Consider the following 121,370-nt stretch of genomic DNA (forward strand, 5'->3'; position numbering starts at 1 on the left):
TTTGGTTTTTTCTGTCTTTGATGTATCCTTATATAAATAATGTAATGTCGTTTTTTAAAGTCCATTGTACTGCCATCCAATAAAATTACAATTTTATTTTGGTACCCTTATTAATTAATATCTGTAGGTTTGCATATAAAACCCGCAAAACAACGTTAATATGTTTAAAGGTACAACGAGAAAAAGTAAATAACACAGAAATTTTCATCTTATAAATTTAAAGTAATAACAAGAAAACTGCAAATTTATGCAGATTTCATTGCGAATCTGCATGTTCTCAGCATTTTTAAGCGCCTGTTCTCCGATAACTGAGGCGTTAACTATCTGCTCTTTTCTTTAAGTGGTATAATAACTACACAAAGGCACGAGTGCTTGCTGTGTCATTACTGATAATGAAATCAATTTATAACTGAAGAGGGGTTATGATGCACAGCGTCGGGCCGTTTTGTAAAATTACTTAAATTTCGTTAGAGAATCTATCAAATTACTAAATGTTCGTTATAAGCTGTCTAACCTTTAAATTGTATGGATAAATAAGGTTTTAAGAGCCTTTGACTACATTTCTAATTACCGTTTCTACTTTAAATGAAGTAATTTTACGTAAAATTATTTTACGAAAAATTCATTAGTTGTAATCTTTTGTGCCTTAAACGTTCATTTTTAACCGTCACTCAGGAGCTGAATTATATTATGTTCTACACGCTCTACCAAGAAACTCAGTTGAGTTCCATTTATTTACGTTTTCGCATACGGGAGTCACTGAAGAGTGAAACCACTCGGTCTTCGATCAGCGCATCAGCGTTCAACGCGTAAACGACTTTTTGTGATTTACAAGTAATTGATTTGTATGGGTTTCTCCGAAAACGGAACCGAATATATACGTATACATATATATTATAATAATCATTTTTTAATGCGTAACTAGCTTACCTACATGTGTAATAAGGAATAGTACAGCCAACTTTCTACATCATTACAATTTATGATCTATTAACTAGTTCGCATAAAATAATTTAATTTTTTTTTCTTTTTCATGCTATTAAATCTTTAACTATCTCATGAATGCCACCGTCTTGCTTTTCAGTAAAATTTTACAAGCTTTGCAGGAGTAAATAAACTGCTAGTCGTTGATAAAAATAAAATTTTAAAAATATTTGCTTTAGTTTTGGAATTCTAACAATTTATCTCAAAAACTTACATTTCGTGTCATGACTGAAGGTCATTGTGTTCTAAGTCTAATATAGATTTTCTTTGTATTAGGTGTATGAAAACTCCACGGATATTGTATGTCTCACTACAATATGATTGTACGGCTACGGCTGCAATCACTGCGATGACGTCATACCCCGAAGTTATACCGAAAGCTAAACTTATACATATACATATTTAACCATAGCCATGGGGATTTCAGGCCTCTTATGGTAAGACTGGTTGAACAGGTGACAGGAAACTCCCTTCAGGTCGGAGAAAGCAGCACCTTCCTTATCCCACAATATATAATATAATAAATGCCAAATGCATTTTTGGTTCTAGTAATTTATGTAATTCATTATGTGTTAAAACGAGCGTTGTCCTCGGAAAGAAAGAAAATGAAAAAAGGAGGCCCTAAGCGAGCTCCAAGTACTCAATTGGAAAAGTGGCGCGCGATCGGCAAAAGTGGCGTTTTCTAGTTTCAGAAAATTTCAGTTAGAATTTTTGCATAAGTTTACTAATAAAACACACTGTAGAATTGACACTTTCATAAAAGCATCTTCATATCTGGCTAACTCAAAAAATATCACTGATAGCATGTTTAACTAACTTCTGGTATGAGAAAAGTGCCTTAGAAAATACTAAACAAATTAAATGCTATTCAAACGGTGAAGATGACAATGACAATCCTCGTTCTAATTTGCATAACACTGTAAAGCAAATGTTCTACAACAATATTATTCAGGGAAACTCTGAAGCGGATATAAATTTAAAAGGAATTATACGAGTAATATCTGATAGTGAGTCAAATATGAGAAATGGTCGGATGTGCCGCCAAAAGCAAGATTGTAGAACACATTGCTGAATCATTGCAATGCTTAGTTTGCGGTTTTAACGTCCGACTTAGCACTAGTTTAGATTGTGAATATGGCTATTTTACTAGCTCGATTAAATCTTTTCTTGGTAATAATAGTGATTTGTTTACCTAACATTATTAATATCAACGGACAATTTACTATTCAATTATCATAGTCCGATAATAAATTGATGCTGCTGGAATGAATGCAAAAATAATCATATTTCAGTCCACGAAACGTTTACCATTGTGGAGAATAAATTAAGTATGTTATAAAGTTTTAACTCGATTTAGATTTAAATAAATAAATGATCCATCGAATAGTGCACACATGACACAATGTATGGAAATAATTAAAGATTAGATTAACAGACGATTTTAATTGTCCGTTGTGTGAAGTTGAAAAACTCTGCTTGATGTAAGAAATAGTTAGTCTTTTTTGTTTAATGTTGTGTTGTGTTTTATATACGTGATATAAAAGTAAATAGTTACAGGATGGGAGTAATATGTAATGGTAGCGTAATTTATAAAAGTAAAAAAAAATAGGCAAATTCACCTTGTAGGAGGTTACCAATAGGGATTACAATACGGGCGAATTTACCCTAATTTGCACGAAAACATAATCTATAATGCGTTATTTATTGTTGTTTGAAAATATTTGCCTTTAAAATTTACTAAGCAACGGATTCTTTTTCATTATTCAGCGAAATCAAGCCGTATTATTTTTTGACTTTCTCGAAAAGGCCATGTATCATAAAACTCCGCTGAAATTACTCAATATTAGTTACTCACCCCTTTAAATAAATTCTTTGATATTTAATCATAGTATATGTTATAATAATGACTATCATTATTGTAATGCATTACGAGATAAAAAATATAAATATATAAATTGCACAATTATGTATACGCGTCATCAAAGCAACTTGTTTATTAATAAGGAAACCTTATTGAATGCAACTTAGTTAAATGACTTTTTTTAGTTTGTAAAGGAACATATTTGATTTTTTAAAATATTTAATTTGACGAATTTATTTCATCTAGGTATTAAGGTATAGGCTGGTTTAAGCCTAATTTAAAGGGTCGTTATATTTACAATTATTTGTTTGTCTAAACTAACTTATTACTCAGGTTATAATTAGTTACATTACTTAATATTATAATACAATTATATAATAATAATAATAATATGTATACAATTGAAAATATAATAGGTACTTTTTATCAAACACGGTAAAAAATTAAAAATTTCTGTAATAATTTCCATCAATAGGTGAGAATTTTTCAGAGCGACTGAAGCGTTGCTCTTCATGGATATTGCAGCATTGCAGTCCAATTTCAGCATTGCTTGTGATTTTGACGTAGGCTATTGCAGTGGCAGGAAATATTTTTTGCAATTAATATTTTACCACAAATAAATTAAAAGTATTTTCTTTAATATACTTTTTGTATGTTATCGTGAAATTATAGTGAATGATTTATTTGTGTATCATCCTTATGCTCCATAGTACGTCAAACAATGTTTCGAGAACTGTGCTGCCATCGTCTAGAAGTCTAAGAATTATTTAAGACTAAATTGTGATTATTAGATTTGTGTCGTATTGAGTAATAAGTCTCGAAACGGCCTCTGCATGTTCTAAACTATAAGTCTTCTATAGGGAACTGTCACATCGTAATAATAAACTTAAGTGACCAAAGCTGTTCGTAAAGTGCTGTTATCTATTTCTATCTCATCTTCATTAAAATTTACACAATTTAGTTACTTGTTCATAGTACAACAATTGTTGGTTTTCCGCTATAAGCTATGTTTTTACTTAATCAAGGTTTCTAGTGTAGAAAACGAGGAAAAAACCTGTTCGTCTCGTTAGCACTCGTGTTTAACTTAAGCGGACGCCTGTGTTTATATTCACTCTGTTAGCGGTATAAAAATTAGCTTCTGAAACGAGAATGGTATTCGAAAAACATGCTTAAGAAATATTAAAACCTGAATTTAAAACATGAAATTTTATGGAATATTTAGATGTTGCTTTTTAATTTAAAATTTGTCGTGATTTTGGGCAGGTTTAAAAAAAAATACGACAGAAATCGTACTCTGATTCTCAGGTGTAAATTTTGCCATTTTTTCCGTCCTCTGAAAATTTTAAAATAAACAGTTTTAATGTTTGAAAATGATATTGTTCAATCGGATAATCCTGATTAATGTAGTAGTGGGTATTTTCTAGACATTACTTAACACACAATGCCCGTTGTAATATCTAGATCGTTTAGATACTGCACTTTTGTAAAAAATATTGTACATATTCTTATTTTTATTTCGTTACTTTACACGAAGTTACATATTAATATTTGCAGACAATTTATATTTTATATAATTTATTTCCTAATAATTTGATAACATGATGTACACTACTAACCTACCTTAAATTTAAATTTTCTCAATAAATGAACGTAGTTCTTTGGGTAATAATGTATGTTTGAACCGAATTGTTTTCGAACCACTTAAAAAAAAAGAATCAACTGACTTGTATTCTTTTAATTGTATTGTATTTATATTGCGAAAATTAAAACATTGAAAAATTTGGTAAAATACTGTGGTTTATCAGCAGTGATTCATATATCACAATATTATGGTCAGCTGTGTCAATGAATGACGCTTATCGCAACTTCCATAAAACCAGATGCAAATAAGTAGAACGAGTGACACATATAGACAATAGACTCCACAGCACGTCCGTTATTACGGTAGAATTACAGTCATTTTAATTCGAATCAACTTTTATGCATAGGTAAAATTTGAGATTACACAAATCGGAGACAATAAAACTTGAAAACCTACTGCTTTACAGTATAACCTACCGTAATTATTAGCTGCCAACATTGTATAGTTTTTTACGGTCACTACTCAGTCTAAACATTTGCGTCAATAGTGCTAGTCGAGTCAACGATGGCGAGTGGAGCGGCCCCTAAACCACATTACAACTTGGAAGATGCTCCGGCACTCTTCGAAAAGTTTATAAAGGACCACGATAAAGTGTACACAGATGACGAGGACAGGGCTGTCCATTATGAGGCATTTAAGAGGAGGTTGGAACAAATAAACAAGGCCAATGCGCAGAATGCCTCAGCGACGTATGACATAAACAAGTTCGCAGATTACACGGCACAAGATAGTAAACATCTTACTGGTGTCCTTCGTCCAAGTTAGTTTATTTTATTTATTATCAATATATTTAGTTTTATTTATTTACAATTTTTCATGGCTCAACGCGCAGAATATTTTTTTATACAAAAAAAACAATGAAATCTTAATGTTAATAAAGACAACTTATAGTGATATACTAATGAAGAAAGAGTAAATATAAAGATTAAAATATGATAATTTTTTAAGTTTATTATATATTATCGACGAATTATTTCTGTAACGATAATTTAAAAATATAACACAAAACAAACCTTTGGTCCGCAGTATCCGGAGACTCTTGTCTCTTTAAGCTCTTTCAACTTAAAAAAGACAATTTTATAAAAATGATTGATATCTTATTTGAATTTTAGAATATTCGATCAAAATGTTATTTTAAGCTGATGATGCAATATATATGTTTAAATAGTTAAATAAAAATACTTAGATACTGCGATATTTTTTAGGTTTTAAAGGCTTATAAACGTAAAATTATTTAAGCTAATCGCTTATAAATTGTACAAAAAAATTAACAAAATAGACTTAAACGCTTTGTACCGTGGGATTTTGTTTTTATTGCATTGGTTAAAGGTTGCGTTGCATACGAATGTCATAATTCTTTTTTAACTGTTTTTTTTTTCACTTACAGATAAATAACATTGAAGATATGCGGTTACAAATTACGAAGAATAACTTTTAGATTTTTTTTAAAGAACCATTTCTTACTAGTTTATATATCTCTCTTAGTCTATAGAAAATCTTAAACCGCTCCATAGCGGGAACTTGAGTGAGCGCAATGCGCAGAAATCGGTGAAGAAGTCAAAAAGAAGAAATTTATTTAAATTTTGAAGAAATTATCTATTTAAATTGCCAATGTTACGTAAAAAAATTATTTGTGACCGTACCTAATTAATTAATTAATTGCAAATAAACAATGATAATATATTTTTTTACAATAGCAACATTTTACAGTCATTGAAATCCTATCGCATTTGGCTTTTATTCTTATACCGGATAATGATATCATCGTTGTTGTTGTTGATTACTAAGCAATGTAATTTTTAATGAGTATTTAATTTTCCCATTCAGACCATATAAGTCAACTATGTTTCTCATCTAGAGACGTTGATTTTTTTCTCTTAATGTCCGCATACTTTTAATACACATATAAAATATATTAAACGATTAATCATTTATGGCTTAGTATAAATAATGTTCTATTAAATTTATAGTGTATAAATTATAATATTGGGTTATTAAACCGTGGTATAATTTAGTATTGAACAGAATCTTGTAACAATAGACCTTGGAACCTCATGCCTTATAAATTACAAGCATACATTGTTGTTCATACGAGGTAATAGGAAAACTGATGTTGGAAAATAATCAAACTATTATACGCTAGTAAAGTTTCTTTTTATTTTTAAAAATATCGACTTATTAGGTAATGCATACACGGTTTTCCCACGATATTTTCCTTCACCACTAGTCATTATGTCAAGACCGCTCCGTCGCCTTTGTTGGTTGCGTGCTAAACTAAGTTTTTTCATACGATGTGAAGCTTTCTTTGTCTATCTAGTAGAGCTAACCTAACTAACAAGAAAAAAATATTAGAAACATACATAATATATAACTCTTCACACACATAAATTACAGGGTGTATGGAAAATCTATGTTACCTCTTGTATATGTAATGTCTCATAATAAATCAGAATACCGAAAAAATCACTAAAAACGTCTACTTCGCAAAAACAAACTAAATTCTGCCTAATTTATGCTTGTATTTTTATACGTGACGAATACAACGAACGTGACCATCCCAAAACGTAGTGCGAATTTAGCTCTATGCGGAAAATACTACTTACGATAAGTAGAATTTAGATAAAGTCTTGTTATATTCAGCATGTGTTGTACTGAATTTATTATTTCAAGTTTAATAAATTCAAACTATGCCAGCGGTGCTACAATTTTTTTAGATCTTAGATCAGATTTCGGTATATGCTTCACGATGATTTGTTAATCTAATAGCCAAGTAGGTGATGAGCCTCCTGTGCTGTTGTGTTGTTGTTGTATGTTTTCCTTAACCGAATATCAAATGCGTATCTATATACGCATTCTGTCTATACAGAAAGTCCATTGGTCTATAGCCGGGACTCAAACCTACGAGCTCAGGGATGAGAGTCACACGCTGAAGCCACACTGCCCAAATTTAATACTTTCGGTAAATTTGACAGGGATAATAAATGACTAGTAGCGCTATAGGGTTTTGTGGGCGGCAAAAATTTTGCGACCTCATTCATAATTTTTCTTAATGGTCAAGCTTTTCAGCAGATTATATATCCTTACAGTATTTTACTTCACCGTATTAACTAGAGTTACTTGCATATATAGTATGAAAATTGTTTGGACATCCGGGGTTAATAGAATTACGCTGCTGCTAGCATAGAGAAGACCAATATCAAAGTCTATACCACAAATAATTGTGGTATAAAATTGTATACCAAGAATAAACTGAGTAAGTTAAAGTCCGATACGAAATCTTCACATTCTTCTGCATGCAAATGCTGTGACCGTAAGCGTTGGTCCAGAATGCTGTCGAAACGTGCGGTGAATATGAGATGGACCAACCAGATCAACAACGTTTCAAACGAAGCACTACATGAACACCACCCTCATATTGTCTCCGATAATTGCAACATGGTTATCAATCATAATCCATACTACAAGGTCCACTCAACCACAAGATATGATTAAATTTTATTTCTCTTTATTTTATGTTGTGTTTTTGTTGCTTGCGATATCAGCTCTACGGATATAAAGTCAGAATGTTTATCTCTATTGGAGTTGCAATTTTAAGTTAAGACAGAGGAGTTAGTATTGTGTACCTGTTGTGACCTCTACAGGTAAGTCATCCGTACGTAATGAAATACATATTGTTATTTTTATTTATTTAAAATATCTGTCAAAATACAATCTGTATATTAATTTAAATTTGGGATAAGAACCTAATACATTTCTCCAATCGCAGGTAACGCAGAGACGTCTCAAATGAAATACAAAAGGATATAAGTATAATATATTTCCAAAAAATATATTCAACAAAAAATCACAGAAAGAACACTATACCTAAACTAGAGCAAACAGACATTTTTTTATTGCTACCTAGTGTCCATAGACCATAGACCAAGTTACTAATAAAATAATATGAAAAAAACCGCCACAAACAAACTGGTAACGTGTATGTAACTCAATGAGAAAGTATGAAACTGTATGAATATTTAAGAAATTTACATATGGCCATTGCAAATACAACTTAAGTGACGTAAAGGACTTAGATAAAATAGTGAATTGAAAAGCGGATTAGGGTTAGTGAAGTCAAATCACCAAACGAAACCATTTAGAGGATTTGTCGGCCCCTCGTAAGTGCTCGTCAGGAATGGGATAACTTCCCAAAGGTTTATCTTATTTTCCGAATCCTCACAAACGAAGACGTTGCTTTTATGACAAGATCTTTTACCAATCTAAATCAAGTACAAGAAGCAAAGATTTAAAAATAACACGTACTTTTTTATACGTCCATTTAACGAAAAAAAAACAAATTTCATGGTTGAAGCACTTTGAAGTCGCGTTTTACTGACTCGAGACGAAGAAAAAAATACTTTTAGGATACTATAAAGACATATAATATATTTATTTATTATTTCTACAACAACATTAATATTTATAGAATACAAGAAAATATAACGTTACAAACATACACACATCAATTATATTAGAACATAGAAATTATAAGCAAACGGCAAAAATACAAATTAAAGCAAAACTAAGTAGAAACTTAAAAACTTAAACCTCATTGAGAGAAAAATAAATAAAATTACGATAAGTAGGAACATTGTTGTGAAATATATCAATAACATATATTCATTCATGTTAGTAATCATATTATTAAGTGCGAGCCTATTCATATGAGCATTAAAAGTAGCGAAGCGAGGCATAGGCGCGTATATAAGACTTAAATAAGTACCTCTAATATTACAAGAAAGGAAAATTTGGTAGCAAGGTCAGTATGAGTATGAAAGTTAAGTACTTTATTTTATAAATAAACAAGGTCAATGAAGTCACGTCCGAGTTAAAGGGTATCTTGTCGAAATAGTCTAAACGACCCTTGTTTGCAATGGACCACGTAAGTGTAGACGATTGCAAAGTTTTCTAAGAAAACGTAAACATTTTTAAACTGTCTCAATGGTAAATATGTGCATTCAGTAATGTGGCGAACAGATTACAGTAGCATATTATAAAGTACTACGTAAATGTGATTTGTATGATACGTATATATTATGATATGTTATACAATTAATTTTTTTTCTCTATGTAAAGAAACATCCCTAAGTAGTAACTTTGGTTAACCCAACATTAGCTCTCAACTCGCAAAATTCAGTAGGTACCTTTAATATAGCATAGTATATTATTGCGATGTAGTAGATAATACAATATTCGCGAGCCATATCGGTTTGCGTCAGGCTGTGATGACATTCTCGTTTAATTTACTGAAAATTATATCTTCAACCATTTACCGAGACACCGGTGCCTCGAATATGATATTATGATGCATTTAATTTAACTGGAAGGTTACGTTAATTAAATTCACAGAAATTTCTCTATCAAAATGTTTACTTTTAAACACAAATTTTAATTACAGATATGCACTTTAAATTAGGCACATGTATCATAAGAATAAACACACTTTCGACATTTTAGTGACATTTAAGAGTAGTATAACTTAAATTTGAAAAAACTTAAGTAGTGCGCTTAAGGTAAGTAACCAAAACTACATACGAAGTACTGATAAAAAGTATTTCAGCAAAATTCAAAACAATTAAAACCCTGTTAACATTTAAATCTTCAAACACAATTTTCTCAACTAGACAATGTTCATACGGAGCTCTATAAATTCATTAGCACTAATTACCCTGCAACGAATATACATTAAATATTCATTAGATGTCGTGTTTAGTATATTCCAATAAGGATTAAGTTGTGAACACGAATAGCTACAGGCGAGTTGACTCCAACGTCAAACTTGGGGGCTGTCTTCGGCTGACACGAGGCAATAATAAAGTCACCAATGAGTGCCGTAATGAACTTCGAAATGAGTCTGTGGAAAGTTCGACAGTTTTCCTTGGTACGTAGTAATGAGTGTAGTGGTGTAGTGCTTAGCCTTCTACGACTACATATTTTGATTAATTTATTAATATTGCCAGGTGTTTCGTAATATTTAGATTAATAATTTTATTTATTTATTTCGTAATCCTACAGCTAACGGAAAAGATTTAGCCAACTATAGAATACATAATATGTATATACAAAAAGGTTCCAACATTTACGAGAGAAAAAACTTATTCAAAATTATTAAATACATTTAACCAAACAATACCTAAATCGGCTGTGTTATGTGACGGTGAGAAAGTGAGGGTATATACGTGAGGAGTGTATGTCCGTTGTTACTTAGCACTATGGACATTATTAATACTCCTTTGACGCATATTCTGCAATAGCTTAAACAAGTCAAAGCTTAAATATTTGTTTCATAATAATCGTAGTGAGGTTAAGTAGAAATTCTTTAAAAGTATAATTAACAAGTGATAGTATATTTATAGTTTAGTCGCGATATAAATTGAGTCATATCAAATACCTTTAACAATAGTAAAACTTGTGTCAATATTTACTTAATGAAAAAGTTACATATTTTTTATTCCTAACTTCAACGATCAGAATGGGAGGCATCTATAATAGAATTATCAATTTCATTTCATATTATCTTAATTGGAATCGATAGGTCTAATAAGCCTCACAACAAAATATAATTTAAGATGCAAAACCTATGTTAATAATGGAATCTGAGTTCTATGGCTGTACAAACTTGAAGACAGAGAATTATATGGAAACTTACCAACAAACAATACAAGACTTAGCTGGAGGGCTGAGGTTCGTGTCGCTATGCATTTAAATCGAGCATTCAGATAGATTTCACTTCAGCATGAAATAGTAAATATGACTCAAATTGGTGTATTGTGGTGTAGTGTGTTGGCATTATTTTTCGGTACAGTAATTTCACAGGTATGGCTTAGTAGGTAAGGAATTTCGATCAAGTAACTCTCGATGTCTCAAATCCGTAGATCGACGTCAAACGTGTCAAACACTTCTGTTTGACACATGCTCCCCAGCCTTCGCTGATCACCTACCAGGCCAAGACCCATTTATTGTTTTAGCGCCACTGGATAATTATTATTATTATCATAACCGTATGTTTATATATGTATATGTTAAGTGTAGACAATGTACAAAAATATTTACCACTTTATACTTAAGGTATTTTTATAAATAGATAACAAAGAGACATTGAATTCGGTTAAAATACAACTAAGGGATATACGTGATATCACGCCCCGGTAGGATTACGTTCCCAGGACGGATAATCTAATGAGACGACAATTTGCGTTGGATTTGTGAATATTGTGCTGATAGTGACATCTGTACTGTAATTAGGGATATGTATTTTGTACACAAATATACATAATATAACAATTACGCGATGAAGGATGAATGTAAAGTAGTGAAATGTAATCGTCATTAAGGATAGATATTAGATCTATTCATGGTTAACTAAACAGGAATTAGCATATGTAATTAATTTTACAGAATGATTAAGTTTTTACTTTAAATAAGTAGATAGTTATTTAGGAAGCTTTTGTTAAAAGAAATAGACTTTTGAACGGCTTTGACAAGGCATCTCTCTACAATCTCAATTTAGCCTTATTTAAACGAGATAAAACAGTAAGACAAGTCTTTAGTATAAAGCCTTGGCTTTCAGTAGGCTTTAATTAGAGCATTATATAAAAGCCTGTATAACTACGTCGGTAATTGGAGCCGAGTCAGTGGCAAAGTAAATATAAATTAAATGAGTGACCCGCTGCAAGTCAAAAGAACTTTTGAACGTTTGATCGAGAACAAGTTTCTTAGGATTTTTCTTTACTCTTATAATGAGAATATTTTGGTTTTAAGTTAACGCTTTGTGGGTTTTGATAATGTAGTTTTATCGTACTATATTTGTTATTAAAGAAATTAAAGTTTGTACATTTTGCGAGCTGTCTGTGGGGTAGATCACATCTATAAATAAATTTATACCTAAAACTTATTTACTTATCGTCAACTAAGGTCACCATATCACAAAAGTAAAGCGAAATTTAATATAAAAGATAACTACTGTAATATAAAATGTACTTTACTAAATAATTTATTGAATTTGGTTCATAATGGGACAATTACCGATTAAATAAGTTAATAGAACAATATTTAAAATACTACAGTTTATATATTTTTTTTAAAATTTATATTGCTACGATGTTACACGTCCTCAAAAGCAAAAAAAAATTGTCACAATTGGTACAATCGTGCAGTACATATATATATGCAGAAGTCGCATATACTTCGCATGGAAATGCTGATATCAAACTTGGATTCTTAGAATAACAATGCCGTGATTCAACTTAAACCGGGAGCAGTTGAAAAGAGTATTCGTGTATCAAAAATTCAAAAGGCATGCGACAGTAAACTATGTTGAAAACTTTTTGATTTATTTAACCCCTACGGCCTCGTTTCCGTATAGAACACTTATTTCGACATGAGTTATATTCCTGCCGACCCATTTAACTTTATTCCATTATGTTTACATTCATATGAAGGGGCATTAACTAATGTGTGCTAAAACTTTATGCTTTTAGACTTTTTTGTGTATAATATACGGCATGAGGTAGAGGATACGTCTTTATTATTTTTCAACTATCTTGAGGCCATCGAACTTCTAGGGCATTATTTTTTATCCGGAAACTGCATCCGTGTAAACCAAAATATAGAATTTTTGGTTCATTTAGTTGTCTAATAGTCAAATAAATGAAACTTCGATGGATACGAAATTAAAAATATTTTTATTAAAAAGAAAATTAATGTCATTACAATAAAAATATAGAAATGAGTACTTCAAGTGAACAATATTACAAGTTTTTTTTTAATAAATCTGAAATTTTACTCCAAAAATACACATACATTTCCGAATTTTCATGATAATGAAAAATCTACCTTTCGGTTCATATTTCAGAGCTACTCTGCAATGACATGGATATTGCAATAACAGTTTGTGGTGTATGAGTTGAATAGTGAACGTATCTCGACACTGTTATGACGTAATGCAGTCCCAGATAGTGCATTATGGAAGCTGTCTTATTGCTACTGTAATAGCCTGTACGTTAAGTCTGTTTACACTGACATGACAAAGGGTCTCAGGAGGTTCATATTGAATGTTTAATGTTAAGAGACAAAGATTTACACATTTTCATCCAAGTATATATTGAGAGAGACGATCCATTTAACGGAATATACCATGAAAAGAATAATTTCAAAATGAAATAGGTCATAAATTATATTGTCTAGCTGGTTAAGTTTGAAATATCTTAACCAAAAAAAAAACCAGTAGCGCTACGAACTTTTAGACCTGGGCCTCAGATTTCTTCATCTGTTTGTTATCTGTCTGACACACGCCGCGGTTCTAAGGTTTCCTTCAGCATACGACGGAGAGTTAAATGGGCACTTGGACATAAAGTAGATTGATTCACAGCCGGGGATCTTACGACGTCAGGGATGAGAGACGCGCACTGAAGTATCTAGGCGAACACTGCTCACCAGCTATCGTAACTAAGAAATATTAATAAAATTAAAATCGGTTTCGCTATTCAAGAGCATAGATCCCACAGGTGACGTTACAGAACTTTCTACCATCATGTGTCTTAAAAGTGCTAATCACCAATCACAAGTGATATTCATCTAAGCAGCCTCTCTGCGAAGCTAAATATCATTACAATAATATATTATAAATACAAAAATTGTATTCAGAATCCTATAAAAATCATTCAAATTAAAATACACACAATTTAAATCCTCATATCAAACGTTTCTGAATTCTAGTTCTATTTGTATTAAAGAATACTTAACGCGAACACCTTTGATAAATATGTTACATTTATTTCAGCTAACATTTCAGGAAACGACAATTTCATTTGAGAAAGAACAAAGACCGAAATAGTTCCATTTTCCGCTTTCTATTGGATTCTTAGAGAAACCACTTTAAACATCGCCTCGAAACCATACAATATTCAAATAAAGGCTGAATAATAAACGGATATTTACGTTTATTGCGTCAAACAAGATAAAACTAAATATTAATAAGATTAAAATATACATAAATATTACACGTTGATATTATAGAATAAAAGGAGTAGAGGACAAAAAATGAACACAGAAATTAAGCCTAATTTATTCAAGTCTATTATTAGTTAGGTTGTTTCATTTTATTTTTGGTAAGTCGTATTTTTTAAACACGTACGTACGTATCTAATATACGTATAAAATGAAGCTTATGTTGTGCCAGCGGTTGTCATGGTTATATAAAAATAAATACATCGTTATTTCGCTTTTGTCGTATTCCTTAACGGATATGTAATATATATTGATGATAGTGTAATAAGAATATTGTGAACATTACAACAATATATTGGTATACTAACATAATTTAAATAAATCTTTTTCACATTTTGTATGAAAGAAAACCGCACTTCTAGTTTAATCTCTCCTTTGAGAGATCCCTATAAATCGAGAGCTGTCGTAAAATGTATTTGATTTTACGTTCAACGTTGGATACACTTAAAATTCTGATTCCTATCAAATAACAACATTTCGGGATTATACAAAACCACTTTTATGACAGTTGAAATAAATAAGATTTTTTACTGCTCTTCTACTCAAAATACACACGTACAAAGACAAATACAGTCGTGGTTTTCAAAGAGAATCGATACTATGTCTGGAAACTAAATAGTGTATTATCAGAATTTGCTTTGCATATATTCGTGACTATTTCTTTTACTCCTGTTCATACGTGAATTAGAAATTATTTATACAGTCACTGGCAAAGAACGATAGACGATGTCGAGAGAAGCTCCTACATGGTGTTTCTATCTCTCTCTTTTCAGTCTGCTGGTTTCACTTTATCACACAAACTTTAAAAAAAGTAAATTAATAGTGACTTATAAATATTAAGTAAATTCTTGTTTGTGTATACAAATCGTAGTGATTTGTATATCTATCGACATATGAATAAGGCAACATTTTTTTTTATTAGCTGATCTCGCTACTCTAATATATGACATAATAAATGGGTAAAAACGACAGATATTCCAGAACAAATAATTCATAATAAATTTCATTAAAAAAAATATGTTACCTACTGAGTAGTACATTCCGAATAACATTCAATATAAAAAACGTTTATATTCGAAAAACATGCACTGACTATTTTTTATACCTATTAAATAAAAAAAAACTATGCAATTAACTCTCTATTTCTTGGGACTTAACAGCAAGAAACGCTTTTTGTTCCAAGTATTTTGTAAATATCCTAATTCTTACAAATTATTATTTTTGTTTATGGGCAATTATAACACCATCCATCAATTATAAGACATACATAATGCATATTGTAAACTAAGTAAATAAAAATGTATATGAAATATATGTATTGCACAGTTTTCAAATGCTACAAGGGTGTTCTGCACACGCTTTTCAGGTCGCTAAGGCTTAGTAGGAATTACACGAATGCAATTTAAAGTAATCCACAAACTTAATTATATAGATTTGCATACTACCAAAATAAATGAACTACAAAAGGTGAAAAGTTGGTAAAACTCTCTAATAATATAACATAAATAAGATATTCATTCCTAGTGGCCAGTTTAAATCTCACGTCTGAACATGATAAATCAAACAATCGCAAACGTTAACAAATTATTATATTTTATTATCTCAGAAAATTGATATTTCTTTTAATAAGCGGTTAAAATGTCGGTAATATCTTTTCCCACTGGTGTTCTCCATAACTGTAGGTCTATTGAAGACTATTATAAATATAAATAAACGATTGCCTTAACGTGGACAATATTATTTATATTTGGCTATTCTACTAACTAATTAAAAACACGATTTTCGAGGAGAGGGTTACTTAACGTTTTAAAGATACTAAACACTGCTATGCTTAAATACAACTTAGAAGCCGTCCGCAAATAAGCTAAGAATAAGATTTAGAGCAGAGAATAGCATTTCAATGACATGAATATTCATTAGTTTTATTTTGCGCTTTATGGTAATGTAAAATAGTTTATATCAAGAACTCATTCAGTTAGAAAAGTTTATTGTATCATAATCTATGACGAGCTTTCTTGTACACAATTTGACTGAGGTAATTTATGTTATAGCAATGAGCGATACTAATATGAATTGTGCAGTTATCACTCACTCAGTAATAATTCACTTCAAACTAATGACTTGCCGCATAGTTAAGACCTCCGTAGATCTTACAAATATGAGGTACGTGCAAATGCAATTTCTTTATTTTAATAAATGAGCAGAGTTCTTTGAAATACGCAAGGAAGCATAAAGCGTGCGGTCTATTATCCGTAATGACCCGATCAATGGATCACCCGGATATACGCTGCCATGTGGTTGCCTTGTTTGATCTACCAGCCTAGATTGAAGATAAACCCATGTGTATTACTGTTTACAACCTACACCTTTTTGTTTTTAAGTTATCAGTGTTGGTTATAAAATAAGATTTATAAATAGAAATTAAATAGGAAATAAAAAAAACATATTAAGTTCCGGAATACAAACTGATTATTCGAGAAAAATATTTAGGTATTTATTTACATTGCAGTAATATAGAAATACAGTGCAATTCAAATAATTAAATTAAAAGAAGGGCAACTGACGGAATTATAGCTTTTGGGCGATCTCTTCCAGGCAATCGTGTAACCTTCGTGCTAAATTCATGAAAAATAAATATATTTATAAAATTCCAATCCTTGAAATGAATGCAACAATATTTTCCATTGTTATAATAATTTTATTTAAAAATTTTGTTTATTATTTTTTAGATTATATGTCCTTATTTTAAAATATTTTTTAAATCTAGTGTAGTCCTCATATCAGAATCGATTTATTATATCGACATATTCTACTTAAAAGTATTCCCAAATATTATTATCACTGTGTCAGGTTAAATAACATTTTTATTTTTCAGGTAAAATTTTCATCGTAGTTCAATTGCGCTAAGATGGCATACTGTGTTGCGGAGGTACACACCAGCTCTACATGGCTATTTAACGTAATTTGCATTATTATAAGGGAGGTAATTTTCTTATGGATACAAATATTATAATTAATATAAGAGTAAACTATTATAGTAAATTATATGCAAATAATTTTATTCGCCTACAGTCGAGAGCAAGAAACCGAAGATACATAAATTTTAATGTAATATTTGATTCAAATTTTTTGTCAAAATGTAACATAAGCTTTAAAAAGCATGATCAGAATATTAAAACTCAATATGAGCGTCACAAGAGTCGTTACCCATTTTGCGGTTTGGAGCACGTTGTGTGGAGCGTAGGGAACGCGAAAACTGCAATATTTCACGCTCTATGGAAATTAAATGTCGCACGTGTTCATTTAAAAAGGTTCTTTATTAAAATATTATTTCGAACTATGCCAGGAACTTTTCTCGCATGATTTAAAGTTATACATAATATAATTATCTTTGTTATGTACGAATTAGGTAAATATTATATTAAGTATACCTATACTCTTGTTGAACCATGTTACATTTTATGAGTAATGGAAACAAAGATAGAATACTTAGTTGAAATAAATATTTTACATTGATTGTACAAGCCATTACTTTTAAACACTATATTACTTACTTTATGTTCTATTACCCCTAAATGGAGATGCAAAGGGCTTTCTAAGTGAGTCTTCATGGCGTTGAGCCTCGTATTTCACCTTGCTCCAAGTCTTTCTGACAGTCTTTGCCTCATCTGCAACTGTACGACGACAGTTTTGCTTGGGACGGCCATGTTATCGCTTTCCTTGCGGGTTCCAATCGAGCACATGCTTGAGGATTTAATTGGTATCTTTTCGGAGTGTATATTCTATGAATTTCCACTTGCATCGCTTGATCTGCTGGCTAATCGGTCAGATACCCAGAAAACTTCAAGACAGCGAAGAAGACTTGGAGCCGGTACGAGATGTCGTTGGTGACCTTCCACGTTTCACACGCGTCAACTTCCGTGACTGCCAGATAGGCCGAAGTTGTGCGAAAGTTTTCTAAGGCCTTGGCAATGCGTGATTTAATGTTTTCTTCTATACGGTCAGCTTCAGACACGACACTTCCGAGGTAAACAAATTTATGAATGCGTTAAATTCTCTGCACCCATCCGCAATTTGGTGCGGTTTTCAACTCCAGCACGCATTCCATTGGTTTTCCGAATGTTAATTTAGCCCCGCATAACCCGCTTTGCCGTCCAGGTCTTCCAACTCGGATTGCATAACGCGGTAATCAGCATAATCCAAATCGTCTAAGACGTTGGTGAATCCACACTCTATTCCGCGGCACTTGTTCGATGTGTGTGATGCATAATCCTGTCGAGAACAACCAGGATTAGAAATGACGAGAGTCGACAGTCTTATCGAACGCCCATGTGCACTTGAGTATCGTCTGAAACATCGCCGTCGTGAGTCAGTCTACAGGCACAATTATACGAAGCCCTATGTTCCAGTGCTCTGGAAGCGTCTCGCTGATCCAGGTTTTTTCAATCTAAGGTGTCAGCGTGACAACAGTGGCAGCTATGTCCACTTTTAAAATGTCGCAGTTAAGACCCATTGCTTTTTCAAGAGCCATTACTGCTTTCGCTACATACATATATATATATTACATTAATAAAAAAGGTTATTCTTCCTTTACTCATATTGCAATAGCTGCGGCACTCGTGAAATTCTTTAGATAAGTAAAATATAACAATGTTTTAGTACAGATCTAGTTTTTGAGTTTTGTTTGTTATGTAAGCCTTCAAAAAATAATTTGATCAGACTTTTATACCCTCAAATCATCACAGGTCAACCCGATAAGTTGGGGGACGTAGAGTAGGATGTGCCATTCGTATTATATTTATGAAAAACTAGCGAAGTTTGTTTCTTAATATTATTTTATTTTCCAGAATAAAAACCTTTAAGCACTAAATAAAACATTTTTGGTCATCCTCGGAGTTCAACGAATAAATTAAAAAAAAAACTCGAATTGGTCCAGCCCTCTTGGAGTTTTGCGCTTAGCAACATGTTTTTCGATTTATTTGTTAATTTATGGCCAGTTCGGTATATTTACAAATATTTGATATTTAAATGTATCCATGAGATACATATTCATATAAAAATTATAACGTTAAACTGGTTTTTTGTGGTTTAAACTAGTTCGAACTGGTTCAACCAGTATGGGGATCATATAAGGAGTAAGGTATATTAAAAATAAAAATAAAATATAAATATTTTATTTATCACTTTGTGCGTTTATTAAATTATTGTATCCCCTAAAGAAATGTTCATAAAAATGGTCCCCATCCGATATACATTTGACACAGGTTATGTACACTCGTAGCTTCAACTATGAGATGTTCCACTTGACCTTCTGCAGACAGGGATAGAGATAACTGCTTATTCTTCGTTTTAACCTGAAATATTATGAGGAATGATTAAAAACTGACAATTACATATAATTTTTGAAGTTCATATACATATACATAATAATTGTTAAAAATTCAATCACTAGATTAGAGTCTTTTATATAACTTTATTCGTTAATATTCTAATTATGAAATGAAATTAAGACTTTTATTGGCATATTTTATTTACATACTTCTTTAAGAAAATTAAAAAAATAAATTAAAGCATTCATCTCCTACAAAACAATGCTTTAGAGTAGAGTTTTGCTGAGTATTTACAACGAAATTGATATTTCCAAATATTCAAAACTTGTATCATTTATGAAACGTAAATCACAAGGATATAAAGGGAAGAAAGCCAAGACATTTTCCAATGAACACTTAAATAAATTTTTAAATGAAGCGCCCGTTAAATTATATCTTTAAACGTTAAGAAGTATTGATTAATTAGATAGATAAATAAAAGTTAAATTGAATATATTAGTTACTTAACGCCATCTCAATAAATTATGGCTTTATACATAAATATTTACTGGCTTCATATTACTTAAGCACTTATAATATTGTTACAGATTTCACTAATATTTGGAATAATGGGTGCCTGCCGAAGACAGAAATTATATAACATTAATGTTTTCGAATCATCAATTTCAGTTAAAATCTGGAACACAAAATACAAAATCTTATTATCCAATTCGATACTCAATTCCATAGAAAATAATAAAAATTAAATTAATATAAACATTCCATTGTAAACAAATAGCTTTTATAGCGCCTCCCAGCCGCTCAGGTTCAGTTTCATAATTGCAATATTCAAAATGTGAATTATTATAATAAATAATTTGTTTATTTTATATTGCATTTTATTTAGCTGTGTAGCTACCTATAGCCATGAGATTAAATCAAGTAGTGTATGCAGCTGCATATAATTAGGTATTAAAACACTCGTATAATCTTATTTGAGTACAACACTCATGTTTTAATATTATATGACAGTTGCATACCATTTTTCAATATTGCATAACTTTTATTAGTTTACTACTATAGTCTTTTCAGAAAAAAAATTGTCATAATATATTGATGCCTTTAGAAATTGGTGTTTCATAGGTATAGTATGAGGTCCGAATTCTTTAGACTGATAGTGATACAAAATTCAACAGTCATACCTTTAACTCGGCCAGGTTATTTTTGTATGCCCGTCTATATCTTGTGAAAAGGATATTTACATGAACTCATTAAGCTTTCAATTTCTGTACTTACCATGCCATTGAGTCTTTGTTTTATATGTCTTAAATGATGTAAGGCTTGTTCGTTCGTCCTTTCAGCGCAGTCAAGACGCGCTCGACCCCACGATACCAAGGGATCATATACGAACGGACCAATCACTGACATCAACGCGGCTGTCTGTTCTCGTAACGCACGCATTACAGCTTCACAGCTTTTTCTGAAGAAAAAAAATTGGTTTTAAGTTTTTATTCTCATGGTTTTATGTACACAAAATTTTGGGTAATTTCGTCATGCATTTAATGGTTATAAACATTGTAGCTATCATTACTATACCAGGAAATGTACTTTTTATAGTTTATGAGGCCTTAAATAAACAAATTACACGAATTTTTTTCGAACTGTTTCTTCGTGTAGCCCGTTAATTTCAACAAGTGCTTTATATATGTATATAAAGATTCATTGAGAGTGTTCGTTTACGCTACCTATTGATCTAACACTAGCTTTTAACAATAAATATATTAAAAGTAATAATATCTTCAAGCAAAAATATATTCCGCTTCCTATCAAGCACTTTAAAAAAATGTAGAAAAAAATAAATAAGATAATTATGTCGATCTTTAAACATAATTTAAATTAGAAGTTTTATACATACATCTAGAACCTACCAAACACGAACGTCATCAACGTTTAAAAATCTCACCCTGTATGAAACCTCTATTTCTTACTAAAGACTTCCAAACTTCTATTAGTCAAAACTTACCTAAACATCCCCTCGTGCTTTAGTGGTCCCATAGCAGCCTCCATATTATGCGTGAGACGAAAAGGCACTCTCTCGGGCCATTCAAAAGCCTCGCCCTTATTAAAGAGACAGTTAAAGTCTACATGAACTGTATCACCGTTGGTTGAGTCAAAAGATATATTCTCGCCGTGTCGGTCGCCAAGTCCTGAATTTTTAACAAATTATTGCATACGTAAATAGTATACGGTCTTTTTAATAATATTCTTTTTTATTTTTTAAGCATTTAAAAAAAAATCTGAGCTAAGCTAAGTCAAGCTTGGCTCAGGTCAAGATAAAACGTATTAGGTTACAATATATAAATGCGACTGTTAAGAGCAAACAATTCTTGACGTAGTGTCGTAGTACTCGTAACTGATGTCATATAGTAGCGCAAAAAATTTAATAACAAATTTTAATTGGTGCAATTGTGGAATGATTATAACTTTAAGCTTCCTTAAGTTAGCACACCATAATAAATGAAAAAACTAAGAAAAAAAATCATACATAGCTCTTAATCTCGGGTGAGTAATTGTACCAATATCTGTATTTATAAATGTTTGTAGAAGACTATTAAACTGCGGGGAGTAATTTTATGAATTCAAAAGAACGAAGACTGTTCACAATAATGGTTGCCTGAAAGCGATAAGGCCGCCAGTTGCCCTCTTTTATTTAATTATGTTAACTTTTTATATTATGTACAACGAAATGTTAATAAATAAATAATACTATGAAAATCGAGACGAAGTTCGATAAACTCAATTAAACCACAAGTGACTTACCCAAAATATACCCCACCATTGACATTACAGCTGTAGTTCTGATGTATGCCGATCGCGCTTGGTACCTAGTGAATTGAAATTGGTTTTAAATAATTTTAAAAAACTTCAATCCAAATACACTTCATTCGAATTTGAAGACGTAAATCACTAAAAAATATACCAATAGTCCGGAAATCTTAAACACTCAAAAATTTCGTAAACATATTAAGACTGTTTTTTTATGTATAAGGTAACGAAGTGTATATTAATATGAATACATTAAATATAGCAGATAGGTTAATTGAATATTAAATGTCTCAAACCGTTTAGCAAATTCACGCATTTGAAAATTAAGAGCGCAACAATTTCATAGCGATAAAATAAATTTTTAATATAGGAAATAATAATAATAGGCGTTCAAGTATTACGTAACGAATTTAGGGGGAGGGGGGGAGCCTCTTGTAAAACGTTACGATGCGGGGCGGGGATTGAATTACGCGTTAATGTTAATATTATTTTCCACTTTCCAGGACCTTACACCACATAATGGTAAGTTTGTTACGTTTAATGGGGGGGGGTCAAGAATCTCCAAAAATTGCGTGACGTAATACTTGAACGCTACCTAAGCCATAACTGAACTGTACAAAAATATACTTTAAAAGACTCACCATCCATACGGATCGGCGAAGACCCTCCTAAACCACTCCTGGAACAGCGGTGGATGTCTAAGAAGCAGCTGCTGCTCGAATATACGCCGTTTCTTGTCTACTGGATCTTTGTTGAGGCACATCATTTCTTTTAGCTCGCGGTTGCTTGTATGGATACCTAAAGTAGAAAGTAATAAGACAATATTAAACAGATGAAATAGCTGTTGTATATGTTTGTGACGAATTACGGCATGAATGTTACATTATACCTGAATAACGGATATATTTATTTAATATAGTGAGAATGTCCAACCGTACGAAGTCAGGCTACTTAATGCATATAAACTATATAAGGACTTAGGGTCCTTCAAGAAAAGAGCGTACAAATTCTTAAAAGGCCGGCACCGCACTCGCGAGCCCTCTGGCATTGAGTGTCCGTGGGCGGTGGTATCACTTAACATCAGGTGATCCTCCTGCCCGTTTGCCACCTATTTTATTTAAAAAATCTAGGCCGTTAATACTAAAATGCTATCTACGCAAAACTTAACTGTAAGCCTGAATCTCTTGTCTTTCCAAACTAAGTTTTTTTTGTAACCGACTTAAAAACCTAAGGAGGAGCATTTTAATTAAACGTGTATTTTTACGTTATATTTTTTCAATAAAAAAAATGGTAGTTATAGCTAATAATATAGTTAATAATATTTTAATCCAGCTGTCATCTCGGGATGATTTAATTTTTTAAAACTATAACAATGATTGAAAGAAAACACCTTTTAACCGAATTGAAGCTATGTATTATTATTATAAACTTATAATAATTTACATAATTTTACACCTTTTGTCTTCAGTCACCGTGACCACGCACGCTGTAAAGCACGCGAAACGTCGGAAAAATTTAAAATTATGTAAATAATTATAACTTTATAATAATAATACATAGCTTCAATCCGGTTAAAGGGTGTTTTCTTTCAATGTGTAAAAGCTATTTTAACAAAAGACAATACTATATAACAATGATCAGAAAACAACTCCCGATAATAATGTAGCGATATTTGGACCGTATCAAGTGTATAATTTATCTTAAAGATGTCTTCTAATAAATTATTTCAAACAATTTACAAGCAAATATCGTTATGGTACGAAAGGAAATATTGATAAATTTTCTCAGTTTTACCAACCTTTTTGTTTATAAATATGTATAAGCACCGGCCTTAAGCCCACGAGGTTAGGGACCCACTCGATAAGGCCACATTCCTCATTCAGGGGTAAAACACTGTAGGTTCGAATATAAAGCCGTCTACGTCTGGTTTCGGGCGCATCTTGCAGGAACCTGTTCACGACCGCATTGAATTCCATCAGACGGAAGTCTTTTCGAAGATCGTCTCGAGGTTTCAACATTATTATGTACGATTTACCATCTGAACCTGTAAATAATTAAAGTACATGGTAAAAATAATGTAGATTTAAAAAATACACTTCGAATGATATCTGAAAATATATCTTCTAGATTATTTGGTAAGGAATTAATAAGGTAAGGTTAAGGAAGCAAAAAAGGTTTTTTTTTATACTTTATAAAATATTCCAGTATACTTTAGGTTAAGGAAGCAAAAAAGGTTTTTTTTTTATACTTTATAAAATATTCCAGTATACTTTAGGTTTAGGGCGTTTCACATAACAAAGTAGAGACCCATAGACAACCGTGCCCCGTAAATCTTGACTGGAAAGTCTTAATTTTTCAGATGAATATATAGACTTACAATATGGCTATCTATTGGTAAAATAATTATCAAAATCGGTTAAGTAGATTACCACCTACAACCTCACAAACTTTATATATATACCAATGGCGTAACCTTTTCTAAGGCTCAGATATCTGTATCTGTTCCGTGATCATTTATAAAAATCAAGTAGGTAATCAAACTTCTGTATCAGACACACGCCGTCAACTTTTTGGGTCTAAGGCACACACTATGTTTTCCTTCACGCGAGTGTTTAATGCGGACATAGACAGTCCTTTTGTGCACAGCAGGGCATCGAACCAAATACCCCAGGAATAACACGCACGCTAAAGCGACTATGCCAACACTGCTCTATCAAACCTTTTTTTTAAAACGACTGTTTATGTTTTTTTATGTAATAGAGGGCAAGCAATTGGAATTTTACCTATTCGAGGTTGAAAATACCTTAATGACAATAATTATAACATTTTATTTACATCACAATAACAAAAAAAATTAATTAAATAAATTAAGAGAGAGCATATAAATGGGAGGTCTTGCTGCTAAAAATGGTAATATAGGAAAGAAATATAATGAAGTTGGAAATGTCTAGAAATGTACTAACTAATTTGTACTATACAAACCTTTTAATGTGACTTTCCTCGGCTTTTGTAAAGACGGCAATATCTGTATTTGCTCCTCTATACCTGCGATATAGACAGGTGGCGCCGCGGGTATATTAAAATCTATGCGTTCCTGTCTAGCCGCCTTTGATGGCAAAACTATTTTACAAAACTCCTGGAACGGCATCATTATATGGCTGAAGTTATCTCTGGCTAGAAGACGCGGAAGAGTTTGCACTAGAGATGATACTCTGGTTGTCTGAAAATAATTTTTAAAAATATGTTAGCTATATGAATAAAAATTATTTTATTTTTATCATGAATCCTTGTTTAAATGATGTGTCACAAAATATAATTTATTTTATGTTAAAGTATATTTTGTCAAAATATACTTATATTTTCTGAAGTATATTTCGTCAAAATATACTTTAATTCGCTGAAGTATATTTTGTTAAAATATGTTAATGTAAGAATATTATAAATAAAATAAAACAATTTTGTTAATCACTTGCAAACGCCGTTTTTATATGAAAGCATATATTTAACTAGATTCTAACTTTAGACGTTTTCCTGATATTTTTCTCCTAATGTGACCTTTTGTGTCTTGTGTGTTTTGGATATAAAACATGCTGATTTCTGCATGTTTTCATTCATAGTACTAGTAAGTTTATATAATAACAGCCTTGACTCGAACACACGACCTCAAGAGCTTGAGAGAAAATTCACTTTCACATCACATCTCGCACTATCGCCAAAGGAAATTGTATGAGAATCACACAAGCTCAAACTTTGTCACTAGCCCATTTTCTATATAATTTCGTTAGACAGTATCACTGCGCCAAGCGGGTTACGCTTTGTTTGTCTCAAGTCCCAAGCCTGAAACGTGGCTAGCCGCTGGTCCAAAATTGATGTTTTTTTAGATATACTTACCGATCCACTTTCCGCAATAGGTTTATTGCAGAGTTCTATCAATTTCTCAGCCAATTGTGTGAAGTCAGACACGAGTTTCAACATATGCGGTTCCTTGAGTCTCGGGTCAGCAAACACGTCAGCACATCGCTTTATACGTTGAGGGTAGCTGGACTTCACTACACAGAGCATCATCCATAATGTATGTTGAGGGTAGGCCATTATCAGTTTCACAATTATTGCTTTTAGTTGAAGGTACACCTAAAATAAAAAAAATATTCTTAATAGGAAATCATTAAATTTAACCGTTCCCAACAGATTTAGTAGGAATTCGAAATTATCAAGTCTATTATAAACAATAAAACTATTTTGTTATCAGCAATGAGAGAGAAAGAGACGGAGGTCACGTTATCTGGTTTAGATAATTTTTAACGGAAGGAAGTGTTGATAGAGAACTGTCGTAGGATTTGAGATCACGGCACTAAATTACCCATTTTATTATGTTACTTGTATAATATTATAGTTTGACAGTATATAATTTTTAACGGTTCTCTTTGCGCAGACCTATGCCATATACTTATGTTCTCAAACAATGAGTAACAAAAGCGATAATCATTATTGGTTTAGAAGTCGGGATCTTTTTTATACCTTTCAACCAAGTGCCTGAGAAATAAATATCTCTGTGGTATACATAGATAATTTATATTGAGGTAGATAATCTAAAGTACACAATTTTCATTTAATAGTAAAAAAATTACCTCTTTAACTGGATGACATATCCTGGACAGAATTTGCGAGAAGGCAGTCAAGTAAAGGTATATTGGTAGTCTTTCAGAATAAGTTTTGATGATTTCTGTCATTTGCGCAAGCACCGAGTGGATACTTGTATCTGATGACGTCACTTCCACATCCAACCTATAATTTAAAGCTTTTTACTTTCATTTGAATTTTAATATTTCAAGAAATGTGCGGTAAAAAAGTTAATTCGGAATAATTGAAGTTTTTTTACTAATAATTTGTCGCCTGTCATTAGATGCGCAATGTACTAGGTTTTTAAACTAAAACTCATGCGCACAATAAAGCTAATGGTTGTGACAAAAGTGTTAATAAGCTCCCCGCGTTAGAGGGTGATGTTCCGGATAATTAAACTATGTTTAAAAAATATTAATAAGAATATTTTTTTAAGTAAAAGTAATTTTCTGTTTTGTACTACTTTAATGGTAAAACTTCAAGTTCTCATACCATATTGACAGCATCCTAGGCATGCTCTGGTACAAATATTTATGTCCATATTGTAAAGCTTTCCCATAACTGTTTAAGGCATAAATACGTCTAGTCCACATGGCACCATTATCGCTTGCTACTTCAGAACTACTCACTTTCTCGTAATATGAACCTAAACATACCTGAAAACATTATTAATTCAATTATTCAGTATGTTTATAAAACGATTTATACAGTCTGTGCTGAAAGAGATCTATCGATACATGAAATGGCATGTTTGTATTGGGAAAGAAATTCAGGAGAATAATAAGAAAATGATATAAGATGATAGGCAAATTAGAAATAATTTGTTTTAACGCAAACAATATTTCCTACAAGAGTAACAACATCAAAAAGTAAATAACCGTTACTAAGGTCACATATACAAAAGAGGTAACAACGTATTTTTACTTAAACATTAAGGAAGCTGCAGCGCTTATTGTGTTGAAAAAATTTTACTTTATTACAGTTCGACATTCCTTAAAATTCTATTAGTGGGCATAACGGCCGGTTAAATAGTAAATTTTAGGAAACATGTATATTATCAACATAAGTTAAAAACTATTTAAAAAAATATATGTATAACTTGTTTTAATATTTGATTTCGACGGCTTGATAGTAATCTACCTTCATATTGGCCACTAAAGTAAAATATTGGTTTCTCGTGAATAACATACATAACATAGACACAACATTTTTTTTTTATAAAAAGGTTTAATTGTGTAATGCATTTGTGCTGTACAATAGCGCCTGTGTTGATACGTTAAGGAGTAATTGCAAAATAATTTTTCAATGATCTATGGCTTTCTCTGTATTATATAAGAAATAAAAACTCACAAGACTTTTCTCCCATTGCTTGAAAACATCAACTGCTTCCTTGTAGTATCCAATGTTAACGTCAACGTCCACATTCGTTGTTTCATCATTGTATTTCGCGATCAGTAACTTTGCTTTAGCACATATTTTTCTGAAAAGCATTATTAATAAAGAATAAGAAATGAGTCTTGTCTTTGAGGTAAGTCCGGCTATACCTATATTTTTTACGTATACGAGCACATTTAACATTTGTACGTATTTATTTCCTTAATCATACAGTTAAGGAAACACAGGCAGCGGCAGGCACATCACACAGTTATCTATAATTATCACGAAACAGATATAGATATCTGGGGCCTCGGCCCATCATTAGGTCTCGACCTAAAAGGTAATTTCTGTGGCGCTACAACGTTTTATGTCTGGGTCTCAGATGTCAGCCCAGCTTGTGTGATGTGTTCTATACTTTACACATGCCGTCGGTTTTTGGGTCTAAAGCATGCCGGTTTCTTCACGATTTTATCTTGTAAACGAATGTTAAATGCGAACTAGGGCAGTCCAGTGGTACAATGATACTTTGGTGTACAGCTGAAGCCAACTAGGCCAATACTGCTCGTAATACAGCAAACATAACCATGAACGTTAAACAAAAGAACAAACCATAGTTTTATTAATAAAACAAAGTAAAATAAACTCCTACCTTTGTTCCTGGCTAAGATTTTCAAGTTGCGGATAGGCATCATCTAGCCCACGTCGTAAGGTGGTAAATGCCTGCTCCTGTTGTCCTCTAGCCCAGTACATTTTGGATTTTTCAATAAACAACTGTTCTGGTTGATATTCCTCTGCGTTTAATATGTACATGTATGCCTGAAAATATTTGCAATTTATCGGATATTGAATACAGGTAATGAGAGAATACGCGAAAGACGAATCGCTGAAATAAATAATCTTAAAAAAAAATCCTGTTAAATTTACCTGTTGAAAAATACCGGCTTTCCTTGCATGTTTTGCGCTTTGAAGCCACAAGTCACCGATGCAAGATCGGAGTTTACTTGATGTCATCGGGTGAGTTGGTTCCAGTAACTCCTAAGAATAAAAATATACAGTTCAGTGCTGCATAGATCTTAAGACAATTTCGTCTTGAGCGGTGACAAATATGTCAAACTTACTTAGACGTTATAGATTTATTATTTGAATATTCCGTTTAATAACAATACAAATAAAAATAATAATAACAGGTCACACTAAAAGTAGAATCACTTGAAGCTAGAATAGGAATAAAATTTTAAAATGTTCCTGTTTTGTATTTGATGAACAGGCAAAAAATTGAAGACGTATAAAGCTTTAGGATTTAGAAACCTTAAATTTTTCATTAAGAATTTCTTTACTATTTTGGAAAGTATTGAATATATAATATACGTATAATTACAGTGAAGAATAAAAATCCATTTTAATATATATATCTATTATTAATATATATTGCTACACGGCACGTGTACCTGGGAAGTTACAGATCTCGCTACATAGAAAGCCTAGGATTATGTAATCTAAGTGTATAGCATTATTCTTATTAGAAATAACGTCAAAAACTTGTTAGTGTCAAACAAATGTATAAAACCTTTCGAATATACATAGATAAATAGATAAAAAATAATTTTATAAGAATAATAATAAAATATTCCTTTAATACCTGTGTCTGTTGCAATAGTATTCTTCTTATACGTAATAAGGGCTCCACAGTTCTCACATCAGATTGTACTACAGACAACCTCTGCCTCCATTCGTCGAGTAAACTACTAATTAATTCATCACCATAATTTTCACCGTCTTGGATATTTTTGAGGCTAAAATGTATTTATTTAAACATAAATTTAACTTTTAAGACATCTTGTATCTCGACACTTGGCACAGGCGTCAATAACAGCTTCCTACTGTCGCGCTGTATACCTATCACCTTAACATTGTGAATCTTTGATTCTAAAGTAATTATTAAAGTATTATTGTAATGAAGGTTGACTCTTGATGGACGGAGAAATTGTGACCAATGTGTGTTCTACCGTTGCATAAATTTAAAAAAAAAATTACCCTTTCAGAGCTTCCTCGGCATGTCCGGCTTCTGATATGATATGTAAACCTAAAACACTTTGATAACCACTACGTAACGCACTTTCTCCGCGAGTTTCCGCATCCATTTGTGATAGAAGCCTGTTCCTTGCGTCTGCGCATGATACTTTGAAATAATCCTCTTCTTGCTTACGATACGACAGTAGAATTCGGCCCATTAACAGACCCCAGTTTTCACGCGATGATGGCTGCAAAAAATTATTTACCTATAATATCTCTTGAGAGAGAATTTCAATTTGTTTGTGTGATAATTTAGCACCTTGATTTCGAAACCGTTATTAAACAAAATTACTAAATTTTACAGGAGAACGAATTTACGATTTTTGCATCATGATTTATGTCTTTATAAAAAAGTAAGTAGCCTATCAGAGATATTTTTGAGATTATTTGTTAAATAGTCGGTTCCTTTTTGAGGTGTATAAGGTGTTATATAATTCAATATTTTCTATGATGACATATTTATAGTAACACTTTTGAAATCATTAATTATTCAATTATGTAAAGTTTGATTAAAAACAATGTTACGATATTCAAAATAAAATTCTAGCTATTAAAAGGACTATTATAATTTTTTAAAAGATATTTTATGCACAGGTCAATTAAACAAAAAATCTAAATATTAAATTCAACTAAAAATGTTATTCCCCTGGCATTAATATCGTATAAAAATAAACTTGTGTCTAAACTAAAAAACACACTTTAACAAATATATATAAGTAAATAATTTACATTAATGTCAAAATTTGCCGTACCTAAACATATACAAATAGTTACAATTTTTTATAAACTTTTAAGTCAATTCCGTAAATGCTAGGTGGCGACTTGTGTTGTAACGGTTTCGCTAATAATTATGTTTTAAATGTCAGTTTAGTAACGTTTAAATTTAGCGCCATCTACCAAAATACTGGGAAGTTAAATAGACATCAGATTCCTTCTGTTGATTTTGACAATTTAAACAAAATGGCATTGATAACTATATTTAGTAAAATCGTTTAGTACGGCTTCGAAATAAAGGTGCGATTTAAGATTTTTTTTTAAAAATATGGAATTATTAAATTTATTTAGTTTTTACATATAAAATAGTTGGACCTTAATCGTTATCGTGGCTTGATGTTTTGATATACAGTGTATAGCGTAATGAGTGGATAAAAACGTTTAAATATGTCAACTATTTCAAAATATTCAAAATTTTTATGATTCCAAAAATTACATCCTTTGCGTCTGTTTATGGTGGCAAGACTAAAAAAAGACTCCTAATGAAGGAGACTTTTCAATTTGTTTTTTGGATAGTATTTCTGTTAACTATGATTTTTGGATCGTATGCAAAGTTGATTTTAAACTGAGATCTAACTAAAATTTGAAATTTTGCCTAAGTTAAGCCTAACGAGGCGTAAAATAATATTGTGACCAGAGTGATTCATTACGCCACATCCTGTACAGTTGAGACTCATTTTTTAATGTCAAAAAGCTACACAAGCTCTCTCATAAGTCCACTTACCACTGATTTAGAGACTAATTCATCCAGTTGTTCAAATCTTCCCAGTCTCCATAGGGGTTCAGCAGATAATTCCATCATAGTGTCATCTACTTCTTGTTCACTTAATAGTCGATAAGCTGTAAATGGCTGGTCTAGGCCTAAGTAACAGTCGATCATACCCTAAAAATATAATTATGTGATGTTTAACAAACCCATCATCCAAATAGTCTATAGTAATACAAGTATGACCAAGAAATAACCAGGAATTCCCGACCTTTAGCCTGGATATATATACTATACTTTAATCGGAACGTAAGAGAACCATGATCAAAATATACAAACAGTCTTCAAAAATAATAGTCACATAAAGAGATTATAATTAAAATATATGTACTTAAAATTACCTGAAGACTATGTCTGTCCAGCTGTCCCTCCTGCGCAAGACGCTCGTAGCAAAGCGCCGCGTCTTGCAACCGTCCTGTCACTACCTGCGCTAGTATCAACTCCTTCAAGGATGGTTCTGATCGCTTTATCGTTAAAATTCCTGAAAATATTTGGTCCTTCGATACAGATTTCAAGCAATTCATCTAAATATTAGCTTGTTTGATGCAATACACAAACATAAGAATTTCGATTGAAAAATTACTAACATGAATAATTTAAAAACTTAAATTTTACCACACAATTGTATCAGTAACATAATATTGCATAGTAGTCACGGACTGAAGTCAATTTTTGTACTAGACAACAATATATAAAATATCATTATACTTTTATATATACTCAGCGGCTGTGGCCTCCATACAAATAAACAATGTTAAATAAATGATAAGTGACAAAATAACTCCTGGAATCATTTATTTATTTATTAAAAAGTTTTTTTAATTGATAAAAGTTTATTAACGCTCGGCACACTGATACATTTGTTAAAGAACCACAATATATAATTTTTAATGAGACAAGCAGTTATAGGAACATCCTAAGACTAGTAGCTTCAGAACTTAGGACAGTTCTGCGAAACGGTCGAAACAAAAACGAAATGATTGGGGAATCTACAAGACACTTAATACCGAAGAAGCTTTTTGAAGTTTAAATCAGATCGTTTTTATAAATGCCTTACCAGCAACAGAGTCCGGCTCATCCAACAATGCATATATTTCAGCCAGAAATGGTAACTGACTCTGGATCCTTTGTTTATCACCATCCATGTATAACTCGAGGTACTGTAGAGCTCTTTCCAACTCTCCACATGCGAAATTTCCTCTAGCTATTGCTAATTTATCAAATTTTTCCATAAACTTTTGTATTGCTCTATAAAAAAGTGTACACACGTAAGAAGTGAAACTTCTTTATGAACTTATTATTCAAAAAATGATCTACTATATGCAACTTTACAGAAATTGGTTAAAGAAAATACAATTAGATAAAGTTTAACACAAGGCTTTTATTATCATAGACATGAATATAAATGATACAATTATTTCATTTTACCTTAATACTACTAAGATTGTTACAAAATTTCATTAATTGTAATATAATGATTACTATCATTGTAATAGTTATTATATATTTTGGTTATTAATGGCTTCGAATCAAGAATGGTAGGGACAAGAAAAAGCTGGCACGTAACGGGAAAATGTGACGCGTAACCCAAAAATGTGACGCGATAAAGAAGTTTCGCTTCAAAAAGTATAATCAAACATATTAGTTTTTTTTAAACTAGGCTTATGAAGACAAAGTTACTTACTTATAATTCTCGTTCTCTTGAGGACGCTGCTTAGTATGCATCCACTCAAGAAGCCATCTATTTAAGAAATCTAGAAGCGTGTAGACAGTCTTGCTACATTTTCCCTGAAATACACTTACACATAAACTTCATACTATAACTAGGGTAACATCACTGTCTGAGTCCTGCAAACAAAATTATCGGGCTCGGCCGCATGATGGCAAAAATCCGAGAAACAGGAGAAACGTACAAATGATTGCTATAATTCTTATTACCTGGTTGCCTTCCTCCGCCTGTATTGAATTAATATTAGGCGTCATTCGTATATGACGTATCATTTTATACTTAGATCGTTCAGATGTAATTGCGACGTCATTTTCATAATTTTCCGCGCACGTATTTATGACCGCTAACATTTCCTCTTGGATATACTGAACGTTATTCTTCGACATCACGGCATGTAACAGTGCGTAGGGTAGAAACAAAAACAGAGTTCTGACGTCACGCCGCATGCTTGGATGTACCGTTCGAAGTAACTCCCTTATATTATCCGATTCTATGAGAGGTATTAACTGTCCCGACCAATTATGCGACCATTCTAAAAAGGTAGTAGCATACACGGACCCAAATAGTGGATGAGCCTTTTTTGGCTGAGACGGATAGGCCAGTGTGTATCTGGAGCTGAGTAAAGGGAACATTATTTGATGCATATTCTCGGGGAAACTATCCCACACGTCTTTTTTGGACCCTGTCGGTGAAATGTCGTAGATTTTCAGAATTTCTTGTATGGTCAGAGCGTAGCAGTCCATGTTCTGAAATTTTTATGAAGCATACTTAAGTTTTGATAAAATTTCATGCTGAACTAGTTTCAATGTAAGTTTATACCTAGGTACATAATCATTTAATGGTATGAACAATAACCAAATTAAAATAAATATTTATGTATGGTTATATCTATTAGTAACATAGCAAGCTAACTCAAACTAAAAATAACTTTACTTATGTAGTTAACCAAATACACTTATGAACGTCAACAGAAAATATGTTTAATTGATTCTAAATTTACATTTACTTCCAGTTCGCAAGTAAAAGGCATAGAGCGGACAAGAAGAACTCTCCGCCACTATTTTTAATCGCCATGTTTTGAGTCATATAAACAGTTTATAAGCAATTATATACGCCCTGTATACTTTCGATTAATGTCCCAAGACTATGGGACATAAATCGAAAGTACATTATATATCGTAGAGAGGATATTTTGCTGAATGAAGACTTTATTTAAAATAACAACCCTTATTTTTGAGTTATTCGTTTTAGTGACTCGTAGGGTTTTTTTTTGGACCAAATACGATTATTGAAATTTTGAGTAAATTATTTTACGCTGTATGTTCTTTAAAAATACTATGTATCTTAAGAAAAAATCTTATTTTTTATCCATTCTCTTGATCGGCATTAAAACAACAACATTTGTTTTTTCCCCAATTGAGTCGGTTCGATTCCCAGAAGAGACAAATAATTTTTATAAAATCATTGCATACTTTCATCATGTAAGTCTTCTTTCAGCAAAATATCCTTACGAAATTTGAGGTACTTTCCCTTGATGTCCCATAGTCTTAGCACGCTCTGTATATTTCGCAAGACCAATTCAATACTTAAATACTTCGTACGTTTATACGTTCGTACTATAAATACCTTTATGTTAAATAACAATACCTAACTATAAAAATGAACCACACTTACCATAGTATCCTTCTCATACTGAAAAGCTCTAGTCAATTCAATCAGCGCGGTTGCAGCAAAACAATTATCATTAATAGAAAAAGCAAATGGTGAGCGATCTGGTTGTACGTATTGTCTCGGTAGATGACCGGCTTCTATGGCTCCCAATTGACCCAAACATGACCCACTTGAAGCACTTACTTCGGTATTGGGGTCTTTGCAACCTGTATAATATAATTTCTATTTGATACAACAATCAAAAATATATATGATAGGCAACAATTATTGTCGATTAAAATTACGAGAGTTTCTTTTAATTAAAGGAACTTGCATCGAACCCATTTTTATACTTGTTTCACTGACAGTTGTTAAACTAAGTAAAAAATAGAAATATTAATTATTTAATAAACCCAAATTTCTAACTATAACCCTCGCATAAAAATAGCTTATAAGAAGAAACCCCTTGTTTTAAAACACCATGAATTATATATACTTGCAATACAAAATATAATTTCCTTACTTGCGAACTATCTTTACGTAGTTATCACAAAATACTCACCAACTAAGAGACAGTCGATAAGTTCTACGATAACAGGATCAATGTTTTTTCCACCAAATATAGCCTTGTGCAACTCTTTTCTATTACATTTCAACAGTTTATTCAAACGAGAAAATGAATACGCCTTTATGCTCGGAATATCTTGATTTAAATGCTGCAAATACCATTTTATTTTATCCAAGAAACCGTCAGGCTGAGTTCGCCTTACATGTCTTTTAATTACGCTCTTAACTCTCTCAGATATTTTCGCATCGTCGACAAAAAATAGTTCAGATATATAGGAACTCAATAAGTTTTCATTGTTTAGAATGAGATATTGAAAAATTTTATTGATCTCTTGCGGCGCGTACTGAATTTGTTGTAATAAGGAAACTGCAAGATTGGGCAACAGAGGTCCTAATGAAATGGTATCAATGTTATGAATGAAAGCGCTCCATGCTTCCGCTAGAATCTTTGGGAACTCTTTTACGAGAGGCAAAGCGGATCTCAAAGTAGCGAGCACTTTATATCTCAGCGGCGTCAGATATTTTACTCCCATTAACTGCATTATGTCTGGAAAACTTTTCAAAGCTTTCCTCTTCACTGACAATGCTACCTTTGCGTTCACTAATTTATGATCAAAGTATGCTAACACTCCAAGAAATTTAGGGTTTAAAAAATCTGCTATTTGAGTTGTACTCATTGATAAACTTCCTTGAGGAGTGGATACATCCGGATCGTGGCATGATAAATATCTACACGCATTTAACACTTTTTCTGGATTGCAACAATATTGTAACAGGAACTCAGTTAGTATGATCCTAAAATGTCTTTTAATCAAATTTAAAATCGACATTTTGGTCAACTTCTCAATAATATCGTAACATTTTTTGGAAACATCTTTATTTTCTGTCAAATAGACATGTACATATATATGCGGAAATCTTTCAATAAGGAAATCTGATACCGAACATTGGACCAAAGACGCGATCTCTTCTATCATAAAGGGAACTTCCTTTATAGTAATGCAGTAAGGCATCAAATATGGCAGAAAGTGGTGAACATCCTTGGAGATAAAGTCTCTATAGCCTACAAATCCAAAGGCTCTTACGACCTTAAGCAGTGCTACTGCGAAATCTTTGCCATTATTGAGGCTGCAATCGACGAAGAGTCGGCAATAGTCCTTTTTATATCTTTGGTATGTTTGGTTAGGGGTGTACCCTTGGAATTCACAAATATCCCTGAGATAAACGACGGCTTTAGGGGCAAGAGAACACTGCGGCTGCATAATAAAGTAAACTAAAAGTTTAGTGGCTGGCAAAATCACTTTACCATTCCGACATAAACCAAGAGCTTTAATACAATCTAAGGTTTCGGTCTGCAGGTTATAATCATTTGTTTCCAAACTCTCTTGAGTGGATTTAAGTAGTAAGTTTATACAAATATTAAATACAGTTTCTTTTGTTGGTGAATCTTCATTTACCTAAAAATTAAATATTTTCTTGGGATTTCAAAATATTTTATAACAATCACATTTTTCGTAAGTTCACTATAAATACAATCGGTAAGTCAAAAGGTTTTTTTTTTTTACTTTAGATAAAGGTTAAGATAAAAATATACAATACAAATTGACTTACATCTGTACACTGAAGGAAAGGTTTCAAAGCTTTCAAAATATATTTAGTGTTTTGCTGATTTAAAACAGCAGTAGAAACTCCATAATCAAATACATAATAATGTTTGCTGATTGCTCCAATTGTAGCCCAAAATTCAGATATATCTAAATCTGAATATTGTTGATAACTCAAAAACTTTCCAAACAAGTTCTTAAGACCATTTGTTGATGAAATATTTGTCAGTGTTGAAGCATTTGTTTCTAAGCAATACTGTCTATATTTATTTTTGATTGTTTTTGAATAATTGTTTATAGAATTTTCATCTTTATGGCATTCATGACATACAATAGAAACATCCCATTTTTCATCCAACACATACCCAATAGCGTCATTTGTTTTAATTACACTATATGTACTGAGAGACATACATACTAACATAGGTAATTTACTGGCTATAGTATTTTGTAAATCTTTGTCTTTTTGAAGAAACGCAGGCATAAAAATATCACTTATCGCTTTGCTTGTTGATATAACTTTGTTACTCAAAAGTAAGGGTACTAATTGTATCACCTGAAAAAATACAAAAATTATCTATAAAACATAACAGAGGAACAATCCAGATCAGCGTGATAGTATTTAACACTTTTATGGTTAATGAAAATTAAAAAAATCACCTGCAATCTTGTGGATTTACTTTTCAACAGCGAGCTATAGAAGGTGACTATCAAATTGTTCCACGCATCTGTAACTTTACCCATTAATACTAATTTATTGATCAACAAATATTTAATTACCACAGCCTTAACTTGGTCACTGAGTGAAAAATTCTGCTCGGAGAAGTGTTCATGGCGTTGTAGACATATTATTTGGAAAATTACAGCAACCTCTTCCTTTGTTACTCTCTCAGTTAATAAATTTATGCCAAGCATCACTTCCATTATTAATTGAATAGTATCAAGATCCTCCAGGGAAATACTTCTGTTCTTTATCTTTTTCAAGAATGTTGTCCACACACATCTTTTAATGTCTCTATTTAAAAACTCAATTTCTTTGAATGTTTGTTTTTTATATGCACTATGAACATATTTCAATAATCTTAATGCAATTCTACATCTTTGTAAATGATGTGTGGTTATAAATTCATCATGTAAATCTTCACACAACTTTACTGATTTTATAACTTCTACTATTTCATTATAAAACCAGTTTTCTGCTAGCACAGCCTGGTTTGTTTCATCAGATAAAGTGTCTAATATGCTTTTTGCATAATATTTTTGTAAATTTTCAATTTCACACTCATCTCGGTTTTGTATTTTCAGTATATCTTTAGGAAATTCTACAACGCTGCTTAGAGATAAGCAAAATAATTTCAAGTCTCTACTAAATAATTTGCTATTTGTTTCATTTAGAACTATTGTACAAATATTTAATATTATGTCTAGGTTTCTCTTATCAGGGTGGTGGTATATAATTTTCAACAACTTAAGAAGTAATAAATTTAAATCACTGAGGTACCTATCATTCATTTCTCCTTTTTCATATAAAACAGCAAGAGATTGAACAAATGTTTCTATTAAATGCAAAAAATCAAATTGTACACTTTCATAATCTAAATGAAAATCTATTATAGATACACTTTTTATGTTAGATATAAGTTCAACAAAAAACTGAAAACATACTATTTTAATATCAATACTGAAATTTTCCAACATATTTAAAGCTAAATGAAATATGTTTTTATTCACCACATTTGTTTCATATATCAGGGTGGGAGGGATGCTTTCCGATAACAGTTTTAGAACTATGTCTATTAAGTTCTTACATGTTTCAATATTTTTGATGCAGACATATATTGGCTCCAAGTTAAGGTTCACTTGTGGAATATTAACATTTTCAGGTGTAAAGTTTTTAAGTGTTACTTCAGTCTTGTCTTTAGGAAATTCCTTATAGAACTGTGTTAGTTTTTGCAGTATTGAATAATATTCTTCATGAAACTTATTAAAAAATGATGCTCTATTCATACATAACACAGTTAATACTTTTAACTGGGCATCTTTACTTGCAGAGTGAATTCTGTAACAAAATTTTTAGTTATTTATAGTAATATTATAGAAAATTGCTACAATAATACCCAAATTTTTCTGACCTTTGCAGTTCAGGTACAGAACACACAAAGAATAGTCTTCCCAACAACCATGTATTGAAGGCAGAATAATAAACTTCTAGGCACTTAGAACAACCGGGACGGGGTACTAGTACTTCCGAACGGTCTCTGGAATGAAAAAAATTGTGGGATAGAATAACAAATCAGATCAAATTAATAATAGCTCAGTCACCATTTAAACTTACCCAGATAGTTTTAATATTGATGTTAACAATCGATCCAGGCCATCTTCTGCATGATCTAAGTTATTAAACAAGACCATTGTGGGTACATTAAACATTTGCCAAACTGCAAAAGTTCTATCTTGGTTTTCCTCTTCCATGGCATTTAATTTCACAATTTACCGTATTATTGTATAGACTACAAAGAGTATATACTCATATTATTAAAGAATAAGGTAAGACAAAACAGTTCGAAATTTAACTTCTGTACTTTGTAAACATATAATATTAACTTACTTATCAGTCAACTGTGTTTATAGGTTTCAAATAATAAATCATTAATTACATTATAATTTATAACTCATCTTTTCGCGGGAATCTACTTTTTTTTGCCCATAGGGCAGACTAAAGCTTTTCGACCATATCATATCCTATATAATTTTTTTTTATCATAATTGGTTATAGGATTATGGACTTATTCCTTTAATTTTTCGGATAGTAAGACGAACTTTGAAATCAGATTTTTTATTTAACTCAGATCACAATCCATTTATTGCAATTTATTTCAACTTACAATGCAATGTAGATAGGTTTTTCTTGAGCGTTCAATAAAATTACGATCTATGTATCGATATTGTTAGTTACAAATGTGACCTGTTCTTGTTTTATATAATATATTTTTGGTGTTTGTATATTATTAAAACGAATAAAAATCACCTGGGCTCAAGCCCCAGATCGGCACGGCGGATCGAATTTGGAAATCATATCCTAATATCCAATTAATAAGATTTTTATTGCTATGTGAAGTAATGGACTAATGAGAAGTTTTTATTCATATTTTGATTTAAATTTATGTTAATTTGATAAAATAAATATTGATAAATGTAGAGTATAATGTAAGTTTTTTAGTGAATTAAATCAAGATATGAGACAATAATCAAGTTTTAGTAAAACAGTATACATAAATTGGTCCATTACGTCACTATATTCAATTCACAATTGATGTAATTCTAAATCTGTGTCGTTATTACTATATAATTTAAACAGAAATCTAATAGTCAAAGAGGACAGGGCGTTTTCGCCCTAAGCAAAAAAGCTGACTATGCCCATATACTAATTCTTATCTCAAGTCACAAGAGCTCTCAAATTTTATACCGAAAAAGTCCTTTGCCTTTCCCATTAGAGATAAATTAATATCATCATCATTTTACAGAAAAACAAAACGATTTGACAATCGAGTTTTGTTATAAAAAATGGCTGCCTGTCACTAACTAAAATTGTCCGTTCGGTATTGCTATATAGAAACTAAATTCAATGATTTCTTTTGTATTTCCGTCGCCGATAGCCATTATTACAACCAATCAATTCTCGAAAAAGCTTCTTGAGAAAACTTAGCTTATATTTTTTGATAAGACATACAAAGAGAAGACAGCTCTAAAATTAGTTGCATAAACGATGGATTTAAAAAACATTGAATTAATCTTTACCAATAGGTAGTAGCAACAAACTATCATCATCATCATCATTCATCATTCGAAATAAACATAACTTACTTGTAAGCTCTCCAAAGCGCTCTAAATAAACACGTTTATCGTCCTGCTGTTGAATATATTTCAAAGATAAAAATAAATATTTTGTATTGTTGACCACATAGTATATTGTATCATTCCTTCAGTTTATAGAATCTAATTTCTTATTAATAAACACAATTTATTTTGTTTAAGACTTTATTATTTATATTCATATAAGAAATCATAACTTACAATAATATTAATACAAAACAATTATTTGCAAAAAAAAAATAGTTTTTCAATATATTACTAAATCAATTTCTAAATTCACTACTCATAGTTATTTTTATACTTTATCACATTTACATACATTACAATAATATCTCTACGTACTATATCTAGTACGTAATTTTGCGTTATAAGTATATTAAAAAAGTCGAAACCTAAAACAGCGACCGATGAAATTAAAATGTTGAAGCGTGTCTACGAAAAATTCTACATAATATTTTAAATATTTTGTTGTGTGTAATCTAAATCCCTTTACTATTTTATACATAGAATAGCACTTATTGATTGTTTCAGTCAAAACTTATAAGTTCTGCAGTGTTATTATTACTTTCCGATTTGTTTATCAAAGTTTGGACTTGTTGACTTTGATTTGCAACAGGTTGCGGATTTTGAGGATTGTTACCAAAGTTCTGTTGCATTTTCATGGGCTGCTGCAAGTTTTGCTGAGGCATATTGGCATGCTGTTGCATATTTGGAGGTTGCTGCAAATTTTGATGTGGCATATTTGGAATCTGTTGCATACTTAGAGGTTGCTGCATATTTTGAGGTCCCATATTTGAAGGTTGCTGCTGCTGCATATTTTGAGGTTGCTGCTGCATACTTTGAGATGCCATATTTGGAGGTTGTTGCTGCATATTTTGAGGTTGTTGTTGCATATTTTGAAGTGGCATATTCGGAGGTTGCTGGTGCATATTTTGAGGTGGCATGTTTGTAGGTTGCTGATGCATATGTTGGAGCTGCATGTTTGATGGTGGTTGCATATTATGAGGCAAATTCGGAGGCTGCATGTTTTGAGGCAGTTGTTGATTCTGAGAGCCCATTGGTTGTCCTTGTTGCATACTTTGTGATGGATGCAAATGTTGTGGCACCGATGAAGGCACCATGTTATTAGGGTTAATTTGTTGCACACTTTGGTTTGGCATGTTATTTTGTACAATAGGAGCACCAGGATTTATTTGAGGGTTTTGTTGAGACATATTCGGAGGTTGTATAAGATGTGGATTTTGGAAATGCGGTTGACCCGGCATTGGTTGGGATTGTGATAGTTGAGGTTGTTGAATTTGTCCTTGATTTGGAGGTAATTGGGGCATATTTTGGTTTAGAGGTATTTGATTCTGCATGGGAATATTTTGGCCCGGCATCATTGCTTGACCATGTCCTGGTAAAGATGCCTGTCCCGGCATTTGCGCTCCCTGTGGCATATTAGGCATCGTAGTAGACACTTGTGGATTTTGAGCATTAACCGGATATGCAGAGACAGGTATTGACGGGTTGTTGTTTAGTTGATTGCCTTGGGTGTGGGGCATTCTCATATTAATTTGCATGCCGTACATGTTAGCATTGCTTTGATGCGGCATATTCGGTTGAGGCATCGTCATGGGAGGCATCATGGTATTCGGGGGTTGTGATTGGTTAGGAATATTTTTAGGCATTTGGTTAGGCAGGTTAGGTTGAGTTTGACCTGGAGGGATGTTGGGCATCATTTGATGCATACCAGGTTGAGGCCGCATCTGTTGCATTTGCTGCATCATCATCTGCTGTTGCATGGGATGCTGTTGTCCCATGGGGCGCATATTGGGTTGGGTCATGGGGACTTGGACAGGGGGAACCTGCGTCAAGGTTGCTGCCGAGGTCGACATTGTGAAGGTGTTGTTCATTTGGGGCATAGACTGAGAGATAGTTCCCATTTGACCGACATTCATGGGCATGTTTGGTTGGGACATTTGGGGTTGGCCAGGGAGATTTGAGTTGTCACTCTGAGCCATTTGTGGATGGAATTGAGGGTTGTACATCATTTGGTTAGGAAACCCTGGCTGAAACTGATGCATAGACATGCCGGGCATATAGAAACCACTGCTTGACATCCTGTATTGGTGCTTTTGCTGCTCTTGGCGCATTTGCATTTCACGCTCTTGTTCCTGAAATTACACAAGGCCAACGTTACATATATTCTAAGATAATATATAGGATATGAAATTTACGTTTGTTTCAATATTTAGAAAAGTTTAATATATTGAGCCACCACTTAGATATATAGATTTAAGAAGTCAAAGAAAAAGTTACTGTCTTCTTAAATCTTCAAGTATGTATCATCAAAATGGTAATTATGAAGCTGTTACAATGTTAATTAGAAATACACAATGATTTTAATAACTGGCTACATAACGATTCATACATTATTTAATATTGTATGTCTAAGTATGCAATATTGGTAAAGTAAGAAATATATATGGACACAGATTACGTAAACGCTTACTTGCACTCGTTGCAAGGCGAGCTGCCGTTGATATTGCAGATACTCGTGTTTCTTCTTTCTCATAGCCTGCAATTTAGCCGCCATTTGCATTTGTCTCTGTCGTTCAGCGGCTTCAGCCGCTTGAGCGAGTCGCGCTGCGTGTTCTGCTCGCAACGTGTCTAATGCAGCGCGACTATCGCGCACTTGACTTATTTTGTCCTAAAAGAGAAAGCCATCAATACTTAGATATAATAACGGTCATTTGTTTCTTAATAAGTAAAAAAAATAAAGCTATCAGCCTTCTGTGACTCCGACGACTTGGTCTACAGCATACCGGCTTCAGTAATTTACATAGTACGTTTATAAAATGCGGACATAGAAAAGTCTATATGGGTGAGAGTAATACGCTTCTGCCACTAGGGAAAAATATTTTCAGGCAAATTTCAATATGCTAGGAACAATGCTCCAGTATTTCAATAATCTGATATATATAAGCTATGTATTGTTAAAACATTCAAAAACGAGACATACCAACCAACGCGAGAATTTTTATTATTATTAAGGATAGGGAAAAAACATAACTTACTTGTAAGCTCTCCAAATAAACACGTTTGTCGTCCTGCTGTTGAATATATTTCAAAAGCTTCGAATGCATCGTGGTTATGTTCATGAAAAGAGTCTGTACTGACGAGTCGTTTGCAATAGATCGTCCTCTGATAAATAAATAAATTTAATTCACATCTCTATTATACATAAATAAAACCCATACCCTATAAGTACCCAAAAACAAAGACCAAGCATGGTGAATGTCATTACAGTGGATTATGATTATAGTCTTCGGTAAAAAGGCGTGAGTGTATAAATAAATTAAAAGGCGTCACTGTAACAGTGTTACATATAAATTTAATATTAGGTCCTTACATATGAAATTGGCGTTTTGTCGTACTGGCCACTTTGACCTCAAATACCTCCTCTTTGGATAGGAATTTCAAATTCAAATTTGTACACATGTATTTGTGCTTCGATGACCATCATTCATTTGTTTTTTTTCTGTTTGCGTCACTCATTTTACAACATGGAAAACCTCAAGTATCGCATTATTTACGAGTACGAGTTCCGCCGTGGCACTAGTGCTGCGGAAACGACTCGAAGGGTGATGTGTATGGCGGTCATGTTGCAAAAGAAAACACAGTTCGTTATTGGTTCCAACGTTTTCGTTCTGGAAATTTCGACCTGCAGAACAAGCCCCGTGGACGGCCTGAGACCCAAGTTGATAATGAAGTATTGAAGGCTATTGTGGAAGCGGATCCATCGCTAACCACGCCCGAGTTAGCTGCAGGCTGCGGTGTTAGTGATAAAACTGTTTTAATTCACTTGAAGCAAATTGGGAAGATTAAAAAGCTTGAAAGGTGGGTACCTGACGAATTGACTGTAGCAAACCGGAAAACGCGCGTCGACTGCTGCGTTACTTTACTGAACCGGCACAATAATGAAGGCATTTTAAACCGAATCATTACCTGTGATGAAAAATGGATTCTTTACGATAATCGGAAGCGCTCAGCGCAATGGTTGGATCCTGGCCAGCCAGCCAAATCCTGCCCCAAGCGAAATTTAACCCCAAAAAAGTTACTTGTAAGCGTTTGGTGGACTAGTGCCGCTATTGTTCATTGCAGTTTTCTCAATCTGGCCAGACTATTACGGCTGATGTCTATTGTCAGCAATTGCAAACCATGATGGAAAAGCTAACGGCTAAACAACCTAGGCTGGTGAATCGCTCCACGCCACTGCTACTTCACGACAACGCTAGACCACACACTGCACAACAGACGGCTACCAAATTAGAAGAGCTTCAATTGGAATGTCTAAGACATCCTCCGTACTCCCCGGACCTTGCTCCAACAGATTACCACTTTTTTCGAAATTTGGACAACTTCTTGCAAGGGAAAAAATTTAACTCTGATGGGGCAGTCGAAATCGCCTTCACAGATTTTATTGATTCCCGACCGACTAGTTTTTTTAGTAAAGGGATCAAGGAACTACCTATGAGATGGTAAAAGTGCATAGAAAACAACGGTTCATACTTTGAATAATTAAATATATTATATTTAAAAATATTCGACTTTTTGTTCCTCCCATACAAAACGCCAATTTCATATGTAAGGACCTAATATAAAAGTACAATCTTATTGTACCGTCGAAAGTTACTGTTATAACTGTTAGATTATTTGTTCTATCTCAATGATAATATCTAAGAATAAAATGATAATCACATTCTATTTCATTTTTAACGTGATATTAGCGTAAAAAATTATCAGCGTTAATTATTTAAAACAGTGGCCTGTCGATAAATAAACAGACATAATATTAGTTTACGAGTAATAAAAAAAGCACTGATACGTGAATGGTAAAACACACGTGGAATGAAATAAGTTTTAAATTTAATTAAAATATTAAATTACCAAACAAAACGAAATTAGCCATGCTTTAAACCACCTCTGAAGACTAGAGAATTAGCAAGTTATTATTATTTATTTCATATAAAACCTTCAAGTTGAATCAAAATTTAGCTACTGCATGATTTTTCTTGCAAAATCTCGTTTTATAATTTATACCACAACTACAACCTTTCTAGAAAAGCATATACATACCGCGACGAATTGCTCTTCATACGATTGACAAATATCTCGACTTGCGACTTGAGATTCTCGACAAACTCATCTATTTCTTTGTCTTCGGGTTCGTCATCTTGCGTTTTAACAGTGGAAGGCTTTACGAAATCCTAAAATATTTAAAAAACTTAGAACTTGCGTACACAATATACTTAGTAGTTCCAAACAATAATTGTTATATAGGTTTTCTAACATTGCCTGCAAATTATTTAATAAAATAAAGTTTAACATTACTACTTGACAGTACAAAAAATAAAGTGTTATTGATATTGATATTATGTATAAAACAAGGCTTTGAAAAGCGTTATGCAGCAATTTCAAATCAAGTCACATGACACAAAACGGTCGGGTTAATCAATTGATTAACTCGACGGTTGTGTGTTCTCAGTGTTTTATTCTAATATGATCAGAGACTATTTTGATAGCAATATATGTGTATTTATGTAGTTTAACACAAATCGCAGAGTAATAACATAAAAAACTTGACGTTTATTTACGTGTTTACAAGCATGGTACAGGGACTGCTGCGTCGCCACCTAGCCTAGAGATGCCTTTTGGCGATTATGAATGTAAATAATAAATAACAATATATAGCTTCTGTAGTCATTAATAAATAATCTGAAATGGTGTATTAAATCTTGTCAAACAGCCGATTGCTAACATTTAAATTATGGTGTAATTGCAACATTTTACTTTGTAAGAGCTGGATCAACCTCATGTCTTAAACTACAGCTGGCTTCAATGCACGTAAGTATACATGGTTCATTCATGATTCATAAAATTAAACTGGTTACAAAAAAGGAAAAAATTAAATATATATTACAAGGAATATTAAAATTACGGCAAGAATGAAACTTACAGAGTATAAAAACCATAACCAAACGAATCTTACATCCTCGTTAAACGTACCTATACAGTCTCATAGTTACCGATAAGTTCTTAGTTTCAAATTTCCGGTTAGGCTAAAAATACGCATTACTAAGAAGAAATTCAATTGTAGCCTCAAGTGGCATCCGTCCCATTATTGTATGAAATCTAAGGTAGATTACACTTTTGCTATTATATCTGCGTACCTGACAAGTACCATACATATCAAACGCCCGAGACTAGGAAACATATATCACATAAATAGCATACTCACATCAATATTATCATTGGTGCCGTGAGATGAAGGTGCGGTTGGCGCAGCAGTGCTGGATAGACGTTGCTCCCAATAGTTTCTATCCAGATAGCGGGACAACTCTGAATTTCCAGTTGTACTGTGTTCTGGAGATGGGCTTACTGATGAAGGCGATGGAGATACTAAAAATATTTTACTATTGAAATGTAGAGCAACTTTTTTACATATACAGAGTGCCCTGTATGCAACTACAGCGCACTCTATATAACGACACTTAAGGGTCTGTGTATTTTATAGCGTTACAGAGTTGTCGTTAAATGGAGAGAAGAAAAACATATAGATCCATGACTTCAAGTCATGGGCAACAACAGTCTACACGTGCAAGCAATGCCAATGTGTAAACAAAAGAACGAATTTCTTAGAAAGTTCGTATACATGATGCCGACAGTCAAATTTACTGCGGGCTAGTATAATAAAGCAGTAAAAGGACGTACACAGCTGCGCAGTTTTTACTAATTTTCATTATCATTGTATGGAAGACAGGCTAAACCAACCAATGCCAAGTCATTTCGACGCTTTAGATCGACGTCCCAACGAACTCCAACGGAGTTTACACTGTACTTCATTTACAAGTATATACGGTTTATTACACTATCATCAAATGTAAGGTCTTAGTTAATTATACTATAATTTATAAATGTTTATGATTATACTATAATATTATCATCATTAGCCACTTGAATTGGTCCATTTCTGAACGTAGGCCTCCTTCATTTCCCTCCAGTACGGTCTGTACTGGCCTCTCTGTAATGGACTGGAAGGCAACTTCCTCGACGATGTCGTCTGTCAATCTAGTCGGTGGGCGGCCGCAGTCTTTTGTTCTGCCGAGGTCTCCGTTCTAGAAACCTGTGGGTCCATGCGCGCTACGTGACCTGCCCACCGCCACTTAGATGTTGCATCAGCCCTTACTACGCGCTCCCGCCGGTCTTTTCACGAATAGCCTCATTTCGTACGATAACGCGAAGGCAGATGCCAAGCACGCTACATCGCCAGCTGCGCGACTTTCAAGCTATATATATATGTATATATATACTATACGATATTCAAATCCTTAAATCCCTGTTAATATAAAGACTACATATATGCATTCTAAATTTAAGATATTGTTGTCTAACTATTTTTTAGGGCTTATGTTAGTCACAGTAGATTAATTGCATATAACATATGAATAAGATATAACTAATAGGGAACTGCATAATAAATATTACATGTAGGATGTGAGGTGGGCTCTGGCGCTATAAAGGTACGTGATCGCCTCTCTTTCTCCTTCTCTTTCTGCTCCGCCTCAGACTGACTTAGAGCGAGAGCTAGCTGCAACTCCTCCTCCTCTTGTAGCTCCTCCGCACTTTTACCTGGCTTTTTCTGCTGTAAAATTAGTGAGATAATCAGTCATAGTTGAAGTAAATATTTGTAAACGCTTGTATATACCGCTGGTATGTAACGATAGGTCAGAAAATAAAAAAATAATTAATAAAATTTGTTTCTGTAACATGATGGTGTTGTTATTAAGGTAGTCAATATATATATATATATATATATATATATATATATATATATAGAATGAGTGCCATACATTAGGATTTTATAGACGTAAATGATACAATAAGTATCATATTATATCTCAATATTGCTTCTAAATATCCAATTGTTCGGTGGTCAGTTGTTAAGAAATAGTTTGTTCGATTTTAAGCTAAACTCTGAGCATTTAAAGTCTGCTATATGGACAGTGAAACAGTATTACTATACCATATAATTTTATTATTATTGTCAAAATTCTCTCCAAAATTACAACTAAGGGTATTATATCAAAATTCCAGTTATTTCCATAATTATGTTGTAATGTCAAAAAGTTCATACAAAATAGACCTATAGCTAAAAGTACATAATTATTTAGTTATATATTTTCAATTATTACTGATACATAATCAGCATTATAATAATGCTACAATAAAATGAAAAAGAAAAGAGCAAAGCTCACAAAAACTAATTCCCCATTTTAATTTCCCAGTCTAGCTTTGTTTTTCCTTCAATCTCCTGATGAATTTAGGCGTATCAGGGATTGTTATCCGTCCAGAAGTTTTAGGAATAAATGGCTCATATGTTGGAATGGGTATTGGGTGGTGTACCAACTTCGCTCTCATTTTTTGAATATTCCTATCTTCCATCTCCTTTCTTTCTTTCTCTAACTGTTGCTTTTGAAGTTCCATTTCCTCTTCTTTTTCTTTGAGCTGCTTTTCAAATTTCTCCCTTTCTGCTGCTCTTTTTTCTGTGTTTAGTTCAAAAGGTACTAGTTTTACACTATGGTTTGATTGAAGAACTGGTTTAAATGGCTCTTTATATAAGACAACAGGTGGTTTAGCTTCAAATTTGAAGTTTTCTTTATTATCAGATGAAGTTGAACTACTAGTAGCACCATGAGTAGCAACTTGCATCCTTTTCTTAACAGCCACAGGCAACGGCTGAGCTTTGAACTGAGATGCCAACCTTTTTTCTTCTTCTATTTGTTTTTTTATCCATTCTTCCTTTCGTTTCTTTATTTCTTCATCACGTTTCAAAAAAGAGAATGGCTCTGGTTTTAGAGGCCCCAACCGAGCTGTTTTGTCAATTTTATCATGATGAGTTTGAACTTTAGAAGATAAGATGCGCCTATGTTGAAGATTCAGTGATTCTGTTGATTTTGCACGTTTAGAAATAAATTTTGGAGTGGCAGGCTTAGTGGTCTTAGGGGGAAGTTTTACTGGAATATGTGGTTTTGCTAATATTTGTTTTGGTACAGGACGAGCTTTAAAAGTGTGTATTTCTTCAGGAGTTGGATTGTTATTTTTATAGATTTCAGTTAAATTAAATGGCTCTGGAACTGTAGGTGGTTTTCTAGGCACTTCAGGTAAATGAGGTCCAGAAAGAATTGAATGTGGAACAGGATTAGCTTTTAATTTAAATTTCCTAATTTCTTCCAATTCGAGATCTTCTTTTTCTTTTTGAGACATGATATGCCGAGGTCGAGAACGTTCCTTACAGCGGAGGTGTGGAGACAAAGCTAAAGTCAATTTTGACTGACGAATAACATTTTGAAATTGCTTAGGTTTACTTGTATGAAATCTGGTTGGAGTATCCCTTTGATAATGATATATAGCTTCAGCCATTGAAACAAACTTTGTTTTCTTGGAAACAGAAATATTTGAAGAGCCTCCACTTAGCTGTTGTTGATATTGTTGGTGCATATATTCATCATTCTCGAAATTAAGATTTTCTAAATCTTGTTTTAACTTGGTAATATCACTCATTGACATAGATTTCTTTAAAGAACAAAATTCGTTGTCGAACGGCATATCAAAATTATGCTCTCCAAAATACTCATTCGGTGACAATGGCTCATCTTTAATGCGTAAATTATTTGGCGTAAAATCTCCTCGAAAGTGACTTACGTAATTTCTAGACATTTTTGATTTAATAACACAATAAAACACAAAACACAAAAATAATGGATAATGATGAAAGGTTCGTTATTTTAAAGTTCCTATTGATTATAGTTGACACAACTTTTGACGGCCGTTATGAAGACGTAAAGTAAACCATGTTGCCAGTGGAAATTTATTGTCAATTGTTATAACTGTCATTATTAACAGCTAGCTAGCTATTGTCACTCGCTGTCATGTGTCAAATTTTATGATCTAAGTACTATGTACTGATTGTTGGCTTATGCTACCTATTTATAAAAGAATTGTTATTGTAGTAATCTACAATTGAATTTTTTACAAGATATATAGATAGAATTAAACGTTAATTTCTCCATCTACTTACAATATTAAAAACAATTTTTTTATAATGTCGCAACCGCTACCGAATCCGAATACATTATTGCCTCTTGAACTTGTGGATAAATGTATAGGATCAAGAATTCATATTATTATGAAGAATGATAAAGAAATGGTTGGAACTCTTCAAGGTTTTGATGACTTTGTTAACATGTTATTAGATGACGTGACGGAATATGAATCTACACCTGAAGGCAGAAAAATAACCAAACTGGACCAAATACTTCTAAATGGAAATAATATAGCTATGTTGGTTCCTGGAGGAGAAATGCCTGGTGACTCATATGAAGGGCAATGAGAATTCCTTGAAACATCTTTTAATTAAGTTTTCTTAATGTTAATAAACAAATGCTTTCTAATACATTGTTAACCAGTTTTATTTACCTAATATTACCTACATATAGTGATATACTAAAGATAGTTTTTAAGCTTTTTGACATTTCCTATAAAAGTAAAATAAAGAAACACAAAAGGTTATAAATATATATAACTAGCATACCCAACAGACATTATCCTGTATATATCAACACATGTGTAATATTATAGTCTTTTAGATCATATGTTACTCTACAAGATACCAATATGTAATCGAGAAATCAAATGTGTGTAACTAGAAAGTATAGTAATCATTCTTACCGGAGCTGGAGCTGGACCATAGTCACTTGACGGGTCATTAATTTCAATCTTCGCAGTAGACGATGGTGGTCTACTCACTTTATCAAAGCAAGCATCACACACTCGCACCTATTATAAAATACTATTGTTAAATAACTACTGTTATAAAAAAAAAATGGATAAAATCTGCAAAAAAAATTATTAACTAACCTAAAAATTATTTAGTATTAATGTAATAGATTTATTTAAGGAATTGTCCCATAAAAACAACAACTTTCATGTTACCCGACCAGATAATATCTTAATCAACTGCTGTAACACTATTGTTGCATAGGATTAAAGTAAAGACCAACCATGGATGAGTAATAGAAGCTTTCAGTACCTCTTTTTCAATTCCAAACTTTGGCAGAGTCGATGTCTTAGAGCTGCACTGTTGGCAGAACACTTGACCACAAGCACGGCAATGGTGACGACGGACCATCAATGAAAATGCTACACGACACCTATATTTCAAATTAGTTATTTAATTACTGCATAATAACCAGAATTGAACCAGCAGTAAAAATTAAAGTAAAACTTAATTTTCTTGACAATTGTATTGCTCTTTTTTACTATACCTAAGACTGGAAGAATAACAATAACACATCTGAGTTTGTTTTATCATTTAAAGAAACTGAATTTACAGTTTTGCTTTATATTAATCATCTATTTATATAAACAAACATATGTAATTGGGTTAACAGTATACATTTAAAATCCAAAAAGTAACCAGAATTTAAACAATGTACTAACCTATGACAGACTTCACCATCTGCCCACTCTGGGGCTGTGTCAGCTGAGAACATTGCATCAGATTCTTTCAATGGTGGAAATTTATGACCTTCAGCCTTCAATATATTTACTGTATCCTGTTTATAAACAAAATTTATTTGAACACACAATACAATATGGTGAAGACTTTCCTATGACTGGTGTATTTAAACAAAGCTATATGACATGAATGATGCATCTATATGACTCATCACATTTGATAAGGTGATAATCAAAATTTATCTGTTATTTTTTAAAGTAACATTTTACTATAAAATATGAATGCCTTGATCACTAATGTATAATTATGATGCATGAAAATATTGTATAAAAACAAAGACACATTAATTATGATAACTGTATTGGTTTATGAAAGATATAATGAGGACATTGACTTTAATCAGTAGTCCTATAGCAAAGTAAATATCTTATCACAGAATTATTAACTTTAATGCACCAAGCATGAAATGAAAATATAACATACTACACCTGCTCTTCTTACAACATTTTGTAATGTATAGAATGGACATTGACATAGATAATTCTATAATTAGATTATGAAAATCAATATGGCTAAGATGATTTGTACAAAGTTATGTGTCGATAAGCAAGCAAATCTAGTTAATATTATCACTAACCTGCACAGCTCTATATTTAGGGCTGTTCCTAAAAGCAAATGCCCAAGCTTGTATCAGTTCAAGAATTTTGTTTTTTAAATTTTCATGTTGTGTTGTTTTAACTAAATCTCGAAGCATTTCACAGAACACTTTAGATGTCACCTCATCATGTACTCCAGAACCTGTTTCAATAATAAAAAGGTTTCTGTCAAAAAAATTTTTTAAATTTCTAACACAAAAGCTAATAAAATGCAAATTAAAATTTATAATTAGCAGTTCAACAGATTTCCTTTTCATAAAGCATAGCAATGCTTCTTGGACTTCAAGATTTTAGTAGTTACATGAACATAGCAGTTAGTAAAACTGAAGATCCTTTATCACTATTATTTTAAGGAAACTTAAGTAGCTAACGTAAATAAGAACTTACCACAATTTTTAACAATGCTTTCGAGAGTAAGAAGGGCAAACATTGCTTGGTGTGGATTTTGTGAATATAGCTTCTTTTTCACTGCTGCAACTGCATATTTAGGTCTAAAATAAAGTTATAAATATTAGGTGGGAAATAATTGACATTGCACTCATCCAATTATAAATAAACACTTTACTCACGAACAATCATTCTGTCTTATTAAATCACAGATTTGTAAGATAGACGGCCAGTCAGGATCTAGGCGTAGATTACTCGTCGCTTTATCTAAAAACGTATTTTTAGGACCCCAATTAATTGTACCCTTGTAATAACCTTTTTTTACATAAATATCTCAATACATTCCTTAAAAATTAAATCTATAGTGTCAAGTAAGATATAAAATTATTTTATATAGAAAAAGAAAGTGATGCAAATAAATGTAAATGAGTGAATTGTAATAGGAAAAACATTGTTCTAAACATAAACTAAAATTATTTGTATATAACTCACCCAGCAATTTATCAAACATAGTAGCCCGAAACATTTTAAAGAATCTACGTTTTTTTTAATATTATAATAATGGCAAAAATGATAAATTAACTATCTTTATGTGGATTGTGGATAGAAAATTGACAGCTCACTTTACCAATTTTTATTTTTTCTCTCTGCAACTATCAATATCAGGAACTAACTGTCATTGTCAAATCGTCGCAGATAACATACGTTACACTTTATAAGAATAAATTATACATACTAAAATATATGGTACAATCATTATGTGTGCTTTTTCCATTCACCGATTATTCATAGTTATATTAGCAAATTGCAAAAAAAATATGAAAAACAAGTTAATTAGCTAATAAATTTTCATATATACACAATATTGATCAAGTACCTACGACAAATTTATTATGGAATCTTATTACAATTTAGGAAAGGTAGGTAGGTTAATGTAGGAAAAAAACAAGATCATAAGTAAAAATAATTCTTTAATATCGTAGCAAAAAATACGTACAATAATTTTTTAAAAGTCAAACAGCATCAAATTATAAAACAAAAAAAGCGTTACATTTCGCTCAGACAGACGAAAGGATAGCAGTAAACAGTATAGCAGCTTTTTCCACATGCCATGTTATGTATATGTCACCGGCATATAACAATATCCGCAGTATTCATAAATTGTTCCTATACTTTACACTTTTGTGTGGTACTTTATGCATTTTGTTTAGAGTTTCTTGGTTGGTGCAGAAGGTAGAATGGTCTTGATGATACCATCATTAAATATAAGTAAACTGTACGTAAGTTTATTGCATTAAAATGTGGAATGTAATGGTTTAAAGTTTAGAGTATGTACTGTTTCCAGTGTTTTTGGTATTTAATTTGCTAGCTTTTTCTACTTTCCTAAAAAAGTACACTTTGCTAGTACAAATTGTCTAAATAAATGTTTTATGTAGACTAAACATGCGAAAACTACTATACAAACATCTTAACGCACGATAAAATGAATGATAAATAAATACAACATTCGTCACTATTATTATCGTAGGTATGTAGTTTATCAGTTATCGCAGAAAATATCACATTTTTTTTACAAATAAATAGACAATAACTGCATTGTGATATAAAAATTAATCGGTGAGTGGTGACACTTGTATTATGACAAATATAAATGAATTCATTCTCGAACAATATAATATTACCAAAACAAAACTAGCAAAGTTCGAAAAAGATGTTCATTCGTGTGAAAATTTATTAAGGAAAATTAAAATAAGACTTGCTGCATTGGATCTACAAATGGCTGTTCAGAGAATAATTTACAAAGACTTAATGGAACTACGCAAAATTAACATGATTTTACATCCATACCTAGAACAACATTCTGTAAACCGATAGTTGATTATTAAAGATTACATGCAGATATATGTCTCTTTTATTTTAATGAAGTCTTCTCAATGACCTATTTTCATAATATGTAAAAAGTTCCTTAGCGGTGCACAGAGGAGTATTGACGCGATATGTTTCGTCAAATTTTGAGAAATCTATCACAAATCCCTGTTTACTTTTTTTGTAATAATAAGGTTCTAAATACCGTCTTCCCCAAAGTATTTCATTCGTAATGTAACTTGATTTAGTTTGAACCGGTTGGCCTGTTGACTCAATTGTTCCTTCAAACACGACAAGTATTTCTACATTACATTTTAGTAATTCCTTAGCTGAAACGTTGAAGAATGGACTTCGTTTGTCTATTTTATGCACGGCAGTTAGGGGAAATATGAACAATACGTCATCGGATGCGTCAACTTTTAGGTCCAACTTTATCTGATGGTAATTTAGTAGGTCAATGCCATCAGCTACATATTTTATCAGATAAGCATTGATATTTGAAGCTATGATTCGCGATTTCCTCGTATTACCGACTCTGAACATCATGCAGAGGTTTCCATCTCTTTGGTTAATGATAGCGTATTTTGAAAACATCAAAGTCTGCGCGCGATTTTTTGGTTTCGTTAACTTAGCAAATACTATGCCAATAATAAGTGACTGTATTATTTTTCCTGTTATGCTTTCAATACACATTGTGAACATTGCTTCAGGGCATTCCAGGGTGATTGCTCTTGAGCCATAACCTATGCTCGTTTGGACTTCTATGCTAAATAAGAATATGGACGTAAAGTTATAAATTTCTCTTACGCAAGGTTTCCATTCTGTTAAATTTGAGGCATGAGGCAAATGATCACTCTCCAGATCACCATGAATGTAAAGAAGTATCCACCAGATGGCAGCAAACACGAACCAAGTTAATACACAAGCTATAACGCAATATAGAATTGTCCATCTCCAGCGTGCTTCTATAAAAACTTTGACTATGTCATTGAACAGTCGAAATTTTTTTTCACCTGAATTGTCAATGTTCAAGTCACCCGATTTAAATACAACACGTTCTTGCAACCTGGCTCGCTGTGATCTTCTTCTTTGAATATGTCTGAAAAATGTATGTTAAAGGATTATAATTAATAAGTACTTATAAGACATGGGTGAAAAGCCTGATAAGAAATGTTTTAGAAATTATAAGTGTTCGAAGGTAGGCATAGCATAATATCATACGAGAATGAATTTAAAACCTTAACAATTTTAACAGGCAAATAAAGTATATTTATAAAATAATGCAATAGAAAGAAGTAGTATGGAGGAAAGGCTTGCATTTTTTGCTGATATAGTTAAATAGCTAACCTACCTGGAACAATTGCAAAGTGTGTGAGGCACATTTCCAATAGGGTCGCATTCTTTTGTGTACAGACCCATTTATGTCGAAATACATACAAGTATCATACGTACTGTATTTAAATACACTGTATTCAAAACATAAGGTCAATTTTTAATGTGTTATATACATTTCTAAAGCGTCACACAGTTTTAATGATTTACTTCCGTCTGTTACTTCGTGTATATTCACGATCACTAATTAAATATTTATTTACTAAAACAAGATAAAGAAGATACTTTGACAGGTATTATAGCTATCTTGTTGCAGTCAATCTTAGACAAACATCGTATCTAGGATCTTTATAACTTTACAACGATCACATAATTTTTTAGTTTTGCTACTCCCCACTATAAAATATTTTAGTATTAAATATGCCACTAAATTTCTGAAAATCGTCATAAAATATATTTATTTATCACTTTCCTTAAAATATACACTATTTTCTTATTCCTATCGCGGCCATATAATTTACACGTTTTCATAACCACATTGTATTATGTGGATTCTTAAGATTTGGTTACGATATAATATTCCTATTACCCGTAAGATGGCGCTGTAATAATGACTAATTATAAGGCGTGCAATGTCTTTTATTATTAACTGAACTAAAAAATAAAAAATTCATTGTAGCATAACGGACCAAAGTCTATATTAGGTTATATATATCGCAAAATGTGCGATATATATAACCTTGCAACGGGCGGATGGAAGCGCTTTAGTACTTAACACCTAATCGCGAAGAGTTATTGGTATGACAAGAATACGTATGTTCATTTCCAGTGTCGCATCCCGCGGGATGCACCTGAGGACGCCCGGAAAGAACAACGGCCCTGACAAATGAGCAACTGTGATAGGTTTAAGCTTGCTGTAATTATTAGTACCGAATAGGAAAGAAATAACAATGTATACTTGTTGAAAATTACTTTATTATAAGGTTGCATATTAGGTATGTTGGTATGTCATAGTAATGAAAATTAGTTAAAAACATAGCATCGTTGTGATTTGAAAGTCGATGAAACGAAAAAGCGAGATTAAAAAGAGACAGACATATAAATTCATAAGATTTAACGTGGGAGAAAATGAGTAACCAAGCACTATAAAATGTATAAATTTAAAATTAGTGTGTATTTGACCATTTTCTGAATTAAAAAAACATAGATATGCAAAGAAATTAATTAAATTCAATGATAAAATTATATGAAAGTTATGAATTTAATTCAATCATAAAATTAGATGAAAGTTATTAATTTTATTTATTTATTATTAAACCTATTTGAATTGAAAACTTCTTACTACAGTAATTAGAGGTTATCCTGTATAATGCTTCCTATCTTATTTTCTCCCACGTTTTAACCTTATGAATTTATATGTAATGTCTCTTTTGACTGTCGCTTTTTCATTTCATCGACTTTCAAGCTTTAATTATTTTAGTTTTTATAAAAATTAAAGATTGGTATTAAACTTAAAAACCTAAAAATTAAATAAAAAAATAATTTATAGAAAAGGCTATAGTATTAGCCTTTTCTATAAATTATTTTTAGATAGATAGTGAAAATAGTCTAATTTACATATTATTAATAATTAAAACTTTTTAAATCAATGAAGTTTTTATCAATATCAATAAATGATATTTAACTTAAAAATTAAAATTATATTCGTCTCACTATCTTGAAATCAAAATATCTGAAGGTTTCACGTCTACTTACCACGTGTGAATTGTTTTTTTCACACAATATTTTTTTTATACTAAGTATGTTGAAATGAAAATAGGTGTATAAAGTTTTACCGTTACGTTACGTAAAGTTACCTTTTGCTGTGTATAAAGTGTATTTTTCACTTCTAGATCTACTAGTCATGTTTTCTAGAAAGATAAATTATTATAACACCGCTTTTCAATCCATATCTATTCCTTCTAACAATAGTGTAACAGAATACAAAAATAGTTTCCAAATTTTTATTGCAAACATATCATCTCAATCATGCTCTATCTTAACCATGTACCAATTCTCGACAAATGTACTAGCCAATTACATTGTTTATAAACATATTCAATACCTTGACAGCTAAAAGGGCCGTGTAAATCTTATCTGCAGAGGCACTGGCAGTGAATGAGTGAACACCGTCAATTGTTTCCGAGCGCGTGGCCAGTTAACAAATAAAGTTGGATTACAATTGGCATAGGTACCAACAACAAGAGTCTGCATCATACGGTTGGCAGTCATCTGTATCCTGGCGATCAATCCACACGCTGGGATGAGACATTCTGATCCCTGTCGCTTTTGTTAAGATGAAATTCAAAATTGGAACGGACTAACGCGCTTTCCCGCTCTTTTTATATTGACAATATGTGTTCGTAAACTATGTGCGAATTCCTTTGTTTTCAAATAGCATACATAATTTGAATATGGTAAGTTATTTGACCATTTATTTGCTTTTTTATATAATAAGTTTTTAAGCCTATAATTAAGTAGTTAATATAGCCACAAATTGTTTTTTCAAATTCGATACGAGATGATAATTTTATGTTCAATTATTTAACATACATCATATTTCTAGTAAATTATACAACACTTAGGTATTTGTTTTTATAATAAAAACGTTGTTATAAACAAAACCTAATTCGTTTTTCAAGTCTTATGTCCGTAATAAGTAAAACACTTTTTTTGTGAACATAGTATAGGTGACAGGCATACATTTAGCTACAATGCGATTCTATAACGTATCTTTTTCTAAAGATCCAATGGCTTGGTAACGAGACTACATATCTATTGTTACAACACTCACATTCTTTTTTAGGTTACACAATTTAGCTATCCATAGACTAAATTTAAAAAAAGAACATCTTGATAACGTTAAGGTCGCGGAATATCAATAGAGTAGGTTCAATAGGCAAAGTGTCATTCTTATGTGCATGACATCTAATTTTACGTTGACTCACCGGCTCCTTATTACATTGTGGGCAGGTCACCGAGTTATTTTTGTGATAAAACACAAAAAACCACTTCTACACAGGCTGAAGCAGATCTATATCATAAGCCTAGTAACTGTTGGTAATTTATATATATTATGGGGATGTAAGTGTGTTTATGTTTATACGTAATTAGTCGTTAAATCATATAGATTGATGATACAAAATTAAACATTAAGATTAAAATACCTTAATTTTTACTTTGTTTTATTTTTTAAGTATGAGTATAATATAAGTTGTATAATATAAGTATGAATATAAGTTGATAAACGAAATTTAACATCGAACATTGATTAACGAAATTTTAAATTTAACCTAACAGTGCAGTACATTTTTAGTTAAATTTTGCTATGATTTAAAAACTTCCAATTACTAGCCCGAAACAGTAACTTCCTGCTTCGTTGGCCATACTTTAATCTACTGCAATAAATTTAGGCACATCCTAGTGCCACTTGTGAATTTTGACCCCTACGTCTCACGCAAATCATCTTAAATAAACTATATCCTGACCGTTGAATATTGCTAGAGAATAAAATTTTATTTATGGAAATCAAAATCAGTCTAGTATTATTTAAATGTATTTATTTCATATTCATTTTTCGATACATAATACAGAACAATCTACGCTAAACAAATTTTTGGCGTCGGGACGTGACGACGACACGACGCCCACTGGTGAAATAACCTGTGACAGAGGTTATTTCACCAGCGCAATCAGTCAATCCCTTCCTAGTGGGAGTGCCATGCTGTTGCCTCCTGGCTTCAGCCAAACGGGCAGGCACGACCGGGGCAGTACCACTGTCTTTCAGAAAACCGGCGTAAAGTGATACAAAAGGTTCGCCTTCTTGTACTCGCGTTTCGTGCGGTGAGAAAGATTCCCTTTGTCGCTACTCCCCTCTTTGAAGCAACTCTCCTTAAAGCCTCAGCTAACATCGGAATATTGGGCGTTGACATATCGAATAACGTCCAGTTTCGCGGTCATTTGGAAGGGAAGGCTAAATTAGCCTCCAAAAAGCTTGGTGTGCTCAGCAAAGCGAGACGGTACTTCACTCCGGGCCACCGCTTGCAACTCTATAAAGCGCAAATTCGGCCCCACATGGAATACTGTTCTCACCTCTGGGCGGGAGCTCCCCAGTACCAGCTCCTTCCACTAGACCGTATTCAACGAAGAGCGGTTCGAATCGTCGACGACCAATCACTTTCCGTGCGGCTTGATCCCTTGGCGTTGCGCAGAGATGTTGGGTCCCTCTGCATCTTCTACCGCATTTACCATGGGGAGTGTTCAGAAGAGTTGTTCGGTCTAATACCCGCAGCTGAGTTTCATTATCGGACGTCAAGGCAAAATACAAAATACCATCCGTATCACCTCGACGTCCGTCGTTCCACAACTGAGCGTTTTCTAAGGCAGTTTTTGCCGCGCACCACCACTATGTGGAACCAGCTGCCCACTGAAGTATTTCCGAACCAATTCGACTTAGGGTCGTTCAAGAAAAGAGCGTACCAATTCTTGAAAGGCCGGCAACGCACTTGCGAGCCTTCTGGCAATGTGAGTGTCCATGGGCAGCGGTATCGCTTCACATCAGGTGAGCCTCTTGCCCGTTTGCCTGCTATTACATAAAAAAAAATTATTTACTTAAATAAATTTCTGTCTTTTTGGGCGGTGGTGATACTTCACTTAACATCATGTGAGTCTGCTACCTGTTTGGACCCTGTTCTATAGACAAATAATCATCTCGGTAACAATAGTAAAGAAACATTAAAGATACTGAAAAATCCATAAATCCTTTTTATTCATAATAATTTTTTTTATCATATTCTGTTATAGACTTAGGATTATGTATAAAATAGACAATAAAGACCTAATAAACAGATATCTATTTAGATACATCTATTATCTAGATCTCTAATTTTAGTTATTACATAAGAGTTAAGATTTCATATAAGTAATAAGATATGTAAATTTTGTTCTTTAGGTACCTACTTACCATCCAATTTTTATAGACACCACGCAAACCAAAAATACGCAGTAGTGTGCTTAATTAAAAGTATGTCGTAACTCATAGATAAAGCATCGTACGTATGAATGAAAACCATAAACAATGGAAATATGTGGTATTATTATATTTTGAAATAACATTGCAAATAATAAAACGAAGGAAATTTTCAATTATAATGTTATTACTATTCTATTCATACCTATGTATCATGTATGATCATAGATGTCAGTCGCTAAGCTATGTTACAGGTAAAAGGAGTGTAAAAACAAACAAAAGAACGTTAAAATTTAAATAACTGTTTAAGGAACTTTTGATCTGTGTAAATAGTTTAACAGCTGTATAAACTCCTTGTTAAGCCAATGAATTTATATATATATATATATATATATATATATATATATAAATAATAAAGATATATATATATATATATACATCTCGATCTCTATCTTTATTCGATTTTAATATCCATGTCAATAAAATAAAAGACAGAACACTTTCTTATTGAAGTCGGTTGAAGGCAAGAATAAACAATTCGTTTGATAAGAGACGTTCTTGAGACATTCTGCTGTTCGATACTGAATGTCATTGTCAATATCGCAATTCACAGGTAATGTGCGGGTAGCAATAGCGCCTCGTGGCAAACTCATTAATTACTCAGACGCGTAATTAAGATCGGCCTTCGGCCCAGGTAACATTGTGTTTGACGAATGTGACTATACGTCACAGTGTGACTTGTCTAATTGACTATACCAATTACATATTAGAAGCCAAATCATATTTTGTCTAGCAAAGTTTTTATGATGTTCAATCGACGCAATCATTGCCCTAATTAAAATTGTCAATTCGATTTTTGTCAAATTTTAGCTCAGTTCAATTGTCTAGATCTACTGTAATTTTCGCCATATTAAAGCACGGATTAGGTTAACTATTTTACGAGGTTTTCCGCAATATGCGAGATTAATCTTAGTGGGAAGAAACGGGGAAATAAAGGCATCCGTTGCGTTGTCATGGAAATCGGTAATATCCTGTCTTTGTATTCACGACTTATTGAATGAAAATCATTCTTTTACTAAATGAAATATATGGACTATCGGGTTTTAATGATAAAAAATATATATAATCCTGGACGCGCCCACTTCATAACCACTGTCTTGTAACATTGATCACTTTACTTGCTACATGTACTTGAACCTTTTTATTTAAACTAGTGGAATGTACTTCGAGGTTTGATGTTTAAATTAGTTTCTCTACTCGTCACGAGATGTCACTTAACGAAACTTTAATTAAAAGAATGATACTATATAAATTTTAATAAAAGCAATTATATTTATTCTACATTTTCTTGGTACAAAATATTGAAAATTTGCAAGTATTTAAACTTTAATCTAGAATTACATTAAATTCTGTATGTTGTCACTGAACTAGTTATTATGTCCTGTAACAAGATATGCAAAGAACTTGAACGCCTTCTATGTGCAATATGTGTTACGAATGGAAACAATGATATTAAAATATAATAGATATTATAAGCGGGTTGAATGTTTATTACGGTATGTGTCATTTACCGACGCGCTTTGTGTATTGTTTCGGTAAAAACGATCATAGAAATAATAAATTTGATTTTTTTCAGGAATCTGAAAATACAAATCTTCTAGACGATGGCCATCTTAACAATCAAAAACTTTAGCATATCTACACAGAATATACTCGAAAGAAAATGGAACCGTCAACATCAACCTATGAGATGGAAATAAAAAAAGATATCGAAAAAGATGTTAAAACGAAGCCAGTACTCTCTGCTGGCAAAATATTTTACAAACCAGGTGTTATTGAGGAGGAAACAGATGAGACGAGTGTATTTGAAAGTTCTGTGGTAGAATCGCCAATGCTTGGGTTCAGTGCAAGTGGTCTACTACGACAGCATTCAATACACCCAGTGAGCAGTCTTCATAGAATACCGACATACAGCAGTTCTATAGGACAAAGCACTATTTACCGAGTGGACAGTTGTAGGTGAGTTTCTGTTAACTGTTATATAGGTGTAACATTGTCTCTGGTATTATGGACAACGGAGTTTGTATATCTAATCTAATTCTTCGCATGGGTTGGTTAATGCATACATTGTCATCTAATTACAACACCCGTAAATTACCGAGTTAATATTTTATCAATTTTGAAAATTTTAAAATTTTATTTGTTATGAAATTTTAATTGTTTCAAAGTAAAGTGCGAACGCTGCCAAAAAATAACCGGGTAGGTGCTAAAGTGATAACTTTATCTGTACCGATTAAACAAGGGGACATAATTACATTTTTTTGACAAAAGTATGCGACCACAAATATGTCTCGTTCATTCCATTTAGAATGATTTGTGCGTTGGACTGTATTTTCTTTTTTTTGTAATTCGCCTATGATTAGAAGAACCAAGTCTTTGATAATTAATATTTTGAGTAAAACCGTTGGCATTTAAAGAATGGCACAAATATATTTTTAGCTCAATTAGCAGTTCACGAGATTAAAATTTAACAAATTTCACGATTGAAAAGATTAATTATAAACCATTTTTATTGGTTTTTTTAGTTTAATAAGTAATTAATCCAAGTGAATATTGTTAATATATACGCTGGTATTTATAGAAGCGTTTTATAGAATATTTTAAATGTTACAAGCGCTGTTACATAGACGATGATCTATCTATTTTATTGATCTGTATCGTTGATAAGTTATAATATTTTGTTTATAAATCGCAACTCTCTAAGAAGCGTACCTCTTTTCCGTCTATTATCACATTCACAAACCAATATCTAATCAGACGACCGATAACTTATATATTATCTTAGTTTCATGACTAAGTTGATGTAAGGAACATGTTTGTTAATTAAAAATTTTGTTTCAAGAATTTTTTAAAAATTGTTCTTTGAAAATGCGTCGTAGGCGCAAATAGTGATAAGATTGACATTATCGTTGTTGACCAAGTCTGTTCTACTTTCGTTTACAAAAGCTATTGTGACTGAATCTTGAAGGGTAATGTATCTATATTTTTTTTAGTTTAAGATTTTAAAACAGTTTAAGAATTTTTGTAAATATATTTTCAATAAATGTTTGTTTAACAAACAAGTTTAACGGCAAACTAATTTTCTTTCTGAATTTGATTGTAAATAGCTAGAAACAAACAATCTTATTACAATTTAAAGATTATTAAAATTATATACTACTATTTTTATATAAAAATCAGATTGTAAAATTGTAAACAACAATATACTTAATATACTTAATCTACATACGTTTTGAAATCTCTTACTAAAATTCTAAGAAAAAAACGAAAATATTGCCCAAACAACGTTTAAACACTCTCACGTTTTTAATACATTTAACCTTAATATTCTGTAAAAGCATCAGCATCCAAGGTTAACAAATAACTCTCTTCAGGATCTCTTAATCTTGCAAATCCATGAAAATCTGTAAATATTGGTTCGCGTCTAGATAATAAATGATTAATCGTGCTATAGAATCTTTCCATCACAATCAGAGACTGTAAGAAACGAGTCTTATATAGATTATAAGTCATACAGCCTTTAGAACTTAGTTGGTAGCGTTTAGCTTATAATGGAGGTTTAGGTTAATATGAAAATGATAGAACCACGAACGGACACAACTTTAATATTTTTTTTTATTAATTGAACAATAAGGCACCTTATGATAACGCAATGAGTTATATGGCATAATGTGTTCTAGTTATAGTTCCATATGGTCAGTAATTTTTTATTATTATTTCGGGTTGGACAACATTTTCGGGCATATGAGTCATAGATAATTTTTCTGTAGGCAGTCGGCAGTCGGCAGTAAGCGTAGTATATGTTCTAAGAAAAATATATTCATACACAGCTAGATTGCGTATGCATAACGATTATAAGCAGACAGATAATAAAATAATAAAATAAAATTAAAATGTATTTTTTATCTTTATGCTTAAACAAATAGATTATAATGAGAATTTGTTAACAACAAACCATAAATTACGTATGTTTTAAGTAAAAAAAATGTCATTGTAATCTGTGATATGTAAGATTATCTTTTTAATTGTATGCCATAAACTTAGGGATATCCTATCACTGATTATTGCAATCTACGTAGGTAAACCAGAACATACAGGAGGGTGTCTCCAAAACTAAAATAATAATATATAACATGTAAAGAATGAGGAAAATAATAACATTTCTATAAACTAATATGTTATAGATATTTTTTTATCTAAGACAAACGGGCAGGAGGCTCACCTGATGTTAAGTGATACCGCCGCCCATTGACACTCACAATGCCAGAAGACTCGCAAGTACTTTGTCGGACTTTTAAGAACTGGTAGGTCGTCGCTTATTTCTTGAAGGGCGCTAAGTCGAATTGATTCTGAAATACTTCAGTATAGGTGACAGATAATACTGTTAATAATCTCAAGAAAAGTGTTGTTATACTGTTTGTAAGGACTACATTAAGTGTAGTAAAATTATTAATGAGATACAATAAAATGAAAAATAATGCGCCGTGTTAAATAGGCTTCACTTACACGAATCATTCAAATGAAAAATAAAATAAAATAAAAGATGGAAGTGAATATTAAATTATTGATATACTATAAGTAAATTCATAAGAAAGGAGGAGACTGAGTAGAACTGATTTTTAGAGAATTCCGGAGCGTTAGAAACAAGCAGACAAAATGACAAGTCAACGTCAAGTCACAACACCTCCTTCGAATTTTCTGAAGTCAGGTTAAAAACAAGCTATACTGGCAACGCCTACAATTCTTACATAAATTATGTATTTGCAAATAAATAACCGGAAAATATAATATTTACGATTATTTACTATGTGCTGATATATAAATCACGACTAAAGATGTCACATTATTTACTTTAAGTCTTTAATAATACGATCATGCCTCTCTGCTTACGGAGGCGTGGTGATAATTATAAAATCAGTTAATACATTTTAACTCGTATACCTTGTTATGAATTTACATTTGATTTTAATGGAATATTTTTATCACGTATATATAAAAGCCTATGAAATCGATTCTAAAAGATCTCCACTCGACGTTGTAATAATTATGGTTGGACTACCTCCTTCTATCTAAGCTGTGATTACTATATAAAAATAGCATTATTAAACACATTGCATAATTAGCCTAAACAGAAGGCTGATTTGATATCAAAATTACTGTTTCAGTTCATATTTATTTACATCATGTCCTTCTGTGAGAGTCGAGAGATTCAAATTAGTGTCTGGGAAAATGCGCATGATCAGATCAATTCACACTATATCAAATTTGTGAGTTTAATGAAGTGGGGTGGACCGAATATACAGAATGCTTAGTAATTAAAAATAAACATAATAAATAATTAAAAGTAAAGTAGCATTATCAATATTTTTTACTTCCATCTGCTTAATTGGTCGTAAATTACGATTACTGTGCAATATTTATATAAAAAGTTTATTAAAAAGTTTTAGGACCTACCTAACTTACTTTTACTATAAATCATATCATAAGGTAGTTTGGGGTAAGGCACTTAAAACCTGATGTATTGAAGTTGCATTGTTTAAAATGAGAACATAACTCTTTATCATTAGTCATTCTAAACTGCCAGCCTGTATGTAGAAACAGCAAAATTGATACTAACTGAAATTTGTTTTCCAACTGAACTGATAATTTTCATACAGAATCTCGCGATATAATTATAAAGCATTTAGCGCGTCATCTTTGTGTGGAGAACGATAGAGGCAGTCGTGACCGTGGCATTATCGCGTGCGCTGCTTCAGGAGCTGTGAGGGATGGTGCCGTCTACGCATACGCTCTCCTGCCAGTGAGCTGCGCGCACGCCGACTGCGCCATGCGAAACGACCCCGAGTCACCTGCCAGTCGCGAGGAGTCTCATCTCCTTCCTGACGAATGGCTTAAAGTCAAAACCGTCCCCGGGAACGGAAACCTTTCCCCGGGCGTCTACTACCCCACCGGCACCAAGAGGTTCGTCGATCAGCGAACACCTGTGCCGTCTCCGACAAATACCATCCCGTACTGTTTCTCTTTTATTCTTGCATTTTCTCATTAATTTCCATTTTATTGTTTTGTTTTAGAAATAGTTTAACTAGCTATAACTTTTAACTAGTGTCCATTATCGACATTAACATTGACGAAGGTCGTAGCGTCGTAGCATCGTTCACGCGTGATCTACACGTTTGCTCTCTTATGATCTATAATAACCGTGCACCATTCGATTGGAACGACAACGATTTTAAGTATCGTTTTTTTTTTCAGGAATCGTTCGCACAGACATGGTCTTTCTAGAAGATCAAGACGACGAGCTATACTTAAAAATGGCGAGTGCAACATACTCAAGTCGCGCCTCAGCCAGCGACGATTGCGCTTCCTGCAAGATATGTTTACAACTTTTGTGGACGCCCAATGGAGGTGGACATTACTACTGTTTACACTCTCCTTCATAATATCCTGGTTAATATTTGCACTCATATGGTGGCTGATTGCGTTTACCCATGGAGATCTAGAGCCAGACCACCTACCAGAGATGCAAGAGTCATCGAACTGGAAGCCCTGTGTCTTGGGAATATATGGATTTACATCTTGTTTCCTATTCAGTATAGAAACTCAACATACGATTGGGTACGGTGCGCGTACAACCACAGAAGAGTGTCCGGAAGCGATCTTCATAATGTGTTTCCAAAGTATAGTGGGTGTGACAATTCAAGCTTTTACGGTCGGTATAGTGTTTGCTAAAATGACGAGACCGAAGCAGAGGACACAAACACTGCTGTTTTCGAAACACGCCGTGATATGTCAGCGGGATGGGGAACTATGTCTTATGTTCCGCGTGGGAGACATGAGGAAGTCGCACATAATTGGAGCTAGCGTGAGAGCGCAACTTATTCGATCCAGAACTACCAAGGAAGGGGAAGTCCTATCCCATTATCAAACAGAGCTCGAATTGAACGCAGATGGATGTGACAGCAACCTATTTTTCATATGGCCAATCACTATGGTTCACAAAATAAACGCGGACAGCCCGTTCTATAGAGTCTCCGCTGCAGATATCCTTCAAGAAAAGTTTGAAATAGTGGTCGTTTTAGAAGGTACCATCGAGTCAACCGGGCAGACGACTCAGGCCCGGTCTAGTTATACGGCTAGTGAATTAATGTGGGGTCATAGATTTGTGCCTTTAGTGACATACAATCGTGAACGTCAGGGATACGAAGTAGATTATTCCAAATTCGAAGATACTATGCAAGTTGATACCCCATTGTGTTCAGCGAAAGAACTAGACGAATTTTATGGAAGCCAAGCGGACCACAGATCTATTGGTGAGTCTCTTTTCAAACGTAGACCCGGTGGTGGTTGGTTATATGTGCGACATTAATGTTTGCTTTTATGTTGTCTTTTCATTGAATTAACCTGACTGAAACAATTAGTTATTTAATGTGTCAACAAAAGTAATTACATAAGCATACCTAAGATGAAATAACTAGTGTAAAATACTGTGATAAATTATATGTTATGTTTATCTAAGTTCAACAAATTATTATGAGTCTTAGATAATATATGATTTATTATGTTTAGGTTACTGCTGGAAAGTGGAGTTTAATGAGTAGTGCTCAATAATAATTAATATAATTTAAACTACTTGAGATTCATGAAGTCTATTGATATATTTTTATTGCTATTTTAACACATTACTTGTATTTTAATTAATATTTTTATTACTTATACATTCAAGTCAATTATATATGTGCGAATGAGATCGTAGCATTGTGCTACGAGCTTGTAAGTGTTGACAGCAGGAACAACTTAGTTTTATAAACACACAGGAACATTTACTGTCCTAAAGTATATTGTAATATTATTATAAACAATTAATAATGTAAAATTTTAATTTGTAAGTAAAACAGTCAACCCAGTATCAACAAATATAGTTTCAAAATGATATTCTCAACGATTTGTAAGGAAATTATCTTAATGGCTGCTGATTAAAATGAATATGTGTATTTTATGAGCAGACTTAGTGTTACTAATATTTTCTTTCAATTGATAATAACGCTTGCTTATACACAATTACTAACCATACAAAACAATACCTGCTCTTGTGGTTAAACTTCTCTTTGTTTTTAATATTGGCATCGTATTAAACTGAATAGATAAACATAAAATCTATATAATAAATGGAATAAATTTATGCATGTTATATTACTATATCATATAGAATGTATATATATCCCTTGCAAATTTAAAAATATAATTCACTTTAGAACGAATGTATCAATTGTGTTTATTAAATTTTCTGTAATATGTTTTGCGAGGATTATACATTTAAACAAAGCTTCTGTATTGGATTAAATGTGACATGATACTATTTAAGTATCGTTTCAAAAACTTAACAACAGTTCAGCGAGGTTCTCTTAATATAATTTCGCAAAAAAATGCATTAAGGATATCCTTTAAGAATAGTGACTGAATATTATTGTAATTCATTCAGGAATGAAAGTTTTATGCCCTGAAGAAACGCCGTGTAGTTATTATTTTATAGTTAATTTAAGATAATGATAAGTGTTATTATTGACAATTATAGTCATAATATGCACATGCATTTAACAAATTTATTAGACATACAATATTTGCACTGGACCCATTTAATAAATATGGTACACATTAAAGTAAGTATAAAAATTACCAGTCACCCATGTAATAATTTTTATGATCACATTTAAATAAGATTTTTTTTAACCCCTCAAACTTCTTTTAGATGCCAAACCTTATTCTAATAAGTGATTTTTTTTTGGTAAAACTTTTAATAGTATGATTATTTTTTGTATACAGTTTAAATGTAGTAACTTTTAATTTAGCTAAAATAAATCTATATCCTAGTGCGACTTAATAAATTACCGTTTGATTTCGTTAGTAATATTAATAGTAAATATTTTTGTGATGTATCGCAGAGAGCACGGAAGCCATGGTCCTTAAACTGCCCGAACGACCGAAAGAACCAAGAAACCCAGAGCCAAAAGCCGTTCAAAAGGATGGAGACTTCACCGTCACATTATAATCGAACAAACAGAATTTATTTCATATTTGGAAAAGCAGAAGAATCTCACTTTTCAAACTATCAAATAAAAATTATGCATACAGCAGGGCTTCATAGATGAGCTAGATTCATAATCCCGCTACTAGTAAAAACTTCCTACTAGTCATGTTATATTTATCACAATATTAAAAGTATAGTATAAACTCATATAATTATGTGTGATGGTTCTAAGCATTCCTTATTACGATAGAGTGTTATATCAACGTTTATTAGGATAAGTAATATATATAAGATAAGTGATATTTAAATTCCAGTATTTTCATATCTATTTACAACAGTACTGTTAACAAATCTATTGTTATTTGTAAATATTGAGTGAATAATGCATGTTGTGATGTTTCTTTGTCTTTAATTTTTATAACCTTAATCCTGCTATTTGCCGTCTGTCTTTAAATAGGAATTGCCTGATAATATTTGTTTTAGCATACAAACATATTAAGTATTGTAGTAAATTACTTAGTCTGTTAAAATTTATAACTGCTATGTTAAACAAATAAAGAACACGAAATATTATACGTTAGTTTAACAATGTTGAATCACACATACGTAATAAGAATATGTAAAATAAACACGCCTAATTGTAAATAGGTCCTTTTTGAAATTTCGTCTAAAAAAAACATAAATATAATCAGTCCCATGATAACAATATTAATAGAATATGTAACTTAGTTGCTAACCAATGTGTCGATTGATGTTCATTTATTGAATAACTGAGCTGTAATAAAAATTAAAAACTAAACACAATTTGAACAATCACGCACTGTAGACTAATTCAGAAATAACAGACCTGCTGAAAAATCCTTTAGTTAAATTAACAATAATCATTATGAATTCCGCAATAATTAACGAAATTTCGAAATACATCATATTTTACTGATTCTAATATAATTTTGGAATAATTTTAAGTTTATAATTATTTATTTTAAAAGTACTTCTCAATTAGTACAGAATAATTCCCATGAAATAACTAAAATGATAATATAAAATAAAAAAGATTAATTTAAAACAATGCAATGTGATTTGATTGCTTATGTGAAACGTTTTGTGATGTCCATGCTGCTTTTTGTTACTGTTGAAATACATTCGTTGCTAATCTCGGTGTATGTAACAAGGTAAGTAATTATTTTGTTTAACCGAAACAAACTCAAAACCAACGTACATGATGATAGGAAAATAGCTTATCGCCGCGTTTAATAAAACTACTACTCTAAGCTTGTTTTGAAGATACAATCCCTGAGAAAGTTATTTAAGTTAAAGTTAAAATTTTGTAATCTTTAGAAAGTTGCAATTTTTTTTCAATTAGTACATACTTTTATATACAGTATATTTTAAAATGTATATGCAAATATTGTTTATATAAATTGTATAAATTTAGTGATTGAAGTGGTGGACGTTGTATACGTTTGGTTTTTTAATATACACGACGCAATTTAATTGCTATGAACCGTACTTGGTTTTATTGATTAACGGTATTTATTTTTAAAATTAATGTCAAAACTTTAACACTGATTAAAGTAATTTATACACGATTTAAAGATTATATATAACGTTAGAAAAATACTTCATTTGCGCAACTTTTGCCTTACAAATTGTTTAATTAGTAGTCATTTCTTTATATCTAATTGTCACCATCATAATCAATCAAGAATAATAATGCTTAGTAAATATTATTCAAAATACTAGTTATCTGCACTTTCTTCTTCATACACACCTGTTTATTTACTTTCAGGTTATATGAATAGTTCCAGTACATCCCCTGGAACAGCACCTGATCCAATTACCAGACTGTCTGATAGACTAGTCGTGGATGCCTTAAACAGAGCAAGCCTTACCAATAGACCGTCTTCCGTCAAGTACCCACCAGATTTCTTTGACGCTCCACATCACACATCGTCTTCTAGTGAGGAAGAGACAACGCGTAAATCAGGGAAAAACCCTGCAAGAAGTTGACAATATGTACTGGACTGATATTAATTTGTATGTTACATAGTTTAACTCAGTTAAATAAATTTTGTGCGATACAATTATATTACCGCTCGACCATTAGCGCTCTGCTACGGCGGATAGCGGTATTAAACTTAAACTATAACAGCGCCATCTTTTGACTGTTATTAAAGTCATTACAAGAATATAATAATTATTTTACAAACGTAAAAAAATATAATATTAATTACTTAGGTAGATTTTAATTTTACTGTAGACCTGATTTGGAATAAGCTACTTATTTACTTAGACTTACGGTTAGAGTAAGCAAAGTGTACCAAAAAGAAAATAAAACTACCAACACTTACGTTATGTTTTATTGTCGAAGCTCGTAGTATAAGTTTACTACAATTACCGTAATTAAGGATGATTATCAAAATAATGTAATTTCTGTATTTCTTGGCATAATTCATTAATAATGTAAACTAGACATTTTTAAAGCTTATACTTAAAACCGTATAACTTTTAGAAGTGATTTTTTTAGTTTGATTAAAACCAAGACGTAATTTGAGATTATTTTTGACTTATTGTCGTGTTGATTCGACCAGTGTTAGCCTAGTGGCCTAGTTCGTATTACGGCGTTGCCCCAATGGTACCTCTTTTATATGCAATTAACATTTCTACGGTGATGGGTAATATCGTGAGGAAACCAGCATGTCTCAAACTGTAGATGTGTTAGACACAAAAAAGTTGTTACTTATTATCTTCTTGATTATAAAAAAGATAAATGGAAGTGATCTGAGGCCAAGACCCATATAGCGCGACTGGGTTATTATTATTAAATCATAAAGTAAACGTAGGTCAAATTACGACATTAGTCAACTGGAGTAAATAAAACACTAGTAACTGATTTATTATTTGTATTTTGAAATCATTCTAAAACATTAAATCGTAATTGATTTCAATAAAAGCATCACATTGGACTAAGCATTACTAAACGGCGCCTGCACCGCGCATAGTTTGATTTCTGAATTCATAAATACTACAATTTTAGGAAATACATTAATTCAACAACATTAATACAAAATTTCAACATTTGATAATATTAAGACTTTTTCTAGTCCTTATTCCTTGGAAGACGAATATTGATCATTACATTTTTTCATTAAACATAGATAGCGAAAATATCAATTTATTATGTTGTAACCTGACATAAATATCATTTTTAGAATTAGTGTATACAATTTAAATTTACAATTTATTCATTATTCACTTATATTTGGATAACATTTAATACTTCATTTCCTTAATAAATTCGTATAATTTGGCCTAGGAATAAATTTATCTATTGAAGCACTTTTGTAATATTACAAAAATAACTTATGAAAACAATTATCTACGAAAGTGTACCATTGTTAGAGGAGATTTTAAATTTATTAATACTAATAAAATATTTATTAATTCATTACATTATACCGTTTTTTAGAAACAAAATTATTCATAAGAAATTGAACTGGTCCTGAAATGGAAATTAAGACCTCCTCTATTGATGGTTTGACAGCTCTTCAAACGACATTTAAGTTTGGCGTTCTAGAATACGGGCCTCAGTACAAAAATCTTGAATTTCGGTTGTATGAGAAAGGGATATTGAACTAATTAATGGAAGCTTTCTATCCATAGTTTGACTGGCGATAGAAATTCTAAATCTAGAAGCCTTAACCTACACATAAGGATGAAATTTATTAGTAATAATCGTTTTTTAAACAATATTTCAATAAAATTCCGTTAGCCCTATGTTTAATTTCTCTAAATTAATAAATACTTTTCTATGTCCAACCCTGTTCCAAACCAAGAAATTATAAGATGCATTGTTAGGTATAGCCCACCACTGCGAACAATTTATTCTTGAAATTCACTTACACCTTCAATAATCAGAATGGACCAATTTTATGTATTTTGTTTTGTCGTTAATACAACAATTTCTCTACAAACTTTTTAAATCGTAAGTAAAATTTAGCTATTTGTTTCCATATAACAGGTAGTAACTATGATAACAAAAACGGTACTTACTTTTTAGGTTTTATAATGAAGCTGTGATGGTTACTAAAGCAAGAGATCGAAACTGTAGAGCGCGCTATAAATGGCCAAACAATCGCGTTCAAAATATACAAAAATTTACTTTTTTACTTACTTTATTTTACTCGTGTTAATTCATTATGGTTTCTTTACCCAAATTATTTATACCGTCATCCGTTTTTTAATCTAAAATTATTTTCAAAAAATGCTAGAACTTTCGCATGCTTCAGCTTTCAGCAGTGAAAATGCTGGCACATATACACAAGGACCAAAGTTTTTAAAATTTGTTTTAGTTAACCATTTTTAATAATTATAATTGAAAGTAGATTAAGAATGTTGTAATATTTGTGCTTTATATTTTTATTATTTTCCTCTCCATATAAGGTTGCCCTTGGACCATAGGTCGGTGACGCTGTATTCAGATGACTTACACTATCGTTTTTATATAAATTGCTACGTAGAGAATGTTGGCTTAAGGCCAGACACTTGGTACATTAAAAACGAAAAAGATATTTCTATAATCTTAAATATTTCCGGTATTTTTGCTTACGTTTAGAAATTGCATTTGTTCCCGTACAAATATATTCGTCTAGTATTCGATTCAGGCGGTGTAGTTTACTATACCAAAACTTTTCGAATATACGTCCGTACTTTACGATACAATACGTCAATATAATAATGACCATATTACAGCTTCAATCATCGTTTTTATACAGTACCTAACAAATTCTAAATGGCTTTCGTATTGTTCCAAATATGCCCATAGAGCGCTCCTCAAATACGAAAATTAATTAATTTAAATACATTTAATATTCGATTATGTTATATTAATGTACTAACACGTAAATCAAAATTTTGAATTACTAAGCCCATATAAATGATTGAGTACATATAAAACATCCCAAAGTAAACAAGATTTAAGATTGATTAATTCTGGCCACATTTTTATTTAATTTGATTTAGTCTTTTTCATTATTAGAAAACCTAACGTGAAGTTTACGAGTAGAATTAATCGTCAAAGTATCATGTCTTTCAGAAGATAAATTACTAGCGACCAAACGATTAGCAGGTGTTTTAATTAAATCATTTTTGTTGGGTGAGTTTGTATAACTTGTAGAAGGCACGTCACTTTGGCCGGATAAGTTCGTATAACTCGTCGAATGTAAGTTATATAGACTTGGTGAGTATGTATAACTTTCAGATACTAAATCATTATGAGGTGAGTTTGTATAACTTGTAGAAGGTAAACTTGAACCGGGTAAGTGTGTATAACTAACTGATGGTACGTCACCGGGTAAGTGTAAATAGGTAGAAGGTACTTCCCTAAGGGTGGGTAAGTAATAACTTGAGTGATAAATCGCAGTGGATGGTGAATTACAATTGGAAACAGAGTTGTACCGAGGGGTGGGCGGTCGTCAAGCAGGCTCCGGCGCCGGTGACGTCACCAGAATCGGGATTACTGAAGCTTTATCGGTTATATGGTTGTCACTTGGTGATCTGGAATGGAAAAACATTGTTAATTTATCATAAGAAATTGTCTGAGCTACTGCGCGTAAACTCTCTAATATAGAATAATTGCAGCAAATGAAAATTAACACCCCTAAATTAAATATAATAATATTAAATTAATAAGAAATTATTATCCAAATAATTAAAGAAAAAAACCGATAGCAGAATAATAATAATAATATAAATAATTAGAATAATTTAAATAAATTTGCTCATTTCTAAATAATTTAATTCCATCCATGAAAATGGTTGTAAAATCCCTATAAATATATATTTAATATTACTTATTAATATTTATATAAGGTTAAATGGGTTTATGAGCCTTTGTTCTCAGTTACTACAGTTAACCTCGTATCTAGTTATAGAAAGAAGTAAGTCCATCAGATCTTCAGGCCCTACTCCATACAAAAGAAATTTTAGTTATGACTACATTTATAATTTAAATAACCGTTTGGTTTATTGCAGACAGAGTGTTTTATTAATTCATAAGTAAAACAAAGTTCATAAATTTCATAAATCTAAAAGACAGTTTTATCATAAAAATACTCACTTTTTGATTCTATTATGTTCCCTATGATCATGGCCATTCGCCATATGAGCGACGCCATTAAGCGTTGGACCATGTAACCTCTTCATGCTAGCGTGGCTATTACTCCTATGAATATGACCATCTCTCTCCGTCATGACAGCGGAATTTATTTTCTGTAAATCATTTTCGACTGCTAAATGTGTGTGACTTGCATTTCTACACTTCTCGTTGATATGTTGGACAAAGTTGTTTTGTGCCATGAGTCTGTTTTCCTTTGCCCTTGACTCTGGAATCTTTATTTCTATGTGCTCGTCTAGGGACATGGAATCGACGGAGCTCATGTCTAAGGTGTCGTTGGAGAAGGTTTTCGGAATGGTGCCGAGCATACGATCTGAAATTAAATATTGTAGAAATTAATTAATTTATCCTTTAACGATGTTGTTCTGGATTATACTTGGGACGAATGTTAGTTGTATCGTAGAACACACATGGGGTTTTGTTGACCTAAGTACCTACTTACTCCTGGTTGACTCTTTTGATTGATTTAAGAACGTATGAAGGGAATTTAATCTGAACAGGTAAACATAGTGGTAGGATGGCATAAAATACTCGTTTTTAAAGACATCGTATATCTTTTAAAAGCAAACGTGACGACTTTGACGCCGTAAAACTATTGTTTCGCTAATACATTTAGCGAATTAAGTACTATTTAAGAATCGTAATCTATCGAGTAAATAATATAACTTTTCGTTAGCGACCAAAAGGATAAATTTGTTATAATTATTGTTTATAATCAGAAGGATAATTTTTAGAATAAACTGAAATGCATCATGAAAAAGTCACTCTCACACACAATACAATATAAATATTTATAATGATTGAATTTAATTATTTTAAAGGAATTTATGTCTCGTTAATCCTACGGAAGATGTTATCTAAAAGGATAATGATTTGTACCTAATTATATATCAGTTTTATTATACATTTCAATATTATCCTCAAACTCTTCGCTGTACGGAATTAATATTTGCATTGTACTCTTGAAAGATTATAAGGATAACGACTTCGAAGGCTTTATTAAACATTTAAAACACGCCTTGAAAAAGTGCCTTACGTCATTAGTTCAATACATCATTAGTTCTTAAATGTGTTTATAATATATTTTATCATCTCCAAGCACTCGTTCAATAATGTCATAAGATTTAGCTATAACAGCTGGCGGTTTTTCTACTTTACTTTTGTTAAAACATATTATTTATATTTTTACATGCTCAGATATTATTTATTTTCAACTGATTTCCGAGAATAAATCTGGAGGCAATAGTGACATAATCTTTAGTTTACTTTCCTTGTAACTCAGAAATTGAGAAAAAAACCGCTTACTCATAATCTATAAATAGATATGAGACAGGTATAACTGTCTGTGTATTTTTATTAGCGTCACAAAATCTTTTGAGGAAATAGCGTAGAGTCGCGTTCATAAATAATTATAATTGAATCGATTCCTAGGGATAATACGGGATGATAATATTGGATTTCTGAACATCTACTTGCTTTAAAAAATAAAAGGATAAACCTGGGGAAAAACAGACTACTATAATATCCAATTTAAGCATATAGGTTCGGTTAAAGGACTTTCCGTATAAACTATATATCCCGTATATTAAACGTAGACAGACGTATGTAAATAAATTATTAATAACAACAAATGAAAACTGATGGCTTTGTCGATATATATGAATAAAGACTCAAAAAAACAACTTCAAGTTTTAAAGCGAGAAAAATTATTATTAAGAAATCAGATATATATTATCTAAGAAATCAAAGTCACGAACGATAATTTAACATATTACGCAATTATAAAACCTGCTTACTCATGAACTATATTTAGATCTGAAGTAAAAGGATAAAGAGAGAAATATACCTAATTTCTGTGAAGTGGAGACGGTTGCTCGAAGCTCGTCGAGTTGTTTCGCGGAACAGAGCGGCGTATCCACTTCATATGTGTTGTTGAAACGCGTGTAGTCCACCTGAGTAATCAAAGGGTATTATTCATAAACGATAGATAATACATCTTTTGTTTAGTTAAAAATAAAAAACCGGCAACGGACTCGCAAGACTCCGCCATTGACTTTTTTTAAGAAAGTCCACATGGGATGGATTTTCCATTTGGCAATCCGATATCCTGGGGAAGGCAAGGACAATCCCAAGGCAGATATATCCCATTACTGTTTTGGTAGTGTGCGGTATCTCTTAGCGTCAGAATATATATTATTTTAATGTAGTGTAGAGGGAATCGGACGAAAAATGTTTCAATTGTACTATATGTTATCATGAAAATACACGCAATTATCCATATTATATTTTATTGTTTGTTATGTGCTAGTAGTACCTACGATCATGGATCTCTCTGCATATATTATAATTATAAGGAAATATGTAAAAGTCTGTACTTTACATATACGAGGTACATATTATACAAAAAGGAAAATCTGTTTCTAATTGGTGTTGTAGCTAAAAACTGCAAAAACAAGCAAACAAAAATTTATGATAAAAATTAAAAAAAAAATACCTCATATTCACCAGTATCCTTTCTAAAAGATACCATAGTTTCAAATCGATGTCCCCACAAAATTTCAGATGGTAAAAAGCTACTCCTTGCTTGTGTTGTCATACCAGTTGATTCTATGACACCCTCTGAAAATATCGCAAAAGTTTATAAGTTCAATTTCAACTATTATAACTTAGTATTGTCTTTTGTTAACATAGCTTTTACACATTGAAAGAAAACACTTTTTAACCGGATTGAAGCTTAAAGTATGTAAAATAATTATGAGTTTATAATAATATAAAGTATTCTTTATCAATATTATAACTTTTATAAAACATCTAAGGTAAAAAATGTAATTTTGATGTAACCAATACAGTAGAAGTTTATTTAGCAAATATATATATAAAATATGTATGTATGTTGAAATAACGAAGTAAAGCCTCGGTAAATATTTTTTATAAGTATAAGCTTTTTCACAATTATAAATGTATTTAAGGTTGAACAAGAGCCTTTGAAATATAAATCAAACATGATTCTTATCGTTGAATTTTACATATACGAGATACATTTTATTGAATATAATGTCTTACTCATGGTTTGAACATTGAATTGTATGAATTCAATAACATTGATTGATTACTTTATTATACATAAGTTCTGGAACAATTCATGGAGTTGTGTAATAAAGTTTATGAATAATCTCTCAACTATTACGATGTAAAGGCAGGGCAATCTACCAAGTCACTGTCAAGGAAGTGCCAACAATATACGAACGAATGTTTTGTAATATTTAGTTTATAACAATAACATTTTATTTTGACTGATCTGTTTTACAGAACATCTCGTTGTTGATATTAATAGAGAATTTTAATAGTTTTGGTTGGAACTGTCGGTAAACGTAAATTTAGCATCAATTTAACATCTTTTCTGTTGACGTTTATAAGTATACTTGTTTATCTATACGAATAAAGTTATTCCTATTAAATATTTAGTAATCACTACGAACTAATTTTAATAAAATAACGTCTTACCTAACATAACTACAATTTCGAATCTCTCTCTTAACATATCCGAGGCGGAAAGGTTGTATAGCGGTGACTTTTCATTGATCTTGTGAACTATCGTCATGGGCCAAATGAACATTAATCTGTCTTCTTCCCCGTCAGCTCCCACTTTTAACTCTTGTTGATAGAATGGTAATGATTCTCCTTCTCTGGTAATCTATTAAATTTATCAGTACATTAATATATTTGTACATCTATTGTCATTTAACTATTAAAATCATGCCTCATAAGCTGAGCTTAAGAAAAGCAGTACATCACACACAAAAACACCAATTGCAAATAAAGAATATAAAAGTGTTATAGAAATGTTGCTGTTAGAATAGCTAGTGTTAATTTGTGGGAAAAAAGCATAAGCTTATCGTGCATACAATTTGATTATGTTAGTACTAAGTATCATGCAAGAATGGTTAAAATGAATGATTGCCGGGAAATCCTTAGACGGGTCTAATAAGAAAAAAACCTTTTAACCATTAATACTTAAAATGCATGTATATAAACACAAACCAACAATATGAAAGTAGCTGTAATTAAAAACAGGTACCTTTTTTCTAATAATTTGAGCACGAACATGCGCTTCCAAAATATGAGATTTGCGTATGTCTCCGACCCGAAAAAGAAGATAGAACTCGCCATCTCTCAGGCAAATTACCGCGTTCCTCGAGAACAGAAGTGTAGTGTTACGCTTTTTGGCTCGAGCCAGCTTTGCGAATATTAGACCCACCTATGGACAAGAGAAAGTGGTTCTGAGATTCAATAAGAAACTGTTGACCTAAAATTACGTTACGTATAATACTTTATCTGAATTCAAACGACCACTTTCCTTTATAAAGGGAGTTGTTAAATCACCTCAAGTTATTGAAAGTTTATAAGCGTGCCGACTGATATCCCCAATCACTAACCAGTATCCGCTTTGTCGAAAAAATATACCTTGCGGCGAATAATCTGAGCTCTTATATGTGCCTCAACGATATGAGATTTCCTCATATCTCCAACACGAAACATCAGACACAGTTGACCCTCACGTAGGCAAATGACTGCGTTGCGGGAGTACAATAAAGTTTGGGCTCGTTTTTTAGGTCTAGAGAGTTTGGCAAATACGATGCCAACCTAAAATTAGATGCGACGTTGAAATAAGTGACGTAGTTGGATGACGACTAACTTATTCCCTGGACAAAACCCCAAAATCTATCTGCCAAATTTGAGAAGATTTTTTGTTTTTTTGGACACGCTACCAGTTACGACCGATAAAATTAATATGTTATGAAACAGATTTAAAAAACGTGATTTAAAAATGAATAAACCTACGTGGTTTCTTAAAATAAGTAATAATTTTTAAGAGCATCTAGATCACAAATTAGAACGTTTATAATTTTGGCAGTCTGTCAAGTTTATTTCGATATGAAATTATCTTATTGGCTTTGAAGCAGGAAGGGTTATATAGAAAACTTGTATTGATAGGCACCTTATAGAAGAGATATTAGATTTCATTTTTATTCTTTAATACTTTATCCATATAAAATTAACAATGTACGTGTACGTACGTATCTCTAAGGAAACTGATAAAAATTTAGGTGTCATAAATTTAGGCCAGCACATTGTGGTGGTATTTTTAAAATAACTCAGTAAGATTTAAAGACTATTAAACTCGTTAGTCAAAACAAAACGTAAAACTCACCATAAAAGCTTGAATGAAAACACCGACAATGCTTTGAAGACACATAACAAAAATCGCTTCGGGGCATTCTTCATTTGTTGTCCTGGAGCCGTAACCAATTGTATGTTGTGTTTCCACAGAGAAGAGGAAGCAGCCAGTAAAGGAGTTGACATTATTAAGACAGGGAATAAAGGTTTCATTGGAGTTAGTGGAAGGATTCAAGTCACCGTGGGTGAAGATTATGAGCCACCAGATGAGAGCAAACAGGAGCCAGGAAAGGATGAAGGATAGAGCGAACACGAGCAACGTCCAACGCCACTGTGCGTCCACAAGGGTTGTGAAAATATCCTGAAGGTATCGGCGCCTGCGCTTAGCCACGTTCCATTGGACTACATTACAATCTCCGTGCTTGAAAATAACGCGCTTTCTCACGCGTCTCGCTGCGTATCTGGCTTGGCGGTATCTGGAAATGTAAATGACACATGAAACATTTATTTCCTTTAGAAAACAAATTACAGAAATAATTTATTTTTGTATTATTATAACAATAACAGAATATCGCATATCATTTAAAAATAAAAATAGCTTAGTATGGTATTATTCTAAAATAAAAACTAACAATCCAAGTATAGCGGTTAAATTTTCTATATACACATTAACTTCACAAACATTTGAAGAGTGTTTCATTTCAATCTAATCGAATTCAAAACGACGTCAACTCATGCCTGCGTAATATCACTGAAATTAATCAACTCAAGTACCTCATCTGTTTACGCTTAAATTATTTATTTTTATTCAGATAACTTTATATATTATGACTTATTATATATCAAATGACGTGTATTATATAATTTTTTACAACAGTTCATTGATTCGTTTAAAGTTACAAGGAAGTTATAAATTATGGTTCCAATCTTATCATTGGTAATTAATAGTTATTTATTGACTTACGATATAACCAATCTAAACAATAGGTGGCACATTGACTGCAAAAGTCACAAATAAATAAAAAATCTAAAAAATAGAAGCAGGAAAAATTAATTTACATACACGTATGTTATGAACATGACTTTGAATGTGTTTGAGTATTGCAGAAATATTTTTGTATTGTTGTAACAATCCAGCATTATGGTATCAATTAATTGATTAAAAGGCAAAAGCACTATGTCCCGTAGGTAAAACAATATACAGATAAGCTTTATCGATGTTGATAATGCTTTTACCGAAACTCAAATAAACTAGCAAAAATATTATATTTTATCTAACCATAATTCTCACCAATGGATTGCAATAGTAATAATCGGAATATGTTATGATTTCATAGCAACATTAAAGTATATTTTGGTTTATTTTTTATTATTATACCTAACTTAAACTAAATAAACCAAACCAATTATTACATTTTATATGGTTTGTAAAGTCTTCATTACTAAACGGCTTAATTATTCTTGACGTTTTATATAATTATAATACATTATAATCGGAAAATTAGCTTGTGTATTATAGAATACTGTTTTACAATATATTAGAATATATAGTATTAAAATCGACCGATATATATGTATCAAAATCTTCTTTTTTAACGGTAATTCTTCTTCCAAATTTTACAGCCATCTAATAGTTATGGTGCTCTAGTATATTTAAAAATATACATATATTTTATACATCCTTTATGTTAAGATTTATAAAACGCCACCGCAAAGTTATTATAAGCAATAAAACGTCAATCAAAAAATTGTAAGAATAATAATTAAATTAAATAATAAATAATTGCCATGGGCGTACAATGCCGTGACTTTGCCTTTGATAAAGCACTCAGTTGAATCTTTTATAAATAAATGAAATCGCAAAACATCGCTATTTCTTCGAATGAGAAGCAATTAATAATATTGTTTCTTTAATAAACGTGTTTTATTCGTTGACTTTGTATTGAATGAATGATTTATTTTGTATGAATGCTATTAATCATGTAAGATTGGTATATTTATATACATCATTGTTTCGGAATTGCTTGTTGTCTTTATGCTGAGAATTTTGTAGATTATGAATCATAATTCTGTGTGGTTTATTTGTGACTTAATTGGACCAATGGACTTTCTTTCTATGTACGCATTAACATTCACTCGAACGGTGAAGGAAATATCGAGAGGAAAGCGGCTTGCCTTAGACCCAGAAAGTTGATGGCGTGTGTCAGTTGCCTCCTGTGGCTGATCACCGTGACCTAAAAAGGCTGTAGCACCAATGATTTATTAAATAATTTCATTTAAATTTAACATATACAACTTTCCACCAATAATAAAAAATTGTACATTCACCTATTTGTGCTACTAGCGGCCCAATATTTTTTATATAAATAAAAAAAAATTGGTATCTAGGCGGCTGAAATGTATTAAAATAATCTTGTGTGTAAACTTATTAAAGATATAACACTATACAGCTGCGCAAACCTCATCAAGTTGATTTTAGTTCATTCGTGAAATCGTTCATAAAAAATAAAACAGGACTTATTACTGTTTTCAAAATATTTGTCATTAGAAATCTTAATAAGTTTGAATGAGAAATTTGTATTTTGAAATGAGAATTATGAGAATTGTACTGTATTTTTATTTCACCTTATACCATGTTTAAATAGAACATTTTAGTCCGAATAGTCCTGTAGGTTTGAGACGTTTCAAAAAAGTTTATCTCAACTTAGCGTTCTGACTTTACGCTCCTCAAAAGAAGAATGGCTTGAATGTTCAATGTGCTATAGGACCCGAACGATCGAGACATTTTATCGGACCGCTCATCAGATTATAGAAAGAGCATTCAGTTATCAATCTCTTACGTTCCTTTGCTATATTTTGAAATATAAGATCTTTTTTTGGAATTCTTTTGTAATAATAATCTGTGTAAACGTACAATCAAATATATTATATACATTATGTTTGTGCACGCCGTCCGCATTGGGACCACACATAGGTCTTTTCTTTATTTGATTATGTGTAAAGATAAATAAATATGTTATAAAGTCATCATATAATTTAATAATAAGGTAAGTTTATTAAAAAGATAAAAGTTTAAGATTAGTAAGAATGAGCTGAAAAACATCGCCAAATGGACGAGTGTTTCTAAACAATTTATTTTGATTGAATTGAACTTTAAGCAGAAATAAAGAGCAAACGACGAAGAAGAATGTCATACGATTTCAATAAAAATCACTTGGAAATAAATAACATACAAATCACGTATGTATGTAGCTTGTTTTGACCAACCTGAATATGCGCTGAAAATTTTTCATTACTTAGCGTGATACCTAGTCAAACAAACAAAATATAAAATAAATTTGTGTTTAATCGACCATTTTTTGAAAACTTAAACTTTGTTTTATGAAAATGAAGTCGATCGTAGGAAGGAACTATTTTTCCATTTTCCTAGCCTATTATAAGGATTCAACGAACGAACTCTATAAATGAACGAACGTTTTGTTTTGTAACAGTAAAAATATATTTTAACATCATTCTTCAAAAGTTATACTCACTTTTTTAGCTCCTCTTTCCAAGCTGATTCTGAAGAATTAACCGTCTTTTCAGTCATAAGAAACATTGACACTTGACTTATACATCGTTTTAGTCCCGACATTCTACTAAACATTGAAATAATTGTCTCGACCTCTTACAGTCTTATTGTCCTTTACTACACGAATAAGCGTATTACTAGAAAGAAATTTAATCACGTAGTATTACAGAATTGTCTCCGCTCTATCTTTCAACAGTACATTAATAAGGAATTCACTAAAAGCTTCTTTAATGTCAAACAGTAACACAACGAACTTTCGTAAGACCGAGATCATTTTGGTAGCGAACTGGATTGAATTGGACAAAAATGACGACGTAAATTTTCAACGTGAGTTTTCCACTAGCACTGATTGTGTAGAGAATTGCTTCAATACTAAAACAGACGGATGTTTAACGAAACAGATGGGAAGACGTTCACAAACAAACACTGTTCATAAAGACCGTGCCAACGCCAGTGGCGCCGCGCGTCTTGACTCTGTCGCCTCATCTATTTTTTGAATAAAATATACTTCACCGTACTAAATACATCTACGTAATTTACGACATATATCATCAAATTTAATGAGTTCAAACGCCGCTGACGTTTAAAATCTCTGCATTATATCAATTACATTTCAATTTGCCCGATCAAAGCCACGTCTTTAAATCGGAAATTACAAAGATAATTAAGATAAAGAGGCATTAGTTGATAAATTTCCTCATTTATTTTAGGTGGATGTTACGTTTTCTCGTGTAGGGAATTCAATAAGTAATCTTTGGGCTTGGTGATTTTAGGAAGTACTTTTGAATATAAGAAAAATATCGTTTGAAAACTCAATTGACACAGAAAATTACTTTTATTATTAATTAATTATTTCTATAATTTATATTCGACATATTCGAAGCAGGTGTTGTGGTGTCAAATTATAAATAATAAGATATCGGATACGCAAAAGTATATTTGATATTTGAATTATTTATTAGATTATAAGTACAACGAAGGATTACGGTACACGTTATGTACGTTCGAACGTTCTTCTGAACTTCGTTCTCTATGTCGTTGCCAAGTCACATAAATACGGTGACACTTCAGTTAAAAAACTATGCATACATACTCTATACTTATAAATATATCATGACAACGTGCTATTCCTGAAATCGTACTGAAATATAGGTTAGATGAACTTTAGCTATTCTCTACTAGATGGCTCTGATTCTATATATTTTGTAACATAGCAGTGTCATATTTCATTGAAGTATCAATTTGCTTTATTAATATGTAAATGGCTATAAACCCCCAGCTGAACGAGTGTAACGGAACTTAATTGAATTAAAATATATTTTTTAGTAACGAATTTTGTTACCATAATAAAAACCGTTGTTTTAATAACAGAGGTTTACCTAAATTGAATATTACGCGTTCCGAAATTCGTATACATTATGACGTAAGTGGGTTTTGTAAAACTAAAACTGAAACATTAAAATACCTACGGATATATGACATCACTTTATTAAGTGACAAGAGTAGTGTATGTATTAAGTGGGAATTAAATGACAATGAAATATGCCTGCATATTTAAGGGAAAAGCTAAAAAATAACATTGTTAAGTAATTTATGTATGTTAATTGATGTCATAAGACAATTAAAGACAAGATATTATGATATTGTTATTTTTAAACAAATTAATGCGGATGATATCACAATGATCAGAGTGCGACTCTAATCCTTGAGGTCGTAGGTTCGAACCCCGGCTGTGCACCAATGGACTTTAGTTCTGACTATTCAAATAAAAAAAAGAAACAAAAAATCCAACACTCGGTCGTAATGTAGAAAATTATTGTGAGGAAAACGGCAATGTATTATTTAGAACGTCGTACCTATGCACTATTACGTATGAACTAAAGGTATTAAACAAACATATAAACAGCTGAGCTGTTTAAAATCTACCTACGAATACCTTGGAAGTTTATCTATCTACAATTTATTACCTTAGTAGCTTTCACCTATAAAAACTTTTTTTTTTCAATTTAAATACAAACATCTAATAGCGACTATACCAGATGCATTGTTATTATGTTTCTTAAATTATGACAATAGAGTCATAAAGTTTCCTACTCAATAATCTATGGCCACGATTAATACAAACATAACTGACGTCAGTGTTTAAGTAAAAAGAATACCCTTTTCTCTAGAGTTTAACTATACTTGGTAAGTACCGCGACCAGGGCTGAACATGAGTGAGAGACATACATAAATAAGAGATTATTTAATAACTTAATTACATCACAATATTTAAATAGATTTCGGTTGGCGTTTGCGTCTGTGACCACGAGCAAAGTATAAATAATTATTGTTAACTGGTTTCGTGCTATGAACCCAGATCAAAACAAAATGTATGCACAGGAACTTTCATATAATGTATTTCGATGGATATAGCGAAAACTGTCTAAACAAATTCATCGATATAAGATCATTTATCGACCTCCCACAAGTTTCTCTATTAAACCATAATATTTACCATGCTAATGCATATGTAGTTTTAGATGTTCGTAAATCCGTCATATCCTTGTTTGTATTCTGGCAACAAGCTTTCGCTTCCACATTGAAACATGGACGTCAAGAACAAAACCAATTGTATACAGTACACAACCAACACAGCCGCACTTTGGTACTTTTTAAGATCAGTAACATTAATATTTTATATTGATGGTACCTTTTGCAAGTATACATGTTTCTTTAATAGGACATTGGCATCTCTAGTATGCTATAAACATTATAAAAAGAGAAATAAATATGTGTATGACCAATGTCCATCTCTACTTTTAAAACTATATCTGTTCCAAAAAATGCATTCACTACAAAAACACACGTTCCATTTTGTGTGTTGTATGGTATATGATAAATAGAAAATACTTTGAGTTAAACGACACGTTAATATTATTAGTCACATTATATTGAAACAACTGTTTCACCACTAGGTATATACTTTACGTACTGTACCTACTTAAGTTTCACAAAACTTGAAATATTCAGTCATGTTTAGACACCTACTTGACGAGGCCTAAATTGACGAGACGAGACATTTAAATCATGCTGAAGTACTCTTAGGTAAGTAATAGGCATTTTCCATTGATTGTAACATAAAATTGATTTGTGATTTGTTCCGGATAAAAGTTTCTGCTTAGACAAAGCCATAACAATACCAGCGTATTTAGGTACTAAAGTATGTTTAATTAAAAGTGTATTGTTCTAAAATGGTAGGACTTGCAAATATTTTTGTAATGCTAACTTAGATTTTTTTTAACCAAGTTTTTATGTGATTAATTATGATTCATTTCAATCAGCGTTCTTTTTTACCTTGAAAATCTCATTAGCAACACTTTTTCTATACAATAATACCCATTTATTTACAAAAGCAATTTTTGGTTAATTTATTTTCAAATTAGTATTATTGGTAAAACTTTTGGTTTTGGTTCCTGTTACACCAAACTTTAATGCTGGCAGCATTTCCTCGTTGTATGCGATTTGCTTAAACCAAAAGGTTAACCTATTTTAACGTTATTAAGTTTAAATGTTAGTTATGAATTCCATCAGGATGCGTAAAACCGCTATAATTCCTATTAAGATGTGTTTACATATGTTACATATGTAAATTTTTGATGAATTTTATTTGGTAAAGTTTCAGATTTGCTGGTTTTCATCTGGTAGATTTAAAGTGTGGAAATATTAAATTTTTCATGTTTTACTACCTCGGCGCTATACGTTTCTGATTCCAACTATTGGGATAATTTAACTAGCGATAATGCGATTGGGAATAAAAACAAACTATATTTTATGAACCAATGAGTCTTCTAGTAGTAAAATAAAAATTATTATAATATTTATGGAGTATTGTTTGGATGTGAAGACAAAGTACAATACCCGTTTTAGCGATGCAGTGGATTTATGAGTCATAAAATTTTACATTAAGTATGAAACCATACATTTGCATTATAATGAGAGGTCGAAAAGGATTGTTACGTTTTAAAATCCATTCGAGTAATATTTGTAACAAATTTATATTAATTGACTGTGGTGTAACCGATTAGTTATAAATTAAGATTTAAAATCCATAAATATTAATATCCATATTGATAATTTGTTATTTGCATGGTATGATTTATAAAATCAAATAGGAAAAGAATTATAAAATATCTCGCATTATTTATAAATAACGTAACTGACTTAAAAAAATATGGAAAATGTCGTGTATACGGTATTTAGTTGGCAGTCGTTAAGATTTAAGTAATTGGAATGTCCTTAAACCGTGTGTATGGAGGAAATTTTCAAAACGTGCCTTGAATCTCGTAATGCCCCTTTAGTGATAAGGCACGCCCGGAAGTGGGGTACCAGATATGGTTGATACAAACTAATAATAATTATTATAACTTCTGACAATCTTTGATTTAAATGCAATTTGTACGTTACGAATTTAGTTAAAAATAACATTAATAACTTCAAAAGCATTTTATCCATATAAATCTAAATATTGCCTTTATTGCGGGACGGTGGAAACGCTTCGTCATGTTCACATCTATACTACATGTTTATATGTATAGAATCGCAATATTTTAAATAGCGTGTAACAAGTGTTCAGTCCACACACAACTGGATATTTATTTCAGATAACTGCAGTACATCACTTTGCTCTATTTTCAATTTTCAATAGTTTTTTACTAGTTATTATTTTCACACCTTGGTTTCCATTATCTAAGTTTTCATTTCCTCACTTTTTTTAAATAAATTATATAGCATATGTTCATCAGATTATGTAGGATTCCAATGGTGAAAGAATTTCTCAAATCGTTCCAGCAATCTTGGTGTCTACTCAATGCAAACAAAACTTCTTCATATAGATATATAAACATTATTTTTGTAAAAAAACGAATGGTAACCCTGGCTGGGTGTCGATTGCAAATGTTCTTGGCACACGTAAAATATCACGCCAAATACCTCTGAATCTATATATATATATATATAGATATATAATATATTAGTGTGAAGAGGAAGTGATCGGCCTCGCGGCGGTCTTGGTAAGAACGCGGGCAGAATTTGAACAACATATTAAAAATTCGCACATCCTCGCTTTCACAGCTTCGTCAATATTTACGTGTCGGTTTCACTGCGTTAGCGAAGGCTTTCGATGCAGTTTCAAGTTTACGGTTCGTAAAATATTGTTAGAAAATGTGCAAAGACTGTTGGGAGTACTTATGAGCTAGATTCGACAGTTATTTTTCGTTACATCGGAGCATTACAATATTAGGAGTTATTAAAAAAAAAACAAAAATTTCAAAATACATATTGTATATAAAAACAGTACCATTCTTTTATACGTAGACTTTTCAACTGAACCGCTGAGGTTTGGGTTTAGATGGGACGTTAAAATTACTTAAATACATTTTATTTTATTATTATTTTAAAGTCAGTCATGAGATTCTTGTACTTTTCAACGATTCGTCACTTTGTCGTCAAGCAACATACGTCTATACAATTGATTACAAGCAGGACATTGCAATTACCCTGATTCAAAGGCTGTGCGTGATTTCACTATAAAAGCGGTATTGTTTTGATGGCGTCTAGAACGGCGTCAGGTTTCCTGTTAATACCTATAGAGCTCAAAGGACGTCCGGTTCCTCTGCTATCATTTACATACATTAAGATGCGACTTTTTGCACGTCTAGGAATCTACCGAAACGTAATTTCATTGTCAACGGTTTTCAGGTTTCAACGTCTTTTGTGTAAACTGTAAATTTTTTATCAACAATAGGTATCTCTCTTACAGCCGTACTCAGATATGAACTCAGAATAGTAGCTAACGGTGCACGTCAGCGACAAAACTAATTCATAACTTTTCAATTCTGATGGTGAACTTAATTCACTTAGTACCCGTCACTTCCTAATTATTAACTAATTAACGGCTCTTACTACAGTGTTATTATAGGGCAGTTAAATGAAGCAATACGTACTATTATACATCCATATAAGTTCCGAAATAATATTATTACTTAGTTTATTAGTTTTATATCAATTTCATTGTTTTATTCATGACAGAGGGTTGTGACAATATTGATCTAACACAGGGGCATGTGTTGTGGAAGCCGAGATGGGCGAAAATATAACAGCATTTGCTAACTCTAAAACAAAAGTTGCATGCTCCCACAGTCAAACACGTCCCATAACATTCATTCAAACAGCATTTAGAGGTGCCAACAATGACCTAAATGTAAAGAATATATTCTCCGTATTTGCTAAGCCTTTTGTCTTATTAGTAAATTGAGACAGTCTGTATGAAACCAGGATATATGAAGCCAGATAAGGGTTAAAATAAATTACTTGAAGTGATAAATAAGCAATAAAGCGAATGCGCCGATGAAGCCATGGGCGCCATTACGACCTTTACGCCTGTCTAATGAGAATTCTTAAATGATCATATTGAGAAGCACGCGTTGGCACTCATAAAGGATTTCACTCTAGCTAGTTCTATGCCAAAGATCTATACGATAATATAGTATTTACCTAATACCTAAATATAATTGTGCGGTCATCGAATGTAACTATTGTGCAACAATTATCGGTAGTTTTATTCAACGATGGTATCATTATAATTACAGTAAACTACTGAATTTTGGAATACGTTTCCAATTATTCTATATATGCAAACTTTATTAGCAAATAAATATAACTTTTATTTATTTACGTAAAAATACTGCAATAATATTTCAGTGTGATCTAATTTTAGTTGGATGATAGTGCTTAACGCATTACTAATAATGGGAATTCATAATAGCAAGGTTCCATACACTTAATTTCCAATTGTTCATTGTTTCGGATGACCATACAAATAGTTTTTTGACGCATATATAAAAACGTTCGGTTGAAGCGTGACGTAATTCGTCCAGTGTCGGTTTTAATGACATTAATTAATTTATAGGTCCAATCCCCTAGAGGACGACTTCATAAAGAATATATGCTTTTAAAAGTTAAGAGAAGTAAGTTGTAATTTTGTGCTCTCGTGTGTTCTTATCAAGAAATTTTGATTGACATAGGCTGCTTGTTGTCCATTATCTGAATTAAAGTTCAAACTGGTACTTACTTGAGTAACAGATTGAGGGCACTTTCATTTCTGCTGGTTGGCGCGTCTTTGACACTAGAAGGTTCACTGCGCACACCGCGGAGGGACAGTCTGAGCTGTTTCGGAATTGTAGCGAGAAGACCGCTGCTGTTTCTGCGCTGGTTAAGGCTTTTGGACCGCGTTAGGGCCGACTCGAGGTCCACACGGGGCGGAGACACATCTCCACTTGGGGACATCGTCGCGGTTGACGGGTTGGTCGTTATTATCGTCGGTACAGCAGCCTTCACATCACCTAATAGTTTATCCCACGGCGATTCACCATCCTCCTCGGAGATCGTCTCGAAACTCCTCGGTCCAACAGACGAAGACGTTTTATCTGACATGATTATTATTCTAAAGCAACGGAACGTAACAAAACAGACACCCGAATCACTTCGTCACTTTGGATTCTTAGTTTCTTGACAACACTTCACTCTTATCATAATATCCATTTGTAAATCATAATGTTTGGGATAAAAATGTTGACACTGAAACAATAGAAAAAGGTTGGTTAAACCCTGGTTATAGAGTACAGACTAACAAAGGTATAAGTTCATAAATATATACTAACAAAGGTTAATAAATATAAAGAAATAACTATAGATTTAAGTAATGAGTAACAACGATTGCTTATGAAATACGTCTGACAGATCTTAGATTCAAATATAATAAAAAACTAAGTAACTTTATTTCAAAATCGTGGTAAGAAAATAAAGATTATCCTCGCACAACATTAGTAAAATAACATTTCTCGAAAGTAATAAACTATTTCGTGGCTTTCTAAAGTTTTCTATTTAGTAATTATCTAGGCATTGCGGTTACAGTATTCTACTTTCAAATAATACGTGTCGTTTTTAAACCTGTGTCTTCTTAATATATAATTTGCCGCTAGTCATTCTGGCACCAGAAATTATGTAATTTGAAATTGCGTGAAAGTTTAAGACACGATTACTATTGTCAATAAAAGTTTTATTATTTTATGCAATGTAGAACGCTCAAAGAGCCTTAATTTTATCCGCATTTAGTTTAATAATGTCAATCATTAATATATGAAAGCATTTCTACACATGCTTTAACATATTCCTAATACTTTAATATTTTGTTGATTAGGGATTAATTTATCCAAAAAATAGAAAATGTTAATAAAAACCGACACCGATAAGTAATCTACATCCGTAGTGAGTAGGTATTTCAATATCAAAAATATTATTTATGAATAGCGAAAATGTTTTAACTGAACTACTAAAGACTACCTAGGGTTATTTAAATAATTGATTTGGGAAATTTAGAGGTGTATTTTGTTGATAGAAGTGTATGAAGTGTTTTTAAAACCGATAAAAATATTTTACGTGGTCTAAATATTACAGTACTAAAGTATAATTTACATAGAAATCCAAATATTTTTGTTTTTAGATCCATTATCTTTCAATGTTACACAAGGTCTGTGTGAATCACGAGATTTCACGTTGAAATAACGCTTTCAATTCGAGATAACTGTATTATTGATTGGTCAAATCAACTTTACATCCTAATGACTAATATTTAAATAGTTATTTTTGTCGGGATATCTTAAAACGGTGAAAATGTTGGACTTTGTTGTACCAAAATACGGATCATTCCAACAATCGCAGTAGGTTAAGGAACGGTTAAATAATTAGCGCGTTTTGTAAGTTATGTTTTGTTTCTTTTGGGAATATCGTGGGAAGTCTAATTTTCTTCACATTTACTATTATCAGTAATTAAAAAAAAATACTATAAAATTCAGTACCACAAAAATACAAAAACGTGGATATGGCGCCAAAACCCAGAACGTCACAGTGCATATGCTTCAGCGCGACGCGCCGCCACAGATAAGTAAAAAATTTAATAATGACGTAGCAGTACGAGAGTACCTATACAGACAATGCTTTTCTTAGGCAAATAATTGATGTAACCTCTTTTGTGACTTCTTCGTAATCTGTATTTTAATGAAAATATACATTACTACCACCAATAATTTTAAAGTTTTGCGTTTGTACGACTTTGCCTCTATGATACGTAAAGTTCAATTTGTTGAAAATGGCTAGAAGTCGCACTTGAAAATAATAAAAAAACTGCATAAAATAGGTAGCTTCCTTTACGACCAATATTAGTCTACGATGTTTGCCAACTGTTCCCGTGCGAATAAAATGTAGGTCAATGCTCTTGCAGCTTCATATCAAGATACAGATAAGATAAACTGATTTGCCTTTCAAGACTACAAATAAAAATATAAATTGGTGTATATGTGTTATTAATCGTATAAAGAACTGCATTAAGCGAGACACATGCAAACGAGGAAAAATATTACTTGATCTTACCATTAAGAAAAGTACGAATAAAGAATATGTGTAACATATTATTTTCACAGATTAAATTTGGTCTATATCACCATTACAGTCTCAAAAATATACCACTACTACTGGAAAACTATAATATACAGTGTACGACCATTATTGCCTATTAGTCTTTAATAGGACATTCTAAGAAGGCTTCCACTCGTGTCTTGTCGGCGCCAGAAACAATGCTGTTTTAATTTTATGCCGCATTTCGTTGCAGTAAACAAGCCGAGGTCAACGAGTGAATAACTAACTAGGAGACTGGAGATTACTTAAATCACAATTATTCGAACACTGACGTAACTGAAACATTCACATGCCAATATGATTGGTATGTTAGACGTAAAAAAGCACATTTATCTCTATTATACAACATACCGACAGTAATTTAATATAATAGCAAAATGGTCGGGCACAGAAGATTCTGAAAAGTATTATTGAAATTACGTGAGCATAAGGGAATAACTAACTACACTACGTTTCCCGCCAATACTTGGCCCGTCAGTAGTAATTGTCAACTGACGTTATGTATTATCACAGATTAATACTGTATTTTTTACTAAAACATGTTAGGTAATTCTAATAATAACTTATTTTAAATTTAAAAAAAAGTCTTTAAAACAAATCATTCGGCCTAATTGAATTTTATTGTTTTATTCTGTAAAAAAACAGACAACAACTCTCAAATATACTCATTTAAGTCTGCAATTCATTGACTTATAATCGGGCAGATCAATTTTATATAATTCTAGTTTGGTCAGATGTTGTGGACATTAATTGCTTGTCATACTAAATTAAATAAAATGTACTTTAGGATGTAGAACGTATGAGGATGTTATTAACTATAATTATTGTATTATCATAGCTATCAGTCTGTGAAATCCAGAATCATTTGAGTTCAAAACAATGCAATAGGTACAATATCTTATATTTTATGTATTTCTAACAAACTGCCACTTGTTTTTATCAGCACTTATAATTGCATTCATATTTTATTACCCATTAGTACCGATTCTTAGAAAATCTGCCATAACTTGCGCTTCTTATCGATTTCACATAATATAAATAATAAGATTGCAAAATAATTGTATACACGTGGAAAATCGTTTATGTTGAAATAGCATACCAATAAAAAAAGGATCATTTTTACACGTTTCAAAGCAGGCCATTGACAGAGGATTGAATGAGATTTTGATAAATCTATGGATTTCCAATAAAACCAATCCAAAAAAGCGGAGAACTTAAAATTGGCTAACGGTGTCTGGTACGTGGTTCTATTTAGGTAAATTGACAAGGTTTATGAGTAAATACATTTTTTATGACAGTCGCGTGACACAAATTGACACAATATCAATCTTTGAATATCTACTGTAGCTATATAATTGACGAATTACTGACAGAAGAATAAATTTACGTCACGAAATTTTTCCCCTCCATCCTCGACATAATTATCAAGTAATATGACAATCTCGACCGTGTTTAGAATTTCCGTATAACGATTTCGGCTTAAAGGAACCAGATCAACAGTTCATTCACCGCTTCCGGATAAATATGAAACGATACATTTATTTTGGAAATTGTTTTATTTCCATCACGTGATACGCTTTAAGGAAAAGTGCGACGTGCATTTTCTTCTGAGATATTCCGCGTGTTGAAAGCAATTATTTTTAAATTAGTGACTCGGATTGTTAAAGTGACCTTTGGACACCACTCAAGGTATCACTTTTTTGCTGTACAGAACTAACTCAAGGAACTTAACAGAATTTTCACGACTCGGTGCCAATGTTACAAGGGCAATGACATCACACATACACCCTCATTACAATAAGTACTTTATCAAGGATAAAACCGTATAATAACTAGATATTGTTTATGCATTAAGTAGTTAGAAGGCGCATTGTCTACTACTGTTTTATTATTTCAGTTTCCCTATTTACCTTAAAAACGTGTATATTTTGTTTCTGCACTGTGAGCAAAACTAAATTAAATATCCTAGAAAACGGCGATTGTGTATGATGATAAACAAATTGGATGAAATGTCACCCACAAACTAAACCAAACCCCAAAAATCTATTTTTAAAGTTTAAAAAACAATGTAATATTATCATTTATCACTTCCGTAATAATTATCAAATCTCGATAAATCATTACTTAATTATTAAAGGGACTCCACTAAAACTCCTACAAATATAATGCACATACAGTGAGTACATACAGTACATACGTGATTTTGTGATCTGTGACCATTAAACAATTGACGACCATACATCGATGTTTTCTCAGAAAAAAGAAATAGAAGAAAGAAATAATAAAATAAACAATTAAGGGGATGAAAATTGCAATTTGACAACAAAGTACAAAACATATGGTATTTTTGATTTAATGAGTATGTTAAACTTTAGATCGTATTTAAAAAAAATGCTATCATACTTCAATGGCTGGTAAAATTTACATACAAAAAATTGTCAATCAGCTCTGGAAACTAGTTATTTTACATAAAATAGAGCTTATAGCAAACATAGCAACGAGTTACAAGATATGGGATACACATGTTTTTATTCTCGATTCTAATATCATATTCTTACACCACGTTTGATATTGCGTTGCTATGGAGCTGTTTGCTGACAAGTTAAAGAAAGTATTTTACAAACATAAAATAAACATAAATCAGCCAATTTATTTAGCTGACGACTTAAACTGCTCAATGTTTTGAAATTGTGTGTAAGTTAAAAACTATGGTTTCGAATGAAGATGCGCCGAATTTTACGAACGTGAAAATGGAAATATTTTCCAGCTAGAAACAGTTTCTATTCGAAAATTAAAATGTCCTTTTTAGTATTTTTACCTCTGTATTATTTATGTTAAACCTTTCTTCCCTGAACTCCCACAAATATTTAAAGATCATAATTAAATCGGTCTAGCCATTCACGAGTTTTAGATAGCGAACACCAATTCATTTTTTCTATTCATTATATATATACACTAAATATTATGATATGATATGATATGTATATACATATAGATCTATATCAGATCATAAAAAATATAAAGATATGTTATAACATCTGAAAATTGTATGTTATACCTAGACAAGATTTTTTGTCAGTTGTATGATTCAGAATAGCCATCACGATGACTTTGAATTGGGGTTTTTGCAACATAGAGGTTCTATGATTCATGCCTTAGAAAAAAGCTTTGTTAAAAATTTTGCCGAATGGTATTGCCTTTAGCAATGTCAATTGAGTACAAGTTTTTTATCTATCTCATATATTATATTATTTCGTTAATATTCTAATTTGTCACTTCGATTACAATTATCAAAGCAATATCTGCACATATTGACGTACACAGTGATGTAAATATTGAGGGACAATTGACGATAAACAATAAAAATTTAAAATCGATTTAGTGTTACGATGATGACTCTTATAGGTATGATATTTAGCGTATTCTCTTAATTTAGTCGAACAATATTTTTCCAGCCATATTTGAGTTGCATATAATAATAAATTATACAAACCTCTGTTGTGCGTCTAGACTATTTATATTTCATAATTTGAACGCATTATATATTTCTAGTATAAAATGACATCATATTATTTTATATATTAACCTAAATACAATCTTCAGTGTTAATGTGAACTGATAATAAATTCCACTTTCGCTTTTTAATTGTACTGAAAATAATATTTAAAGAAAAGTCATAACCTTTTAACTTTTGTATCACTTTCACTCTCAATATTTAATGATACAGACCTATATGAGACAGAAATAGAATGTTGTTATCGTAATTATTGTACTACAAAATTAATTTAAGAACTAATAAATATTTCGCACACATACACATACATCAATTAGCTACTAACTCTATGCATTTGTAAACTTATTGAATTTGTAATCAAATATATAAAAAAATTAAGCTCTGCGTAAGAATTAATGTTCATGTGTCTTCAAAACATACTATCAAGTCACAATATTCAACATAATATGCTGAATTAAAAAACAGATTTTTATAATTTATTTTTACATTCCATAGGGTTTACCCATAGATGTGATCTGATTTGCTCCATTGTGAAGTGTCAACTATGAACTTTCATGTACGAGGTTTTTGCGACCGTTAACTCTATTCGAAATGTCTATGTTTAGAAAGTGGAGCAATTTAAACTTTTGACATTTGCCCCAGAAATTATAATTAGGCAATTTTGCAAATAATTTCTGCTAAAAACACGGTAACCTAAACTTAGACTACACATATCACTTACTGACATAATTACTAAACTTTATTATAGTTCCAATTATTTAGATGATGCATTAAGATTGTGTATAAATAAATTTGTGTTTGACCTAAACTGGAAAACCAAAACTAAGGTAAGGTGACCAAATATTTTTTTTGTGATACTTCTTACAGCTGTTCGTAATTTTAGGTTACATTTCTATGTCTATTACATTTGTTGCTATACACTGTAAGTATTTAGCTTTACTAATAATGGAGGTAACATTCATCACACGTGTGTACCTAGCTATCAACGTAAATCCAACCATTGACCTAGTTTGCAACTATAAATTTGCATGCGCTATGTTAGACATACTGCAACTAATTTAAATTGTTACCAAATATTACAAATGAAAACTCACCTTCATATATGGACCTATCATAAAGAATGTTTCTTTCAGCGTTTCGCGAAAACTATTCCACGAAACAATTTTAAAGTTATAAAGTTTAACACTTTAAATAGCTTCACAACACGCTATCACAGACTGACGAAAACGGCGTTAATCATCCGATACGCGACAAGTCATTAAACACTGCCAGTTAACACATTTTCAGTTATAACTTACAATAAATATAGAAAATATCACGTTTATAAAACTCCCTATTTCTTTTTAGGCATATTTGATTTCTGAATTGAAAAAATGGAATGATTTTCTTTAAATACCTATTTTAAATTGACCGCGCGAAACGTCGGTGCGCGCGACGAATGGCGCCCGTGCGTTCAGATTAGTGACTGGCTGAATAAATGTTTTATTCTACGCTTGTATATTCGCAACCGTTAAAAAATAAATACACCGAGGTGCTCAAAGGCTCAAAGGAACGGTTATCTAACATAACCGGCACATCCAACGTGGATTTAGCGAAATCGAATGACGTTGAAGATTGACTCAGCCGTTTCATTTCTTTACACGTTTTGCATCACGTGTAACCTCTTAATTAATGTTGATTATTAATTTCAATCAGTTATCTGGACATGATCTGACAACAACCGCACTTTGATCTTTTATCTTTTTCGTCTAATGTCAATGTCAACGATTTACTGATCGTTATTTCGTTATACCTTTATATCACATTTCAATTAAATGCTAACTGAAAGTAATAAAAAGTCGTTAATATGTGTTTTTTTTATATATTTCCGGTTAAAGTATTTATGAATTTGTTGACCTCTGCACTTGTACTTTACTAAACTTTGTTTCTTCTTCGTTGAAAAATTACCATTAAATAGAAAATAAAGATTTTTTAACGAATAGAAAAAATATACATCATTTTAAATCACTTTATTCAGTATTGGCGAATTATCCTTTTCCTTGTACATACCTATATAGTTTATTCTTACATTACTGGAATTGTTTACATTTGATTTGTTTTCAACGGTCTATAAATAATATAGGTTATCGCTCTGTAATGCGATTATTTCCGAATAAAGTGGTAGTCAATAATGGGTTAAGTTTCTAATTACGTGATGTACCTAAATTTAAAAGACTTGTAATCATCTGTATAACATTATTTTGCTTATGAAATGACCGATAAATTTTATCTTTTTGCCATGCTACTTAAAAACCAATAAATAGGTAACGATGTCAATGACTCTCTCAATAATTGTCGAATTGGCTGGCATTAGTACTCCCTAATGACGTCATCTAGAGTCAAACCCCAAATGCGATGTAAATCGTATGAGACTTAATATTGTAAATGGATAAGATTAGAAATTTAGATTTAGATATAGTTAGGTATATAGTTAGGTAGGGCTTATCGTTAATTTTATTACGGAGTTGGTTAATGCTAAAAAAATGAAATTTAGAAATAAAAAGTTCTGTAAATATATTTTTCTAAATAGTTTGTATTCTTGACAATAGTATTGACACGCTGTGTACTTTAAATTAAGAATACATCTCTGTAATAATAAGATTATTGAATTATTTATTGTCACAAATGTTATGACTTCTTATAGTACAAGGCCGGTATAAATGCGACTTTGACCCTAATTTTAATTAATTAATATTATACATTGCGGTTAAATTAATTAATATTAAATCTGTTTTCACTTACTTATTACTATATTTTGTGTTTAAGTACTGCCATAGGAATCAATACTTTCGTACTAAAATTATTTATGATTTATGATGTGTTGTGTGTTTCAAACACATGTGTATTTTTTTCGTATATTATCTTAGCTGAACGATTACTTTATTTTATAGATTATAGGTACACACATACGTTATAAAGCGCCTGCAAAGTCAAAGTCAAAGTTAAAAATCATTTATTCATATAGGAAACACAATGTATACTTATGAATGTCAAAAAAAATAATATATATGCTTCTAAATTTACATTTACTGCCAGTTCTCAATTCAAGGGCGTAGAACGGAAGAGAAGAACTCGCAATAAACTCTCCGCCACTCTTAATCGCCAAGGATTATTTTTTGTATTACACAATGTTTGTAAGGAGCTGCAACCACTACACCATGTTACACATGACATCAGCAGGAGGCATGGTGAAACAGGAGCACACATTTACATTCTCATGGGAACAACACGCAAGGTTATTTTCTTAAAAGACCCTAGTCGAAAGTTTTGCTATATCATGCAATTTTGAGTGACTTGTATGAGTTTTAGTTATACTAACATTTAAAAACTGTACAGCTTAAACCAGAAAAATATTATTCCTGTTATTGTTATAAGGAAATGGGAAAATAGAAAACGTTGCTGACATGAAACAAGTTTACTTCTCAACGTCAGCGTAGATCAAGAAAAATGAATTAACGAGGTAAATCTCACAAAAGTATGTGATGTGAACTTGATGCCTAATACAAACATATGATATTATTTAAACTGTTTATATATAAACTAACTTAAGTCTACTTTTAATTCATCTTTACCGGATACAAATTAAAATGTGTTTTGCATCAACGACAACAAAAATATGTTTACTACACTACAACTATGTGAACAATGTATTGTCTATCTATATATCCGCGCATTATTCCCGAATCGGTCCGAAACCGATCTGCACTTGCTACAATCCTAACATATTCCCTCGCTTCATTCACTTACATGTGCATGCATTCTCGTGGCTTATGGGTACTTTTAACCAGTCAAGATATACTCACGATAAAATTATTCAGGGCTGTGGCGTAAATAATGATTAACATGGTACCTGCGGATAGAGGACGTTATGACGATTCAGTACTTTCATAACTGACTTTTTTCCAGTAATTAATATCCAATAAATTCCTATTACAATGACCCTTTTTCTTAATTACCAAAAAGCTAAAATTTACTTAATTACTTGAAATTAACTTGATCGAATTTTGCTTGCATGTTTCATTCATTTCAATAAATTTTTGTGCAGCCATTTGCACACGCATCGGTAGATGGTCAACTGAGATAAAGGGATCTTTGCAGACCTTCAGTGAAAGTTATCGAGTGCTTTAATGTCCGGTGATAGTGGGGGCCACAGATTTGTATACAACAAATACAGAGATACATAATTTTGAAGAAAATGTGTTTAAATTACTTTTGTACTTGTATAAATATTTCAAAATAATTTGTTTTATATCTTAAGTTATATCTCGGTACATTCCTGTGTTTGCATTACATCTCTTCACATGCGTTCCCTTTATCAGGTGACAGCCGGATTCACCTTTGACCAAGAGCTACATGAGCCGATGAAAATTTGGGTTTTCAGTGTAAAACTAAATGACCTTTGAACGTCTATATATAACTATTCTGTCACGCGTCTCGCTAGTGACTGTTACCGACAGCTAGGAATAGATTAGAATAGCAGGGTTATTATGAAATGAGACAACCGGTACGTCGCAAGCTCGAACGATCGCTATTTGTCGCGCGATCACTATCGCTAGCAACCGATCACTCCTATGAGTGGCAGTTAAACGAAAGTCATCAATATTTATAAATAATATTAGAAACTTTACAGAAAAAGCTTAATTTGTCTTTGTAAAAACTTCACACTCGGAGTGAGCTGGCTCTGTGACTAAAAAGTTAAATCAATTCAATTTTCCATAGAAACTTTTTTCGTTTAATACTTTTTTAAAGTCATAGCGGAGCGACTACTGCGGTGGCGATATTGTTATTTGTTATAGTCTGTGGTCGTGAAACAGTCCTGTATTAAGATCTTTATGAAAAAATTGATATGGTTGACATTTCTTTCACATGGCATACTACCAATTCATAATTCGCAATAAAAACATGAAATTCTATTAAATTTTAATTGGGGACATTTCGACAAACATTTTAAACCTATTAAAGTTAAATCATGGCTGTCATGTGGTAACGAACAATACAATTTAATTTAACAATAATCCCACAATTTTGCTGCTTCGACTGCTACACAAAGATTTCTAATAAGGAGGCTGCCTCTCAAAGGAAATGGTTAGCATTCCGCGTTCCTCTTGTGACACGTCCAATAAAAAACGAATCGATTTTTAGATAGTTTTATTTAGGAACCGTGTCTTACCATACCAAATATAAATACATTTTTTTTAAGAACTAATATATATATATATATATATATATAATAACGAATGTTGGGGGGGGGGGGGGGGTTCTTGTAAGTTTTAGCTATAAAGAATCACTGGGTGTGGTCACGAAACGTTTTACTATTGGATACAGAAAACGATTCGGTGCGATTCATGGGGGGGGGTCAAGAATCTCCAAAAATTTTGTGACGTAATACTTGAACGCTCCCTAATGCGAATGCGAAATAAATTAACATTCGTCAAATGGTTAATTTAAATCAATGTGAATAATGTAAAAAAGGTACTTTCCCGTACCGGGAATCGAACCCGAGCCTCCTGGGTGAAAGCCAGGTATCCTAGCCACTAGACCATACGGGATATGATAATTGAAGAGAAAAAACTTAATAAATTCTTCATAATTATTCTTACTTTAACCAATGAAAATATTATTTCGTCGACTGAATTTGTTTTAATTGCATACAGACGAACTTGCTTAAAGCATGTTATTTTACTTAGCCTTAGTATATGTTCATAAGTCTGAAAAACAAAACCTTTTTTAAATACCAGAGTATAACTATTATTAATATGTAGGAAACTAAAGTACGAAATATATTGTATTTATAAAATAACGTAATAAACAACGTACGTACGTTAACAACGTAGTATGTCTCATTTCCTTATAACTTATAACACACATATTATTATATGACATATTTGGCCGCTAACGCCATCTAGTAGTTACTGTTACATTCATATAACGCTTCTTTGCCTTAGAATTATACTGTTCCACTAGTATTTTGCTACTGTTAGTAGATGGCGTTGACATCTACAATATTATTTCGTGGCATGATCGTGGAATTCACAACTGACAATAATTAGGCATTCTATTAAATATTATGAATTGATTTATTACGATATTTAAATTACAACAACAAAAAGAATTTAAATTATTGATGGTATGAAATGATAACAGAGGTCGCTATACGTAATAAATATTATTCGTAAATAAACAAGTACCTACTCCTGTAAAACAATGACTATCAATAATACTTAGTTTTACTTGTGACTTTTACATAGATTATATATCGGTATATAATATACGTAAACTCGAAACCACAAGGTTTGTAAGTGCATATTCTTAACTCTAGCTGATTGAGATCCTATTAGTAATTTATTTTTTAGTATTGCTCGTAAACACCCCTGGTGCGTACGATTTGTTACATTTTAGTGACACATTTTACGTAGGTGCTAAATTGTTTGTCAAATAAATATACAATATTGATAAACAATAGTCGTTACGCGTAAATCCTAAATTTCGAATAAATCGATATTACTCTAGGTCTCAAAACTAATACTTAAACGCACCATTAACCTTTAAAAAGTTATAAACAACCAACTAAGATTACTGGTTGCTAATTAAGATATTATCATCTAACCACTTCAACTCCTAAATCCATTCGACCTTTCAACCTCTTGACTATTAAAATATTACTATCAACACCTGATAACCTATTAAGAACTTCGTGTTTTAGAAATAGACAGGTGGCGTCAACTTTCTTTGAATGTAGGCCTATATTGCATTATTCATGAGGCAAAAAATAAGCCAAGGACAAGTGATAACAACCTTTGCATTTTCTTAGCACGTATTTTGCAGTTTCGCTTTATTGCATTAACATTGCGTGTTCTGCGTAGCAGTCGGGAAATATGAAAAGTGTTACTTCCGACTTGAAGAAATACGCGAAAATGTTCGCGTACATTATCGCCGCATGAATTGACCTAAAATAACGAGAAGATCGTTATTTAGCCCCCAATCGAATCCTGGACCGCTAAGTTTTACGCCACATGCGTTGCCCAGTAACTTTTAAAACGCGGAAATTCCAAGTGTATTTATTTTCAGCCTCTATAGAACATAGCATTTTCTGTACCAAGTTTATGCTACAAAAGAATATACACAATACACATATTAAAAATATAGTCTAAATTTAAACCACGTATAAACAATACATATCGTTTTGTGTTCGTAGTTTGGTGCTAATCGTTCTAAACTGACAGCGCTTCCTGATTTAAATGTTACGTGAAGAATCGTGAATGAACCTCTTATTTACAAGGTTACAATATTAATATCCTTACTTGACGTTTTGTATAATATCATTGCGTGCAAGATATTTCAGGTAACATTGAGCTCAAAGCGTCTAAAGCATGCGGTTAATCATTTAAATTTTGATAATCTACAGGGCGTCCAAAAGTTATGGGACATGAAGGGAAAGTCTTCTTAAAGAAAAAATAACTTAAAGTCTTCTTTAGTGAAATACCTTATCTGCGATATTTAAGGTACTTTCCCTTCATGTCCAATAACTTCCTACGACCTGTATATGTTGCAGCCAACTAGCTTAATAAGCCGTTCAATTAACACCCTGAGCAATATTTACTATTCAGCCAGTCGATCAAACACCTAGACAGATGACTTGGATCGATGACGTTTTATTACTTAAGAGGCTAGGCTGTTGATGAAACGGCTACTTAAGCTATTAATTGAGCTTGGCTGTGACATATACACGCTTCGCCCACACATTGTATACCTTTGTTTTTTTACAGCATCTGCATGATCCAATAGGGGACTAATATAAGAGTAAAGGTAGAAGTCCATATTATCACATGTTTTTTTTTATGTTTTCGTTTTTTATTTCGACTGTATTTGTATTTTTGAAAAGGGCCTTATGTTAAGGAAAGAAATTTTAGAATAAATGTTTAAATACAAATTCGATTTTGTAAAGATGACATTAAATTTCTCCATTCCACTTTATAATGATTTATTTAATCTCTCCAGATTTAATATAATAATGTAATTAATAATGATAATAATGCACTTATCTTTCGATTTATTAGCTATAGATATATGTATAGTTATTAGTAGAGTGATTTATAAAAAGTGTAAACAAAATATTCTATAATAAAGTTTTGCATTTACCCCTAGAAGAATCTCAAGAGTCAAGTTTCAGTTTTCAGTTTTCTTACCCAGGTCTCAAGGTTTGGCTGTGGGATTAACCGCCACCGTCAAAGGAAGCACTAATTAAAAATTTACAATTCATTTCACCTTCATTGAACGTTTAACGATAATACAATGCCATTTCCTGTACGTATTATTATGCATAATATTATAAATGTTAATATATTTGAGCCGCGGAAGATCCTTAGCAGTCGACCGCAAGGTATCAGTATTAATTTGCGATTACAAATCAATGTCTTAGGACCTGGTTATAAAGGTCACATTGCAATCTATGGTATTGCATTAAGGCCACATAACTTATTGAATTGTGATGGGTTTAGCAGTGTTACGTCAGTTTGGCTATGTGTACAGACTTTGTTATGGATCCTTTTCTGGTCTTAAACATAACCTACAAAAAAACAAATACCGAACTATATTCGAAAGTAAATTCGCGGAATATTCCTAATTCATTTTTATTTGCATTTGTATAAATAAATCATTTTATGATTTTTCTCACACCGTTTACTGAATACATCCCACACATTTTTGCATTGTTTTGAGTTCCCAAGTTCGGTGATTCATCCTCACAAATGAATCACTTAGACATGCCTCATTAAATAAATGGTTTTTGCATATTATGGTAATGATATTATACCAAATATGTAATTAACAGTCTTGTAAGACTTGTGAATTGGAATAGATAATATTTTGTATGTACATATGTAGACCTGTATTGTCCCCGATCGCCATAGGACGAAATGCAGACATTTCTGCGTTCGTTTCATTGATTTGCTATAAAGTCTCAACTGTGCATCTTATAGTCCTATAAGCTGAAATTAATTAATATTAGATTAAATTATTTTAGTTAATTTTTACCCTGCAATTTTCGTTGGCGACTAACTAGTATAACAAATTGCTTGTAAAAAACAAATTAGTTTGAAAAATAGCGCTTTCTGGTTAAGTAGTTTCTGGGTAAGAATCATAATTTTACTTATTAATAATTTGAACGTACGCCATATGTGTGTTGAGAGAATGGCCGTATCTAACATACGTCTTATCCGTCAGTAAATTAGGTTTACTTTAGACATTGGAAGATTAGAAAATCCGATGCAGCTAAAATCGATTCCGGTACGTTGTACATAAACGGCTAGACTGTCGGACCCCTACTTCGTTAGGGTGAGGCGGACGTCCTTGGTGCACCCTTGCTCAAATATATTTGCATTTGTATAACAATGACTATTTACTAAGATATACTCCAGGGGAAAAGTTTATATATGATTTGTCTCTGTTAAGATAAATTCGTTCATGCGGTAAGAATGCATTAATCGTCATATCATTATTAATGACGTAGGCCGGTGACACACGCAACAGGGTCCCAAGTCACGCAGACCGGTGCTCAGAGTATCCGCCAGTCGCATTGCTCGCGCCGACCGCGACACACGCTCCAAGTACCGCGCTCATCCCGACCATGCTTTTGCTGGTCTTTTACGCCGTCTTAGCCGCTGTTGTGGCGCAAAATGACAAACCAACCACAAAATCAGTTACCCCACACCGCGAACAATTCAGAGTGATTTATGAATGGCGCTCCGTTGACTTCGAATGGGAATCTCCTGATGATCGTGAAAGTTACCTCAACTCCTCTAACTATATTCCTAAAAATGTTTTAATATCCGGAATTAATTTCTATGGCGATAACCTCTATATGACGTTGCCGCGAATGTTGAACGGTGTCCCGGCTACTTTGGCGATGATACCGGCTTTTCAAAATGAAACAACAGCGCCGAAACTGAAACCATTTCCGAGCTGGTCACAAAACAAACTTGGAGACTGTGCCGCTTTACAATTTGTGCAAAACATTGAAATCGATCGTAACAGCATAATGTGGATATTAGATAATGGAAGAGTTGGAACACTTACCCAGAAACCGGACTCTAAATGCCCGCCGTCCATTGTACTGATAGACTTGAAAACTGGAAATAATGAAATGGAACGCATCCCATTACCAGGTGATATAGTGAACCCTAACACAACATATTTAAATGACCTCGTAGTGGACAACCGCGACGGAGACTACGCCTATATTACAGACAACAGTGCAGTAGATCCAGGAATTATAGTATTCCGAAGAAGTGACAAGAAAATATGGAAGCTCCGCGACAAACGATCAATGTCGTCTGTTCCGGAAGCTACACTTTTCCGCATTAACGGAACTACGGTAAACCTTCCAGTGAATGTTGATGGAATTGCACTTGGACCGCAATTTCGTACGGAAGATCAAACCATCGACCGCACTGTCTACTACTGTCCCCTATCTAGTTACCATATGTACGCTATCAATGCATCAATTTTGCGAAATGAGTCCTTAGGAGAGCAGGAAGAAGGAGCGCTTCAACCATACGTCGTAGATTTGGGAACTAAAACATCGCAAACTGACGGGATGAAGATGGACTCGACTGGCATTCTCTTTTATGGTCTCATTGGCAACTCGACCATAGCAGAATGGAATACCACAACTGATTTCCGCACCGGCCAACGCACGATTGCCCGCGATCCTAACTATATTCAATGGGTGGACCGTTTCACTTTCGATGACCGTGGTAACATTTACGTTATGGTCAATAGATTGTTCAACTTTGTAAAAAACCAAGTTTCTATTGAAGAGGTGAATTACAGAATTTTAAGGTCTCACACTGGCTTGAAGAGTTACATTTATGGCGAGGACTTGTCACCACCGTCTGGCCCTGACCATCAGCACGGCGGCGCCGAAGTTCCGACGATCGCCGCTTCTATATTGTTGCTATTATTTTCCCATATCCTAGTTTAGTATCAAAATATAGGGAAAATACTGCGTCGATTTAGACGTGTTTATTTATTGACGTTCGGACTAACGTGTGACATTACCAAAAATTAACAAGTTACCTTGACCTCGAGGTCGCAGTGATACTGATAATACGCAATGTAGATAGCTTTGTATATTTTATTTGTTTATTTAGTGTAGGTGTGTAATGAATATTCAGTGGCCTTTGCGCATCGGGTCATAGCTCAGAAACGTGTCGAAGACGAGTCGACTCACTTGTAGTAAAAGGTCGGGGACACATTGCCAAATGCCTCGATTCGCTCAACGATAAACATTCCAACTATTTGTGTAATGCGACATGTGCATTGTGACATCACGAATTAATGTAAGAAACAAGACCAATGATTTTATTTAAGTTTAGATACATGTTAGTAATTCATTTAGTTACTGCAGCAAATCAATGTATCAAAATATATTTTATAATCATACCACAATATTAATACGATAGTTGAATATGAAACCTAAGCAAATATATAACTGCATGTATAATTATTATGTGTCTGCTTGTGGACAAGCTGGATGTTTGACGCAAAATAAACGTGTTTATCACATTATGGTATTTACCTGTTTTATTTACCCGCTCGTTTGTCGTGACTTTGTTATCGGCCTCCGATGGCATGAGATTCAACAACACTTTTTAAAGTTACCTGTACAATAGCAACTTACGAAGGTAATGAAAATAAATCACTCAGGTAAAATTTATGGTTCAATTTAATGTAATAAAACTACCTGGATGTTTAGGAGTTATGGAATTTGACGGCACATCATCATGATATGATAAGTGCGGTATATTATAAAATACTTAGTAAATAGGAGACAAAAATAGGTACCCTGATAAGATCACAGAGATCGAATTTCATAAAAATTCTAGTGATTTAAGCATAAAGTACATAATTATAAAGCATAGTTCCAAAGAGTGCATACAAAGTGCTTTAGATTTTTTATGTTACAAACATTTATCCGAATGTATTGAGACCGATCCTACCTAATATTTCATATACTTTCCTTACTCATAAAACTTAAATCTGTCTTTTGTATTTGTCTGTCCCTTTTTATCATAGTGTTAATCAAATTTGAAAGAAAGAGTACGAGTAGTTACACTATCATTTTATTTACAGTTTTTTAATATATCCTAGAGTCTATAAACTATATCAAATGTTACTTTAATATTATAAATACGTATCAGCAGTTCAACTCAAGTTAGAAATTGATTGTTCAGTTAGATGATTCATCTAAGGCAGTATAGGGAAGAGAAAGCTTCTAATTTGATCTACGCTAGTGCATATACGCATATACTAGTTACTGTTAGGTACATATAACATTATTTAGGGCTGAAATCGACACCCTTTTAAATTTACCAAACTGTATTTAATACAAGCTATTTACATAAAGTTGACAATGAATAATATTTACAAACTAAACACTAAGGTATTTCTTGAACAAACAATACAAGAACGATATTTTAAACATTTCGTAAAAAATACTTTCACTTCTAATCTTAATACACCTATAATTTTACTGTTGAAGTATTGACATCTATGAAAGATATAGAACTGGTTTTAATTCGTTTTAATATTGACATAATTTTTTCGATCTTAATTAGAAAGGATTGCTTAGAAAGTAATTCTAACGAAAGGTGATTTTCATACTAATTATAATGCGCGTAAATTTAGGCCTGACCATGACCAGACATGAGTAAGTCAGATCTTGCCAGAGTCGAAATAAATTTTTGTTCCGTCGGGGATCGTACCCGGAACTTCAAGTTATACGACATATTCATAAACTACATGGAAACTAGTCTAGTCTAGTTATCAAATTTTAATACTGCTTAAGAATTAATTTAATCAATGCAGGACTCGTTATTGTTTTGCCTTCTCCATTTCTCAAGTATTTTTACACTATAGAGGGGCAAGCGAGCCGACGAAAAGACCATAACAGGCAGCTGCCGCAGCCCATGGACACCCATGTGAGTGGGTGCCCGTCGGCCTTTATAAACGAATATATACTAGATACAATAACGTTACTTGCTGACAGCACCATCACAGCGATTACCACAGATTTGGTACAGTCTACTATTTGGAAATCTAGCGTGCTTCAGTTTATCAGGTTTTAAACGTTTCCTGTGAAGTGTTTCAATACAAATACATATTAGTACTCTTGATTTGTTTTTAGTTTAGACATTTAAGGAATACGATTGGTTTACGAATTGTTTGCGTATAATGAAGTATAAATTTGTAATTCTTATAAATATTGGAAATATAATAAAACTTAAATCATATTTTCTTATAATTACTTTACATATTCAAATCCCGAAGTTTGTATAACTGAAAAAAGCGATTTTTTATTGAGTATGAAGTTAAATAGTTGCTGGGTTTAATCATACCCGAGAACTAGATTTTCCGCAATATACATGTGAACGTCTGTAGACGTCAAAAAACCACAAAACAAAAGAATAAATTTGCGGTTCAACTCTTTGTAATATAATTGGACGCGCCACTGACGCCGAATATTTTTTATAATAAAGGAATTCCACGCTCATTACAATTGGCTTCTGTGAAGCTAGGTCTGCTTTAAACTCCAGTCCTACACAAATACAAAGAACAATTCCTATAGCGCTATTAACTCTCGCTTGTTCGGGAAAAGAATACATCGGGAGGAAATCAGCATGTCATACACCCAAAAATTTAAGATAAGTGGCGTCTCACTTAATGGGATATATGTAGAATAGGTAAAGAAAATAGAGTTTTAAATGAATAAGTGTACGTATACTCTTTTCTAAATCTAAATGTTTCAATACACGGTATGTTTAAATATGTTTGCGGGCTCTTTTACGAAGATAAATTATTTAATTTCTTATCAGAGTAATATTTGACTTGGTACAAGATAAAATTATATTAAACCTATGCAATACACGGTGAAGACAAACGTGTTAATCTAATGTAGTAATAAACTCAAATGAGCCTCGTGCCTCAAAACTAACCACAACTTCAGACTTAAACTAATCATCTCAGCTGACCACGATTCTTGCTTACAACGTCGTAATCCGTCAAAGATGTTTGATATAAATGTGTAGAACTTACGTAAACTAAATAAAATTTGAAGTTAAGTGTAAAAATACACTATGCGGATATTAAACTTTGTATTTGAAAACGTTCAGTTTTAGTTTTTGACACTATCGTAACATCATACCATAACTTTTCCAATTATCTTTCACATACGATTTTTTACTGTAGTTTTTAAATAATATGTTAATCATATGTTGGTTACAACGAGCATAGAGAATTTAATGATAATAAGATTTCCGTGGTTTACGTCACTACTAAAGAGAATATTAGGATATTATACAGATGTGGCCTTCACTAAAATTGTTGTGCTCTGTAAATTCAGTTCAATTAAAACGCTGACAGCGACCTACCACACCTAATTTATATTATTGCCCATTATTTTATGTAATCATATTTCAGTTAAAATGTAAAAACACGGAGCAGGCATGGTGAATGACATGAAAATGTATGAAGCGAGAGCAAGTGGAGATCCATGATCTTTGCCTACCGTTTCGTAAAATGCACGAATAAATAACCTAAAATATAACAAAATCTCGTTAGGCGGCTGCCTCTGCAGATTAGAACATTTTTTAGTTGAGTATCACATAGTTTTTAATATTATTATAACAGCATTACAAATCTGAGCTGATTTAATTATGTAAAGTGTACGATCCTCGCGTTTATAACTTGGAAACAGTTTAACCTGTAAATCTTGTGGTTAAAAATCTAACAATTTCTTCTGTGAAAGAGGTATCGGGTAACAGAAATCAATGTGGTACGAAAAATAGCGATAGTATATAAAACACATGACATAATATCACAACAAGCAATAAAGTGAAACTTTAAAATTCATGTCCATCCTTACGTTGTTGTTTAGTCAGAGCATGATATCATGACGATTTTATTTGTATCCTTAAAACAGAATATTAATAAGTTATTGTTATATTGACGATTTATTATATTCGAATTCATTTGGGTTAATTTTTACGTGCTTAAACATAATAGGCGGGTTTGACTAATATAAAGTACAAAGTATTTTTTTTCTATTGACTTCTTTTTTGCGTTATGTTAAATTAAAACTACCGGTTTCATGACTATGAAAATGAAATAATAATTCATCCATGGTGATGAGTATATACTGTTTTAAAAAATATATTTTGTTTTTTATAATCCTTTTATATACACGTACAGTCAGTCCCTGGTCTCCTGCTAAGCGGACAAAGAAAAATTAGTATCATAAGAATAGATATAAGAATGTACTGTGAAAGACAAAGAAAACAAAAACCGAGGTTTCAAGTTTATAAATGTATTTTTATGAAAAACATTTTCCCGGTTGGCGCGCTTTCCGACTACAATGACAGTTAAATGCCGTTGTGGGATCACTAAACAATCTTGAAGTGTTACACAGGAAAGTTAAGTTACTTTAAAATTATCTTAAAAAATTTATCCTATTTGGTTTTAAAATATATAATCAAGGATATAGCGTGCTAATAATATTTAATGTTCACATTAAAGTACGATCATGTGTGATTTCCATGTGACCATATGCTAACGACAATCTTAAACACTCCGTAGACCTTGTTACTGTTGCTCATAAGATTACTAACTACTATATTTGTTAGAATTATGTCATTCATATAAAAACATATTTTTGTTATAAAGATGTATGTGTATAACCTATGAATAATACATAATAATGTTTTTAAAAATATACCATTTGGTCGTAGCTTGACATATAGCCTATAATCTCCAAAAACATTTTGTGAGATTAAAAAACAGTACTTTTTTATATCTATATTTTTGTGATGGTAACGACCATAAATTCTAAAACAAATGAACATTTTTTGGGGCAGTACAGCAGTTGCGTGTATGCATATCGGTACCTTTTCTATAGACATTTTTGTGCTGTTATCACATATATGGTGCTGGGACCGGTGCAATCTAATGTTACGGTTGAACTTTGAACGGCGCAAAACTGTCGGTACGTCGTTCTTGGTACATATTATCATGAATCATGGTTAACTTCGATGCGGTGGCATAAAAATCTGAGCTTCTATAAGACCATTCGGTTAATATTCTAAACTATTTACTGTAGTAAGATCTGCCGCCGCTAAAATCTCAATAAAAATGAGATGTCCAGGTTTGCTGTGATACCTTATTTCAATTTAATATAAACATATTTAATTATTTTCATATATATTCATATATGATAATGATATGATGATATATAAAATATGAACCATAAACTCTATAATAAAGTATTTAATTATTATTTCAATGACAATAAATTCTGCAATGTTTATTCAAGGAATTCTTTTACGCTGACACATAAACGATTTATATTTACATTAGCTTTATAATTGTTTGTTTATCATTGCAATTATTGTGTTAATCTGAACAATGCTCTCAAATTAATGTTTGTTTTTATTATATGTTGTGTATCTCACTGCTGTATGAATCGTTAAACTGTGATAAAAAAATATTGTTCAAGCCCTCTATTTAAACAATTAATTGTAGAAATAATATGTACTTTACATTTATATCAAAGTGTCTGTTTTATTTGTTTTTTATGAAAATTTCTAACAAACTCTACCCCTCTAACTCAAGATTGAAATTGGAGAATGCTATCTTCTGCCGGCACGCCGCTCGTTAACGAACCTTACCAGAGGGCGACCCGTCTTTCCTATCCATGTACGACCTTCTTCCAATCCTTAGATACGGATATGAAATGATAATGATGAGGTGTTGTTTACTAAAAGAAATCATAAAAAGGTAAAAATGCTAGCTATTGTTGTGTCGCCCATAACTAGTAACTACAACTAATTACTGACAGAAGGATGTCACTTTAATGCTCGTGTTGTGCAAGATTTCTAATTGTCACTTATTATGTAAAGCGTTATTTAATCGAGAGTCAATCTAGAGGAATTCTAGTTCAATTTATATACATCAGCTGATCTGGAAAACGTTTGTAGAGGTCTTCACACAAGAGGGGTCAATATCCATAACCTGCAGCTATAAGTAAATACTAATAACACTAACTTTAAAATGGAATTTACGGATATGGAAATAAAAAAATGCTTTCTTGAATGTCTATCTGCCGCAGCTCATACACTATTTGTATGAGGTGCTTGTTGGATGGTAAGTTTGACTATATGTCAAGCTTATACAAACTGCGATTTATTTATTTATTATTTTATTTATTTATTATTTTAAAGAATCTCCTTCCAAATTTAAAACAGATCTATAAAATTTTCCAAAGTCACACATACACGCTTATATTATACGGGTTGGTAATGAAAACTCTTGTATTTTCAATGAGGAGTGATAACGAGCATGACGCAATTATCTTTTATTATATATTATTTTAGTTTTAGACGCAGTAACCTTTCACGTGTATATAATTTGTAATCTTTTTTTTAAAGCTGACATAGAGAATATTAATTTCTAAATTCTTATATAATTTGTATTAATCCTGTATCTCGGCGGCTACTATTAATTCAAATTTATGACCCCTGAGATTTTCTTATAACGGCGGAAATTGGTAGAAGTTTCTTGGAGTTAGGTCCTGTAAATATGAATGTTGTTCCATCAATTCGCCCATCTTCTTGGACAGCCGCTATTGGTAAAACAAAATAACTTTACCGAGTTTGCCACACCGTCATTTGCGTATTTTCTCACGCAACATTGTTATTTGTCCTGCGTACAAAGTCGCCGTAAAAGTGACTTCATGATTAAGATATTCGATCATAACCACTTGCGGATAGGACGGTCTTAAATTTCTTCCTAGTTTGAGATGATAGTCTCTTGCAAATTATGGGCATTTATCCGTTATCGCATTTCTTCTGCTATAATACAATCAGTTACACGACAATCAACGACGACAATTTTTTCAACATTTTAAATTATATGTTCAGTCACTACCGATGTAGCGCGTCCTGTGTCTTCGTTAATGAAAGTTCATCCTCACCTCACTGAAAGCTCACCATCGCGCAACCGCAAGGAACATGAACTAATATTGCTCTTAAGTAATTGATCTGCTAGCTCCGTAGTAAAACTTTTCAAGCAGAGATATTTTATTTTAATGACACGTTCCAACACGACGCAAACAAATGACTTCAATTTTCTTAAAAGAAAAGAGAAGGAACATAGAGGATTTTTTCTTTCCAAGGAGGATGTATTACAGTATCACTACTAATTGAACACCCCTCGTAGTTGTTACATAATATATTTTTTTTACTAATCACGCATTTAAAGGGATTTCACTTTATTTTTCAGTTTTTATTCAAGAATATACGCGACTTTAGTATATTTTGATTCATCAGATACGGCCAGACAGTTTTATAAGTTGTGATTTTCAAAGGATTTTGACGTTTTTTAAAAGCATTGCAATCTTTTCGTAGGTTTTAGTCTATGTATTTTCTAAATTCCAACCATTGAAGGTTATTTAACATTTGCATCATGGGCTAATAAGCTGAAAATTGTAGAGCTGTAATGCATGCAACATTCTCGACCTACACCGTTGTAACGTAGGCATATTCTAAATTATTTATAGTCAGAACAAACATAGAACACGCTATAATTATGCATTGCCTTGTAGCTTTATTTTCAGCAAATTTACACAGTAAGGTCGGTGAAAACTTGGAAATTCCTATAAATAAATTAATAAAGAACAAGCTAGTTTTTAACAAGTTTATAGCAGAGCTCAGTGATTTACTTTGGGGCATACACCCCACAATATATATTGAACCGCAACAAAGCATTGTTTTATGTTAATGACTATAAATTATTATTTTCTTAATTATCGTATGTTCCTCAATAAAATAAATAATCTATACTTACTGACTTCAAATGGATTGTGTTGTCATGTTAGAGATATAACTATATAAGTAAATGCTTGTTAGAAGCGACTTTTGTCGTTTATTATATATAATAAGTAACAAAATCTCATAGTTACAAATGATGCACAGAACATGACGTTAACTAAAGTATTTTTGGGCAGCAGGAATTCACTTTCGCCAATGATCCCGAAAAATTTGTCCCGTAACCATGCGTAAATAGACTACATGGGGACATTTATAATGTTTCAGCCATTCAATCTTATATTGCCGTACCATGCCTCCCGCAAAATACTTTAGTCTGGAATAGTTTCGCGAGCGCTGTGCGTAAAATTAAGATATTGTAATCGATAAAGTTTGCGTGTTGTATGTGGAGTTATAACGAAATAGCTAGTTACCTAAGAGTACACAAAAGAACATTCTCGGTCATCGACCTTTTTATTTAGCGATGGCAATTGTGAAAGTATCATAATTGATATTATAATGTGACCTTTAAATTAATTAGAGTTTGAAATTTAATTAGAAAGTGACTGATCAAACGCACAGGCGATAAATAGTTTCATATCATAATATTGACATTAAGGGTGATAGGTGCCTCCTAAACTCAAATGTCAAAAAATTGTCGTTTCAAATTATTTTTCTTTGGATAACAACCCTTCTATATTGTTATCCGAAAATTACAGACTGCTTTAAACAAACTTTTTCTATTAATTACAAATATAATTTTTTTTAATGTTTCGAATTCTGTACCTCCGTATATTAAAATTAACTTAATAAACTTATAATATAAGCCTGCTTTGAACGCAACTTTTTAAATTATTATTTAATTTACTTATTTTTTAAATTATATTTAAATTATTTTTTATCGAATATACAATTTAACTTACATTTTTAACTAAGAAATGACTCACCAACCCAGGTAATATACATTATTATGCAAATTACTTCAATATTAGCACAAATGCGAGAAGTCTGCATTTATATAATTTAATTTTGTTTTAAATGTGAATAATTATTCGATAAAACTTTTATCAATACTAAAAGTTTAATAAATAATAAGTTAAACTTAAAAACCAAGATAACTTTGCCATGTTATCATATATAAACAAAGTCGGGTTTGTTCGAACAATTATAACTTATATAATAAACTACTAGACGGATATTCAAGTTTTTTTATTATTATATTATATTTAATATCACATTTGTCTCCGGCGATACAAAATGTTCATGGGTTTCATGATAAATGATAACTGCCCAACTAAAATTATAGAACGCTTTTAAATAAAGCAATTCGAAGTGATTATAATGGCGTATTTTAGATTTTTTTAAAGTAGAATAATGTTAATATTGAAAAATGTTTCACAACGGTTATCAAATATTTATGTATGTGTGCGTTCAGAAATGTATTTTGTGTAAACTAAGGAAAACAAGTTACATAATATACAACTAAGCAAGGCGCAGTGTTACGTTGAGTATTGCAATTCGGTAAATTCATATTTGTTTCTTTTTCATCGTATTTTTATAAGCCAAGGCTGTACATTTTGCTCACTCAGGCTTTCTTAGTCTTATAAGCGTGGCGATTTCCTAAATCGTCGGAGTTACGCCCTGAGAGTATAGCCAGACGTAGGCACTCTCTTTCACTGTAACATTGCATTCATTCGTTACATAGCAGTTACATTTCATTATTTCGCTTATATTCTATTGTTTTACGCGAGGTTAATATAGGGTTAAACAAAAATCTCTCTATTATTTAAAGAACCCGCTGACCGAGGAACCGTACAGTATTACTTTCATAAAATTGTAAATTAACTTCAGCTTATCTGTAAAATTACATTCATAGACTGTTAAGCGGTTTAAATATCATATGTTATAAGGAAATCACTTCTTAGTGATTAATGATATCTGTTACTATAGTCTGTGAAAATTAAAAACAAACGTTTTAAAACTTGCATAAATAAATTTGAATTACTAAACAGATATGAAATCTTACTTTTGTACGTCGGAAAAGTGCGGGGAACAGCTAATAAAATATCGAAATAAATTTAAATCAAAAACGCAATTGTAGCATTTTCTATTTTCTATAAAATATTCATGCGCATATAAACCGCATCTCAAACTGGTTTTATAACGTCGCTTGCTCCATACAATGGATAGTCTTCTAAGTGAAGCCGGTATATGGAAGCCAATTTAATTTCACTTTGTAAGAACAACATGTAAGTGCCTAGGTAAGTCACGTAAGTTTATTTCGATATCAATACTGTATATAAATTATGGTTGAGAGAACATATTTAATAAAAACGTTGAACAAAAAAAAAACCGACGAAACGTTTATATTTAAAAATCGGATCCAGGTTCACAAATTATCTTATAAAACATCCAAGTTACTCAGATAGTATAAAATAAATTTTAAATTAAGAACATTTTTCTTCAATGGCAAACCCCTTTGTAAATGTTTTCGTCTCCGTATTTGTTAGGGCTAGAACCCTCTTTTAGACATCTAAAGGTGCAACTTCACAGCTATTTTTCAAGGTTAACATTTAAACTCCATTATGTTGTATGTGCATATGATACACATATCAATTCAAAGTGCAAAATTACGCAACATGAATATAGATTTTCCTTTAATCGCATTTAGTATAAATAAATAGGTTTTAAGCGCCACAGGTATTATCTTAATGCAAATGTGATTTGTGGATTACAATCTTATCATCTCTGATTATCTTGTCTTTATATAACTCAACAAAGCATCTGATTTATTTTAAATAAGCCAATGGCTTCAGTTATCGTAAAAAACAATAAGTTCTACCAATAGTTAAGGGAGTAGATGTAACAGACAAAGAAAGTTAAAATCATTGCTTCATATTGAATTATGACCTCTAATGTGTACA

General features: G+C 32.0%; 9 protein-coding genes and 1 non-coding gene across 26 annotated transcripts; 4 read left to right on the forward strand and 6 right to left on the reverse strand.

The window, feature by feature from the left end:
* Positions 1–4,935: 4,935 nt before the first annotated feature.
* LOC123708953 (papain-like) lies at positions 4,936–8,000 on the forward strand. The gene is made up of 2 exons (XM_045659993.1): positions 4,936–5,247; positions 5,875–8,000. Exons 1-2 carry the CDS (start codon positions 4,992–4,994, stop codon positions 5,880–5,882), a joined length of 264 nt encoding a protein of 87 aa, XP_045515949.1. The 5' UTR covers positions 4,936–4,991; the 3' UTR covers positions 5,883–8,000.
* An 11,728-nt stretch (positions 8,001–19,728) lies between these two features.
* LOC123708222 (serine/threonine-protein kinase ATR) lies at positions 19,729–40,514 on the reverse strand. Of its 2 annotated transcripts, XM_045658813.1 has the most exons (27): positions 40,438–40,514; positions 40,165–40,339; positions 39,962–40,087; positions 38,490–39,888; positions 37,837–38,385; positions 36,221–37,682; positions 35,683–35,885; positions 34,218–34,754; positions 33,964–34,067; positions 33,337–33,527; positions 32,621–32,760; positions 32,238–32,396; positions 30,701–30,927; positions 30,306–30,459; positions 29,591–29,701; positions 29,316–29,482; positions 28,640–28,769; positions 27,782–27,945; positions 27,298–27,454; positions 26,561–26,800; positions 25,652–25,889; positions 24,468–24,713; positions 23,311–23,467; positions 22,664–22,728; positions 21,867–22,050; positions 21,140–21,323; positions 19,729–19,888 (listed from the first exon to the last, which is right to left on the reverse strand). In XM_045658813.1, exons 2-27 carry the CDS (start codon positions 40,299–40,301, stop codon positions 19,760–19,762), a joined length of 7,560 nt encoding a protein of 2,519 aa, XP_045514769.1. In that variant the 5' UTR covers positions 40,302–40,339; positions 40,438–40,514; the 3' UTR covers positions 19,729–19,759. The 2 variants fall into 2 exon arrangements, with proteins under 2 accessions (XP_045514769.1, XP_045514767.1); XM_045658811.1 differs by having other exon boundaries at positions 40,165–40,459.
* Positions 40,515–41,952: 1,438 nt separating this feature from the next.
* LOC123707982 (hepatocyte growth factor-regulated tyrosine kinase substrate) lies at positions 41,953–54,938 on the reverse strand. 2 transcript variants are annotated; one of them, XM_045658374.1, is made up of 13 exons: positions 54,801–54,938; positions 54,491–54,575; positions 54,309–54,412; positions 53,903–54,063; positions 53,247–53,362; positions 52,837–52,957; positions 52,476–52,583; positions 49,233–49,386; positions 47,986–48,146; positions 46,824–46,954; positions 44,762–44,888; positions 44,197–44,394; positions 41,953–43,858 (listed from the first exon to the last, which is right to left on the reverse strand). In XM_045658374.1, exons 1-13 carry the CDS (start codon positions 54,832–54,834, stop codon positions 42,230–42,232), a joined length of 3,129 nt encoding a protein of 1,042 aa, XP_045514330.1. In that variant the 5' UTR covers positions 54,835–54,938; the 3' UTR covers positions 41,953–42,229. The 2 variants fall into 2 exon arrangements, with proteins under 2 accessions (XP_045514330.1, XP_045514329.1); XM_045658373.1 differs by having other exon boundaries at positions 41,954–43,858; positions 49,233–49,389.
* On the reverse strand, positions 49,842–51,547 carry LOC123707983 (targeting protein for Xklp2-like). The gene has a single exon (XM_045658375.1). The coding sequence runs from the start codon at positions 51,462–51,464 to the stop codon at positions 50,034–50,036; it is 1,431 nt and encodes a 476-aa protein (XP_045514331.1). The 5' UTR covers positions 51,465–51,547; the 3' UTR covers positions 49,842–50,033.
* Positions 51,744–52,200, forward strand: LOC123707984 (U6 snRNA-associated Sm-like protein LSm5). The gene has a single exon (XM_045658376.1). It carries the CDS (start codon positions 51,850–51,852, stop codon positions 52,135–52,137), a length of 288 nt encoding a protein of 95 aa, XP_045514332.1. The 5' UTR covers positions 51,744–51,849; the 3' UTR covers positions 52,138–52,200.
* A 385-nt stretch (positions 54,939–55,323) lies between the features above and the next one.
* Positions 55,324–57,759, reverse strand: LOC123709034 (inward rectifier potassium channel 2-like). The gene is made up of 2 exons (XM_045660120.1): positions 57,526–57,759; positions 55,324–57,273 (listed from the first exon to the last, which is right to left on the reverse strand). The coding sequence occupies exons 1-2, from the start codon at positions 57,591–57,593 to the stop codon at positions 56,226–56,228; spliced, it is 1,116 nt and encodes a 371-aa protein (XP_045516076.1). The 5' UTR covers positions 57,594–57,759; the 3' UTR covers positions 55,324–56,225.
* A 1,942-nt stretch (positions 57,760–59,701) lies between these two features.
* On the forward strand, positions 59,702–73,949 carry LOC123708191 (G protein-activated inward rectifier potassium channel 3-like). 9 transcript variants are annotated; one of them, XM_045658747.1, is made up of 4 exons: positions 59,702–59,962; positions 64,151–64,533; positions 68,827–69,884; positions 73,389–73,949. In XM_045658747.1, exons 2-4 carry the CDS (start codon positions 64,238–64,240, stop codon positions 73,607–73,609), a joined length of 1,575 nt encoding a protein of 524 aa, XP_045514703.1. In that variant the 5' UTR covers positions 59,702–59,962; positions 64,151–64,237; the 3' UTR covers positions 73,610–73,949. The 9 variants fall into 9 exon arrangements, with proteins under 9 accessions (XP_045514703.1, XP_045514704.1, XP_045514708.1 ...); XM_045658748.1 differs by lacking the exon at positions 73,389–73,949 and adding an exon at positions 71,514–72,172 and having other exon boundaries at positions 59,716–59,962; XM_045658752.1 differs by lacking the exon at positions 59,702–59,962 and adding an exon at positions 68,331–68,583 and having other exon boundaries at positions 64,428–64,533.
* Positions 73,950–74,487: 538 nt separating this feature from the next.
* LOC123709096 (ATP-sensitive inward rectifier potassium channel 12-like) lies at positions 74,488–101,023 on the reverse strand. Of its 7 annotated transcripts, XM_045660217.1 has the most exons (10): positions 100,645–101,023; positions 93,635–94,140; positions 82,987–83,428; positions 82,239–82,418; positions 81,853–82,032; positions 81,279–81,468; positions 80,269–80,393; positions 79,621–79,726; positions 77,718–78,087; positions 74,488–77,155 (listed from the first exon to the last, which is right to left on the reverse strand). In XM_045660217.1, the coding sequence occupies exons 2-10, from the start codon at positions 93,994–93,996 to the stop codon at positions 77,074–77,076; spliced, it is 2,037 nt and encodes a 678-aa protein (XP_045516173.1). In that variant the 5' UTR covers positions 93,997–94,140; positions 100,645–101,023; the 3' UTR covers positions 74,488–77,073. The 7 variants fall into 7 exon arrangements, with proteins under 7 accessions (XP_045516173.1, XP_045516174.1, XP_045516175.1 ...); XM_045660218.1 differs by lacking the exon at positions 82,239–82,418 and having other exon boundaries at positions 100,645–101,022; XM_045660219.1 differs by lacking the exon at positions 81,853–82,032 and having other exon boundaries at positions 100,645–101,022.
* Positions 101,024–105,066: 4,043 nt separating this feature from the next.
* Positions 105,067–105,138, reverse strand: Trnae-uuc. The gene has a single exon. It is a non-coding gene; the product is annotated as a tRNA-Glu (tRNA).
* A 4,017-nt stretch (positions 105,139–109,155) lies between these two features.
* Positions 109,156–111,162, forward strand: LOC123709098 (protein yellow-like). Its single transcript, XM_045660224.1, has one exon. It carries the CDS (start codon positions 109,215–109,217, stop codon positions 110,568–110,570), a length of 1,356 nt encoding a protein of 451 aa, XP_045516180.1. The 5' UTR covers positions 109,156–109,214; the 3' UTR covers positions 110,571–111,162.
* Positions 111,163–121,370: the final 10,208 nt, after the last annotated feature.

Source organism: Pieris brassicae, chromosome 4 (genome assembly GCF_905147105.1).
Source record: "Pieris brassicae chromosome 4, ilPieBrab1.1, whole genome shotgun sequence".
NCBI classification, from domain to species: domain Eukaryota; kingdom Metazoa; phylum Arthropoda; class Insecta; order Lepidoptera; family Pieridae; genus Pieris; species Pieris brassicae.

Excerpts from the sequence above, each read along its gene's own strand:
- LOC123708953 (XM_045659993.1), top strand. The coding sequence starts at position 4,992 with ATGGCGAGTGGAGCGGCCCCTAAACCACATTACAACTTGGAAGATGCT.
- LOC123708222 (XM_045658813.1), bottom strand. The coding sequence starts at position 40,301 with ATGGAAGAGGAAAACCAAGATAGAACTTTTGCAGTTTGGCAAATGTTT. Across the intron at positions 35,886-36,220 it reads TATCGACTGTCTCTTAGTTG|GTTGCAAAGACCCCAATACC; the intron begins GTGAGTATTTTG and ends TATATTATACAG. Across the intron at positions 26,801-27,297 it reads TATGTCATCCAGTTAAAGAG|GTGTACCTTCAACTAAAAGC; the intron begins GTAATTTTTTTA and ends TTTTTATTTTAG.
- LOC123707983 (XM_045658375.1), bottom strand. The coding sequence starts at position 51,464 with ATGTCTAGAAATTACGTAAGTCACTTTCGAGGAGATTTTACGCCAAAT.
- LOC123707984 (XM_045658376.1), top strand. The coding sequence starts at position 51,850 with ATGTCGCAACCGCTACCGAATCCGAATACATTATTGCCTCTTGAACTT.
- LOC123707982 (XM_045658373.1), bottom strand. The coding sequence starts at position 54,834 with ATGTTTCGGGCTACTATGTTTGATAAATTGCTGG. Across the intron at positions 52,958-53,246 it reads GATGGTGAAGTCTGTCATAG|GTGTCGTGTAGCATTTTCAT; the intron begins GTTAGTACATTG and ends TTTGAAATATAG. Across the intron at positions 44,889-46,823 it reads ATGAAGAGCAATTCGTCGCG|AGGACGATCTATTGCAAACG; the intron begins GTATGTATATGC and ends TTTATTTATCAG.
- LOC123709034 (XM_045660120.1), bottom strand. The coding sequence starts at position 57,593 with ATGGGTCTGTACACAAAAGAATGCGACCCTATTGGAAATGTGCCTCAC. Across the intron at positions 57,274-57,525 it reads ACACTTTGCAATTGTTCCAG|ACATATTCAAAGAAGAAGAT; the intron begins GTAGGTTAGCTA and ends TACATTTTTCAG.
- LOC123708191 (XM_045658747.1), top strand. The coding sequence starts at position 64,238 with ATGGAACCGTCAACATCAACCTATGAGATGGAAATAAAAAAAGATATC. Across the intron at positions 64,534-68,826 it reads TACCGAGTGGACAGTTGTAG|GAATCGTTCGCACAGACATG; the intron begins GTGAGTTTCTGT and ends TTTTTTTTTCAG. Across the intron at positions 69,885-73,388 it reads AGCGGACCACAGATCTATTG|GTTATATGAATAGTTCCAGT; the intron begins GTGAGTCTCTTT and ends ATTTACTTTCAG.
- LOC123709096 (XM_045660217.1), bottom strand. The coding sequence starts at position 93,996 with ATGTCAGATAAAACGTCTTCGTCTGTTGGACCGAGGAGTTTCGAGACG. Across the intron at positions 80,394-81,278 it reads CGAAATTGTAGTTATGTTAG|AGGGTGTCATAGAATCAACT; the intron begins GTAAGACGTTAT and ends CGATATTTTCAG. Across the intron at positions 79,727-80,268 it reads AGGATACTGGTGAATATGAG|GTGGACTACACGCGTTTCAA; the intron begins GTATTTTTTTTT and ends TTGATTACTCAG.
- LOC123709098 (XM_045660224.1), top strand. The coding sequence starts at position 109,215 with ATGCTTTTGCTGGTCTTTTACGCCGTCTTAGCCGCTGTTGTGGCGCAA.